Source organism: Cetorhinus maximus, chromosome 11, assembly GCF_964194155.1.
Source record: "Cetorhinus maximus chromosome 11, sCetMax3.hap1.1, whole genome shotgun sequence".
NCBI lineage: Eukaryota > Metazoa > Chordata > Chondrichthyes > Lamniformes > Cetorhinidae > Cetorhinus > Cetorhinus maximus.
Window position 1 is genome coordinate 45,012,627 of NC_135889.1, and position 121,896 is coordinate 45,134,522.

General features: G+C 40.5%; 3 protein-coding genes across 5 annotated transcripts; 1 reads left to right on the top strand and 2 right to left on the bottom strand.

Annotated features, from left to right (window-relative positions):
- Window positions 1-1,236: 1,236 nt before the first annotated feature.
- Window positions 1,237-98,590, bottom strand: pms1 (PMS1 homolog 1, mismatch repair system component). 3 transcript variants are annotated; one of them, XM_078551881.1, is made up of 13 exons: window positions 98,102-98,590; window positions 80,802-80,959; window positions 79,158-79,340; window positions 75,130-75,232; window positions 69,597-69,760; window positions 53,258-53,374; window positions 37,830-37,952; window positions 36,263-36,409; window positions 34,456-35,327; window positions 9,310-9,789; window positions 8,540-8,670; window positions 5,907-5,952; window positions 1,237-3,065 (listed from the first exon to the last, which is right to left on the bottom strand). In XM_078551881.1, the coding sequence occupies exons 1-13, from the start codon at window positions 98,115-98,117 to the stop codon at window positions 3,008-3,010; spliced, it is 2,598 nt and encodes an 865-aa protein (XP_078408007.1). In that variant the 5' UTR covers window positions 98,118-98,590; the 3' UTR covers window positions 1,237-3,007. The 3 variants fall into 3 exon arrangements, with proteins under 3 accessions (XP_078408007.1, XP_078408006.1, XP_078408008.1); XM_078551880.1 differs by having other exon boundaries at window positions 5,792-5,952; XM_078551882.1 differs by lacking the exon at window positions 1,237-3,065 and having other exon boundaries at window positions 5,821-5,952; window positions 8,540-8,584.
- On the top strand, window positions 86,808-105,410 carry ormdl1 (ORMDL sphingolipid biosynthesis regulator 1). Its single transcript, XM_078551885.1, has 4 exons — window positions 86,808-86,912; window positions 97,014-97,195; window positions 100,986-101,137; window positions 103,261-105,410. The coding sequence occupies exons 2-4, from the start codon at window positions 97,022-97,024 to the stop codon at window positions 103,394-103,396; spliced, it is 462 nt and encodes a 153-aa protein (XP_078408011.1). The 5' UTR covers window positions 86,808-86,912; window positions 97,014-97,021; the 3' UTR covers window positions 103,397-105,410.
- Window positions 105,411-112,844: 7,434 nt separating this feature from the next.
- Window positions 112,845-116,096, bottom strand: adat3 (adenosine deaminase tRNA specific 3). Its single transcript, XM_078551883.1, has 2 exons — window positions 115,981-116,096; window positions 112,845-114,121 (listed from the first exon to the last, which is right to left on the bottom strand). The coding sequence occupies exon 2, from the start codon at window positions 114,114-114,116 to the stop codon at window positions 113,043-113,045; it is 1,074 nt and encodes a 357-aa protein (XP_078408009.1). The 5' UTR covers window positions 114,117-114,121; window positions 115,981-116,096; the 3' UTR covers window positions 112,845-113,042.
- Window positions 116,097-121,896: the final 5,800 nt, after the last annotated feature.

The following is a 121,896-nucleotide window of genomic DNA, read 5'->3' on the forward strand; positions in this document are numbered from 1 at the left end:
ACTGACAGGCTCAACTATGGTAAATGCAACAACATTTGCAAATAGTGGGCAAATGTCACATGCTCAAACGTAATGTGACTAAGCACCAGAGGGGTGGTGTCATGTGATGAAATAACAAGATCAAATCTCCAGGAAAATATCAAACCAGAGTTGGCAACAAGCACCAGGGTCAGAGTAATGAGTGTTTGGGGGTTGGAGGGTACAGTTGTAGGGCTGAAAGAGGTTACAGAGATAAAGAGGGAGGGGACCATGTTGAAATTTTAAACAAGGATGAGAATATTAAATTGTAGATTTGGGGATCAGGAACCAATGTATGTCAGCAAGGACTGGGGTGATAAGTGAGTGGGTCTTGGTGCAAGATAAGATGTGGGTAGAGTTTTGAATGTGTTAAAATTTTGAGTGATGAGGATGGGGAGCCAGCTGGGAAAGAGTTGGAATAGCTGAGTCTGAAGGTGACAAAGGCTGACTGGCAGTTTCAGCACCAAAACAGTCAAGGTAGGTGATATTATGGAAGGAAGCAGTTTTTATGATGGAGAGGATATGGTGCCATAAGCTTAGCTGTGGGTTGAATAGAATGCTTAGGTTGCAAACAGTTTGCTTCCACCTGACACAGTGGCCAGAGAAGGGGATGAAATCAACGGCGAGGTTATGGAGTTTAAGCTGAATCCAAGAGATGGCTTTGGTCTTTCCAATGTTTACCTGATAATTTTCATTGCACTGAAATCTGTTAGAAAGACTGCACTTTATGGGCAGAATTTAATGTCCTCTGTGCCAACTGAGGCCCTTAAGTGAGTAATTAATTTAATGTCAGTCTCTGATTGGCCGGCAGCTCTAGGTCCACAATTCTGGGGAAGGCCTGCCGCTGGCCACTTGAGTGCCTGATTGACACTTAATACGACTTTGCAGCTGGCGAGTGAGATTGCCGTCACCTGGATTAAATTCCGCCGTATGTTGCAAACTGGGTAGCAATTGTCTACAAAATAATAAAAAACATTTATAATTGAGCATTTCTCCAAATCAGACCATATTGATCCACAAGAGTGCCCTTAGGATCAGCCTTAGCAATGTAAAGAGGACTCAATGATGAAATTTTGATCTAAATATTGTAAATGGAAATAAGGATAACAATTACTTGCAGAGGCAACTATTAGTATGCGAGATCAATCCAAAGACTTGAAACTTAAAAATCAATCAAGAGATAACTTTGATCACAGATATGAAATGATGCTGCGAATGATAAATACAATCAATTTAATAATGTTAAGAGTATGAACAGGCCAAGTGGAAAAATTGAAAGTGACATTGGACTTGCCAAAATAACCTGTCTGTCCAATATAACAATTAGAACCATAAAAATACAATTTTAGCAAAATGAAGACTAGAATGAAGGGTAGCATTGTAATCATATTTAAAAAGATAGGAATAAGTCCAATTTGAAGTAACTACTGCAACAAAAGCAAAATACTACAGATGCTTGAAATCTAAAATCAAAACAGAATTTTGCGAACACTTAGCAGCATCTGTGGGGAGAGAGAAACAGAGTTAATATTTCAGGTTGATGACCTGTCATCAGAACATATGATGAAAGGTCATCAACTGCTGAGACTTCCCTGCATTTTCTGTTTCGACTTCAGTAATAAAGTTGCATTTGGAAAGCCAGGATAACAATAGCTGTCCAGATCATTCTCACAAATGATCAAGGAAGTGGTAGTTAAAGAGACAAAAAAAAAGCTTTGAGAGGAATCTAACATATAGCATTTAGAGAGGACCACAAGTCTAGAAAGGAAAATGTAATGGAATTAATGGACCCTCTTTTCTCTTTGGGGGAAAAGAAACCATGTGTAGAATTGGAAACATAGGTTTACATGGTATATCTGAAGTGAAATCCATCAAAAATGTTTCAGCAACAGATGTATATAATTTGGTTACAGAACTGCTCTTTATGTTTTCTGGAAAACATGACTGATCTCTGGAGCGGTTTGTGCTGCTGAAAGCGTACGTATAATTTTTGCATGAGAATACAATGTAATGTAAACCGCCGCATTCATAAATCTGATAAATGGTGGAGTCTCAGCTGGTGAGATTATGCAAAATTCTATATCTTTTTTTACAAGCATCATTTTGTTTCTAAAGTTACTTCTAAGCATTGAAGATACAATATGCCTTCTCAACTCAATCTATACAGTTACGTAGAGGTTTAAAGGGAAAAAAGTCTCCAGTATGGAAATTTCTGATTCCAGCTTGTTCAGTGGGTAACTTGTAACCCACAGGGAAAAGAGCAGGGTGAGAAAAATAAATTGGCCATGACACACTTGTTCTTTTCCCAGCTGCTGATTTACTGAGTTGCACTGTCGAAGACACAGGAACAGATGGGGTGCTTGGGAAATGACGCATAATGAGGGGTGAGGTTATAGAAGCACTTCAACTTTTATTTTCCACCTTCAGCAAAATAATAATAAGGGCACTAAGGCTGAAACGTCTGTACTGTCTAAGTAGCACAGTGTGTGTCCTGATATTACATATTCCATTGCCTCAATGCTGCAGTACTTCAAACATATTCTGCATATGCTAAGGTGCTATGGGTGGAGCCCTGAATTATTGTCCCTATTCTATCAGAAACACATGTTGTATTTATATTGGGTCCTAATTGCTATAATGAGGAGTTTAGAAATAGAGTGCAAATAATGAAAGAATTTGCCTTTAAGGAAACAACATTAGAACGCAGGAGTATTCTAATTTTACAATTTGTTAAATTCAAAAATTATGAAGAAATTATGCACCAAAAGCTTCCATATGGTATGTTTTTTGCTTACATTCAAAGATTTCCATCACTTCACCACTGTACTGCATTCTCAATTGCAGTAATTGACATTAGTTAGCTCTGCTGTGCTTTGTGCCCATCATTCAGTTTCTGGTATACTTGCTAAGTGATGCAAAAATGGGCGGCCATGAATGCATCTGTTGCAGTCTTTTCCCAGCTGTTGCTGCATCCTTAACATTGTATCTTCTATGTCTTGCCTTGAAAAACGCAGAGGTAACTGTCGAGCCAGACGAACAGCCTCTCCCTTCGGAAAAGTGTAAACCGATACATTTTAATAAGCATTTATGCAAAATTATAGTCAATGCATTGTGAGCTACAAACTTTGATTTTTGAGTTGTGTTTTGTATCAAATACACATTCACAATCTTAAAATACATATATTTTTGCACCACCGATCTTTCTTCCCTTTTTCTCCTCATAATTTTTTGTCTTTTGCACCTTGTGCTACAATACAATGTAAAGGTGTAACAGTCCACAAAGAGGATTATGAATTCTCCCCCTGAATTTTCTTCCCTATGGGGAAGCTTCAAACTACAACTTAATGGCAACTAATAACAGAACAGATCACATATTCACCATGTGAAGGAACTGTAGATGTCAACCTGCACCCTACCACTCTAGGACACATATTGACCTACCATTTAGTTACACTTGAGATTTGCAGTGTAAGAATCACCTCGCTAAAAAGCTGCAGTATCCTAGAGTTGTCAGAAAATAATTTCTTTGGCCTTGTCCCAGTCTGATATATAGGTAGGAAATATAGAACTGGAATTAAAAATTTACTTCCTAGCTTCACCCATCATGAAGATATGCAGAACAAGCAGGTTGTGTATACACGTCATGGATTCTGCTCTTTGCCCTAGGTTCTGGCCCTGCGACTGGCAGGAACGAAGGGGCAAAGGACAAAGGTCAAGAGCACAAGTACACAAACCAGGCATTCCTGAAACTGGCCTCGGTTTTGAAAACTTGAATACCTTCATAATGGAGTATATGGTAAATTGCATTAAGGAAATATACAGAACATTTTAAAAATATTTGGCCTGAAGCTTTAAAATTAGCTCTCAGCATCAAGTTCGCACAGCAAAAATCACATTTTCTTTTAATTTTTAAGAAATTCAGCAGGGAATCAATATGATATTGATATTGACTTGGTGTAGGTAAATGTTTTAATCAATGAACCATAATTCGGCCATATAAACAGAGTCATGAAATTAATTTAAAATTTGCACACACCAGGAGGGACGGTGCCCTGTGCACTCCTTCCATTGAAACAATCAGCTGCGCTTGGTCTCACTTCAAGTTATCTTTGTGTTCCCTTACCCCAGGGGTGGGGTCCCTTACCCCAGGGGTGGGGAACCTACGGCCCGTGGGCCAGATCTAGCCCGTTGCTCAATTTCATCCGGCCCGCAGCAAGATTTCTAAAAAATACAAACCTATGACAGTAGCACCTTCAAAATAGCTATCATTATCATTACGAATTTGCTTTGGGTAAAAGCATCAGCTAAATTGCTTTAATAATATTTAACAATATAATATTCAAATTCAGCCATCGCATTAAAACAACGGATGAGTTGAACATTTCTGTATTCTCTCTAAAAAAAAGAAACAAAATTAAGTTGATTTTTATGTGTGCATGGCCTGCAACTGATTCTGTCTATGTGTGAATGGCATGTGATAAGAAAAAGGTTCCCCACCCCTGCCTTACCCCATTTCTGAATTCTAGGCTGCTGATAGCCCTCTGCTATTGCATTCAAGTGGTCATTTTTTCAAATGAACCTGGAACGAAAGTTTCAGCATCCAAGTACCACCAAGTCTGGTCCAGCTGAATGAAGCCTGACATCCATCCATACAAATTCACTTTCCTGCAAATGTCTTTAGAAAACTGAAGCAGGAATTGTGCACGGTTTTACGTTTTTGATGTCTGACAGCTACAGCAGTGTCATTTGTCAATACTCTGGTTGACATCAGTTAACTCAGCATAGACCAGGTACCAAACTTTCAGTCATGTTACATAATGGCAAACTGAGTGATGGGGTGCACTAATTACCATCTTTACCTTTTTGTCTACCCATAAAGTAAGACTTCTTGTGCTACAGCTACAATCAGGGAGGAGTTAAGGGAGAGGAAGGAAAAAAAGAGCAAAGAAGTGTCAGAACTGGTTAAGGAAATGCCTCAGACCACAGCAATATATCACTGGTGAGCTACAGATGCCAATCAGGCAGACAGAGGCAGCTCATGGGTTCAGTGACAATGAAATAGGCCTCCAGCATCTTGACGGCAGCCCTAATGAACCATGCAGACAAATCTTTATTTCAAGCCACTTCAGATGCATAGTATTTGAAAAATACCATTGTGTAATTTATACAAAAGCAAATCATACTACTTAAGGGAGCTTTGTGTATGGTTGAAATTTTCAAAAGCCTCTTTTCGACCAAGTAGCCTAATGGGGCATCAGCAAATACACCAACATAGTATACCATTGCTTTGTACTCAGGTTCGTGTCTGAAATTCATGATGCTTCTCAACCTCAGTTTCAGCTATCAATGACAGAGTAGATGCAATGAATTTCCCCTGAGGAAGGAGGCAAAAATAGAGTGAGGAAGACATTCCTTTGCTTATGAGCATTCCCTAACTGCCAAGTTACATAGAACCATTGCTAAGAGCATATCAGGATTCCCTCCCCCATCTTCAAGGAATGGAGAAACTTACACAGGAATAAAAATACTTAAAAGAAAAAGTTAAAACATCACATAACTTTTTTCTAAATATTATAAGACCACTTCATATCACAAACGTCTAATTTTATCTCTCTAACATCAGTATGAATAAACCAATAAAATTGGCTTAATAGCATAATTTTATCCTGTTCCAATGTCATCAGCCTTTCAATGTAAAACTTGCTGACTTCCAAGAAGACCACCTGCTAACTTGAAGTATTACTTTTTGGGGTATTTTCCACAAGTATCTTACCTCCAAATAATTTACAACCTTTAGAGGTCTGCATTGGTATACACTCTGGGCATTTTTATTTAAAATCGCATTCAGAATTTCTCGTAAATCTGATATACCATAGAAAGGTAAACACCTGGCCATTTCTTCAATTTCCAAATGATGCTCTGCTGTTGAAGCACCTATCCATGAAAGAGAGAAAGAATAATTCTAGATTTGACAACTTGCATTTTTTAATATGTATTAAGTATTTGCATTGCATGCAATTAAATAAGTGAATACATTTTTAAAGTGATTATTTAAATGCTAAAACTTAAATACAGTATTAACTTAAGAAACTTTGCTTCTATACCACAGTGAACTGACAAGTAAAAATGAGCTCTGTTTTGAAATTGAAGTGCTATAGCTATTTCAGCTTAAGTTAACTACAGCTGCAAACCTTTGCAAGGTTTATCAAAAGTTGCCTCAGGCCCTGACTTGCTCCTTTTGTTAACAATTCCCACATGGCCTGAGTGACATTTGGCAACCTCTCGGGGATGGCAATACTAAGCAGATTTAAACAAGGCAGTGTGTCTTTCCCCAAGAAAAGGAATCAGTTGTCAAATATGTTTAATAACAAATTTCATCCAGGGTCAGTGCCTGCATCACCCTGCACAAGGAGCAAGCCCCAGTGGAATGTGTGAGTGACGTATTGCTGAATTGCACATATATGTTAGAAGATCTTCCTGGCAGGGACACTGAAAAACCATCATCTCAGCAAGAGGAAAATAAATCTTCACGTGGTGACCTTTCTTGGAAATAACCATTCTGTTTTAAACAGTCTCAAGTGGAAATGTTCGCTAGTTCCATCCACTGAGAGAATCTACTTCCATTAGTAAGATTTGTATTGGGTAACAAATTTTTCATTTTCTCCTTCTCTCTATTTTTTCTGTCACAGAAAGACTCTTTGTATACCTGAGTTTTATAATAAAACCAAAGCATTTGTTCAAAAATGTTATGTTGTTCAATATCAAAAGATAACAATTTAACTCAGGAGTTAAGATTCTATGGTGGCAGAAGGCAATTTTTTTCTTCTAAATTTATTTCAAAATAGAAACTAGCAAAAGCCAAAGTCAACTATTCAGGTAATAACTTATTAGCTCATTTTAGTACATATGACTTAAATAACTTGTCATTTCCTTCATTATTCTTCCTTTTTACAACTAACCCCTTTAGTAGAAAGAGAGATGATACAGTCCAATGTGAGGGCATCACCAGTGGATGTGGTCAGTGATGTTCCTTGTTAATACACCAGCAGGCGCACTTAAATGGTTTCTCTTGCCCTTTTACTTCAGGTTGGAAATTTGTCAGGATTATCTGAAGTCAGCAATTTAAATTTAAATTGAGCTGATTTGAAAGTTCACCAAGGTTTAAGTAAAGCCAAGCTGACTGACTAAACTAAACCTCAAAATAGCAATTTAATTAAAAAACAATGCAAATGTGGAACCTACATTGTCCAAAGGATGAGTGCAGTGTTGCAAATTATTATGGAGACAAATATTTGCTGTATAACACCAGCTAAATCTTGATTTTGTCTTTCAATGACTTGTATGCACCAGATCAGCTATCTTTTACTGAACTTTGCTTAAAACATCAACTTCAAAATCATGTGCTAAGATCACTAAATATATTTTACAAAACTGTTAAACATGTTGGATAAGATTATAAAATTCTAAAAGTGAGAAAACTGACAATCTTTCAACATTCAACATTTGTTGCTGGGAGATTAATGCAATGCAGTTTCCATAAATGGAAATGTTTGTGCTTGTGCCAAAGGCCAAAATTTAACTTTTTCCCCCAGGTGCACAGCTTTGGCTTGATGTGCTGTCACTGCAAATCTGCTGCAAAGGTTAGACCCCTAAAATTTTTTCCATGTGAGGAAGGTGTGCCTGCAAAAAAACTCATGCTCTTTCTTGCACTGACCAGTTACTGACACAGCAATTCTGTCAGAATAATTTATTGCTATTATTGGGTAGAATGCCTTATCTCTGACACATTTTGTATGTTTTATGGATGATTATGTAAAGTATAGATTGCTGGTGACCCAAAAACTGCATTTACCAGCAACAAGGTCATGACAGAGAGTGCCTTTACACCTCATAGCTCGTTTTAGTACATATGGCTTAAATATAGCTTGATAGGCTAAAGTAACCTTCCAGTTTTTACCAGCTGGTGAAAAATACACAAAAGATTGGGTTATAGTGAAAATAACCAAAAAATGAATCCTAGCTTTACCATCATTCAGACAACTTGTAGATGGAGTGCTTTGGCACAATGGATTTGAACAGTGTCTAAATGTTACTTATTAATGCTGTCTGAGATTCTTTATCTCATCTGAAACATGTAGTTACAAAACCAGTTACTTAAATCAATAAATATAAGAGTAGGCAGCTCATCACATTCACATACACCAAACAAGTTGCTTCTACAAGGAGATGGTGAAGCTCTCTCCAAAGGATTTTCGGAATTCATCCATTTCATTTCTCTGAACAAAAGCCAATCTTTGGGTCAAACACACAAGTTAGCCAGAGATTTGAAAAACCTCTAGTTATACATTTAGAAATAGATGCATTTCACCTATAATTCCCAGCAATAAACAAAGTAAAAGTTATAAAACAATCAAGTCCTTTGATGGAAATAAGAGAACCTATTTTCTTAATTTCATGTTAGTGCAATATTTGGTTTATTTTAAGAATTATAGCACAGTTAATCCTTATGCTTACAACATACCTGGTATTAGCTGTATCTTAAACCCATTAAATACAAGTCTGGGATCTGTAAAATAAGTTATCCCATTCAATGTTGTGCATTTCTTTTGCATTTTACAGAGACCATCTATGTACTCGGGTCCACCAAGCAGGCTGAAAAATATTAGACAACTGGTTAGTCATAGCAATGACAAGTAGTCGAATGCAGTAGTTAAACTGGTGTACTGGTTCTTTCAAATTTCCTGACAGCAGTTTGCACCATTGCAACCATCACTTTTTAAGTATTTTTAAAAGGTATAGTTGGAAATGAAAGAAGCAATGAATATTGGGACAAGAAAAGGCACTGAATTCTGGAGAAAATCTAAAGATTTTGAAACTATAGCTAGAATTCAGTGCTAACTGTTTAAATTAACAATCACTGCATACTAACTTCATAGCAAAATTCCTTCAGTAAAGAGAGGGAAGAAGTGTACTGTATTATTTTGTTGCCCTAAATAAATAAAGTTTATTTAAGCTTTGTGACACATACAAAGCTTAAATAAACTAAGCCTACAATTATTATAGAAAGCAGGCTTCAAGAGTATTTAAAATTTTCTTCAATGCCTTAATTACATCAGCATACATTTGAGCTGAAAAATTAATGGGAGTTGAATAGAGTTATAAAATTGATAGGTAGTTATTTTCAGGGAGCATTAATGCCAAATTGCACAGATGCTAAACTTTCAAAATTATTGATATTAAAATCCTAAGCTTTTAAAAAGATGCTATACACTTTAATTGTGTTTATAATACCTATTAGTTAGAGCTATTGGTGCATCAAGGGTCTCAGTTTGAAAAATGTGATTCTCCATCAGTCTTCTGAACAGTAGAGCTTCCTCCACCCGAAAAGGATTTAGCAACATCAGCTTCCTTTCAGAGGCAACTACCCATCCATTGTAAGAAGTCAAGCAATTAATGAGATGAAGTCTTTCAGCATCTGATTCATGGCTTTTGGAAAGTCGCTCAAGCTGTTTTTTTAAATGGCTTAAAGAAAATGGAACATCTATTGTCTTAGAAGGTGGTTCCAAGCTAGTTTTGTTATGGATTTGAGACTGGAAAAGTTTATCCAAAATTTGTTGGTTTGAAAGCGGTGCGTTGTAGTGCTTCTTAATAACTTTAGCTGCTGGGGCCAATTTTGGTTGTTTCTCTTCATCTTGATGAGGATTTCTTTCCATTGCTTTCTTCAGCTGTAAATTGTATCTGTCTAGGTCCTTTGCAGCTTTGTCTTCATACCTAAAGAAATATTGCTTTATTTAAATACTTGAATTGAAAAAATACAAAACTATTACAGGGCCATTATGCTGCACGTTTTAGTACACTCAAAATCACTTCTTAGTTGATTCAAAATGCACAACATAAATTGACATTTGACCTAAGGTGAAAATAGTGGTGTCACACTACTTGGCTCCAAATTGTCTGCAGTATAACTGTAAACATAAGAGAATTTTTAAAAAAAATACAGGTTATAGGAGCCAACAAAATAGTGGTTAAAGTTTAATCAAGGTTTGAATTTTAACTATGAGACAAAGGAAACAAAAATTGACCTACTTACTTCGGATAAAGAAAACCATGGGATATAAGAATGTGCAATGCCCAATAATTCACATTTGACTGCGCATAAATTTCAACTAAAAAGTATCAATCCCAGTTTCACAACAAATAAAAGTCTGCATCACTGTATAGAGCAACATACAATCTTATTGTACTTGCTATGTAAAACAACGTACCATTTTCAATGTACTGATTTGAAGAGAAACATAAGGTCATCTCAGCTCATTTTCATGGAACATCAAGATGCCATGGCTGAAAAGGGCATGCAAGAACTACTTGGTGGGGGCATCCACTCCCATTTTGTCTTCCATTGTGGTGAGTCACCTGCTGAATTCTACCGAAACACCGTTGAGATCAGGAATTCTGTACTGATGCACACAGGTAATTGGGGATATGGACCTAGCAATGCATTGAAAGTTCAAATGTTTGAAATGTTCAAATCCTCCATGCAAAGTTCACAGGAACTGAAAACCCTTAAGAATTTGTTGCCTATCCAGTGCCAGTGTGACGAATATCTCACAGCGGCTTGAGAGGAACTTTGAAAGAGACTGGGTAAATCCAGTTGTCAGGGTCCATGTAGGAACAAAAAACATGAGCAGGATCTTCTGTTCTGGAATATAAATTGGGAAGCGGGAGCATAAATGAGTGTGTCTTCTGCTCGGGGTGGGACAGCTCGCCATGCACGATCTTGCACTGGTCAGCTCGTTACAGCTGCATACACAAGGAGCTTGGCGAATCTTGCGGTGGGGTGGACAGGATGTTGTCACCCTCACCCTTACCTCAGGAGCTCAAAGGTCTGGGCACCATATTTAAAGGGCATCTGGACAGGCATTCACTCACTGCGAGCCAGGAGCATCAGCGTGGCTGTCGTTCCAGAGGGGGAGGCCTAATGCAGTTAACAGAAAGTTGAAGAGCAGAAGAGTGGCTCCAAGGTTCAGCAATGCCTCGCTGCAGGTTCTCCTCCAGGCTGTTTGGAGAGTTGGGAGGTCTTGTTTCCCAGGGATGACAGCAGGAGGCCTGACCAAGATGGCCTGGATGGAGGTAGCAGCACAGTCAGCGCCAGTGGAGCCCACAAGCAAACCTTGGTGCAGTGACGAAAAAGGATTTATGATCTGCTGCGCTCTGCAAGGGTAAGTGGCACAGTCTAGTCACTGTAAAATTACACCCAAAGGGGCATAAGTCAGTGTAAATGTAGCAAAGCAGAGGGATGTCAGGACTCAGCAGCAGATAGAATATGTGGACTGAAATTGTGGCAGCCACTTCATGCTGTCAATACTGTTTCTGTTGCAGGACAGTGCGCTTGTTAATCATTTACTATGGAGGGCTCAAGAGCAGGCATAGACATGCTTGCTCCTAAATTGCTCATGCACTCACTGGGATGACACTCAATCCTCTTGTCTGTCTGCAGGAGAAAAACGCTCACAACAGAAAGGAGCGATCCCAGACTGGTGGCAGAGTGCCAGATATTTGGATCCTCACCCCATTCGAGGAAAAGGCCGCAGAGCCAACCGGGGGGATTGGGACCGAGCCTGCTCAGATGGCGATACAGGACTCCCACAGGAAGCCAATGAGGATGCATCCAGTCTGCAGTTGTCCAATGCTCCAACAGAGTGAGACATTGTTTAGATAAGAGAGTGTGAATAACCATCCGTTAATTCTTTCTCTTCGCCATTTCAGGTGCCAGCAAGCAGGCCAAGCAGAAGAAGAGGAGGAATCTCCCCCCCAGTTCCATCTGCCACCACCTCTGAGGATGATGACTCTTAATCCTCAGAGGAAGCACTGTCATGGCATTGTCCTGCATCCTCCATCAGCAGAGAGGCATTCACCTTAGTGGGTGCATGTTCTAGAGTAGGCTTGGGGTCACAATCTGATGAGCACATCACAGACACAGGTCCAGAGGAACAGGAAGTGACAGCCGAGCTCTCTGGCACCTGGAGGACAGCTGGAGACCAGACCCTTGCTGAGTCCCATGCAGAGGATGGGCCGTGGACTTGGCCACAACAGAACTTTTGTAAATGCAGAGATAGCCGGGGGATCTCCAACAAGAGAGAATCCAACCATTGCCCCTTGATGTTCAATAGCATTACCATCACTGATTCCCCCACTATCAACATCCTGGGGGTTATTATTGACCAGAAACTGAACTCGACTAGCCATATAAATACTGTGGCTACAAGAGCAGGTCAGAGGCTAGGCATCGTGTGACAAGTAACTCACTTCCTGATTCCCCAAAGCCTGTCCACCATTTACAAGGCACAAGTCAGGAGTGTGGTGGAATATTCCCCACTTGCCTGGATGAGTGCAGCTCCTACAACACTCAAGAAGTTGGACACCGTCCAGGACAAAGCAGTCCGCTTGATTGGCATCACATCCACAAACCTTCATTTCTCCACCACCGACACACAGTAGCAGCAGTGTGTACCATCACAAGATGCACTGCAGGAATTCACCAAGGCTCCTTAGACAGCACCTTCCAAACCCACAGCCACTACCACCTAGAAGGACAAGGGCATCAGATAGATGGGAACACCACCACCTGGAATTTCCCCTCCAAGTCACTCATCATCCTGACTTGGAAATATATCGCCGTTCCTTCACTGTCGCTGGGTCAAAACCCTGGAACTCCCTTTCTAACAAGGCTGTGGGTGTACCTACACCACAGGGACTGCAGCGGTTCAAGAAGACAGCTCACCACCACCTTCTCAAGAGCAATTAGGGATGGACAATAAATGCTGGCCGAGCCAGCGAAGCCCACACCCCGTGAATCAATAAAAAAAAAATCAGGCAGAGGTGCCGCCACGTCAGGCATTCCACCTGACCTGGAGCAACTCATGTCACAATCATATGATTCACACTTCTAAGTATCTGTTTAATTGCACGGTGTTTAGGTTTGCTGAATTCTCATTATGTTGTTACTTGCTGCCATGGTCACAGTGTTTTAAGGACGTCGCACTTTGTTCCTCATCAGATTCTGATGATGTGGTTCTACCGATATGCCATTTATTGTCTCACATCATCAGTAGTGTCATCACTGAGTATCCTGACTTCAGTATGTTTAAGACTTGGCCATCATTTGTGAATGTACAGCATAGGCACACATCAGGTAACCCAGCGGGTATTGCTCACCTGGTTTTGAGCCCGCTGAGAATGCTGTCTGTGCAGCGCTTGCAGCCAAGTCATTGCACGTCATGCTGGTGTCCTGGTGTGAGTTGTGAGGAGGATGCAAAGAGGCCTCAAGGGGAGTCAGACAGCTAAGTGAGTGGCCACGAACATGGTAGATGGAGTATGAGGGTCAAAATGTGAGGCCCTCCATTGTGATCTGAGGAATAGAAAACTAGGGTCTTTCCTATGTTGAGATAATAAGAAACATGGATGGCCAAACAGACTTGGCTGTCCTTGTTCAAAAAAAAACCGTTAGCTAACATGCAGCTGTAGGCAGCAAGTAAGGAGGCAACTACCAAGTTGCCCCTGATTGCAAGAGGGATTGAATGCAGGATTAAAGAGGTCTGGCTGCAGTTGACTTCAGCCATGGTGAGACCTCACCTGAAGTATTCTGTGTCCAATTCATCTTTTAACCTAGGGAAGGTTAGCCCTCTCATCAAGAGATTACAACCAGGCTTCACCAGACTGATTCCAGGGACTGTGGGATTGTGCTTCGGGGTGAGAGAGAGGAGAATAGGTCTATATTCTTGATGGTACAGAGGACTGAGAGGCTATCTAGGTGAAGCATAAAGACCTTTCACCGGGCTCTGCAGGATGAATGCAGGAAGGATGTTTCCAATGGCTGGGCTGTCCAGAACAATGGGATAGTCTCAGAGTAAGAGGTTGGGCATCTAAGACTGAGATGTGTAGGTATTTCAACACTCGAAGGGTGGTGAGTGTTTGGGAGTCTCCACCACATAGGGCAGTAGAAGCTCTAGCGTTGAGTTTGCTCAACTAGATCATCAATAGATTTGCAACTAAAATGCCAGGACCCTCGAGGATTTAATCTGGCACATTGTTGTGCCCCCCTCCCCCCAACATTCAACACCCCCACCCCCCACCACTTCCAGGTCCCAGAGAGCTAACCCCTGCTTCCGTTCCTCCTTCCATCCCTCCCCCTCCCTTCATTCCACACCCCCTGCCTTGGTCAACTCGAGTTGCCCTTTAGCACAGGGTTTGTTGCAGCTCTTGACCTTGCTGGGATCTCGATGTTATGAGATCCAGGAGTCAGGGAGTAAACCTGTTGCCGTGTGGGCTTTACCATAGAGAAGCGAACGCGCCTAAACGTGGTTCTCGTCCAGTTGACTCATGATTATTAGACTGTCCCTTTTGTTGGCCAACTGTGCTCACCAATAACTCCACCCACCCAAAACGCCTTTCCTCCCACGTCAAAGGATCATACTTTCAGAACGACTGTGTTTCGAAGAACGCATTTAAAAACTGTTGTACGTCACATTTCTGACCCGCTCCACCATCTTCCACCCAATCCCCTGTCACCCACCAACTTTCCCCCATCACCCTTGACCCACCCAATATAACCATTCGTCTTCCATCACCCTTCAGCCGTCCTCCATTACCCTTGAGCCTATAATCATCACCCTCCACATGCCTTCTCTCCCCTCTGAACCTACACCCGTTATCATCCCCATGCCCACCCATTATTCATTATAACGCTAACCTGCAGTGGAACTTTTAGTGATTGATGCATTTCTGCTCCGAGATCCCTTTGTTTCTCTACCCCACTGAGACTTGCACTTTCCAAGTAACAAATGACCTCCCTATTCTTCCTGCCAGAATGTGGGCTGGAGGGTTTGAGCTATGAGAAAAGATTGGATAGGCTGGGGTTGTTTTCCTTTGAGCAGCGCAGGTTAAGAGAGGACCTGACAGAGGTGTATAAGATTATAGCATAAAAGCAAAATACTGCGGATGCTGGAAATCTGAAACAAAAACAGAAAATGCTGGAAAAACTCAACGGATCTAACAGCATCTGTGGTGAGAAGAGCAGAGTTAATGTTTTGAGTCCATATGGCTCTCGCTGTTATGGAATCAAAACGTTAACTCTGTTTTTCTCTGCACAGGTGCTATTAGACCTGTTGAGATTTTCCAGCATTTTCTGTTTTTGTGTATAAGATTATGATGGGCATAGATAGGGTGGACAGGAAAGCACTTTTTCCATTGGTAGAGGGGTCAATATCCAGGGGGCATAGATTTAAGGTAAGAGGCTAAGAGGGGAGTTGAGAAATCTTTTCACCCAGAGGGTGGTGGGAGTCTGGAACTCACTGCCTGAAAGGGTGGTTGAGTCGTAAACTCTTGTAACACTTAAGTAGTATTTAGATATTCACTTGCATTGCCAAAGCCTCCAAGGCCATGGGTCAAGCACTGGAAAATGGGATTAGTGTAGCCAGGTCTTTGTTGAGTGTCGTGGGCACGATGGGCCGAATGGCCTCCTTCTGTGCTGTAAACATCTAAGTCTATGTACCATCTCATATTTATCTGTGTTGAACTTCATTTGCCAATTATTTGCCCATTCTGCAAGTTTGTTAATGTCTTCATGCAATTTGTTGCAGTTCTCCTCAGTATTGATTATTCCCCTTAATTTAGTGTCAACTGCAGATTTAGAAATTGTGTTTTGATTCCAAAGTCCTAACTGTTAATGTAAATTGTAAACAGCAGTGGTCTCAACACTGATTCTTTTGAAACACCTCTTATCACTTTTTACCACTCTGAATAACCACCCTTTAACAAAACACCTTTCCAACCCAATATGTAAGAAGTCTAACAAGGGAAGATTGGCACAGAGATAAAAACAAAAAACTACTGCGGATGCTGGAAATCCAAAACAAAAACAGAATTACCTGGAAAAACTCAGCAGGTCTGGCAGCATCGGTGAAGGGTCGTGTGGACCCGAAACGTCGACTCTTTTCCTCTCCACCGATGCTGCCAGACCTGCTGAGTTTTTCCAGGTAATTCTGTTTTTGTAAGGGAAGATTGGCTATTGGATCTAGTAATGGGGAATCAACCAGAGCAGATAAGAGAAGTAAAAGTAGGGGAACATTTAGGCAATAGAGGCTATAATATAATATGCTTTAAGATGGTGATAGAGGAGGATATAAGTATGATGAAAACCAGGTTAACAGATGCAAAGAACAAACTAAACACTAGTGAATGAATAAAGACATAAGGGAACAGTTGAGAGTTAGGAAAGAGGCATACATAAAGCACATAGATAGCAGAGGAGTGCATAGTAACAGAGTATATGAAGAGATTAGGAGAGATGTCAAAAAATAATTAGGAAGGCAAAGAGAAACTATGAAATTAAATTATCAAGGAACTTAAAACAAAATAGTAAAATATTTCATAAGCACATCAATAAAAAAGGGAGACTGTGATGGGAATAGGACCATTAAGGGGTAGGCAGGATAATGCCACAGGTAACAATAGAGATATGGCAGAAATATTGAATAATTATTTTGCTTTGTATTTACCAGGGAGATAGAACAGATAGACATAACATTAATTATGAGATAAGCGCATTTAATATAAAAACAGGGATGTGTGAATAAACTAAACAAACTCAAAGAGCATGATCTGGATGGAGTGCAGCCAAGTATTTTAAAATAAACAAGAGAAGAGACAGCAGAGGCATTACTTGACATATTTAATAATTCGTTAGAAAAAGGTGTAGTGCCAGAGGACTGGTGGATAGCTAAAGTAATTCTGTATTTAAGAAGAGAGAACAGAACATGTCCAGTGAATTATAGGCCAGTCAGCTTAACATCTGAGATAGGGAAAATAATGGAATCCCTACTAAAGGAGAGAATAAAAGAACATCTAGAAATTAAAAATATAACAAATCGTCAGCATGGATTTCAAAAGAAAACTCTTACTTGACCAACATTACCGAAGTTTTTTAAGGAGGTAACAGAGATGGTAATTTACCTGGATTTTCAAAAGATCTTTAATAAGATGCCCATAATAGACTTGTGAATAAGGGATGAATGAATGTGGAGTCAGGGAACAAGTGGCAGAATGGATTGCTAGTTGGCTTCAAGACAGAAAGCAAAGAGTCAAAGTAAAGGATAGTTATTCAGAGTGGCAGAATGTGGGAAATCGTGTTCCACAAGGATCAGTGCTGGGACCACTGTTGCTCATAATTTACATTAATGATTTGGACTTTGGAATCAAAAATGCAATTTCTAAATCTGCAGCTGACACTAAATTAGGGGAGGCATAGTCAATCTGAGGAGGGCTGCAACAAATCACAGGAGAACATTAACAAACCTGCAGAATTGGCAAATAATTGACAAATGAAGTTTAACACAGATAAATATGAGGTTTTGTTAGGAAGAATAGGGAGGTGCAAGTCTAGGTTGGGTAGAGGAACAAAGGGATCTCGGAGTAGAAATGCACCAAAGTTCCACTGCAGGTTTGCAAGAATATGAAAAAGCAAACCAAGTACTAGGTTTCATTTCTAGAAGGATAGAATTGAAAAGTAGGGAAGTTTTGATACCAGATATATGGGTACACATATCAGGACAGGAATGACAGGCTGGATCCCTTTTCTCATGAAAACAGAAGGTTGAAGGGTGACCCAACAAGAGGTATTTAAAATTATGAAGGATTTTGATAGACTCTGTGCAGAGAGAATTCTTTTTGTGAGAAGAGCATAACTAGAGGCCATCAATCGAAAATAGTCACAAAGAAATCTAATAGGAAATTCAGAAGAAACTTCTTTACCAAACAGTGGTGAGAATGTGGGATTGCTTACCACAGGGAGTGGATGAACCAAATAGAATGGAAGCATTTAAGGGGAAGCTAGACAAGCATATGAGCAAAAAGGGAATAGAGGGTTACGATGGTGGATTTAGATGAGGAATGATGGGCAGAGGTTTGTGTGCAACATTAACATCAGCACGGACTGATTGGACCAAATGGCCTGCTTCTGTGCCATATATCCTTTGTAATCCTATGCCTTTGTAAGCTTTCAAGTAGCTATTCCCCAACATTAAAAATTACATTTGAAGATTATTACCCAAGTATTGTCTTTTACTTTTAAGTATACATGCAACCATCCTGCATATTCAGATGATCAATCACTACAACATTTCCATATTCATTTTAAAATTCTAAGGCATGTAGAACTAACAGTTCTGATTGAAAATAACATTTTATAACACTAGCGTGGTGAGGTGAGATCAGCTGAGGAGACTAAGAATGTTGTCAGAAAGGACGACAGTTATAAAATGGCATTTTCATTTTTATGCTATGTTCATCGGCTCTGAAAATAAGCATAAGAATCAAGACTAATGATAATCATCCCTGGGATTCATGGCAAAGAATGCTGTAAAATGCTTACTGAACTCTAGTATTGGGATTACAATCAAAGCCAAATGTTTAATGCAATTTAAAGCTACAATTAGAAAGATTTTAGCTATAACATATTCCAAAATGCTTGCTATTTTTTCTGCCATTTTTATGCTTCAATTCTGAAATGGGATCAAAATAAGTCTTTTTTTTTACAAAACTGAAAAACAAAACATTTAGAATTCTGATATAAGCTCATTTATAAATAGATTTGAAAATGCTGAGAATGTTAACATTACACTGTAGATAGTGCAAAAAAATTGTAAGACAAAAAAATCTCATATGTAGATCTGGCTTTTCAACCTGGGCTGCTAATGTCCCTATTTCAAAATGGAGATAATTGCATTAGAGGCAGTTCAGAGAAGGTTCACTTGACTCATTCTTGGGATGAAAGGCTTATCTTATGAAGAAAGGCTGAAAAGGTTAGGCCTATGCCCACTGGAGTTTCGAAGAATGGGAGGTGACTTTATCGAACACGTAAGATCCTGAGGAGACTTGATAGGGTGGATTCTGGGAGGATGTTTCCTTTTCCAGGGGAGGCTAGAACTAGGGGTACACAGTTTAAGACTAAGAGGTCTCCTTTTAAGATGGAGATGAGGAGAAATCTTTTCCCTCAGAGAGTCATTAGTCTGTGGAATTCTCTTCCCCAGAAAGGAGTGGAAGCTGGGTCATTGAATTTATCCAAGGCTGAGTTAGATGATTTTTGATTGACAAGGGAGTCAAGGGATATGGGGGGTAGAGAGGAAAGCAGAGTTGAGGTCACAACCAGATCAGCCATGATCTTATGGAATGAAGGAGCAGCCTTGAAGGGCCGAATGACCAATTCCTGCTCCTAAGTTTTATGCTCCTATATAATCAATCAGTCTGTCCATTCAGCCACGTCTTTGACAGCTGTTTTATTCTTGGAATAATTAAATTTGGAAGAACCTCTTTCATGGAATCCTTTAAATAGGGAGTCTCTTTTTATACCTTGAAGAATTTCAGTTTTCATTGTAAACTGGACAAATTACTTTAAAATAGAACCAGGTATTCTCATCCCAAGGAGAGGGAAGCATCATTTATTTATATAGAACATTAACACCAAAAATGTGTCTGAAAGCTTCACGGAGGCATAATCAAAAATTAACAGAGAACCTGGCAATGTCGCTTCTCCCCATAAGCCAAGACTGACGGAAAATGCAACCCTTAAGTGATAATGTGTGTTTCTAATGCAATTGTACAGTAGCTAAAATGATAGAAAACACATTATTTGGCTATATTGCAGCTGGAGAGTATAGTTTAAGATCAATGTTGAACCTCTTTTTTAAGTGATCTATAAATGTAACTGGAAAGACATTTTTCAGTTTTACATTGAATAAGCTACATAATATTCACATTTAAATAGTTTTAAACAATACTCTGTTGAAAGCTATATATTCACTGCATGTTTACAGTTAGATTTTAAAACAATTGTAAACTTGGATTTAGATAGATTTTGCTACTCTTCCATTACTAAGCATCTAAATTCTCCAATCATTAGACTGAGCCTGAAGAAAACAGTTGTCAAAAATCCACAGAAACAGGCTAATGATGTTTTCACCTGGAGTTCATTAACCCACCATAAAACTTAGCACCTATATTGTAACTTAAAAAAAACATTACGACACAGTTACATGCCAAATTTAATTGTAAGAAATTATCTCTCCTATTAAGGAAATATATTTTAGTGTGTAGTACAATTTACTGTTTCCTGTTAAGTATTGAGAGATAATCACTTTTCATTTGAACATTCAAAGTCAATTAAGTGCAGCTATAGTTAAAGATTTAAAAAATAGATTTTTTTTCTTCAACAGTTGTAACTAATTATGATTTACCCAATTCACATATGGTACCTTTATTCAGTTCAACCTATTGAATCTAAGTGGGGTCCTGGGACAAGCAATAAATCATATCCAAGAAGTAGTGGAGAGACTGCTTCAACTATAACTGTTGAGATAGAAACCATCTGCTACCTGTACAGCTGGAGGGGAAAAATCACTTCAACAGAAATTTAATCCTTTAACAGAGTTACAGCTTTGACCCGACCGCTGAGTTATGTACTGTTACCAATTAAAAACTCCGCTTCATTTTGGATTATGCAAGTCTTTGGTGTGGTCACCCTAGACCTTATACTAATTATCCCCCAATCTCCATTCATTTCCCTCCACAAGAGGTGCAGCTAAAGGCATGACAGACTCCCCTATAGTCACCATGAAATGCAAAAGGCTGGCACTATAGGATTCAGCTAAGTGCCTCAATCAAAGAATCACAGTCATTTTACTTTAGCACCAAGTTATCTGTGTCGTGCCCTATAGCTCAAAGAACACAAATTGCACAATTTGGCGTGACACATGGTGATTTTCTTAAGAGAGAAGAATGATATTTAAACAAGGAAGAGTGAAAAACTGTGGAGGGTAAGTAAGGAAAGATTTTTTAAAAAATTAAGCAGCTCCCTGACAGCTCAATGGGTAAAGACCTTGCCAATTTAGCAGTGAGCCATACTAACCAGAAAGTCCTGGATTCCATTCCTGATCCATGTTGAGTTTCCTGATTTGAACTGGGGTACTACAGAAGGTCTCCACTTCCTAAGGAGTAGAAACTTCAGCCTGTGTTCCTGCTCCTAGTTGCTGTCCAAAGACCTCCCACCAGAAAATGCTCATATGGACAACAGGCATGACCAGGATGAGGCTTTGCTGCAATGTGAGCTAATTCAATATCAACCGGTGGGGAGTGGGGGAGTAGTGGAAGTGGAATTTAGGGGTCAGACCAAATGTTTCAAACATCCCCAATTGCTCTTGGAATGTGGGCAACATTGGCAAAGTTGCATTTCCATTGCCCATAACTAGATGTCAGAAGAAAATTGTTAGGTTTAAAAGAATCCAGGATTTTACTTTATCTGAAATCTTTCTTGTTACATAGAGTCATTACGGCACAGAAGGAGGCCAGTCAACCCATCATGTCCGTGCTCTCTCTCTGAAGAGCGATCTGGTCGATCCCACTCTCCTGCTCTGTGGTCTTACAAGTTTATTTCCAAGTGTCCATCAATTTATTTTTTGAAGTCGTTCATCATCTCCACTTCCACCATCCCTGTAGGCAGTAAGTTCCAGGTGATTGCCACTTGCTACATAAAAAAGTTCTTCCTCAAGCCCCTTCTGCATCTCTTGCCCAAAATCTTAAATTGTCTCTCCTGGTCCTTGCATGATTAGCTAATGGGAACAGCCTTTCTTTGTTCACCTTATCAAAATCTGTCATAATCTTGTACATCCCTATCAAATCTCCCCTCAACCTCTTTTGCTCTAAGGAGAACAACAATCTCTAACCTAACCTTCTAGCTAAAATTCCTCATCCTGGAACTATTCTGGTAAATTTCCTCTGCACCCTCTCAAGGACCTTCACATCCTTCCTAAAGTGTGAACGGAACTGGACGCAATACTCTCGTCTGACCAGAGCTTTATAAAGGTTCGGTATAACTTGCCTGCTTTTGTACTTCATACCTACCTCTATTTATGAAGCCCAAGATCCCATATGCTTTGGTAATTATACTCTCAATATGGCCTACCACCTCCAAAGATCCAAGTACATAAACCCCCAGGTCCCTCCGTCCCTGCACAATCTTTAGAATATAGAGGATATGATGAAATCTTCCACTTCCTCTGCCCATTCTGCTAGTCTACATCCTGCTGCAGTCAACTGGTATCATCCATTCTGTCACATCTCCAAGTTTGGTATAATTGGCAAATTTTGAAACTTGACTGTATCCCAGCAATCAAGTCATTTATATATGTCAAAAAAAGCAGTGGTCCTAGCACTGCTTCTTGGAAACATCACTGCCTACCATTCTCCAGTCCGAAAAATGACCATTTACCACAACTCACTGTTTTCTGTCCTTATGCCAATTTTTTATGCAAGCTGATACTGACCCTCCTATTCCATGAGTCTCAATTTTGTTAATCAGCTTTTTATATGGTATATTGTCAAACGCTTTCTTAAAATCCATTTAAATAATATCCATGGCATTCCCTTCATCAACCTTCTCTGTTACTTCATCAAGAAAAATTCAATCAGATTAGTCAAGCACGATCTACCTTTCACAAGTCTGTGTGCACTCTCCTTACCTCTCCTTAACTCAAACCTCTACAAGTACCTGCTGATTGCTGTTTCCAAAATCTTACTCACCATTCAAGTTAACCTGTAGTTACAAGGAATGTCCTTACACCCTTTCTTCAATAAGGGTTTCACGTTTTCTACTCTCCAATTCTCTGGCCCATATCTAGGGAAGATTATGGCAAGCCCTTCCGTTATCCCCACCCCCACTTCCTTTAGCAACCTGGGATGCAAGCCAACTGGACCAGGTGACTTATCCACTTTAAACATAGACGGCCTTTCCAGCACACCCTGACTATCAATTTTCACCCTCTCCATTACCTCTACCATCTCTACTTCTACCAATATTTTGTCAGCTTCCTCTTCCTTAGTAAACAGTGATATAAAGTACTCATTAAATATTCTAGCTTTACCTGTGCCTCTAAGCATATTTCCCCCCAAGTAGGACCCACACTGCTACCCACTTACTATTTACATGCTGGTAGAAGATTCTTAGTTCCCTTTTATGTTAATTGTCATCCTATTATCACATTCTCTTCTTTGTCAGTGCTATTTTCCTCTTCACTTCCCCTTTCAACTTATTGGGCAGGATTTTATGCCCCATGGGCGGGAGCGCACCCAACCCGATCGGGTATAAAATAGTGCGTGATGACGTCAGGTGAGCACCTGACATCATCGCGCACTCGCATGGTATTTTGGTCGGCAGGTGCGTGCAAGAGTCGGTAGCGTGCCCACCGACAATTGTGAGGCCTATTAAGGCCCTTAATCAATTAATTTAAACATAATTTTCGCTGCCCATCCAACCTTATGGTTGGCGGGTGAGTGAATCGGCCAAGTGGTCTTTTAATCTTTTAGCAAACCTCATCCACGGGCGGGATGAGGTCTCCACAGTTAAATAAAAAGTAAACATAAATTTTTAGGCAGAATTTTTATTTTGTTCATGTTATTGTGAATTAGTCCCATGTTGGGATATTTTTTTCAGATTTTAAAAATCTTTATTTTTGATTTTAAAATTGTTCAGTTCCCTGAGGCAAAGCTCCCTTCAGGGAGCTTTCAGCGCACGCTCCCCCGCGCATGTGCAGACTTTTGTGCTTGCGCTCCTCCTGCCCACACCCCGGCAGTGCTGAGGCATTTAGAGCGCCTGCAAGCTGGCTGGCTGTTAATTGGCCAGCCAGTGTGAAATCGCGGTCTGTGTCGGTCATGGGCGGCGGACTGTTTCCCGGCCACTCCTGGGCCTGCCCGGCAACCTGAAAATCCTGCCCATTGTGTTTGACCTGGTTCTTGCTTGAAGAATCCATCTGACATGCAAAATACACCCTCTTTTTTCATTTTTATCATATCCTCTATTGCCCTTGTCATCCAAGGAGCCCTGGCTTTGGTTTCTATATCTTTCTCCCTTGTTGGATTGCACCTTAGCAGCACTAAACATTTTCTCCCTCAAGATCACCCACAGTTCTGTACTGTTTTTCCTATCAATTTTTGGTTCTATTTTACTCTGGCTAGATCCCCCCTCATTCCACTGAAGTTAGCCCTCTTCCAATTTAGAAATTCTACTTTAGATTGTTCTTCTCCATTACCAATCTAAACCTTATGATACAATGACGACTCTTACCAAAGTGTTCTCCCACAGACACTTGGTCCATTTGGCCACATCAGAAAAACATATTATGATAAAAATCACCCCTCAAACACATTTGAAACAAAATTGGCCATGCTACTTTTCCAGGAAATATTTCTATATTGCAAAACAACTTCAGCTTGAGGTGATTCTGTGGTGTAATGAAGTTGTTGGTACGTTGAAAATCAATTTCAGAACAACCGTGTAATAGAGAAATAAATGGCTACATAAGCAGTTATTTAGAAATTTTGATCACAGTTTTCTAATTATAGGAAAATTCATACATGCCATCACTGGGTCTTGCACCATTCTTCTGATGCTCTATAATTAGAGAGCAGGGTTGGTGGGCAGAGGTGGTGTGTTGTGTTTCATCATATAAACTTGAGTAACAGCCCACCCCAAAAAAAGCATCAAAAGGCCTCACAGAAATGCTTACCCTTACCATTCCAGTATCTCTACCTTCACAGAAATCTTTCAGACCCTCACTCTTCTCTGTATTCAACAGTGTCTCTATATACCTTCCCAAGCTCCAGATGCTATTGTCTGTAACCTGTTGGGGGCTGACTCCCAATACTGCTGCCTCTTGCCGTCTGCAGTTATACACCACGCGACACAATAAGTGAAAGCAGAAGAATAAAAAATATGAAGAGGCAAGGAAGAAAATAATCAGGGAAGAAATGAGAGAAAAAAAGATATACAAGAAATAACACAAATACAAGTGACAGAGAAGTGGGGGGCAGTAAAAGAAAGAAAGAGAAGTGAAGGAGGTGGAAGTGGCATGGGCTAAAATTTCCAAAGCAAAATAAATTGAGAGGTGAAAATGGTATTCATTTATGATTCAAAAGGGATCTAATCACACAAGACTCCCTTGACAGTTGTGACACATGAATCTGGCCCAATGCTTCAAATATTTACATACTGCTTACAATTCAATACCATTCAGCCCACCCTGTCTATACTAGAGTTAATGTGCCAGAAATGGGGATGTTCCCTGATGATTGCACAATGTTCAGCACCATCCACGACTCCTCAGATACTGAAGCAGTCCATGCCCAAGGCCTGGACAATAAACAGGCTTGGGCTGACAAGTGGCAAGGAACATTTGTGCCACACAAGTGTCAGGCAATGACCATCTCCAAGAGAGAATCTAACCATTGCCCCTTGACGTTCAACAGCATTACCATCACTGAATCCCCCACTTTTAACACCCTGGGAGTTACCATTGACCAGGATCTGAACTGCACAAGCCATATAAATACTGTGGCTACAAGAGCAGGTCAGGGGCTAAGAATCTTGCGACGAGTAACTCACCTCCTGACTCCCCAAAGCCTGTCCACCATCTACAAGGCACAAGTCAGGAGTGTGATGGAATACTCCCCACTTGCCTGGATGAGTGCAGCTCCCACAACACTCAAGAAACCTGACACCATCCAGGACAAAGCAGCCCGCTTGATTGGCACCCCTTCCACAAACATTCACTCCCCCAACACCGATGCGCAGTAGCAGCAGTGTGTACCATCTACAAGATGCACTACAAGAATTCACCAAGGCTCCTTAACAGCACCCTCTAAACTCACGACCACAACCATCTAGAAGGACAAGGGCAGGAGACAGATGGGAACACCACCACCTGGAAGTTCCCCTGCAAGTCACTCACCATCCTGACTTGGAAATATATCGCTGTTCCTTCACTGTTGCTGGGTCAAAATCCTGGAACTCCCTCCCTAACAGCACTGTGGGTGCACCACATGAACTGCAGCGGTTCAAGGTGGCAGCACACCACCTTCCCAAGGGCAACCAGTGATGGTCAATAAATACTGGCCCAGCCAGCAAAGACCAAATCCCGTGAATGAATATAAAAAACACAAGCCTCCTCCTACCTTACTTCAATGCCACTGTCTTCCACAAGGTGGCTTTCCTTATACACCCAACTTAAAGCATAACGAAAAAATTTGATAAAGAATCTGCCTTAGAAGTGTAGCATTTAGCATTATTTATATTTCATTTCAGCATCAAATAGTTTTTCAGAGATAGAAATATAACTTTTAACTGAATAATTAAAATTATTATCACCCAGTGATCAGTATATTGTGTGTGCATACTTAACACTTAGCCCTTCCCCCAATTTCTTCTGAAAAACAGCAAGTATTGTGTCGTGCTAAAATAGCTGTGTAGGTCAGAAGGCCACAGAATGAAAAACAAGCAGTGCATGACATTAGGAATAGCAGCATAATGACCATCGAAGTGAAGGTTTACAATTACAATAAAGTTATTTGCATCATCTAATGTAGCAAGGGTTATAACATTTAGAAAATATGGGGGGGGAGGTGTAAGATAATGCGTGGTGTTTTTAATTACAATAAATTAAAACACCTCAAATGTATTCTTTTATGCTTATACAAAATTTATCACATTTAGACACACTAAATAAAATGCATATCTGCATGGATAAGTAAATACATTCACAAGCCAAATGGATGAAAGCCATCTTGTGGAAGACAACAGTATTGCAAACTTTTGCCATTCACAATTCATGTAAACATGGAGCTTATCTAGCTCCAAGAATTAACCCAACAGTTAGAGACATGTACATGGTTGAGATCCTGGCAGGGTACATCAGCTCAGATCCAAATTTGTCATAACACTTTGGAGAGCATGACTCAGTCAAAGAGGGAGCAAACTTTTCCTGTACATGGATCAATTTTCTTTGTGCAACAATTTCCCCATGGTATTTTGTAACCACTGTAAATCACTGAAAAGATTGAGAAGTATTTTGTACTGTACAACAACCTATTTCAATTTATACTTAAATTAGCCAGGAACAGAAAGAGCTGCAATTGTATTTTTAAATCTGACTCTCACCGGCAAAACTATACGTTACAGATTTGCCATTGCACAATGTGAAATTGAACATGGGGAGACAAGATCAAGGATAGCTTTTAGATGAAATGGAGTTAGAGAGCAATAATAAATAGATCAGGTGCAAAAATACAATTCAGTCCCATTTTAAAGTCGCACATATAGTCTAACTTTATATTTTGACATGATGTTACAGTACTTATAGCTCAATAGCAAAGCTTCTGGAAATGTTGGTAGTAAAGGAAGGAGTTACAAAAGTAAAATACTGTGAATACTGGCAATCGGAAATAAAAATAGAAAATGCTGCAAAAAGTCAGCAGGTCTGGCAGCATCTGTGGAGAGAGAAACAGAGTTAATGTCTCAGGCTGATGATTTCATCAGAACTGAGAAAAGTTAGAGATCTAACAAGTTTTAAGCAATTAGAGAGGCAGGGAAAGTGGAGGAGGGAGAACTGTAATTAGGTGAAAGGCAGGAGCGATTAAATGAATAAAGGGATGATGGTACAAGGCAAAAGGAGATGGTAGTGGGGTAAGTAAAGAAACAAAAGGTGGCCTTAGAGGAAGTGTAAGTGGGATTAGCAGAATCATCACCAATAGCTGCTGTCCAGAAAAAAGAATTATGGACAGAGGTTACGATCTGAAATTGTTGAACTCAATGCTGAGTCTGGAAGGCTGTAAAGTGCCTAATTGAAAGATGAAGTTGTGTTTTCAGCTTACGTTGAGCTTATTGAAACAGTAGGAGGCAAAGTATGAGTGTAGAAGGTCAAGAATTAAAATGACAGGCTGAGTGTCACACTTGCAGACTGAATCGTGAGCAGTGAGTGCAGTACACTAAATTGAGTAAAGTACATGTAAATCGATATTTCACCTGGAAGGAGTGTTCAGAGCCTTGGATGGTGGGAATGGAAGAAATAAAAGTACAGGTGCTACATCTCCTGCTTGGAAAGTGCAATGGAAGATTGGGGGTAATTGAGAAGTGGACCAGGCAAGGCCTTATTTTTGGACATGAAATTTAAATCGCTGAAGAAAAAAGCGATGGATGAACAGAACTTTTCAGAAAGCATTTATGAGAATCAGCGGAATCCAGTGGACCAATTGCAGAGTGATGAGTTTACCTAAAGTGGATACAAACTGTAATACAGGAAGTCAAGTGGACATACAGGAAGGGTGCACAAATGCAAGATTTTTATGATATATATAGATTTATGATACTCATAAATGACAGACAAAAATACAAATATGCCTTCAAATATTGATATAAACAATTGCTCACTAAAATTGGTTTGTATTCATTAGCTGTTAATGAAATATGTTCCAATATAATTCAATTTAGAGCTAAACTATTCACCTACCACTTATGAAGGGCCATCAAACCAGAAAATTGCAACAGCTGAAACTATAAAGTAATGCACATTTATATAGCACCTTGTAATGTCTTCTGAATGTCTCGAGGTGTTTTACAACCAACAGATAACTTGTGTAGTTCTGTAGGTAGACACAGCAGCTAATTTTTTTACAAGCAAAGTGCCATAAAGAACAAATTAATAAATCACCAGATAATCTGTTTTTGGCGGTGATCAGTGAAGGACGAACATTGGCCACGACACTGGGAGGAATACTGTGCTACACATAGTGTGATGGGATCTTTTACATCTGCCTCCTCAGGTGGACAGGGCCTTAGCTTAAGGTCTTATCCGTCAGTGCCACATTGGGTTGTCAAGCAGTTTAGGTGCTCAGGTCCATAGCACCAACTTGAACCTACAATTATCCAGCTCAGAAATTAGTGCACTATTAACTGAGCCAAGAGGTGTCAGCTGTGGCTCAGTTCATAGCACCCTCGTCTTTGAATCAGAGGGTTGTGGGTTCATGTCCCACTCCCGGAAACCAAGAACTGTGACTGTACTCAAAAGAGTTACAATCTGTGACTGTTGATAACTTGAAAAGAGTATTAACTGAGCCAAGAGGTGTCAGCTGTGGCTCAGTTCATAGCACCCTCGCCTTTGAATCAGAGGGTGGTGGGTTCATGTCCCGCTCCCGGAAACCAAGAACTGTGATTGTACTCGAAAAGAGTTGCAATCTGTGACTGTTGATAACTCGAAAGAATTTTGAGGTGTCAGCTGTGGTTCAGTTCATAGCACCCTCGCCTTTGAATCAGAGGGTTGTGGGTTCATGTCCCACTCCCGGAAACCAAGAACTGTGATTGTACTCGAAAAGAGTTGCAATCTGCGACTGTTGATAACTCGAAAGAATTTTGAGGTGTCAGCTGTGGCTCAGTTCATAGCACCCTCACCTTTGAATCAGAGGGTTGTGGGTTCACGTCCCACTCCCGGAAACCAAGAACTGTGATTGTACTCGAAAGAGTTGCAATCTGTGACTGTTGATAACTCGAAAGAGTATTAACTGAGCCAAGAGGTGTCAGCTGTGGCTCAGTTCATAGCACCCTCGCCTTTGAATCAGAGGGTTGTGGGTTCATGTCCCACTCCCGGAAAACCAAGAACTGTGATTGTACTCGAAAGAGTTGCAATCTGTGACTGTTGATAACTCGAAAGAGTATTAACTGAGCCAAGAGGTGTCAGCTGTGGCTCAGTTCATAGCACCCTCGCCTTTGAATCAGAGGGTTGTGGGTTCATGTCCCACTCCCGGAAAACCAAGAACTGTGATTGTACTCAAAGAGTTGCAATCTGTGACTGTTGATAACTCGAAAGAGTATTAACTGAGCCAATTTCCAGAGAAAAAAAAATTAGCTGAGCTGAGTATGTACTTCACACTTGCACATGATTGGCTTAAGACTAGTTTTCATAAAGCATCAGCAAATCACAAATGAGTGGATATAGGTCATCCAATAGCCAAGTAGCAAATGGCAAGGAAAAATACCAGCATGAATCAGAATTCAGGGAATCATTATCAATAAAAAATTACTGGTAACTAATGCCAGTTCTCAATGCTTTTTGAGAACAGCTTTGGTCACCATCTTGTTTGGTCAATAACAATGAACATAATGATATTTGTAAAATAATATTTCAAGGTGAAACCTAAAATTGTCTAATGCATCTCATAAGTCTATTGAATAAATCGTGTACTCCCTGAAGTCTCCAGGAGTATGGAGCTTGCTTTATTCAGCTAGGTTTCATCCGCATTATTTTCCTGGCTTCTGTACTTGTATGACATGTGAATTGTTGCCATTTGTTTTATGTTTATATATTTTTGACTATGTAAACCAATGTTAGTGTAGCAGCATTGCTTTTCCACATGTTTATCTGAAAGCATCAAGCAGAAAAAAAGGGGCAAACTGTATTATTTAGAATCCTTCTGCAATTGATATAAAAGTCCTAAATTTAAACATATTCAGTGAAATATATGTATGAAAACCAAAGGTAGACACTAAATTTCAAATTTTACATTTCTTGAGTCTTCACTTAAAAAAATACAGAATCATTTCACAGTTTGATGCGAATCGAGATCCCATACACTAAGAAGTGATCAGTTTCAGTCAAAAATCTTTTGAAACAAGATATTCCAGTGTGTATAATTGTGATCAAAACAATATATTTTATACCTCAAACAATAAAATAAACTTAGTAGAAGCTATTTGTCAGGGAACCAGAAGTCTGCTCATTTAGTGCTCTGGTCAGCAGTGTTGGCTTGGCTTTGATGAAATAATCTTTGCAGCTGAATATTAAGGAAAAAAATAGAAAAAGAAAAGGCAGAGAGGGCTAAATAAAGACAGCTGCTGAACACAAGACACAAAAATTTAAGATCGCTGCAGAAACACTGCAGCCTCTGCAGCTCACCTTATTAAAAATAGTCACTTTGTTCCCTTTACCCAGGTCCTCTGGCTCCACTCCTGGCCCACACATGTGTGCAGTGCCACAAGAAGCATATCATCTGCACAGCAAAGAGCTCATTTTAACTATATCAAGATACCCACCCACATCCCATTTGCTTGTGTATCAGTGGCTCATCACTATCTCATGTAATTCACAAGATCATTAAGAGGAAGGCCATTCAGCCCATCTTGATATATCCATGTGATGGATCCTTATATTCTATCATTGTAGATGGTGGAAGTTGCGGGTTCGGGAGCTGCCATTCAAAGAAGTCTCTGTAACTTGCTGCAATGTATCCTGTGGATAGTACACAATGCAGCCACAGTATGCTGGTTGTCAAGGGAGTGATTGTTTAAAGTGGTGGATGGGGTATCAATCAAGTGGGGTACTTTGTCCCAGGTGGTGTTGAGCTTCTAGAGCATTCTGGCAGCTGCAATCATCTAGGCTAATTGAGAGTATTCCATCACAATCCTTAATTGTGCTTTGTAGATTGTGGACACATTCTGGGGAGCCAGGGGGTGAGACACTTGCTGCAGAATTCCCAGCCTCTGATCTACTTCTACTCCAGGAGCTATTGATTTATGTGGCTGGTCCAGGTGGGGATTTGACAATGGGAATACCATTCAGTGTAAAGGGGAGCTGAGTAGCCTGTCTCTTGTTGAAGATGGTCATTGCCTAGCATGACAGATTCTTGCCACTTTTCAGCCCAAGCTTCATTGACGTCAGCAAGCATGGACTGTTTCATTGTCTGAGCAACTGTGAATGGAGGTAAACACTGTTCAATATCAGCTAACAGCTCCATTTCTGATCTTATGGAGGAGGGAAGATCCTACAATAATGTCCAGAGGAACTCCTGCAATGATATCTTGGGGTTGAGGGAATTTGTTTCCAACAGCCACAACCATCTTCCTTTGAGTGAGGTACAACTCCTGCCATTGGCTTCAGTTTACCAGGGTTTCTTGGTGCTACACACAATTGAATGCTGCCTTGATAGAGTGCTATAGTGCCTTTAATATAATTAAAAACACCAGACATAATTTAAAAATGACAAACAGTAGTGGGAGTTGAATAGGAACATAGGGATGAAGGAGTTTGCAGAGCTGGGGGGGGGAGGCGGGGGTGGGCAAGGCCAAGGGACAAATTGAAATCAATTTGTTGATGAGCACAGCAGTGATAGGGAGAAGGACAAGATGCAGGCGTAGAATTTTGGACAAATTGCAATTTATGAAGAGTGGGACTTGGGAAGCAGGCAAAAAGTAATCAAGCCAGAAATGGCAAAACCATGAATAAGGGCTTCATTAGCAACAGAGGTAAAGTAGGAGACAAAGAGATACTTAGACAGCAGTTAGAGTGGGACAGGTTTACAGTGACAAACAGACAGGTAGAAAGAGTAGGGGATAAGGGATGAAAGTGATGGGGGCGGGAAAGAAGAGGGAAAGATACAAAGTTAAAGTAGCTGAAAGATTTTTACATTTTTGTCCGAGTAATGTCATTGAACATCAAGGTATGTAATAACATATTCTTATAATTATATAATACATTGTGTATTTCCATTAGAAAACAGCATGTCCTCTGACTAACTACCAGCAATGCTATGGGAGAGATGCTACTCATGCATGTAAATATCTGTAAACTATCTGAGCCTCACAAATGAGACGAAGAACAGTTCCGTTATAAGGGATGTCATACCCTCCACATAATTTTTGACAAATACATTGCTCAATGTAGAATTAAGCCATATTGGCCAGGAAGGTGACAGGTTTGATGCAAAAAGTGGCAATTAACAGATTTCAAATGTGCCAGTTGGTTCAGACATTACAATTAGTCTCAGAAATTGCACATATGGATATCAAACGAGGATGGGTTAATGCTCGTCTGCGATGTACCCCATTGCCAAATATGCTGTCAACTACCTAAGGCTCACATACGAAGAAGCCAATGGAGCAAGTTACTGTAGGCACCTGGTGTCACTGGATGGATGTCCCAATATGGGACAGTTGTCTACAGGAGAAGGATGAAGAAAACTGGAGAAGGGAAAAGCTGCCACAATGTTAATTTAAAAAATGGGATGTTGCAGCTAATGATAAATTATCACACACAAAATAGCAGGGTTTCAACCCAAGGGAGGTAACAGATAACTGTCAAAGCTGAGTGGTGGAGCCAGTGGACTTGGGTGTGAGGGGGGCAGGGGTGTCATAGCCAACCCTCAACTGCTTTGAGGTAAGCCAATTTTGTGTGTCAGGACCTGGTCAAAACTGACTGCAAATATCACCCACTTAACTTTTAAATTCCTGATCACGATGGTGTTGCAATTTTGAGTCTGTCGTAACAGCAACCTGTCATTGGAGGGCATTGTCGTGGCTGTGCTAAATAGGTTAAATCTGGAATTCAACCTCCCAACCCCACCCAGCTCAGCATTGTCCCACTTAATCAGTGCAACCACGACCCAAAACATCCCAGCCAAGTGTACATAAATTGGCCCCTTTAAATTATCACATGTTCTATCTTTATTATACATGTTTGACACTCTATATCATTAGTACTATTTTATGGGGTCAAGGGGGACAGTAATCCTCTGGTGCACTGCCCGAGTGACCATACCTCATAAACCTTGGTAAACTTTCCAGTGTGGCAGCATCACAGCCACATTCACACTAGTCACGTACACCCACACTCCAGCAAGGCAGTCGTGGAACAGCAATCAACAGTAATAACCTTTGCTAAATTTCTCAATCATGCAGGCAAACAGACTCCAATTGTATTTCTTGTAGTGCTGCTGCTTAAGCCAAGACCGGCATAGATCAGGAATTAAACCTAGAACCTTTTTGATCCCCATGTTTAGCAGCACATCTACCTCGTGAGACACAAGAGAAGTTAGATTTAGGGTTTTAAAAACTAAACGCAACATGATTATTTGTCAGCTTATTCTTATACTCTATATGCAATTTCTAATTTCCATTTGTTCCACTTAACATTTTCTTTGTTTCCCTAGTTTAATACATTTCTCCTTACCTTCCATTCTACATCTTCTTATGGAGGTTCAGTAATAGAAGACAAAAATATTTCCTTATATTTCAGCTGGAACAATTTTTAGCTTGGCATAAACTTAACGAAGTTGTGCTGTTTTGAATATTTCATTAATATATAAATCACTTAATTACTTGGCTTTACAAAGTAGCAAGCAATAAAATTTGGTTTCAGAATACTATGAAACAACTGCCATAAAATCAATTTTCCTCAAAAAAACAAGACGACCATAAATTTAGAATCAAAAATGTGCTCAAAAGTATGTCATATGCTGGAAAATGTATAATCACTCTTCATTATGAAAAAATATCCTTGAAGGAAATCCGTGAATGGAAAACAAGACATATAACAAAACAATTAATTGCAGAAGCCTGGAGAAGCAGCACATAATGTATTCTAACAATACAGCCTGCATGGCATCCCCAACATGCCAAAAATAATTTTCCGCTTTATATTTCAAGAAGTAATGGGATTTACTCTGCACTCAATGAGTCACAGAGAATGGAAACTATTGGGTTATGAGGTCAAAAGATTTAATCTGGAAACTTACTTCTTCTTCTCGTCCTCATTCAGATTTTTCCACATCTCTTCAAGTTTCATGCTGACATCTTGCAGATTAGCCCTTGGGTTCTCGGCTAACAGTTTAGGTCGAGTTTCTTGTATGAAAAGGGCAGATGCTGACAGAGACTTTCTAACAGTGCGATTGCTGATCAGGTCATATATTGTGATCTGTCCAATCTTATCCTTCACTACATTAGAAGATTTTTTGTTTGGATCATTGGTTGAGCTAGTGTCAGTCGGTTTCTGGTGTTTGGTTTCATCACAATTTATATGTTTTTGGCCTGTAGAGTCTTTAGGTACTAAGAGCTTTACAGGTTCAAACATCTGTTCAGTAGAATCCTTCATCCAATGCCCCATACTCCAATTATCAGCAGTGAGTTCATCAGAATCTTTTGCAGTTGAGGTCTGTTCATTTAATGTCACAGGTGCTAGGGTTGGATTACTAGCTTTTTCTGGACATTTGGCACTGTTAATATCAGGTGGACTCTTTAAAAGAATTAGGTCATCATCCAGTGAAAATGTCACATCAAATTCTGGGACAGAAAGTGATGGCCTATCCTCAGAAGTAAGAGATTTTTCTTGGGAATCAGTCTGAACAATGTCACTGACAAAGCTCTCCTTTTTATCAACCACCAGAGCAGAAATGTCATTAGAAAAAGAGATCTTTTTAGAGCAACCATTTAATGTATCTGCAACTTGAGAAATCTCTGGTGCTGTTAATAGACCAGAATGATTTGGCTCACCACTGCAAACAAGTCCAGTTTCTTTCAAACATTCAGAGGATGATTTATCAGTTCCATTTCCAGCAAGTTGTCCATAAACTGAAATCAACACCTTCTCAATCACAAGCAAGATGGCCTCCTGGTGACAGAAGTTTTTTAAGAAACATTTTAAGTACAGCATCAGTTTTAATTTTCCTTCAAGAAAAGTGCCCCGAGACATTAATATCGATTATGCTTTGAGTAATGCCAGAAAGCTAAAATAAAAATGACTTAAATACCTTCCATCATGGCCCCAATTTCAACTATGGGCTACTTTTCAGTCACAGTTCAAATTTCACCTGCGGCAGTCAAAAACAGACCAGGGGTATTTAACTCCTAGTCTCATTATAATCTCACCAGTGAATTTCCCATTGGACTGGCTGGGAAACCCGCACACTTCCAGGCTGAAACTTCCAATGCTGGTCAGAGGTCTATTTAAAGTAGAACTGCATCTCTAAAAATCAGATTGCGTTCCCTTGTGACTTGCTTTGCTTGCAATGTGGTAGAAGAAGAAATTATCAAAAATGAGAAGGAGGCAGGTGTCAATGTTCGTGGAAGCCTGCTTGGTGATGCTTCTGAAAGGGACTGGTCTGCTGCCCTCATCTGGCATCTGAGCCGAACATTCTTGCTCCCCACCTGATTGGCACGCTTCCTCTGGGCTGCAACTGGCAGTTCACCAGCAATATACAAATAAGGCTGAAGGACCACTTTTCCATGGTCCTGCCTCTGGTTTCTACTGACCAAATTCGGGTGTAATCCAATCTCTGGCTGGTACTTGCACACTTTAAGATCTCAACAGGGATTATACAACATACTGAGCTAAAAATGCAATGAAGTGCAAATCTTAGAGTGGCATTTGTTGTTGCTTGCTATTGTTAAGGAGTTGACATTTTTGGGAGGATGAATATGATGATGCTCAATTTAGCTGAAAAGATATTTTACAGGTTCCATTTCAATAATAAATGTCTTTATCAGTGTATGACTTAAACTATTAATGACGATTGAACAAGAAAGAAATTTTTATGCGTGTCTCACCTTGTTATGAAGCATTACTTGAGTTTTATCTGGCGTTAAATTAACATCTACAACTGAAGCTGGAACCAAGATATTCAAGAAGAAAATCGGGTAACGAATATGTGAAGAATCCTTCTGTGATTGAGAGCTGTAGTAGTGCCGAACCAACTGTAAAATTAAAGCAAAAATTAAAAAAAATATATCTTTACAGGACATCCCAAGTAATATTCTCTCTAAGGAAGTTAAAACAGATTTTTAGTTTAGAAAAACACATTGAAAATCTTTATGAAGTAGATAATTTTAAAGTGCTGATTTTTCACTTATCCAAATCCTGCCTAAAAATTTAGTGAAGAACTATTCAGTCTTGTCTTTTCAACATGCTTCTAAAATATTCCAACAATGGGAACAAAGTCTAGATGTCGAAACTCAGTCTAAATGTTGCCAACCATGTGCAAATGTAGTTAGGTGTGTTACAGAATAGTCTGCTTCATCCAAAAGCATTAATTATAATAATATTGAAATGTAAAGAACAGAAGGTTGGGTTGTCAGGTTTAAGAACCAGCTTTCTCATCTTGGCAAACAAACTACAATCCATTTATTGAAAAGTTGTAGATGATTATGCCAAAATGTTACAATCAATTAGATCACTGCAGGATGGATGACAGGTTCCAGTGTTTGAAAATTTACAGCGTGCTCACGATAAATAACATATTGCAGCAGCCTCTAACTGTTTAAATGTGGTATATTTTTAAATAGAAAGGATCCAAAAATGGATCAGATAATTCAAATATAACTAGGTATTGACCACCCCATTAATTGCTTTGGGACAAATGAAAGAAAAGTGTTAAAAAAAAATTTAAAGCTACAAAGAAAAAATCCTAGCATGCAAGTTCCCTCTTATTATCCAATTAATTTATCCTAACATGTGTGTTGGATTACATTATCTGCATGAACAATTTATGAAAATACACCCAGAGATATATAAAATCTTCTAATTAAATTCAACCGAAGCCAGATTGAGCTACAATACCTGTTGCAGAAATATTGATCAAACTCACATCTGACTGAGTTACTGTTTGCACAATCAGACAGATTTTCACTGCAGTAACCTTTAGGGATAAGTTTAGACATCACAGCAAATTAATTTCAAAATTGAGGGGAATGTCACAGCTGCAGGAAACTATAAGATGTTTTTATGCCCATTTGTAATGCACAACCAATTAATTATGTTTTTCAATTAGAATTCTAAAACATAATTACTGCAACACCCACTAGGTTACTTCTTGCTCAGGAAAATGTTGGATGAAGCCCATATTTGACAGACTGCAAATCACAATAACTCAATGATAACTGAGTCAACCGACATTTGTCCTTTTGCTCACTGGAAGTAGTCATGGAAATAATGAAAAACCTTGATTTGATCCCAAAATTCACCATGCATATCACTAATAATGCCCCCTACTACAACCTAAATAAGACTATTTGAATCCTGTTATATCAAAGTAATAAAAATTCTTCACTGTAAAGTACATTTATTGCACTCTAGGAAAACAGGTAAGCAGAATCATCACTAAAGTTATTCATCTACCTTTAATATTTCCTTGTGATGAACAGGTCTGGAATTAACAGAGATGAAACTTCTGTCAGGGCTGGTGAGACTCGTTGAAGATGGATTAGAACCTGGCTTGGGCAGAAAACCACTGAGGAAAATCTGTGAATACCAGCAAATAAAATCCACAAATTTAAAAATTGTAATGTTATCAAGATGTGTTTAGGGAGGGCAACATATTTGGAGCTTCAAATCACTCTACAAAAGGGTGAAAGAACAAAGATTTGGCCCTGTGACTTTCCATGGTGATTTACCTGAATCAAGAGTGGAGACCCAGAAGCAAAAGCCTAGACCCTTCCCTGGAGGAAGCACACAAAAATAATTTAGAGGGCCAATCATCCCAGGTCACTCATGTAAATCTGAGCAGCAAGGTTCAGAGTAGCATGGATGAAGGTCTGCAACTTTTCCTCTTAAACTGAAAATGTGTTGTGCTAAGAGACTCCACAAAGGGAAAAGAAGAATGTGAAAATATTATATTCATGTAACTTGAACTATTCAGCAACTGTTGCCTACTGTATTTGTAAATATGTAGTTGCTTGTGTTGTGTAACTCAATTTAATAATTACGATTTTAATTTCCAACATACTACTGCTCTACATATACCACAATGTTTTCTCCAAATCTACTTCTGCTGCATGTTAAATGATCTGAAAATGAATAGTATATTTATTGTTCAAATGAGTACTATTCTACATTATCTAATTTAGTAGTAATTACCACATCTTTCCACCATGTGACTGAATACTGGAATGCATGTAAGGCAAAGGGTACAGGCAAACGCTATTTACTGAGTAAACATTAAGGTCAGCAAGAAAACATCTGTCAGCAGTGATAAATTAGATTTTATGAACCAATGGGTTACAATGTGACTGATACATTCACTATGAAAGTTTTTTTAAAAATAACAGCTGGGCATTCATTTTCTGGTCTACAAAACTGCTTCCATTCAAAATGACTTCTTCCCCAGCCCCCCATTCTTCATCTTTCCCTTTGAGAGCCACTCTGGCTTCACATTTTCTTTATGTTGTTTTTCTTCTGGTTTGAAAAATAAAACAAACGTCACATAGAATTTTTGTTTTGCAGGTTGCGGTAATCATAGAATTTCCTTTAACATAGAGATGGCAAATTAAAGTATATTGCCTTATACTTAATTTTATATATAAAAAACTGAACAGCTCATATAAAAGTTCAATCTGCAATTTTGGATGGAAAAAAAAGTTGTCTGCTTGACCCCTGGGAATTTACAAACCTATGTAGGTACCTGGCTAAGTAAAGGACATGTCAGGCAAATGTCAACCTACTGAGTTGGTCTGAGTTGCTGAAATCCCCAAAAAATCTAGAACAAATAATCACAAAAAATAACCGGCAGCAGCTATGAACATTGGAGTGTTTTTCAAAACTTGCTCAACATAATTTTAACCAAAAAAAAATCAAAGCGTGCCAAGATAGCATTCTGCAGGTTTGAAATGTTAAGTCTTTTTCTGAATATATGAATTTGCATGGCAACTAGTTTGGTGGTCAGGGTGAAGTGTTTCAGATTGGTCACTGATTCAAGGAGTTGCAAATATTAACATATTTCTCTAATTTCTCTTATATCTCCCCTCATGTCCTCTGAGCTAATCTTGTCACTGAAACCCCTCTCTATTCCAACTGGAGTGCTGACCATCCAGGTTCTCTTCTGACTCTCACTTGAGCTGATATTGTAAACTGCTCCCTCTCCTCGGATTTTGTCCCATTCTTTTTCAAATCTGCCACCATCACCACTCTTCTAAACAAATAAGCACATTTTACCCATGTCCTTGCAAACATTGGAATGATCCTTTTAGCCTCAAAAAGAAAGCTTAGGATCACACTGTGCTCTCATACCCTCCCCAAATGTGGGACAAGTGCATCAGTCCACCAGCCAATCTTGCTACATGCCATCAGTGGGCGTGGATTTTCTGCTGCTTCCCCCCAACATTCTACCTGAAATTGGTGGAAACCAGTCAGGTTTAAATGAGGCCCAGATGTTAAAATCGGCTGGTTGTTTTTCTGCTATGGTGGGTGGGAAGTCCCCGGTGTGATTTCTTGCCAGAAATGCACAGGCAGTTCAATTCAGGCTTTTATTTTATATGTTTTAACATAGCTTTGGAAATATATATAATATCACTTTATTAAAATGTTATATCAATAAGCTAATTTTAATTTGTATTTAATACTTAATGACATGGTGTAGTAGGGAGTGAGCTTGTTAAGCATGGTGCTATGAGTTTTCAATGGAGTTGGCATGTCCATTTTTTGTTACATATTCAGCCTGAGAAACTCTGCTTAAGCTTTCCTCTTTGCCTTTGAAAATTCAGTACACCAACACTCTTTTTTTGAAGTTCTGCAGTTAACAAATTTATTTAGAGTTTTTCTCTACTTTTAACGTGAAACAAAATCCTGCCATGTTGAACTTTATTGAACAAATCCTAGGGGGAAAATTGTATAAATTAATAGTATTAAAGGTTAGAGGGCAGTGTCAAAGGTTGCATAGTCGGGGTGAGTACTCTTTTTTAACCAATTCCAACTTTAACTATTGGAAGCTAAGTTTTATATTTATACAGTTTCAAATTGTAGAGAATAGTAAACAATATTTGTACTAATTGAAGTTTACACAATGAACAAATTAGCACCTACAATGAAGATGAATGTATGGTTTTTAAATTAATACTTGTAACAAAAAATATCTCCACCAAAATTAATTAGTGAGAAATTGTTTTCCATTTAAGAAAGCCTAGTTACATTTTCAAGTGGAATGGCCTGCAGTTGAATTTAAAATTGTCCAATTGAAGACGTTTTAAACTAATAAAGATATAGAACAGAAACAGTAATTATATTTTCACAACACATCTTTAAGTACAACATTTGTTAAAAAAGCTGTTAGCTATGGAAAAACATTTGCTTAAACATTGTGTGCAAGTAATATGTCAATGTTCATTAGTCTTTAACTTTTTTGGAAATAATTATCAAATTAAAAACAATAAATGACAGGCTACAATGTTTCCATAGTTATTTTAGCAATTAGTGAAGGTTCCATGTTACAGTCAGAACACATTTGTCAGTTCCTAATAACCTTATTTCCAAGCTGCCAGGGTGCAAATGGACTGCTGTGCAGGTACATGTACATTTGCTGCTGAACAGCACAAGTTCTAGTGGGTGAGCAGTTGAAGCTGTAGCTTCATAAACAATTTTCTGAAAATTCTTCCAGTAAAAACTTCCAGAAACAGCCATCACACAATCTCACCAAACAGAAGCAGCTTCCAACACAATGGCTTGGATTCTGCAGTCATTGGCAAATAGATGACGCTCATCATTCATTACGCTTACAGCTGCCAACAGACGTTTTGTGGCCTTTTGTGTGGCAACTTACAGTCATCGATAGTCTGAAAAAGCATGCGACCTCTACAGGGGATATGGAACCTGAGTGAATAGGCCAAACAACAGCATGTCGCTTGTACCAATAGGACTGTTATTTAAAAAGAAAGGAAGGGATAGACTGAGTAATTACAGGTCAGTCAGCCTTACCTCGGTGGTGGGAAATCTGTTGAAAAAAATACTATTGGGCAGTATAAATCGTCATTTAGAAAAGGCATTGATTAGTCAAGGATTGTTAGCATAGATTTAAGAGAATGGTGTGTCTGACTAACTTGACTGAATTTTTTGAGGGGGAAAACAAGGAGGATGGATGAGGGTTGCATGATCGATGCAGTCTACAAGGATTTTAGCATGGCTTTTGATAAGGTCTCACATGATAGGCTACTCAGACAAGTAGGGGCCCATGGGATCCAAGGGAAAATGGCAAGTTGGATCCAAAATTGAGAGCAACGGGTAATGGTTGAGCGGTGATTTTGTGATGGAAACGCTGCTCCCAATGGAGTTCTGCAGGGCCCAGTATTGGGTCCCTTGATTTTTGTGGGATATATCAATAAGGGGAGGCAATGCCTTAGTGGTATTGTCGCTGGACTAGTATCCAGAGACCCACGGTGATGTGCTGGGGACCTGGGTTTGAATCAGATGATGGAATTTGAATTCAATAAAAATCTGGAATTAAAAGTCTAATGATGACCATGAAACCATTGTTGATTGTTGTAAAAACCCATCTGGTTCACTAATGTCCTTCAGGGAAAGAAATCTATCGTCCTTACCTGGTCTGGCATACATGTGACTCCAGACCCACAGCAATGTGGTTGACTCTTAAATGCCCTCTGAAATGGCCCAGCAAGCCACTCAGTTGTATTAAACTGTGACAAAGTCTCAAAAAAGGAATAAAACCAGACAGACCACACAACATCGACCCAGACACCGGAAAAGACAACGGCAATCGCAGCCCTGTTGACCCTGCAAAGTCCTCCTTAGTAACATCTGGGGGCTAGAGCCAAAATTTGGAGAGCTGTCTCAGAGACTAGTCAAGCAACAGCCTGACATAGTCATCCTCATGGAATCATGCCTTACAGATAATGTCCCAGACACCAGCATCACCATCCCTGGGTATGGCCTGTCCCACCGGCAGGACAGACCCAGCAGAGGTGCCGGCTTAGCAGTATACAGTCGGGAGGGAGTTGCCCTGGGAGTTCTCAACATCGACTCCGGACCCCATGAAATCTCACGGCATCAAACATGGGCAGGGAAACCTCCTGCTGATTACCACGTACGCCCTCCCTCAGTTGATGAATCAGTGCTCTTCCATGTTGAACATCACTTGGAGGAAGCACCGAGGGTGGCAAGGGCGCAGAACGTACTCTGGGTGGGGGGGCTTCAAAGTCCACTACCAAGAGTAGTTTGGTAGCACTACTATTGAGCGAGCTGGCTGAGTCCTAAATGATACAGCTGCTAGACTGGGTCTGCGGCAGGTGGTGAGGGAACCAACAAGAGGGAAAAACATACTCGACCTCACCCTCACCAACCTGCCTGCCACAGATGCATCTGTCCATGACAGTATCAGTAGGGGTGACCACCGCATAGTCTTTGTGGAGACGAAGTCCCGCCTTCACATTGAGGATACCCTCCATTGTGTTGTGTGGTATTACCACCATGCTAAACGGGATAGATTTCAAACAGATCTAGCAACTCAAGACTGGACATCCATGAGGCGCTGTGGACCATCAGCAGCAGCAGAATTGTACTCAAACACAATCTGTAACCTCATGGCCTGGCATATCCTCCACTCTAACATTACCATCAAGCCAGGAGATCAAACCTGGTTCAAAGAAGAGTGCAGGAGAGCATGCCACGAGCAGCACCAGGCATACCTAAAAATGAGGTGTCAACCTGGTGAAGCTATAACACAGGGCTATAACGCATAAGCAGCAAGTGAAAGACAGAACTAGGCGATCCCACAACCAACGGATCAGATCTAAACTCTGCAGTCCTGCATCATGCAGTCGTGAATGGTGGTGGGCAATTAAGCAACTCACTAGAGGAGGAGACTCCACAGATAACCGCATCCTCAATGATGGAGGAGCCCAGCACAGCAGCACAAAAGATAAGGCTGAAGCATTCGCAACAATCTTCAGCCAGAAGTGTTGAGTGGATATCCATCTTGGCCTCCTCCAGAGGTCCCCAGCATCACAGATGCCAGTCTTCAGCCAATTTGATTCACTCCATGTGATATCAAGAAATGGTTGAACGCACTGGATACTGCAAAGGTCTGGGCCCTGACACTATTCCGGCAATAGTACTGAAGACTTGTGCTCCAGAACTTACCGCATCCCAAGGCAAGCTGTTCCAGAACAGCTATAACACTGACATCTACCCAGCTATGTGGAAAATTGCCCAGGTATGTCCTGTACACCAAAAGCAGGACAAATCCAACCTGGCCAATTACCACCCCATCAGTCTACTCTCAATCATCAGTAAAGTAATGGATAGGGTCATCAACAGTGCTATCAAGCGGCACTTGCTTAACAATAACCTGCTCACTGATGCCCAGTTTGGGTTCCACCAGGGCCACTCAGCTCCTGACCTAATTACAGCCTCAGTTCAAACATGAACAAAAGAGATGAACTCTCAAGGTGAGGTGAGAGTGACTGCCCTCGGCATCAAGGCAACATTTGACAGAGTGTGGCATCAAGGAGCCCTAGCAAAACTGGAGTCAATGGGAATCAGAGGGAAAACTTTCCGCCGGTTGGAGTCATACCTAGCACAAAGGAAGATGGTTGTGGTTGTTGAAAGTCAGTCATCTCAGTTCCAGGACATCACTGCAGGAGTTCCTCAGGGTGGTGTCCTCAGCCCAAACATCTTCAGCTGCTTCATTAATGACCTTCCTTCCATCATAAGTTCAGAAGTGGGGATGTTCATTGATGATTGCACAATGTTCAGCACCATTCATGACTCCTCAGATACTGAAGCAATCCATGTCTAAATGCAGCAAGACCTGGACAATATCCAGGCTTGAGCTGACAAGGGGCAAGTAACATTTGCGCCACACATCATCACCATCTCCAACAAGAGAGAATCCAACCGTCGCCCCTTGATGTTCAATGGCATTACCATCACTGAATCCTCCACTATCAACATCCTGGGGGTTACAATTGACCAGAAACTGAACTGGACTAGCCATAATAATACTGTGGTTACAAGAGCAGGTCAGAGGCTAGGTATTGTACGGTGAGTAACTCACCTCCTGACTCCCCCAAAGCCTGTCCACCATCCACAAGGCACAAGTCAGGAGTGTGATGGAATACTCCCCACTTGCCTGGATGAGTGCAGCTCCCACAACACTCAGGAAGCCTGACACCATCCAGGTCAAAGCAGTCCACTTGATTGGCACCAGATCCACAAACATTCATTCCCTCCACTCCCTCTACAAGGTGCACTGCAGGAATTCACCAAGACTCCTTAGACAGCACCTTCCAAACCCACGACCACTACCACATAGAAGACAAGGGCAGATAGATGGGAACACCACCACCTGGAAATTCCTCTCCAAGTCACTCACCGTCCTGACTTGGAAATATTTCGCCATTTCTTCGCTGTCACTGGGTCAAAACCCTGGAACTCCCTCCCTAACAGTGCAGTGGGTGCACCTATGCCACATGGACTGCAGCAGTTCAAGAAGGCGGCTCACCACCACCTTCTCAAGGGCAACTAGGGATGGACAATAAATGCTGGCCCAGCCAGCGAAGCCCACATCCTGTGAATGAATAAAAAAAAATTTATACTTAAAGGTAGGGGACATGATTAAGATGCCTGTAAATGATATTAAAAAATGGTCATGCGGTTGATAATGAGGGAGAAAGCTGCAGACTGCAGGAAGATTTCAATGGGCTCGATAGGAGGGCAGAAAAGTCATAAATGGAATCCAATGCAGAGAAGTCGTGCATTTGTGAATTCATGCATTTGAGGAGGATAAACTAGGCAAGGGAATACGCAATAATGGTGGGATACTGAAACGTGTAGAGGAACAGAGAATTGTGCCCGAGCAGGAAGAACACAGTAAAATGGCGCAACAGGGCAGACAATGTCCTCCAAGGATCTCTAATGCATTACTGGAGGTCTTCATGCAGGAGATGAGCAGGGGAAGAGAGGTCCTCTACCCAGAGGGCACCAGGAGGCCCTCCAGACAGACAGACAGTCAATGGGATCCATCACAGTCAATGCCTGCAGTCTGGCCTGAGGGCCTGAATGCAGAGCCACAGAAAGGTCTAAGTCTGTGAAGGCAAAGTGAAGTCATGAATGTTAGGCCAGGAAGGATATGATTGCACTAGAGAGGGTTTAGAGGAGAATATGAAGATGTTGCCAGGAATGGGGAATTTTAGCTGTGAGGGAAGATTGGATAGTAGTTTTCTTTGGAACAGAGGAGGCCTGAAGGCAGATTTAATTGAGGTATATAAAATTATGAGCCTATTAGATAGAGTGGATAGGAAGAAGCCATTGCCTTTAGCAGGGAGGCCTCCCAATGCACCAAGCTTTTCATTGTGCACATCCAGCAGCTTTTTCCTGTAGGCCACCAAATCAAAGTCCTTATCAGCTTCCTCTGCAGCCAGTTTCCAGCAAGTTGGCACCAATGCTACCTTTTCTCCCTGCCCTGGCTAGAAGCCGTTTATGTCCAGTGTCTCAGCATATGCAAATCCCACCTCTATGTTACCCTCTAAAGTATGCACAGTATCTGAATTGATGGCTGAGAATGTGAGATTGAGTGACATATTTCTTCTTCATCAGCCTTTTTTTTTGCCTTGTTGCTCCTACACCACTGCCTGGCCAGGTGATTGTAAAAAGGTGAATGGAGTAGCGGTAGTAACCTTCCGTCTCGTAAGGTGATGGTTTGCGCTGTGGAGGTCAACTCTATGTTTAGCATCACCTGGTGTGACATAGGAGCCCCACTCTGGTATTACAGATTCTGCTGCATTTGTTGTAGAGGAAGACATTAGGCTGAGAAGGTGGTGATTTACTGGCCTCGGCTTACTCTGAGCGCTCTTCTCGACCAGCTGAACTTCTCGATTTTGCTCGCCTATTCCAATGCCCTTCCAAACAGTCAGTCTCCAGAGGCCATGGTTGCCAGCAACTGTCTCCCAGTTGTTAGTGTCAATATCTGCCATCTTTATATCCCGCTTGCAGGTGCCCTTGTAGCAGAAATATGGACGTCCAAGGAGATTGTGATCCAGTGGCCAATTCACTGTACAGAAAGTCTTTGGATATAGGGTTATCATCCATCCGATGAATGTGACTGAGCCAGTGCAGACATTGTTGCTTTAGCAACGAGTGTATGCTGACGGAATCAGCATGCTCCAGGACTTTTGTATTGGTGACCTTGTACTGCAAATACATGCTAAGGATACATCTGAGACAGCGAAGGTGGAAACCATTCAGCCTTTTCTCATCCTGAGCATACGTTGTTCAGGTCTCATCACTGTAGAGAACTGCGCTGAGGATGAGGCTTACTTGACTCGCAGTTTGGTGTTTTCAGTCAGGTTGTTGTTGTTCCACATAATCTTACTTGGAGAATGGAGTGGTCTGACACCAACTTGGCATAGAGCTTTGTGCAGGGCTTTGAACCTTTCCCTTCTAGCATGGAAGTGGTGGCCAACAACCTGTATTTATACAGCACCTTTAACATAATAAAATGCCCCAAGGTGTATCAGGAGTGTTATAAAGCAAAATTTCACTCAGGCAGCTGAAAGCATGGCCACCAATATTGGAGTATTTAAAATGAGGCATGCTCAAGAAGCCAGAGGTAGGGTGCAGGTATCTCAGAGGGTCGTGAGGCTGGAGGAGAATACAGAGAAAGGAAGGGGCGAGGCTCTGGAAGGAATTGAAAACAAGGACGGGAATTTTAAAAGCAAGGCACTGCTTGACAGGGCGTCAGTATAGGTCAGTGAGGACAGGGGTGATAGGTGAACAGGACTTAGTACAAGTAAGGTTACAGGAAGAATTTTGAATGACTTCAGATTTATGGACAGTAGAATGTAGGAGGCAGGTCAGGAGTGCATTAGATTAGTCAAGTCTGGAGCTACAAAAGGCATGGATAAGGGTTGCAGCACCACATTAGCTGAGCTGGAGGTTAGTTGGGGAAGTTACGGAGTCTTGGTGCTAAGGTCGTCAGAAGCTCATTCCTGGATCAAATATGACACTTGAACAGTCTGGTTCAGCCTCAGACAGTTGCCAGGGAGAGCAATGGAAATGGTAGCTGGGGAACAGTCTTCGTAATGGGGACCGGAAATAATAGCTTCAGTTTTTCCAATATTTAAATGGAGTAAATTTCTGCTCATCCAACACTGGATGTTGGATAAACAGTCTGATTATTTAGTGACATTAGCACAATGCCGGAGCCAACCATGATCAGTGCATTATGATCCACACACTGACTCTCACTGCTATGTTGACTACACTTCTTTCACACTGTTTCCTGTTAGGACTCTATTCCATTTCCCCAGTTTATCCATCATACCTGTTCTGACGATGCCACATTCCATACTGGTGCTTCCAATATGTCTTCCTTTAACCTCAACCAAGAATACCCCCAATGCCATAATTTACAGGGCCTTCAGCTGTGTCTAATCAATTTCCCACACTTACATTCTCACCCCCTCTCCTCCCTCTAGAATCACAATAGGGTTTGCCTTGTCCTCATCTTCCACTCCACCAGCCCCTATATTCAACAAATCATCCTCCGCCATTTCCATCACTTCCAGTGTGATAGCCACTGTCTAACACATGCTCCTCTCCGCTTTAGTATTCTGAAGGGACTGTTCCCTCTGCAACATCCTGATCCATTCCTCGGTCACAACAACATCCCTCCCCTTCCCCCAGCAGCTTCCCAGGCAAGGGCAGATGTAACACCTGTCCTTTTACTTCCTCCCATCTGACCGCCCAAGACCCCGAACGCTACTTCCAAGTGAAACAACGATTTACTTGTACCTCTTTCAATGTAAGCATGCAATGAAATCACGATGAGTCAAACATGGATGATGCGAAATTCCGGTTACGTCGATGTTGTCAACCATTTCAGCTGGGTTCAAACAGATCACGACTGTACAAGACATTGAGAATGAGAAGGAGCAAGGGGAGGCCAACCAACCCAATGGCAAGGCACTTTTCACCCACCTGTGGGAAGCTGGCATGGAAATTCCATCAGAGACAATGGAAATTTATATGGAGTTGGATAATGCCTAATGCTGCACGACAGATATGGCAGATGATCGTAGATGCAGTACATTCGTCAACTGAGGAGTCCAAGCAGGCCGATGACCCTGAAGAGTCTGGCGAATGCCCGCCTGCTCGCCCACCTTTTCCCTAGCTGACGGCGCAAAGTCCATAGAGATGCTCTGGGATTTCACATTGCAGCAGGTAAACACCGAAAACATGTCTGATTGCATTGATGGCATGGTGGACTGTATCCTGCATGTCTGAATACAGCTGCTACGCAGAAAAAGATTACTGAGCTTTTCCGAAGCTAACTCAATGCAAAGCTCTGGCCTTTTACAAGATCAGGCCATGCCATTGTAAGGTGTGAACAAATTGAATAAAGACTTTTCCACACATTTACTGCTTTATTGTGTTTTAATCAAATTAATGGCATGACAAATTGGGAATAGAAAACTTCATGAAGATACAAATCGGAGGAATGGACAGGTGTGTGGACAGTTATTTCATAACTATGAAATAATATATCATGGGGAAAAGGACAGAAAATGGAAATATAGGGGAGAACATTCCCCCCGTTTGGGGGGGGGGGGGGGTTGTGCGGGGGTGGGTGCGAACCCGCCACCATTTTACGTGGGTGGGCCTGCCCAGCGTGGCGCGTGCCCAGAAGCGCTGAGCGCTCCTTGTGCAGGCTGGGGGGGGGGGATTCCATGAGTTGGGGCCTGCGCTCTTTCACGCATGTGCGCGAAACAACACAGAAGAGGTGCCTCAGGGAGATTAGTTTAAGTTTTAAAAAGCTAAATAAAGAAAAGAAAAAATTTAAAGACATGTTCCCTCATGTGACAGTGTCACATGAGCTGCAGCATGTCAATGAATTTTTAAAAAAATTTGTATTCAATTTATAAACACTTCATGAAACCTCATCCTGCCCTTAACGTTGGATGGGCAGCTCAGTTTATTGCTTTAATTAGTTTTTAAACTGCCTTAATAGGCCTTTGACAGTTCTGCGGGCGCGCAGCCAACTTGGCTGCATGCCCGCCGAACTGAAAATCTAAATGATGCGCGGTGACGTCGGGATGCACGCCCAACGTCACCCCGCGTCATTTTACGCCTCGGCGAATGGACCCTGCCCCCGCTCGCCGAGGCGAAAATTCTGTCCATAGACTTAGATGTTTTCAATGAAATGTTAAGAACATATCTGGCAGTACAGATTCAAAGATCTTTAACAGCAGGATTGCAATTGAAAAATACCATAAAAAGGCAAATGGAAATCTGCAGTTTATACATCAGAACATTGAATATCAAACAAGGAAATGTTGATAAACTGTACAAAAAGTATTGTTTAAGCCATAGCTGGAGCATTATGTGCACCTCATTAGAGAAATTACACTGGAGCCACACAAATTGTAACATAAATTTAGCAGGATCCAAAGTTGAGTGTAGTTGAAACGAGAGACTTGAAAAAATAAAACTTCATTCATTAGAGCAGAAAGGATTATTGGGGTGGGGGGTACAGAATTTTTAAAAATTCTTTCATGGGATGTGGGTGTCATATGAACACATATGTGAATTAGGAGCAGGCGTAGGCTGGCAAGGCCATCATTTGTTGCCCACCCCAAATGCCCTTGAACTGAGTGGCTTGCTAGGCCATTTTAGAGTGCAGTTGTGGGACTGGAGTCACATGTAGAGCAGACCAGGTAAGGATGGCAGACTTCCTTCCTTAAAGGATATTAGTGAACCAGATGGGTTTTTAAAAATTCATTTTATGGGATGTGGGAGTCACTGGCTATGCCAGCATTTATTGCCCATCCGTAATTGCCCTTGAGAAGAGGGTGGTGAACTTCCTTCTTGAACTGCTGCAGTCCCTGTGGTATAGGTACACCCACAGTGCTGTTAGGGAGGGAGTTCCAGGGTTTTGACTCAGTGACAGTGAAGGAATGGCGATATATTCCCAAAATAGGGTGGTGAGTGGCTTGGAGGGAACTTCCAGGTGGTGGTGTTCCCATGAATCTGCTGCCCTTGTCCTTATAGATGGTAGCGGTCGTGGGTTTGAAAGGTGCTGCCTAAGAAGCCTTGGTGAATTTCTGCAGTGCATCTTGTAGATGGTACACACTGCTGCCACTATTTGTCAGTGGTGGAAGGAGTGAACATTTGTGGAAGGGGGCCAGTCAAGCTGGCTGCTTTGTCCTGGATGGTGTCAAGCTTCTTGAATGTTGTTGGAGCTGCACTCATCCAGGCAAGTGGAAAGTATTCCATCACTTTCCTGACTTGTGCCTTGTACATGGTAGAAAGGCTTTGGGGAGTCAGGAGGTGAGTTACACGCCGCAGAATAGCCTCTGACCTGCTCTTGTAACCACAGTATTTACATGGCTAGTCCAGTTCAGTTTCTGGTCAATAGTAACCCCCAGGATTTTGATAGTGGGGGATTCAGCAACGGCAATGCCATTGAATGTCAAGAGGCGATGGTTAGATTCTCTCTTGTTGGAGATGGTGAATGCCTGGCACTTGTGTGTCGTGAATGTTACTTGCTCCTTGTCAGCCAAGCCTGGGTATTGTATTTGGACATGGACTGCTTCAGTATCTGAGGAGTCGCGAATGGGGCTGAGCATTGTGCAATCATCAGCGAACATCCCCATTAATGTCCTTTACACCAATCGATGATAGTTTCATGGTTACCATTACTGAGGCTAGCTTTCAATTCCAGATTTTATTAACTGAATTTAAATTCCACCAGCTGCCATGGTGGAATTTGAACCCATGTCCCTAGGACATTAGCCTGGGCCTCTGGATTACCAGTTTGGTGACATTAATACTACACCACCACCTCCCCAAACAGGAGTTTTAAAATGGTTTCCAATATTTCGTGAACCAGAAGAAGCAGAAGTTTAGGCTTAGTAGGAAAAATGTTAAAAAGTGAGGTTAGAGGAAATGTTTTGAAACAAAGTTATTCAATTATGGAATGCATCACGGCAAATAGCTATTGAAGTAAATTAATCATGATATTAAATAGGGAATTAAAGGGAAATATTAGGGTATGAGGAAAGAATGGTGAAATGAAATTTACATACGCGCAGCAAACATTGTCACAGGTCTCCCTCGGTGCTGAAATTTCTATGATTCTATAGAAAGCATTAATATTTTGTGTATTTATTTGTTTCAGGCTTTCTTCAGTTCTTTTTTTCTCTTTTCAGGCCACTAGCACTGAACACTTCTCAGCAGCATGCATATCATTTGTCACCCTTCAACTCTATGTACTGTTATCTGCACCTGATGTATTCAAAGGAAGGGCACAAGGTGTTTATTTTATTCAACAAATCAGCCCATATTTTGTGAATTTGTCGGGCAATAAATACTTGGTATAGATATTGAGTACAGTAGTTAAGTCATGGTAGAGTTCGTTCTACTATTTTAGTTTTAGAAGTAGGAATGCAATAATACAGCTTGAAATGAGAGACCTCATTTACTGGAGAGCAACAGCTGAGAGGACAGAGAGCCGCAGATGGCCCAAGAACATGGAGGGAGTGATCCCAAGCTAGTTTACTTACAAGAGTACTGTAGTAAATTTCTATCCTATATTTACTGTTTACACCTCCAATTCTAGAGCATTATAGTATTTAACAGTTTATTTCTGCAGTGTATAAATTATATTGCAGATTTGGAAATAGAATAAGGGCATGCTTTGTTGGCTCCATGCCTTTATTGGGGTGCCTGGCCTACCAGGAGCATATACTGGAAATTTGGGCACATAGGCCTGCAATTTTCTGACCATTTGGTCTGTAACTTTTTATATTCTTTCATGGAATGTGGGTCACTGGTTTGGCCAGCATTTGTTGCCCATCCCTAACTGCCCTTGAGAAGGTGGTGGTGAGCTGCCTTCTCGAACTGCTGCAGTCCATGTGCTGTAGGTACACATACAGTGCTGTTAGGAAGGGAGTTCCAGGATTTTGATCTAGTGATAGTGAAGGAATGGCAATATAGTTTCATATCAGGATGGTTTGTGGCTTGGAGGGAACTTGCAGGTAGTGGTGTTCCCATGCATCTGCTGCCCTTGTCTTTTTTGTGGTAGAGGCTGTGGGTTCGGAAGGTGCTGTTGAAGAAGCCTTGGTGAGTTGCTGCCTTGAATTTTATAGATGATACACTGCTGCCACTGTGCATTGGTGGCGGTAGAGGGAGTGAATGTTTAAAGTAACGGATAGTGTGCCAATCAAGCGGGCTACTTTGTCTTGGATGGTGTCAAGCTTCTTGAGTGTTGTTGGAGCCACACCCATGCACGCTAGTGGAGAGTATTCCATCACACTCCTGACTTGTGCCTTGTAATTGGTGGTCAGGCTTTGGGAAGTCAGGAAGTGAGTTACTCGCCACAGTGAGTAATGTGTACTCAAAGCTCCAATATCCATTCCTAGCGGGGACTGCAAAGTCATAGAATTACTCCCCAAGTACTTGACAGGTTCAGGACTCATTGCCCTCTCAAAACTAATAAAAATGAAAAGGTAATTGGTATATGGAGCCTTAAAAATGAAAACCAGTAGATTTGAAGTGAGGATCAATTATCAAAATATTAAAGTTATAACATTTTAAGTAGTTTTTAAATTTGCTTTCTGAAGTTTTAGTATTTTTTAAATAAGATAAAATACTCCAGAAAATATCATGTTATTTATTGAATCAAATTATCAAATAAACAGTTGACATAAGGTTGCCTGTCATGGTGCAAAGTTGTTGATAGGGAAAACTAATTGCATTAAATTGCTGAGCATAGATTTTTCTTTCCCTCTTCCCGAGTATAATCAGTGTAACCTTATACTGACCTCAGGTTCTTGCTCATGATGTTGGATAGGTACCATGCTGACCATCACAGCAGTTCCCAGAACTGTTAACAGGGCCATTTTGTGATCCGACACCTTGGCCTTTTGCCATACAACTGCCTGAAATATGATGGCAGAGAATCAAATTCTTAGTACTAAATTTAGGTTTGTTTAGGTCAAGTTATATGGAGGTTTATATAATTACACGGCTCCACAAAGGTTTTCAGTACTAAACATATATACTTCTTTCACCTTACATTTTATATTAATGTATAAAATATTATGTATAATATATAAACACACACACAGATACGTATATCCATGCAAAGCTTATCTCAACACTGTAATGATAGCAGTTAACAGGATATATGGCACAAGGCAGCACTTCAGCAATAGCAACACCCCTTAGCTCATTGACCTACATTGGCTCCCACTCCAGCAATGCCTCAGTTTTAAAATTCCTCTGATTGTTTTCAAATCCCTAGACATTTCTACGCTCCAAATCCCTAGAGATTTCTACGCTCCTCCAATTCTGGACCCCTGTGCATCGCTGATTTTAATCCTCCATCATTAGCAACCATACTTTCAGCTGGCTAGGCACTAAGCTCTGGAATTCCTTCCCTAAACCTCGCCATCTCTCTGTCTTCCTTTAAGACACTCCTTAAAAGCTACCTCTTTGACAAAGCTTTTGGTCATTTATTCCAATATTTGCTTACATGGTTCATGTCAAATTTCCAGTAGATCTAATCTACTAAACCATCTTGGGGCATTTGTTTTACTATGTGAAAGGTTGCTATATAAATGCAAGTTGTTATTGTAGTGGATGAAGGAGATTCAGAATGTTAAGATCTTTTACCCCACACTTCTGGGGTTAGTCAGGTTCATAATAATTTGGAGCAAATCATAAATTTAAACTATATTCCAGGTATTTGAAAGATATTGCCTCTTCATTCTGTATGTATTTAAAGTGGTTGCTTTACATGTATTGTTTCATAATGCTGTATCATCCACCTGTCTGATATGTTCACAGAACCATCTGGACTGCAAGAAACAAAATGACACAATAACAAACCCAGCTCAATTAACTCAAAAGCCAACTACATGTAAAATCTGTTAGTAAGTATCAATGAGTTTCTAGGATTGAAAGTGAAAACAATTCAGATCTTGTAAGCGTGCACTACTTCTGACTAGTGATAAAAACAATATTATGACAATGCAATAACTGTACAAAATGGGATAACGTCATTCACACTGTGGTATTTATAAGTCGCCTAGGACCATGTGGCATTCACTCAATGAAGAGGCCACTCTTGAGGAACGCATAATCAGAAATGCATAAGTAATTTTGATTTGTGCACAAGGTTAAAATATATCCTTACACATTTCTACAGGATACCAGAATTAGGTCACTGATTCAATGTGAAACTAAAATTGTACTGCAAACTAGGAATCCCTTGAACCTTTATAAAGCAGAATGCAAGTGATGACCTCTTCACACACCCTCCCAAAATATTATGCAAGATAATATGGTACAAGTATTCGATTATTCGCATTACAACTATCTTTGTACATGGAGCAAAGAGAAAATGACATTGCAAGACAAAAATCTAGGAATTCAACAAAACTTTAAAAATTTGCTCAAAAAAATGCTCAAGGGCATTGCAATTCATCAGAATTATATTACCCTGAAATGCATCATTTAAAATATATAGACATCTTGATATGCAAAATAATATAAACCATTTCTAATATTACAGAAGTAAGCTACTCTGCTCACATTTCTTGGCCTGCACAATTTATGTTTGGTATACCTGTCAAAAAGTCAAAAAGATTACAGATGTACACACGTACAGCAACAAACTAAATCATTTTGTTAAGAAGTTAATCAGTGAAATATATTGGATTTAGTTTGACAACGTCCCAAATAGTAAGATGCAACTTTGAAACTTGATCAAAACATGTGATACAAAATCTGCAGAGAGCTGCTGAATGACAGGTTTAGAATGAAGTAAGGATTTCTAATTAAAAGTTTATCATGTGGAAGTTCTCTCCAAAACCATTTCAAGGGAGATTATGCAAAAAGGGTTAGTGTTTTCAAAAATATTACTTATTTTTTAAAAAAAACTGTATCCCCAATATGAAGGGCAAAGCACTTTGCCAATGTTTCAAACATTAGTAATTTACCCGTCAGCATTTAGCACTGGTTGACATTTGTGCAATGTCATCATGCCAGAATTTATTTCTCAGTAAGATCAATTTATTTTCAATGCCAGTAACTGGCCAGAAATGCACCTCCTCTTCACATTGCTTGTTGGTTATCTTCATCAGTGCACAAAAAGTAACCTTAAAAAATTCAGATTTATTCCAATGATAAATTTTCACAGCATAAACTGAATTTTGTTCCAAGAAACAAGAAACAAATCTCAAAGTTTTGATGAAGGCTTCAGAAATGGCTTAGCAATTATCCTTCCGATCATTAGCCTGTGGTTCTGGAATATCATGTTTTGGAATATGCACCCAATTTAAGGAAAAGTCTGAAAAAAAATGTAAAGAAAACAGAAGAGAAGACACAGCCTTCTTCTTGAAACTTTGCTATTCAAATGTTTTGGTCTTCACTTTGTTTTCTCAGTGCCCCTAATAGTGTTGCTTGTTAGTCTAAAATACAGAACAGCGCATTCTACAGGAATGCTTGGGTAGATACCAAATTTGTTTTGGCTTCTGGAAAGTACTGCTCTGGCATTCTAGCAAATTAATCAAACAATCCAACTAGAAACGTTGTGCAATACAGCAGGGCAAACAAATGGATAAGCCATATCCTACAGCAGAGAAACAGGCCATTTGAACAAACTGGTCTATGTCCTTTTAGGCTTTAGATGGACTGTATAAAACATGTAAAATTCTGACAGGGATGGACAAACTGGATGCAGGAATTAAGTTTCCTCTGGCTGGTGGGGTTCTAGAACAAGGGTCACAGTCTCAGGACATGGAGTAGACCGTTTAGGACTGAGATGAGGAGAAACTTCTTCACTCAGAGGATGGTGGAGGCCAAGTCACTGAACATATTCAAGAAGGAAATAGATAGGTTTCTGGACTCTAAAGGCGTCAAGAGGTATGGAGTTGAGATAGAGGATGGAGATAGAGGATTAGCCACGATCATATTGAATGGCAGAGCAGGTTCGAAGGGCAGAATGACCTACTCCTGCTCCTATTTTCTATGTTTCTATGTTTCCACCCATTCTACTTCATCTAATCCTATCAGCATGTCCTTCTAATCCTTTCTCCCTCATGTGTTTCCCTCGATGCTTCTGTGCTACTCACCTCAACTACTCCTTGTGGTAGTGAGTTCCACATTCTCACCACTCTTTGGGCAAAGAACGTGCACACTCTCTTAGGCTAAGGACATGTGCTGGTAAGTAGATTGAACACTGAGGTGGGAGCATTATACTTGCTGCACACCACACATAGGGTGTTCTAATTTTAAGTGAAAATTTAGTACACCTCTACACAGATACTGGTTAATAAACGGTTTACAATTCTGTTTTCAAGGATATCAATGTTCAAAGCTGGAAGGGGGTTTGTCAATCAAATAGAAATTTCTTGCATTGGCTGTTTTGCACAGTTAAAAATAAGCTATGCAATAAGTTATCCTTTTACTGGTCTAAAGCAATTCGAACTAAATTCATCTTTAAGAGTGCCAGTAACTTGATTATAGATAAAAGATTAATTAGAACGTATTTATTCTTGAAATTTTCAAGAAATTTCTTGGAAACGCTGCTTTCCAATTCAAGATAGCAATCACACCAAAGTACTGCTGCCACCTACAGTATCATAATGAAATTTAACTTAAAAATGTGAAATATAAACAGGGCAGTTCTTGTTTTAGTAATTTACTGTTTACATTTTAGTGACACAACCAAGTTAGGTAATAAATGTACTTGAGGAATTTTGAGGCATCAAAACAAAAACAAAATGCAAAACCAAAATTTCCTGTGGGTTTCTACAATCTTGTAATAATAGGTGAGGTAACACAGTTATTTAAGTACATTATTTTTCTTCTGGGACTTGGGTCCAAATGCGTTCCTCACAATGGAACACATCTTTCTTTAAGAGTCTATACCCTGAAATGATCCCTGTGTAATCGGTACAGACGGTTTCAAATCACTTTCCTAATCAATCATTGTTTCTCATCTCTAGACTCTAACTCTTCTGTGGTCATTGAAACTTTTCTGGTCTCTTCTATTTATACTGTATTATTATGGTTCAGTGCTATGAATTTTTCATTCTTGTTCGCCACAAACTGCAAATACACTATCCTACAACCTTGTTCCTTTCTACGTCAACATGTGTTGAAAGCATGACTTATTAAGCTCTAACTCATTCTTTCCCAGGACTTGTAGAACCTTTTATTTCTCTCAGCCAGTCCTTCCTCCTATAGTTTTCAGGATTATAATAGTAATGCCATTGAATGTCAAGAGGAAGTGGTTGGATTTTATCTCATTGGAGATGGTCATTGCCTGGCACTTGTGTAGTGCGAATGTTACTTGCCACCTATGAGCCCTGAATGTTGTCCAGGCCTTTCTGCATGCAGACAGAGATTGCTTCAGTTTATGAGGAGTTGCAAATGGTTTTGAATACTGTGCAATCATCAGCAAACATCATAATCTCTGATCTTATGATGGAGGAATGGTCATTGATGAAGCAGCTGAAGATGGTTGGGCCTAGGTCACTGTCCTGAGGAACTCCTGCAGAAATGTTGTGGGGCTGAGATTTTTACCTCCAACAACCACAACACCTTCCTTTGTGCTAGGCATGACTTCAACCAGAGTAGAGTCCACCCCACCCCCGCCCGCTCCCACTGGCTTCAGTTTTACTAGGGCTCTCGCTTACTCAGCTGAAAGTAATTGGTTCAATTGGCGTGAATGACTGTGGCAGGAAGTTAAACTAGCTTACGACTCATCAGAGGGTCTATATATGAGTCAGGTTTTTCACACTGCACGGTCAGTAAGGGATGCACAGTCAGGAGACGACGCCCGAGTGATATGGAGACAACGACTGAGTGAGTAGCGAATTAGGTTTGGGTGGGAATTCAGCGCACGGGGGAAAGAGATGCTTTAAGGAAGGTTTTTTGTAACTTGATAAGTGTGTTAAGCATTTGTCAGATTTATCAGTACTAGTTAGGTTCATCAACAGTTGTAAAGTTTATTAAGTTAAGGCTAAGTAAAATTAATATAAGTAAACCAATGTAAAATAAAGCTAATAAAAGCAAAATACTGTGGATGCTGGAAATATGAAACAGAACAAAAAATGCTGGAAAAACTCAGCAGGTCTGGCACATTTGTGGAGAGAGAAACAGAGTTAAGTTTTGAGTCTGTATGAATTTTCTTCACAGTCTGACTCTGACTCTTCTTCAGGGTAAAGTAGTTAAAATAAGTGAAGTGAATTTAAGATATGGCAGGGTAGTTTGGTCACGTGGAATGCGTGTCCTGTAGTATGTGGGAAGTTATGGATATTACCGGTGACCTAGACCACCACATGTGCAGGAAGTGTCACCAGCAGTAGAAACTTGAGCTCTGGGTTTCAGAGCTCGAGGGCGGACAGAGTCACTACATTGCATCTGCAAGGCTGAGAGCTATGTGGATAGTACGTTCAGAGAGGTGGTCACACCACAGCTTAGAAGCCTGGAGGCAGAAAGGGAATGGGTGACTGTCAGGCAGTTCAAGAGAACCAGGCAGGCAGTGCAGGAGTCCTCTGAGGTCCTGCCCACTAATCAGTTTTCCGTTTTGGATACGGGTGAGGGACTTGGTTCCTTGGAGGGGTGCAGTCAGAGACAAGTTAATGGCACCACAGGCGGCTCAGCAGTGCAGGACAGGAGGAAAAAGAAGGGAAAAGCAGTAGAGATAGAGGATTCATTGGTTAGAGGAGCAAACAGGCATTTCTGTGGCTGGAGACGTGACTCCAGGATGGTATGTTGCTTCCCTGGTGCCAGGGTCAAGGATGTCACGGAGTGGCTGCAGGTCTTTCTTCTGGGGGAGGGTGGACAGCCAGAGATCGTGGTTCACGTCGGTACCAATGACTTGAGTAGGAAGGGGGAATGAGGTCCTGAAAGCAAATTTCACGGAGCTAGGAAGGAGATTGTAAAGCAGGACCTATAAAGCTTGCTAGTGAGCATAGAAATTGGAAAATTGAGCAATTGAACATGTGGTTGGAGAACTGGTGTAGGAGGGATGGCATCAGATTTCAGAGACATTGGGACCAGTTCTGGGGCAGGTGGAGTCTGTACAAGATGGACGGGCTCCATCTTAGCAGGACTGGATCTAACCTCCTTGCAGGGAGATTTACTAGTGCTGTTGGGAAGGGTTTAAACTAGATCAGCAGGGGGAACCTGAGAGAGAGCTCAAATTCGAAGGAAGCAAAACTGGTAAAAGGAAGTAGAAAAGTAGAAAGCAAAAATAGAAGACAGATGAAGCATAGGCAAGCATCAAAAAGGATCAGGAAAATAATAATGTTAAAAAAGCAGAATTAAAGGCACTCTCTCTGAATGCACGTGGCATTCACAAAAAGGTTGATGATTTGAATGTACAAATTGAGGTAAATGGGTATAATTTAATTGCCATTTTGGATATGTGGCTACAGGATGACCAAGATTGGGAACTGAATATCTAAGGATATTTGACATTCAGAAAGGATAGGCAAAAAGGAAAAGGTGAGGTAGCACTCTTAATAAGGGATGAGATTAATACATTGGTAAGACAGGATCTTACATCGAAGGATCAAGGTGTAAAATCAGTTTGGGTGGAGCTAAGAAACAGCAAGGGACAGCAAACATTGGTTTATAGGCCAACAAACTGTACTGCTAATGTTGGGCACATCAGGAAATTAGAGATGCATGTAACGTAGGTAATACAGTAATAATGGGCGACTTCAATTTACACATAGACTGGGTTAACCAAATCAGCACTAATGTTCAGGAGGAGGAATTCCTCAAGTGTGTACGAGATGGGTTTCTGGAGCAGTACATTGACGAGCCAACAAGGGATTGGGCTATTTCTGATTTAGTTGTGTAATGAGAAAGGGTTAATTAATAACTTTTCTGTAAATGAGTCTTTGGGAAATAGTGACCATAATATGATTTAATTTTACATTAAGTTTGAATGCGATATAGTTCATTCTGAAACTAGAGTCTTAAATCTGAAGAAAGGAAATTATGAAGGTATGAGGGGCATTGGTGGATTGGGAAAATACACTAAAAGATTTGATGGTAGACGGGCAATGGCTAGTACCTAAAGAAATACTACACTGTTTACAACAAATATACATTCCTCTAAGGCACAAACACCCAAAGGGAAAGGTAAATGAAAGAAGTTAAAGATTGCATTAGATCAAAGGAAGTGGCTTTTAAGGATGCCAGAAAAAGTGGTAAGCCTGAGGATTCGGAGCAATTTAGAGCACAGCAATAAGGAGGTCCAAGAAACTGATTAAGAAAGGGAAAAGAAAATATGGATGCAAACTAGCTAGGAACATAAAGGAGGACAGTAAAAGCTTTTTTTGGTATGTGAAAAGGAAATAATTAGCTAGGGCAAAGGTGGGTCCATTACAGGTGGGGACAGGAGAATTTATAGTGGAGGATAGGGAAATTGCAGACAAACTAAACAGTTACTTTGCGTCTGTCTTCAGGGAAGAAGATGCAGAAAATATCCCAGAAATACTAGGCGATTAATCAACTTGTGAAACTGAGGAACTAAGAGAAATTAGTATTAGTAAAGAGGTAGTACTTGAAAAGTTGATAAATCCCCTAGACCAGATGAGATTCATCCCAGGGTGTTGATGGAGGTGGCTAGAGAGATAGTGGATACATTGGTGGTTAACTTTCAAAATTTGAGAGATTCTGGAAAGGTTCCTGCGGACTGGAAACTAGCAAATGTAACCCCACTATTTAAGAAGGGCGGAAGAGGGAGAATTGCAGACCTGTCAATTTGATGTCAGTAGTAGGGAAAATGTTAGAATCTATTATAAAAGATGTGATATCTGGACATTTAGAAAAGACTGGTAAAATTGGGCAGAGTCCACATGGATTTATGAAAGGGAAATCATGTTTGACAAACTTGCTGCAGTTTTTTGAGGATATTACTTCTAGCATTGATAAAGGAAAACCAGTGAATGTGGTATATTTGGATCTTCAGAAGACTTTTGATAAGGTCCCATACAGGAGGTTAGTAAATAAAATTAGAGCGCATGGGATTGGGGGAAATATACTAGTATGGATTAAAAACTGGTTAACAGACAGAAAGCAAACAATAGGAATAAACGGACCATTTTCAGGATGGCAGGTTGTTACTAGTGGGATACCTCAAGGATCAGTGCTGGAGCCACAGTTGTTCACAATCTATATAAATGATTGGGGACCAATTGTAATATTTCCAAATTTGCTGATGACACCAAACTGGATGGGAACATAAATTGTGAGGAGGATGCAAGAAGGCTTCAAGGGGACTTGGACAGGCTAAGTGAATGTGCTAGAACATGGCAGATGAAATATAATATGAATAAGTGTGAAGTTATTCACTTTGGTAGAAAAAAACAGAAAGGCAGAATATTTCTTAAATAGCGAGAGGTTGGAAGTGCTAATGTCCAAAGGGACCTGGGTGTCCTTGATTCATGAGTCACTAGAAGTTAGCATGCAGGTGCAGCAAGCAACTAGGAAGGCAAATTGGCCTTCATCGCAACGGGATTTGAGTACAGGAGTAAAGATGTCTTGCTGCAGCTGTATAGAGCCTTGGTGAGATCACACTCGGAGTATTGTACACAACACAAAATTGGTCTCCTTATCTAAGGAGGGACATACTTGCCATAGAGAGAGTGCAATGGAGGTTCACCAGATTAATCCCTGGAATGGTGGGATTGTCTTATGAGGAGAAACTGGGGAGACTGGGTCTGTACTCCCTAACGTTTTGAAGAATGAACGGTAACCACATTAAAATTTACAAAATGCTTACAGGCGTGACAGGGTGGATGTAGATAAGATGCTTCACCTGGCTGGTGAGTCTAAAACCAGGGGACATAATCGCAGGATAAGGGGTAGGACCGTGATGAGGAGGAATTTCTTCACTCAGAGGGTGGTGAATTTTTGGAATTCTCTATCCCAGAGGGCCGTGGAAGCTCAATCATAGAGCATGTTCAAAACAGAAATCAATAGATTTCTGGAGAAAGGCATATGGAAATAGTACGGGAAGTGGTGTTGAAGTATATGATCAGCCATGATTTAATTGAATGGAGGAGCAGGTTCAATTGGCTGAATGGTCTACACCTGTTCCTATGTTCCTTGATGCCATACTCCATCAAATGCTACCTTGATGTTGAGGGCAGTCATTTTCACCTCACCTTTTGAGTTCAGCTCATTCACCAATGTTTGGATAAAGGTTGTCATGAGGTCTGGAATCGTGCCCCAGCAGAACCCAAACTGAGTATCGATGAGCAGGTTACTGCTGAATAAGTGGACTTCATAGCAATGTCAAAAACACCTTCCAACACTTTGCTGATGATTGAGAGTAGACTGATCCGGTGGCAATTGGCTGGATTGGATTTGTCCTGCTTTTTATGGGCAGGGCATTCCTGGACAATTTTCTACATTGTCAGGTAGATGCCAATGTTGTAGCTGTACTTAAAAAGCTTGGCTAAGGTGCAACTTGTTCTGGAGCATAAGACTTCAATACCACAGCTGGGATGTTGGCAGGGTCTTTGCTGCGTCCAGTGCCATCAGCCGTTTCTTGATATCATATGCAGTGGATCGAATTAGCTGAAGAATAGCACCTGTGATGTTGGGACTTCAGGAGGAGGTAGAGGTGTAGTCTTGTAGCGTAGCTTCATCAGGTTGGCATCTCATTTTTAGGTATGCCTTCGCTGCTGTCCTGCACTCCTCAGTGAACCAGAGTTGATCCCCTGCCTTGATGGTAATGGTAGAGTGAGAGAAATGCAAGCCATGAGGTTGCAGATTGTGGTTGAATACAATTCTGCTGCCACTGATAGCCCACAGCACCTCATGGATGCCCAGTTTTGAACTGCTAGATCTGTTCTCAATCTATCCCATTTAGCATGGTGGTCATGTGACACAACACAACAGACGTTGTTCTCAGTGTGAAGACAGAACTTTGTCTCCACAAGGACTGTGCAGTGGTCAGTCCTACCAGTAATATCATGAACAGATGCATCTGCAACAGGGACATTGATGAGGCCGAGGTCAAGTAGATTTTTTCTCCTGTTGGCTCTCACAACCTGAAGGTCCAGTCTGGCAGTATGTCCTTCAGGACTTGGCCAGTTCAGTCATGAGTGGTGCTAATGAGCTACGCTTGATGATGGACATTGAAGTCCCTCACCCAGAGTACATTCTATGCCCTTGCCACCCTCAGTGCTTCTTCCAAGTGGTGTTCAACATGGAGGAGCATAAGGTCATAAGAAATTTAAGCAGGAGTAGGCCATTTTGCCCCTCTAGCCTGTTCTGCCATTCAATAAGATTATGCTGACCTGATTGTGGCATAACTCCACTTTCCTGCCTGCCCCCCATAACCCTTGACTCCCCAGACAATCATAAATCTGCACCGATTCATCAGCGGAGGGAGGGCAGTAGGTGTTAATCAACAGGTTTCCTTGCCCATCTTTGACCTAATGCCTTGAGATTACATGGGGGCCGGAATTAATGTTGAGGACTCCCAGGGGAGTCACTCCCTCCCAACAATTTACCATTGTGCCGCCACGTCTCGTGGGTCAGTCTGGCCAGTGGGACAGGAAATATCCAGGGATGATGATGGAGGAGTCTTAGACATTGGCTGAAAGGTATGCTTTAATGAAAATGACTACGTTAGGCTATTGCTTGACTAGTCTGTGGAATATTTTGGCACAAGTCTCAGGTATTAGTGGGGAGAACTTTGCCGGGTCAATTGGGCTGGGTGTGCCTTTGTCAAAGCTGGGGGTACCTCATATTTTTCTGTAGCAGTTTGCTACAACTGAGTGGCTTGCTAGGCCATTTCAGAAGGCGGTTAAGAGCCAAACAGCTTGCTGTGAATCAGGAGTCACATCTAGGCCAGACCGAATAAGGACGGCAGGTTTCCTTCCCTGATGGACATTAGTGAATCATATGTGAGTTTTTATAATAATCCAGTAGTTTCCTGATTACCATTACCAATGACTAGCTTTTTATTACAGAATTATGCATTAACTGAACTTAAATCCCCCCAAATGCCACAGTGGGATTTGGACTTGTGTCTCTGAAGAATCAGTCCTCTGGATTACTAGTCCCAGTAACATTACCACTATGCTACCATTACCAATTTCAACTTCCTGATTTACCTCATCTTTTCTACTCTGTTAAACCTTGATGGTATCTTGGCCCTTTGTTTAGTTGGTACAGGCCCAGAGCAGAAAATATTGTCCATGTATGGCATGAACAAAGATACTCATTCAGAAAGACAACAAGGATGGTTAGGGAAGAAAGTAGGAAACTCTAGTGCAGTAAAGAATGCCCTTATAACACTAGAATAAAGACATATTGTCAATTAAATGTGCATTGCTCATGGTGGATTCCATAGTGAGCAGTATTCCAATTCCCAGACCTACTTTTCTTTTGAGTAAGATAACATATACTTTCCTGAAATGAAACAGTTGACCATTTATTGCCTTGATAATTATTCCCATTCTTAAAAGCTAGCTTTAAGAAAAACATGCACCTTAAGACTAGGAACAAAGATATAAAAAAAAGCTGCTTAGCTTTTCCTCCATTTTGCTGGTAACAAGATAAAGTCAGCCTTTTAACAATTTCTTGGCAGCAAAGCTCCCTAAGAATGACTTGTCAAAAATAGACTAAATGCTTCAAGATTGGATCTGCATGGAATGTCAACAGTCTTAAAACAATGATTTATGAATGGAAACCGGGCATTACCTTGGTGAAAAGCCTTCAATATCTGCTGATCAAATACTTGTTCAGGACAGTGTAACACATTCTTTCCCGCCAATATTGTATTTTACCGTGTTTGATTCCAGATGGGTTTTTTTTTCTATTGAGATAAATGTCTAAGTAATACTCAAAGCAACACCAGCAGTGTTTCCGTCAGATGCTAATTGGAGTCATCCTGATTGGCCACAATTAAAATTACAAATATTCAGGGCCAGATGGGTAAATAGACCAACTCTTAAGAACATAAGAAATAGGAGTAAGAGTAAGACATACGACCCCTGGAGCCTGATCAACCATTCAGGATGATCATTGCTGATCTTCTACCTCAACTCTACTTTCCCTCCCCCTCCCCATCCCCATATCCCTTAATTCCCTTATGTCCTTAAGATTTGTTTTAAAATTGAACCCAGCAAAATAGGGTACTTGTGAAAGGAAAAGGAAAAAGATCATCTGGGCTATCAAACACAGCCCATCCAGGCATGCTGCAGCCTTTTGTGCCATTGACCTCAGGTCTCAATCAGGCACTCTCGCGAAACAGGTGAAAGAACAGTGTTAAAAAAGAAACAAATGTTAAATTAGAAAAGTCTCTGGGAAATTTCTCATTGCCTGATTTCCTTAGTGAGTCAATGTTCCAGGAGACTAGAGCGCCCATAACTCGTCAGAATCCTATCCAATGTGCTCCTTTCTCAGAAAATTGTCCAACTCCCTTTGGAAGGACGGTAAGAAACCCATGGGTATCACATACTTCTGTAATCGGTTCCAGAGGGCAACGATTTTGTGTAAAACAAACTTCCTAATATCTAAAGCAAGTTTTTGCTCAAGGATAAAAGCCTCCTCTCCTTAAGGGCTACAAGACTTGTAACATGAAAGACGTTCTATTAGGCATAGGTTGACAACACAAAACTAACATAAGTTGGTAATCTCGCTCAAGCAGGTCATGGGGAGCTGCTACAGAAAACAGAGGAAAAAAAAATCACACTTCTGCAACAGGTGGTTTCTGGAGGGCGATTAAAGTTATAGTTGGGGGCAGAAGAGAGTAAGTTGTTTGACAGGAGAACTAAAGATACTCTATTTTGTTAGTGATTTTTATAATCCTTAGAATGATCGACCTAAACGGAGTTGGTGTATTTGGTGACCACTTTGGTGCCGTCGGAGACGGCGTATTTGGCCAGTTCCCCTGGCAGCATGAGGTGGACGTTGCTCTGGATCTCCCTGGCCAAGATGGTGTGGCGCTTGTTGTAGTGAATGAGGTGCGAAGACTCAGGGGCGATGCGCTCAAAAATGTCGACAATGAAGGAATTCATAATACTCATGGCCTTGGACAAGATCCTGGTGGAAGGGTGGACCTGGGTCAGCACCCTGTACACATAAGTGGAATAGCTCTGCTTGCAAGATTTTTTCCGCTTCTTAGGCGGCCTCTTGGTTACTTTAGTCAGCAACTGCTTCGATGCCTAAACTTGGTTCAAATTTTAACTTGTACAACCTGGTTTCTAGGGCTTGGGAAATTAACGTGAGTTTGAGCAGCAGTTCAGGTGGGCAATTTAACTTTCATTTCCCCAACTGAATACAAGCTCAATTACTGTAACTGCTATCTCAGTTTCCTCTGGTAAATGTCTGGCAGGCAGTGCTTGGGGTGTTTTAAATTTTGAAGGATTTCAATTGACAAGATCAGGATGCAAGGTGCCCTGGATATGTATGACAGCACATCAGAAGAGGAAGACCATCTCTATTCATGGCAGTGATGCACTGCGGTGGGATTAGCACACGCACAGGAGTGAGGTGCACAGAAGCAGAGCCAAGGTCGTAATAGGTGCCACTTATGTTACAAATAGATGCCACCTATGTTACATGGTTTACAGACGGAGACTCAGCTTTCTCAACCTCTTGGAAGAGCAGCACTTCTGCAGACTAAGGTTGTCACATTAGGTGGTGGCAGACGTCTGCAGTCTCCAACAGAAAGACCTGCTCCATGCTTGGACCTGGTAGCTGTGCATTACCAGTGACCGTGATGGTGACTATTGCCATCATGTGTTTCACCAATGGATCCTTCCAGAGTACTATCAGTGACATACTCTGGCCTGTCAGCTGCGAGATACGTAAGGCAGGTCACTGATGAATTATTTGTCAGGGACAAATGTAAACATTCCCGTAGTTACTATATTCAGAATTAACAGACACTCAAATGTGTCTCTCTGGTTCACTTCTGATAGTGGGGTGCTGTGTCCTGTGCAACATTGTGCAGGTAGAGGGTGACATCGATTGTACACATGTGGCAATCCAAGCACCATCACAACATCCAAGGCTTTTTATAAACCGCAAGGGGTATTTGTCCATCCAATGCGCAACCAGGCAGGTCTGCGCCAGATTCCCTCAGTGTTGTCATTCCTTCATAGTGCAGCAGTCCAACAGTCCAGGCATTTTTATTCCAAGAAGCAGACTTAAGCAGACTAATAGGAGACGAGGGTTCAAATTTTGCTTCTGACTCCCATCAGGAAACCCACCAATGAGGCGCTTGAATGATTGTGAGAACCAAATGACAACTAGGTATCATTGAGCAAGCTATGAGAATGTCAAAAATGTGTTTCAGGTGCCTAGATAGGTTTGGAGGTGCCCTTCAGTACTCACCAGCCAGGGAGTCCAAAATGATAGCGGTGTGCTGTAGCCTGCAGGTGAAGTGGATGAAAGGGCTAATTACTCACCATTGGGTGAGGAGAACAAAGAGGGGAGGATGAAGATGGGGCACCCTTGCCAGATCAGCTGCTTATATCGCTGCCTGAGATGCCGCAGTATCACAAAGGCTTACCTAGTGTGAAACATTATGTCAGAAATTCTAAAGGCTATCACCAGAACCAAAACCACCAAGTCCCTGACTAAATATCTTTCAATCACCTGTCCACCAAAAAATCCCAACAGGTGTTGACAGACACCGTGAAGCAAGTGAAAAGATGAAACAAAAACAGAAAATGCTGGAAAAACTCAGCTGGGCTGACAGCATCCGTGGAGAGAAACAGAGTTAACGTTTCGAGTCCGTATGACCCTTCTTCAGAGCTAAGTGAAAAGGTGAGTTGGCCCTCAGGCTGCAACAATGGGCAAGATGGGGAAGTGACACAAATCATTAAGTTTTGTGTAGGGTAATATAAAAAAAGAAATGTAGCATATTGACAAATACCCTTGGTGAACCATAATTTATCCAATTTACCCTTGCTACCACTTTTACATGGTGCTTCTTGAGTGGTTTTAACAGAGGTACAGGCAGGTTGCTAAGATCCACACTCCAACTCCTCAGGTGCTTTTGGCCTACATCATCTGCATTTTGGAGCCCAAGGGCCCCATCTGCACCCATGCAGGGGCAGCAATCATGAGATAAGGGAGCATGATGAGCATTGGTTGAGGGGCAATGGATGAAACACTTTGAGGGAGTTCCCACTTCCATGTCACGTTTCGCCATCATCCTATCCTGGTATCCACATCATTCCTATCACTCTGCGGCGGACCAGATTGGTGAAGATTAGTGGAATGTTGTTTAAGGTCATGGATAAGGTATTTGCCATCCTGTTTAAGGCAGCATACAAGTTGCAACTTAAAGACCTGAATTCTAACATTAACCATAAAAAGATTTCTCTCAAACAATGTTCCACATGATGCAGTGAATACCTGTACTAGATGTATGAAATATTGGTTGAATTACAATAGAAATGACTGCACCAACATTGACCACTTAACTGTGTATTACACAGCATTCAAGGTACTGGAGACTAGAATAGGAAATATCAGCATCCTCATTATAAATGGGATTGAGTCAGAGATTCATAACCTGATGCCTGTTAGTTTCCTATTGCAACGAAACATGAAGGACATCGAATCTGACAGTACGAACAAAACCAAATGAGAAGATGAAGACATTATTGTAAATGGTCCTCCTCAAGACCTCAGCCAAGGATGCCATTCAAAATTGTCAACTTCAATATGGAGGAACTCTCTGAGAGAAGTCCGGCATTCTTTTTGACATGAAATCAGACCTCATGTGCTTGAAAGAGACAGCAGCACCTAAGAAATTGTGAAACAAAAATAAGAACAGAACAGCAGAATGAAATTTCTGACCTACAAAAGGGGTTCAAGATTTAGGCCTAGCACAATCTAAGGTGAAGCGCATGAATGCTTAAACCCTTAGGCAGTAGAACACCCAAACTCTGCTACCTTCACTGGAAGATGTCAAGCAGAACCTAAGTGTTTTACAGAGGAAAAGGGAGGAAAAAAGTAAATTACCTAGGGTTTCAACAACTTCTCATTATTGGATGGAATATTTTGAAGTTTGCAACACATGTTATGATCATTACCATAATATGGAAAACGTCCATATGCTCCAATTTTAAAAAATACACACTAACCTTTCCTTACCTTATTGTGTGTGAAAACAATTCTTAGGTCTGGTTTTATTATGCCATATGCCATTAGGAGGTCTTGAACTTTTTTCAGCTCTTCTTTGCATTTTTTGGCAGTGAAGTAAAATTGCTTCCTTACAGGGATATTCTTAAAGAGTTTGAGCACTGTCACAGTTGTTCCTAATAGACATGAACAACAGTAAATTGAAATTAGCAATGGACAAAAGGTGAGAGCAAGCACTGAAAAATAAAAGTACTTATCTTTGAAACATTTTTGATGACATAAATTCTGTCATGTACATCTTCTGGTACAAACCTTTCTCCTGCTGTGCCCAAGCAGAAACAGTGGCAAAAGATTCCATAATAGCTGCTTCTGCCTCACTGCTGTTCTCCCGAGTCCTCGCTCACAGTGTGGGTTTAGGAGAGGGAAATGGCAAGCGAGAGCATTTTAAAAAACCATGATTGTAGCAGCAGCAGCAGCTGCTCAGCATTTCTGCACCATTAGGGCTCACACTTCCACAACATTGGAGTGGATCTGGATCATGAACAGGAACACGTCCAGGAGAGAGAGGCGGCGAGAGGGTGAATCAAGGAGCGGGGGGTTCGGCGAGAGGGTGGGCCGGGGAGGGAGAAGAGGCCGCAACTCAGAGGGTCAGAGAGTGGGGAGAGGCCAGAACGCGTAGCGTCGGGGAGGGGGGGAGAGAGGCCACAACTTGGAGGGTGGGTGGGGGGAGGAGGATCTGCAGCGACCAGGAGGATCAGGGAGTAGGCGGTTCGGAAAGCAGGATCGGCAGTGAGCAGGAGGTACTGTAAGTAGAAAGTTACATTTTTCTTTAAATAAGTATAAAATATACAAGTTAAAATATACATTTACCAATGTAGGAAGTTAGCAATGTAAAATACTGTAAATTAGAGTTTTTTTTTCTGATAAGGAAGATCCTACAGAACCTAACTACAGTTTTAACATTGATTCCTATGGGAACCAATATTTCACCTAAAGTCGTTTCACTTAAAGTCATGATTTTCAGGAACGCAACCACAACTTTAAGTTGGACTTACTGTGTTTAATTTCCCCAAGTGAAGAATAGTATGATAATCATGCTTATTCTCATGGAATAAGTGTGCAGTTCAACATATTTATATAAGGTTCCGCAGAAAATTAGGAAATAAACTAAATTCTAAATTAATCCTATGTTTAAATTATTGTCAATTCTGCCACTAAACTCACGTAAAATCCAAAAATGCACTATGCCCAAGAAGCCAGGTAACCAATCTACTTTAAAAAATTATTTTAACTTTATATTTTGCAAATATTTCTTAAGAACTGCACTGGAAATTTAAAAAAATTCTATAACTAGTCGATCTCCCATGACTTTTTCCATGGATTTACAGCCAGGATTTTTCCTATGGCGAATGGGCTGGGCGGGAGCAAGGGCGGGTGCGGAGCTGATCGCCACCCGCGATCAGCTCCGCACCACCATTTTACGCAGGTGGACCAATTAATGCCCACCCAGTGTAATACGCGGCCGGTAGCGCTCAGTGCTACCTGTGCGGGTGGGGGGAGGTGGGGAGAGTCGGGGCCAGTGCTGTACGAAAGAGCGTAGCAATCTCCCTGAGGCACGGAGCTGCCTCGGGGAGATTGAATGGATAATACAACAATGGAATAAATGATGCAAAAATTTATTTAAACATGTCCTCTCATGTGCCAGTGTCACATGAGTTAGGACATGTTTGTAAATTTGTGACAATTTATTTATTTAATAAAAGCTTCAGGAAACCTCATCCCGCCCGTGGACGGGCAGCATTCTTAAGTGTTTTAATTAATTTCTTAATGGCCTTAATAGGCTGTTGACATTTCAGTGGGTGCGCAGCCGACTCCAGTGTGCGCCCACCGAACAAAATATCACAATGGCGCATGATGACATCGGGACGCATGCCCAACTTCATCGTGCGTCATTTTACGCATTGGCGTGCCGGGCCCACCTCCCACACGCCGACCGGAAAATTCTGCCCTAGGGTGAAACTAATTTTCCGCAGTGCATCTGTAATCCTGTGGGAATAGGTATGATAACCTACAGCTTTTGGATTTGAAGCAGCTCCATCTAGTGGTAGATGTGTGAAGCTGTGATATGACTTTTCAGAATGATGCTCAATTAAGGATTGGTTGTCACACAAATTTAGAACAGTATTACAGATATAAATAGGAAAGCTGAAAATTTGTGCAAGTTTTAAATTCCACAAGATTAAAACACCTCCAAATTGAGGCATATTCAGCCTCTTAGTTCCTTTATAATCTGCTTTTTGGCCTCTTGATTTCTGTATCATCTTTTAATATCTATCATGTTTTGAGACAATATACAAATTTTAGCTTGGCTCATTGGCTATTATCCCTGGGTTAGAAAATTGCAGATTTTATGCCCCACTCTTAGAAACTCGAGTGCATAATCTATACTGCAGTGTAGAACCGATGGCCAAGGTGCCACCTCTCAGATGAGGTTAAATGGAGTCGACCCTCTTAGGTGGATGTGAAAAATACCATGGTAATATTTGAAGAAGAGCAGGGGAGTTTTCACCTGTGTTCTGTCAATATTTATCCCTCAACCAATATCGCCAAAACAGATTATCTAATCATTATCTTATTGCCGTTTGTGGGGCCTGTCTGCGTGCAATTTGGCTGCATTTTCCAACATTGCAAGGGTGACTACACTTTAAAAAAAAAGTACTTCACTGGCTGTAAAGTGCTTTGGGACATCCTGAGGTTGCGACAGTCACACTATAACTGCAAGTTCTTTCTCTTTTTTAGAATTATTAGATAGAACATAGAATTATAACTGGATCTCTGGATTCAGATAAGCTTCATAAATCATTCTGCAACATAATGGCCTGGATTTTGTGGCGGCAATGACAGAAACTGTTAACATTCACGGTGATTACTGCAGTAATAGCAAGGGTAAATGTGGGACTAGGAAACAGTACTGCCCACAGTGTGATGTAAAGAGACATATGAGCTGAGACTAGAGTCAGTTGTGGACTGGACAGAGACCTCTGTAGAAACAAGCATGGAGTTAGCTCATAGCTTGGGCTATACCCTATATATATGTACACAGTTATGTGCTTTCAATAAATAGTTACTGTTCAACCAAGCAAAACTCAGAACCTCTTTGTGAGACCGACTGAACACACAACATGGTGGCTGCTTTTTGAAAAACCTAGACCTCAGAGAAGCTGGAGCAGAAATTCAAAAGGTGGAAAACTAAAGGAGCAGCATTCTGACCTGACCCTGAAATGAAGACAGAGGGAAATCATCTGAAAGAAGCTCCATTGCAGAATTGGAAAAAGAAAGGCAGAAGAAAAAACTCCACTGTGCAGCTGAGGACTCTACAAGATCTCTGGGAGGTCAAAGGGCCCAGCAAGGATGACCAAAAAATTCAGTTCTAAGCCAGGATTAGTTTAAAAAGCTTTAGTGCTGTAAAAGAAATGTCAGAGCAACTAATTTCTGAAAGCACCGTGGCCAACCCAGATTCAGAGTCGGCGCCATACCAAATGATAGCTGACCTTGGTGTAAGAGAAAAAAAACAAAAATGAAAATGGTTTAAAAGCCTCCGCCAAAGCCAGGAATCCATTGTAAAACACCCGAAAATCCTCCATTATCGCAGGGAAGGCCCAGAATAGTTGATTTGAGTAAATTGCTGCACAAAACTAAGAGGTCAGGACCACCATCGCCACGAGAGCCTACCATAACGCGTCAAGAGTGACTCTTTGAAAAACGGTTACAGCGGCACCATCTTTAAAACATGCATAGCATTTAAAGCAGTACTCACCTGAACTTTAAAGCAACCATGGCCAACAAATCAACATTACCAGGCCAATTCTGACTTATCCAAGGACCAGACCAAACTCAAAATTGAGGACTTTGGCAGAAAAGATTCTTAAGATACATGATAGCTTCAGGATTAGATAAAAAGACAGAAGCTGAACAAGTGAATTCAGTAGTACTTTATTCAGTAGGTCTGATCACCAATGATATTGCAAGGCAAGGAATAAATTAATCCTCAGAAATTTGAAGTTCTAAAATCCTTCAATACATATTTTAATCTAAGAAGCTACAAAATTTTAGAGCAAAATTCAACAAACGTGTTCAATAACATTGAGAACCGGTTGACTCTTGTATAAACAAATTATACAGGTTGGCTGAAAGCCATGACTATAGTGGCCTTAGGTCAGAATTGAAAAGGGACAGGATTGTTGTCAGAATAGCTGACTATGCCCTTTCAAACATGCTGCAGGCCAAGGAAGATCTGACTCTAGAAAAGGCCATACAGATAGTCGGACAGTCTGAAATTCACAAACGGCATCGATCTATTTTACATAAAAAGCCATGTAAGCAAGCCTTGGCACAGGGCAACTCCAACTGTCCAGCTAGTGAAGCAACAAAGGGGCAGAGGCGCTCCAGGCCAAGGAAGGCAATACCCAAACTGACCACAGGAGGATGGGTGACCACATCAGCACTGTGGAGCCAAACAACCTCACAGGCGAGAGCAATGTCCGGCAATCTCAGTGCAGTGTTTCAACTGCAATCGCCTGGGATGCTTCGGAAAGCTATGCAAAGCTAAAACACCTAGATAGACGGAGGATCCCAAGACATTCCAGGAGATTGAGGTACCACACCAGGAAGAGACCCAGCAATGCTTCTTGGGTGAGGTCAAGGATCCTGGGTTCTCTTTTTGAAATGCAGAGATCTCAGTGAATGATCACCTCACCAGCCTCAAATTGGACATGGGAGCCAGCATTACGGTTCTCTCAGATAAGGAATGGTGGCTGAGACACCTCTGGCCGTGAACAACAGGCACACCACTCTACGTACCTGAAGGAATCTGACTTCCGGTCATAGGATGATCCGAAAACCACTATGGTATGATTAAAAATTCACTTTTTTTAGTCTGTTCATGATATATTCCAGTTTATACCATATGTCCCATTTATTTTGCTATTTGCAATTTAAATAATATATGAAAATTTCATTGCATTTCACTTGCTGGTTTGCTATTAGTGAGAATATTCAATGTGATTTACCACTTAACCTGTTAACGTGCCTAACAATCCCCTTGACTCAATGCGAAATTCAAACTGACGATGGAAGGGGGAAATCCACACCAGAGATCACGAGAACATTTGTGGGCAGCTTTCTCTGAGGTTAGCAGCGAGTACCATTGATTCACCGCTGACTGCACAACCCTGGCCACAATGTTACTTGGAGGCTCAAACTAATCTGTAGCCTTACCATTGACACAGAATCACCGTAAATGTATTTATTTTAAAAATTGAGAACTCCTATATGCATTGCATGCTATGAATCTGATTTGTTTTGTTAATAGTACTTCAGAATGTTTCCAGCTGTTATCTTTATTTTTAAATTAATTAAATTGAATTTAGCCTTAATTCTTTCCAAAATGTGTTACAACTATTGAGGGTCTACAGTTCAGATCAGAACCCTCTGAGTACACATGAACGCACATACGAACACAGGCATGCACACACGCACACACTACCTTGGCCCATGTGAGAAGGCTTCTGTGAAATGATGTGTCCAGCATTGTCCAAAGTATACTGAGTACTCACTTCATCAGCAGCTGTCTTAGTTGTGACGATAACCTGTGAAAAAGTGAAGCTGAATGGCATTTATATTGTAAAAACTTTATGGCAATAGTGAAGGCAAACCCCAATGACTCAATGAGTGAAAGCACTGCTATGCAGTGCTATGCAGACCAGGTCCAGGTTTAATGGCCGGTTAAAAGCTTATTGTGGGAAGGTACGTTTCAATTAGCCTCAGTGTTCCTGGGTTAGTAAAGAAATATCAACTAGCAGTCCTGTCCTGATCACTATTCAGTTGAAAACTATGTGATTGTGGATGGCACATGAGGTAGACTAAGGCTCAACTGTTATATGCCACCACCCCACTCAGTGGGGCTGCACCCCAGCATGATGCTGTATTTCAACATCTTAGAAACAATGATTATACACTGGAAAAACTGTAGACAACATTTTGGTTAGTTCATAATGTTACTAATTATTCAGGGAAATTATGTTTTCTCATTAAATAATGTCAAATCCAAAGTAATGTGGATCTTCTAAACTCAATTACTTCTTTCAGTTTTGTGTAATCGCCACCATGATTTAGATGACTAAAGTAAATGGAAGTAACAACACCAAACTTATCAAAAATATAGAGTTCTAGCAATGTGGTTAAAATGTGCATGTAACAAAAATGTTGCGCTTTATTTTATTTGATTAATATGTTTTCAATTTTGTTTTAAACAAAGTCATTTTGTGCCTTCAAATGCAATTGGTTTATCTCCTTCGTAGCCATAGTAAAATTAAGCAGGTATGGCTGTCTGGTAATAGATTAGCTCTTATTCTGTGGTAACATAATTTGTACCCTGTATGAAGAGTACCTAAAACCTTATGAAAGGTCAGGAACAAAAGACCGTAGATTTAAGGAAATTGGCAAAAGAACCAGAGACGAGATGAGAATTTTTTTTTTCCCATTGCAAGTTATGATCTGGAATAAAAATATGCAAAATGCTGGCAAAATTCAGCAGGTCTGGCAGCTCCCTGTGGAGAGAGAGAGAGAGTTAACATTTTGAGTCCAATATGACTTCTTCAGAACCAGACCTGCCAGTAGAAAAACAAATTACATACCAGAAATAGAGGATAACCAAGAGGCTAATAAGAAAGAGGAACATATGGGACGAAAAACTGACAAATCCCTGGGACCTGAAGACCTACATTGTAAAGTTCTAAAAGAGCTGGCTGCAGAGATAATGGGTGCACTGGGTATGCTTTTTGAAAATTATCTGGATTCCAGAACGGTCCCAGCAGATTGGAAATTTGCAAATATAACACTGCTATTCAAGAAAGTGGTGGTGGGGGCGGGGGGGGAGAAAGAGAAAACAGGGAACTACAGGCCAGTTTGACATCAGTTGTCTTAGTAATAGCATTTCCCTGACAAGTCTTAATAGCGCACTTAGAAAATCATAGTTATGATCAGACAAAGTCAACATGGTTTTATGAAAGGGAAGTAGTGTTTGACAAATTTAACAGACTTTTTTGAAAATGTAACTAGTGGGGTAGATAAAGGAGAGCCAGTAGATGTAATGTACTTGGATTTCCAACAGGTATTTGATAAGGTGCCACACAACAGTTAATATGCAATATAAGAGTTCATGGAATTCAGGAATAGAGAATTGGTTAGCAGACAGGAAGCAGAGAGTAGGGGTAAGTGGGGCATTTTCAAGTTGGCAGATTGTAACTAGTGGGGTGCCGCAGGGATCTGTGCTGGAGTCTCGGTTATTTACTTTCCAAATTAATGACACAAGCAAGGAAAACGAGAGCACTGTATTCAATTGCTGACAATACGAACTTAGACGTGACTGTGAGCTGTGAGGAGGACACAAAGAGGCTGAAAAGAGATATAGACAGGTTAAATGGGTGAGCAAAATGAAGGCAGATGGAGTGTATTGTGGGGATGTGTGGAGGAGATGGTGATGTAGTGGTAATGTCACTGGACTAGTAATCTATGGGCCCAGGCTAATACTTTGGGGACAGGGGTTCAAATCCCACCATGGCAGCTGGTGGAATTTAAATTCAATTAATAAAGTCTGGAACATAGACCTAGTCTCAGTAATAGTGACCATTAGCTATTCAGTTTAAGGGCAATTAGAGATGGGCAACAAATGCTGGCCATGCCAACAAAAAACAACTTATTTGGTACTAAGAATAGGAAAGAGAAAATATTTTTTAAATAAAGGAGTGAAACTTGTAAATGTTGATGTACCTACGAACATACAAATTTACGAATTATGAGGAGTAGGTCAAAGAGACTTGTGAGTGCAAGTACAGCAAGCAAGTAGGAGGGCAAATGGCATTATTTGCAAGGAAATTGGAATTTAAGAATTAGGAAGTCTTACCGCAATTTTACAGGGTTTTGGAATGCTGTGTGCAGTTTTGATCTCCATATCTAAGCAAGGATATACTTGCCTTGGCGGCAGTACAGCGATAGTACACTAGATTGGGATGAGAGGGTTGTCTTATCACGAGAGGGTAAGTAAATTTGACCTATATTCTCTAGAGTTTAAAAGAATGGAGAGGTGATCTCATTGAAATAGATAAGATTCTGAAGGGGCTTGACAAGGTAAGAACAGTGTAGTTGTTTCCCCTTGTTAGGAAACCTAGAATTCAGGGGCACAATCTCAGGATAAAGGACCACTCATTTAAAACAGAGGAGGAAAAATATCTTCACACTGAGGGCTGTGAATCTTTGGAATTCTCTACCCCAGAGGGTTTGTGGATACTCCATCGTTTGATTATATTCAAGGCTGAGATCGATAGGTTTGTGGTCTCTCGAAGAATCAAGGAATATGGGGAGCAGGCAGGAAAATGGAGTTGAGGAAGATGATCACCTATGATTGTACTGAATGGCGGAGTAGACTGGAGGGTCCATATGGTCTGCTTCTGCAGCTATTTCTTATATAATGCTCTTATGGTCAGTTATTTAAATGATTAAAAATCAGGAGCATTACTAATCAGATACACTGTTTTACACCCTGTTTTCTGATCTGCACCTTTGTCAAGCAAGACTCCATCAGGAGCAGAGGCTCTCAATTTTTCGGGACTATGGTGCTAAGCCTGTAACATCTATTAGCCTTGAATCAAAATTGTTTTATTCAGAGAATTGCATCAGCGCTTCCTGACGAATGGGTAGGTGCTACAATGAGTCAAATTATATGTTTTGTCATATAAGAAATTGTTGTGCATCCTCTTGGCGTCAGCTCATGAATAGCCATAGAAAAGATCCCTATCCACACTTCAGACCAGGCAATGGTGCCTCACACTACAAAAACAGTCTCTTAGATTGCTGCTAATCTACAGATACCACTCTCAAACCAGTTTGTGCATACTGCTTTGCACAGTTAGCAGTCCCGTTTACATTGCTGGCTGCCTCTCACATTAAGGTCAGTGGCAAAGAAGTACTGGGCATACCTACTGGAACATATATAGTGGTCAACTTTTTGTGTAACTAATTCTTAATGTAACTAGGGTACAAACAGCAGCATTGCTTGGCTCTTGACATAAGACAGGGTCAAAAGGTTATTTTCAAGGTATAACTATACATCCGGTGTGAACTTTCTGTAGAATGATAAAGCACAAAAAGAGACCATTCAGCACATCATGTAGGTGTTGGCTCTTTGAAAGAGTTACCCAAGTTTTCAATTAGTTCCACTTCCCTGCTCTTTCCTCATAGCCCTACAAAATTTCATTCATCCCATTCAGGAAAACAACTGGTTTCTTCTCAGTGTCTTTCTATAGCTGTATAACTAAAAATGCTAATTTTGTGGAATGAGGGAACTGACTTTTTTTTAGCAATTCATAGCACCACAAATTGCCACCCTGACTCAAAACGCCACAGAAGTTAATTGTTACGTTTGCTGACAATCAACACCCTGAATATAATCTGAATGATCTGAATAATCTAAATGCGACAGCCTTAATAATGTTTGATAAAATATCACTCTCTTACCTCAGACACAGTACAGATAGAACCCAAAGCTTCACCACGAAATCCATATGTTTCTAGGGCTTCTAAGTCCTCATGATGACTAATCTTAGATGTGTAGTGTTTGAGTCCCATGACAGGGGTGTCAACAGCTTTGATTCCATCACCATTGTCTCGTACTTCTATCCTGTCAAATCCACTGTTTTCCTGTTTCATGTGCAAGGAACTATGAATAGTTCTTTTAGCTTTATTATAACTTTAAATTAAGTTAATCAAGAATAGATGCAAAACACCCTTCATTTGCAGCAAATGGTTACAAAGCACTTAATAACCAACAGATTATTAGACCAATTGCTGAGACTTTTACATCGCAAAAGAGAGTGTTGCAGTGTGCATGTGTACGTACTGTGGATGTTCAGTACAATGAATAAACTAGCATCACTAAATTCTGCACCTATATCCCAGTTTGCATTTTAATATACTTGGTAGATGGGGGACTCTCAGTTAAGGTATAATTAAATGTGTGGAATAGTCTATCGCGGTGACAATGAAAGTAGGGAATGAAACACATTTTATGAGGTGATGGATGTTTGGTGGAAAGGACTACTGAACGATAGAGGTGAATTGGATAAACATCTGTGACCTTTGAGACCATCCAATTGATTGGACAGTGTTGCTTCCAGTGTCTGTATAGTCCTACTTTGCTAAGGAAATTGGGATTATTCAGGAGGGGGGGAAAATTTAGTTCTAGTCTGCCTGTTGAGGAATTACGAGTTACCAAGCTCTCTTGTTGCTTCAAGCAAGTGTAAATGAGCCAAGTTATGATCTGGGCTCATTATCTTAAGTTATCAACATATTATCCAACCAATTTGCACCCTTTTCTCCTGCAGTATAAATTGTTGTGATCGTTTCAAATTTGACATTTTTTTATTTGTTCTGATGACAGCAATATGAAAAGCTTCTGCAACATGTCTCTCTTCAGCAACATTAGGATACTTGTTCCTATGGTGAATACTAGCGAAGGAAGTGGACACCCATTGATTATGAAGCCATCATATTCATAAGGGAACTAATATTTAACTAGATAATTTTATTTTTACAGATGTCAAGTATCAATGTGAAGGATTGCACATATGATATTAAAGTATTGAAGTCAACTGAATAAATCATAGTTTGACAAAATAATGTACCATCAAGTTGGTAAGTAATAAAAACAGCCAAATGTAATAAGAAAATAAGTGTTCAAACATTAATTGCTAGCTGTTGAATTAGTTACCTCTGATTTTTAGAAAATTTTCTCAGTTTAATTTGGAAATAACACATGAACCTTTGCTAATAAAGCTAACAATCGACATATTAAAAAACCTGGTTTTCACTACGATATAGGAATGTCACATGGTCTCAGAATTCAGGGTAATGCTTTAATTGCTAGAATCCTATTGAACAGATTGGTCCTACCAATTATTGGCATTTTCAAATGACAGTAGATTTGGTTCAGCCCTCCAAGGGGCAGGGTGGGGGGTGGGTGTGTGAGTGTGTGTGTGTGTGCGCGCACGTGGGGAGAGCGATGCTTTTTTCCAATCACTTTCATTTATAACTTGCACAGAATGTGATTTTTAATGAGCTAAAATTAGTCCTGATTGAAAAAATAAAAGCAATGCCACTTACTAATTTGACTTCAATGCTTGTTGCATTAGCATCCAAGGAGTTTTCCACAAGCTCCTTCACTACATTAACAACAGAGGTTATTGTCTGAGAGCTTGAAAGAAGTCGAATGGTATCCGGTGGTAACTGTTGCATGATGGTTTTCCTCAAGCCACGTAAGCCTGTAATAAGATGCATTGCTTAGAAGAAAATATGGGCTTGTTCTGATTACCAATAGGAAATGGAAAAACCCATGAAACAATTAGACTAAACAATAAGTCTGAAACTGTTTCTCACAAAGACTTGTATTATGAGCATGTTCAGACATATGGCCTCTTCTGCAACCACAGCTATACGTAGCTCTCCATACTGCTACAGTAAAAAGACAGATGGAGAATTTAATATTCTCCTTTTTCATTATACTGGCATAAGCTTAAAGTTCCATTCATTGCTGATATACTTTTGTTGTGACGGAACAAAAATGTTATGAACATAGAATATGCATACTGGCTACTCTGCTCAACAATAGATCCTAGTTGTAGGCTAGAAGGAACCCAGAGCAAAATACAGATAATAGAGGCATAAATATACAATAATATTTAGGTGCTGAAATTATTCCTAATATATTAAAAACTGTAATCCCTTCCCAGTGATGGAGTGATAAATAAGTGCTAAAAATGTTTTTTTTATAATTGGTAGCAGTGGACCAAAGCATTGTGTGGCAGAGAAGTTGATTTGTAACTTTTTTTCTCATGCCTATGAAACATTAAAAAATATCTTTGTAATTTTTAAGATGATGGACAAAAGAAGCAGAGGTGATATGAAGAGAAATCTTCTTTTAGAGTAAGTTGTTGTGATCTGGAATGCACAGCCTTTAGGGGTGGTGCAAGAAGATTCAATAGCAACTTTCAAAAGAGAATTGGATATATACTTGAAAAGGAAAAAAAAAACTTCAGGGCCAAGGGGAAAGAGAAGGAAAATGGGGTTAATTGGACAGCTCCTTCAAAGAGGCGGCACCAGCAGTGAGCCAAATGGCCTCCTTCTGTGTTGTTCGATTCTAAGTTGCTCCCAGAATGCTGAAGCTAATTGTCTACTGTTTAATTGGACCTTCCGATTTCACTTCACCCTCCGTGCAGAAGTGGGGGACAGGGTGGTGTTGGGTGGGTGAAAAAAAGTACTTGCTCCCCAATAAGTAACTCATTGTATGGGATATAGCCATTTTGAACATGCATTTCACACATTCTGTATCAATAATATGGGAAAAGGATTATAATACACACCAACCAAATGATGGTGACATCTCTTCTTCCAACTGTATCATCAGGTTGGCATTGCTTATTTATTTTCATATTACTGCATTGCTTCTCTGTAAAATTATTAATAAGTTTCATCTCCACTAGTTGCTTTAGCTGAGAATTTATAATGTAATTAATTATAAATTGGAATAAACCTCTGCTAAGTGGATACATATTCTTTCCCTTTTCCGCTCCTCCAACCAAACATGTAATCCTTTACTTGCTGTTTTAAGACCAATTCTTGTTTACTTTACCTCACAATTGATATTATTACTTTACTCAATAATCAACGCAGGGAATTATTTTATAAACAGCCAATTTTTGAACTGATTATGTGTGGTCTTTTAAGATGAAGATGTGCAAATGTTGGTTGTAACTCATGACAATTAGTCATTGCTGACGGACGATCTGGACTTAATGTTTCATAACTTTTCTCAAAACATGCTGATAACATTTAGAGTAAATTTTAAAAAACTATTACGCCCTCCCTCGCTTAAATCACTACATGAATAGGGGACTGCTAACCACCCAAGGTAGAGTTCAATGTGGAAAAGTGTGAGGACTTTGGATCGAAGAAAATTAGATTGGAATATTTTTTAAATGAAGAGGAGCTAGGAACTGTGCATGAGCAGAGAAATTTAGAGGCCCAAGCTTCCACTAAATATTAACAAAGCAAGAGTCAAAGCCATTAGTTTGTTTAATTCTCATTATTATTGTTTTTAATTAAATGATTCTTTATAAAACGATCCTTTTTATTTAGGGATTAGATTGATGAGGTAGAGGGATGAAAACAAATAACTATTTTAAATGGGATTTATTTTTTGGATTCTAACATTTCATAGCCTGTGAATGGCTTATGTAATGCATTCTGATGGAGACAGATTAATACAGGAAGTTGCTTCTGATTATTTTTATTTGCAGCATGTTTGAAATCTCACGTTGCATTGCACAAAGTCAGGACAGCTATTTCTGTCAATATAACTCCTTTCATTAAATCAATAGCTAAAAGCAACCATTGAAGTTATGTTTACAGGAATCATCACGTTAAAGTGAAAGATATAACCAAAATGTACATTTCTATCCTAATATACAATGCTGAAACACAGACATCATTTACTTATCTAGAGATTTTCCAGAACTAGTGCCAAAGACACATTAAAACTGGAACATGATTTGTCTAAGTGAAGCTTTAAGGTGAACTAATTCTTCATGAATTGCCCAGACATCAGACATCCTTGTCGAATTAATGGAAAAAGATTCACAAATAATTAAGATAGAAAGAGATACATTTTTTTTAAAAGTACTTAGAGACAACGAACAGATTTGCAGTGGAAATAAAGAAAGCATCAGAACAAATTAAGCACTGCCAATTTTGGCAAGAATAAAAGTCTCAGAGGCAGCTAATCATCAGACAATTCAATTTCTCAGAAGCACAATTTCTGATTAATATCCTTGGAAAGAAAAGAAACAAATTAATGGCATTGCGACAGAGCGTTTTAGTTCAGAATAACAAATTCTTTAGAACAAAGGATTAGCAGTTCTTCTGTATAACAAAGGAGGTATAGGAAATTGAGTAAGTACATTTGCCAAACAGGTAGCACTGATCTAAATTCTGGAAATATGGGATGCTGGAATTAAACAGCAGCTGCGAAAGCATCCAAAAGGATTAATGAAAAGACAAGCTAATGTTTCAATTAGAGATTTTCATCCAAACTGGAAACCAGAAGTTCTGATGAAGAGTCACAAGGACTCGAAACGTTAACTGTCTTTCTCTCCACAGATGCTGTCAGATCTGCTGAGTTTTAAAGCAGTTTTTGTTTCAGATTTCCAGCATCCACAGTATTTTGCTTTTAATCACTTAATTGGTTTGTTCTCAAATATACAAGTGACTGAACCAAGAACACCAAATACAGCAAACTAGATTGTCTCACATGGATCAAGTTCTTGGGACACTAGTTAATGCATGTGCCAGTTCCCTGCAAAATGCCTGTGAAAGAACAACTCGTGACAGAGGTGCTGGAAGAATGAAGAATGCCACAGACAGTTTCACTGGAAAACAAAAGCGGCAAGGAGAGCTGAAAATATTCTGGAATCACGTGTGGATGATTTGATGTAAGAGAAGCGGGAAGAGAAAAGAATGAAACAGGAGTACGGGCAGAAGTGCAGCTGAGGCACCCTCCACTAGAGGAGAAGCTCAGCAATGCAAATAATATTTAGAAATTATGGTGCAGAAAGTGAAGCCATCAGAGCATGTGCAATCAAGACGGAGAAACTGAAAGAAAGAGATAGGTTTTTTTTTTAAATAAGGCTGACAAGAAATATTATGAAAGTGGTTGTAGAAGTGTCTTATCAGGAAGGTAACTGTTAAAACCCATGGGAAAAATGAACAGGAAAGGCATTTGTGCAGTGACTTTGAATGTTAAATTTATAGTGAGTATAGCACTTCCTGTATTAAAGCCTTCTCAAAGAGTAGCATGAAAAGAGAAGACTGCAACTTGAAGGATGCATTAAGAAACTGTGAAACGGGTTCAGCTGTTTCTGCACTAAAACAGCTTTCCAGCAACAAAATTAAGTAAATTATTTTAGTTAATTCACACAATTATAAATTGAAAGGTGATCTTGGGTTCCAAACGTTTCTGCCAAAATTTGGACTTTTATTTACATCTTCTTAAAATAAAGATAAGCCTATTAAAACTATGTACAGCAGTGTTTTTAGGGACGCAGCGTGCACATATTTCATTAACTTATATGCACAGTAATTCCCCCGAGTTGTGCAATCAGTTAAATATTTCTAGTATAGACCAGGCAAAAATACCTTGAATTTATATAGAACTAATAGAAGTGTCGTCACTGGTTCCATGGTGCAGCTAACCTAAGCACCTCTTATCACACAAATCAACTGCATGAAATACCGGCACTTCACATTTAATTTAAGAAGTCTTCCAGCTGTAAAGCCCTCCAGAGCCCCCACACCAGCGTTACTGGTCAAAAGGAGTCTAGGGTATCTTTGCACAGCAGGGCAGACTGCTCACTCACACCCAGTATCTGCTGGATGTTGGGCTGGACACATTCTGCACTCACTCCCAGCGCCTGCGGGACACACTCCGCACTCACTCCCAGCGCCTGCGGGACACTGAGCTGGACAGACTCCCCACTCACTCCCAGTACCTGCTGGACATTGGGCTGGACAGACTCCTCACTCACTCCCAGTACGTGCTAGACATTGGGCTGGACAGATTCCTCACTCACTCCCAGTACCTGCGGGACAGACTCCTCACTGACTCCCAGTACCTGCTGGACAGACTCCTCACTCACTCCTAGTACCTGCTGGACAGACTCCTCACTCACTCCCAGTACCTGCTGGACAGACTCCTCACTCACTCCCAGTACCTGCTGGACAGGCTCCTCACTCACTCCCAGTACCTGCTGGACAGGCTCCTCACTCACTCCCAGTACCTGCTGGACAGGCTCCTCACTCACGCCCAGTACCTGCTGGACAGACTCCTACTCACTCCTAGTACCTGCTGGACAGACTCCTCACTCACTCCCAGTACCTGCTGGACAGACTCCGCACTCACTCCCAGTACCTGCTGGACAGACTCCTCACTCACTCCCAGTACCTGCGGGACAGACTCCTCACTCACTCCCAGTACCTGCGGGACAGACTCCAAACTCACTCCCAGTACCTTCTGGACACTGGGCGGGACAGGATCCCCACTCACTCCCAGTACCTGCTGGACAGACTCCTCACTCACTCCCAGTACCTGCCGGACAGACTCCTCACTCACTCCCAGTACCTGCTGGACAGACTCCTCACTCACTCCCAGTACCTGCTGGACACTGAGCTGGACAGACTCCCCACTCACTCCCAGTACCTGCTGGACATTGGGCTGGACAGATTCCTCACTCACTCCCAGTGCCTGCTGGACACTGGGCGGAACAGACTCGTCACTCACTCCTAGTACCTGCTGGACAGACTCCTCACTCACTCCCAGTACCTGATGGACAGACTCCCCACTCACTCCCAGTACCTGCTGGACAGACTCCCCACTCACTCCCAGTACCTGCTGGACTCTGGACTGGGCAGACTCCTCACTCACTCCCAGTACCTGCTGGACAGACTCCCCACTCACTCCCAGTACCTGCTGGACTCTGGACTGGACAGACTCCTCACTCACTCCCAGTACCTGCTGGACAGACTCCTCACTCACTCCCAGTACCTGCTGGACAGACTCCTCACTCACTCCCAGTACCTGCTGGACAGACTCCTCACTCACTCCCAGTACCTGCTGGACATTGGGCTGGACAGACTCCTCATTCACTCCCAGTACCTTCTGGACACTGGGCTGGACAGACTCCTCACTCACTCCCAGTACCTTCTGGACACTGGGCTGGACAGACTCCACACTCACTCCCAGTACCTTCTGGACACTGGGCTGGACAGACTCCACACTCACTCCCAGTACCTTCTGGACACTGGGCTGGACAGACTCCTCACTCACTCCCAGTACCTGCTGGACACTGAGCTGGACAGACTCCACACTCACTCCCAGTACCTGCTGGACAGACTCCTCACTCACTCCCAGTACCTGCTGGACAGACTCCCCACTCACTCCCAGTACCTGTTGGACATTGGGCTCCGCGCGCTTCCTCTACTGACGGAAGCCCCGCCCACGAGTTCCCCAGCGGGCTCCCTGCTGATTGGTGGAGAGTCCCTGCAGTGACTGTCACTCAAATAGCGTCACTGTGTTTCCGCTCTTGTGTCTGTTTCAATCCGGGATCATCGAGTCTGGGGGTTGGAGGCTGTCGCTCGATTAAAGCAGCGCCTCATCCAAACTCGGTAAGGAAATCACTGGAGGAAAGCTGCCTTTGGGTATTTCTTGCAATACGTTGTGGGAAAACTGCTTTTCTTCTATTGGAGATATCTTAGTGCAGTGAGGTGCAGCTGCCCACTCTGGTTTTCTTCTTTTTCCTTTGTGGCCTAGCCCTGCATAGCAGCCTCCCCCCCCCACTACTCCCAACACACAAGGTGCTCAAGTAGGATTAACACCACATATTGCAAGCTGCTTAACGTTTTAATGGTTTTTAAAGATGCTTGGTTGAATATTTAGCTAACAGTAGGTTTGAGAAATTAGGTAATACAATAGATCACTGCATTGCAAATGTCAGAACTGTCGATTGGAGCAGAGATGGTGGAATGTATTTGTTATGTTCCTCTCTTTACAAAAGTATCGAAAGTACAATCAGCAAGTTGACAGATCAACGGTAGATACTGATCAAAGGTCAGAATTAAGGGAGTTTCCTCCGCATTTATACAGACTAAACGTGTAAACACAATCAGTACAGCTTGGCCTTTTGTTGTAAGCACTAGGAGTCCTTTTAACAAGGTTTTGATTTGTTAATTGCCACCTTTTAGCCTCTGGTATTTTGAATCTACGTAAAATAGAAAATGAGACCTTTTAAAGTTCGTTAGTCAGAGTCCGTAATATGGAGAATGTTTAACAATGAATGGAGGGTGGGCAGATTTGGTTTTAAGATGGCACATTGGTGTCAGTTGTAGTCTGGACTGAGTAGCAAGTGAAACGACATTCAACAATAAATTGGAATGTTGGAAGCATTAATAACGATGGAATAATAGTAGCTATAACTGAGCTGCATAAATTGGGACAGGAACAAAAATACCTGGAAAAACTCAGCAGGTCTGACAGCATCTGCGGAGAGGAATACAGTTAACGTTTCGAGTCCGTATGACTCTTCAACAGAACTAAGGAAAAATAGAAAAGAGGTGAAAGCTTATATTTCACCTCTTTTCTATTTTCCCTTAGTTCTGTTGAAAAGTCATACGGACTCGAAACGTTAACTGTATTCCTCTCCGCAGATGCTGTCAGACCTGCTGAGTTTTTCCAGGTATTTTTGTTTTTGTTTTGGATTTCCAGCATCCGCAGTTTTTTGCTTTTATCTAAGTTTGGACAGGACTTGGAACTTACTATTCCTCACTATTATCTTTTATAAGATGAGGAAAAAGAGTGCCACAACATAAAATTGTCCTGTGGATTGATTAAAAAAATCCATGTGGCTAAATTGAAAATAAGAAGGAAAATGTTACCATTCTTCAAAATGAGATCTACATAGAAAAAAAGGCATTCATAGTGTATTTCACAACTTCAAATTATCCCAGAGTACTTTATAGACAAGTGTATGCACTATTGCAGTGTAGGAAACTCAGCAGCCAATTTGTGCACAGCAGTGAGACAATGACCAGTAGATCTGTTTTGTGATGTTGGTTGAGGGATAAATACGGGCCAAGACATTAGAGGAACTCGGGCTTTGTTAGTGCAATGATATCAGCTTAGTTCAATGTCTTTGTGTCTTGACAGTGGAGCACATTTTCAGTACTGCTCTGATGTGTCAATCTATATTCTATGCTCAAGTCTCAGATATGGGACTTGAACCTGTAACCTGATTGGGACATGAGTTCCATCACTGACCCAAGGCTGACACCTAGGATAAAATGAAGAGTTATGTCAGAATAACAGGGCAATAATGTCAGGTGATTTCAATTATCCCAAGAGACTGGAATAAAGAGAATATATGTGAATAATAAAGGACCAGAAGGATATGAGGTAAGGTTGGAGGGGGCAGGTGGAATATAAACACTAGCACAGAATTGTTAAACTGAATGAGAACAATTTTTTTGCATTATGTCTGCAGCCCAATGAGGGAAGGAGCATTGCTCGATTCTTGGAAATAAAGTGGAGTAATTCACTGCTGGGAAAGCAATTGGAAATAACAACTGCAACAACATTAGATGTAAATTTGCAAAAAGGCATAAAGAGTTGGGTGTAAAGTGCTAGTCTGGGAAAGGGCAAAGTTCAGGCCCAATTTAATTGGGTAGGAAAGTTAGCAAATGGGTCAACTGAATGATGTTGGGAAATCATAGAATGGTTACAGCACAGAACGAGGCCATTTGTCCAGTCAAGTCTGTGCTACCTCTGCAAGAACAATCCAGGTAACCCCACTCCCCCACCCTTCCTCGTAGCCCTGCAAATATTTTCCTTCACATACTTATCTAATTCCATTTGAAAGCCTTGATTGAATCTGCCTCTACCACATAATCCTTCGCTGCGTTAAGAGATTCCTCAAGACACCTTTGGTTCTTTTACCAAGCACCTTAAATCTGTGTCCTCTGGTTCGCAACGTTTCCTCCAACAGGAATGTTTCTCTTCAGCTACTCTGTCTAAACCCCTGTGATTTTGAACTCTTCTATCAAATCTGCTCTCAATCTCCTCTTCTCAAAGGAGAACAACTCCAGCTTCTCCAATCTATCCATGTAACTGAAGTCCCTCACCCCTGGAACCATTCTATTAAACCTCTCTGAGGTCTTAACTTCCTTCCTAAAGTGCAGTGCCCAGAATTGGGAACAATAATCCAGTTGTGGCTGAACTAATGTTAATAAATTTTGCCATAGCTTCCTTGTTTTTGTACTATTATGCCCCTGCTTTCGAAGACCTTGATCCCAAATGCTTTTTTAAATTGCTTTCTCATCCTGCCACCTTCAACAACTTATGCACGTATCCTCTCAGGTGTCTCTGGTCCTGCACATGCTTTAGAATTGTACTCTTCTGTTTGTATTATCTGTTCTTGCTCTTCCTACCAAAATGTGTCATTTTGTACTTCTCTGCATTAAATTTCACATGCCACAGATCTGTCTATTCTACCAGTCTTTGTCCTCTTGAAGTCTATCACTATCCTTCTCACAGTTCACAATATAGGCAGTCCTCGACTTTCGACGTTTGAGTTATGACAAACAGCACTCACAACGCTTATAATTGGACACCTTGTTTTGACCTTTCCACGTCAGTTTCGACTTTGACGGCATGCCAGTGAACAAGTTCAAATGTTTGTACGTGCACATCGATGTTCTGCCCTGCCCATCTCCCTGACTCAACACTCATTTGCTGTTCTGATGCTATTAGTACAGTACTGTACTATATTTCTATATGTATCTTTAGCTTATGATTTTTATGTCAGTATGATGCTATTTACAATATAAATACGTTAATGTTGCTATATTACTCATCTGTAATTGATTGAGTTCAACATTCTGGGTTATTTTGGTGAAAATAGGGTATCGGGCCTTGGTTCAGGAACCAATCCCCCATTTATAATATTGTTCTTATGGGAAAATAGGTTCCGAGGTTACGACGTTTCGACTTAAGACACGGTTTTCAGGAACCAATTGTGTCGTAAGTCTGAGGACTGCCTGTAATTCCAAGTTTTGTATTATTTACAATTTTGAAATTGTGCCCTGTACACCCAAGTCTAAGTCATTAACATACATCAAGAAAAGCGGCAGGCCTAGTACCAACTCCTGGGGAATACTACTATATACCTTGCTACAGTCACCAGTACCCCATTTCCTCTCACCCAGCACTTTCATTTCCATGTAGTCACTGCCCCTTTCATTCCATGGGCTTCAACTTTGCTAACAAGTTTATTATGTGGTGCTTTGTCATACATCTTTTGGAAGTCCATGTACACATCAACAGCATTGCCCTTATCAACACTCCCTGTTACCTGCAAATCCTTAAATGTGAGATGGGCAGAGTACAAAACAAATGTATTTCTAGAAGGCAAAACCATTGTGAATCAAAGGATGGAGTTCCATAGATCAAAACTGAACTTGAGGGGGCTACACTAAAGATTGTGAGGTTCATGGAAAATATTATAGGGAGGTGAAATAATTAACAGGGCTAATAAAAGTAATAAAGGATTTTATAAGCAAATAAAAGTGAAAAAAATAGAGGTTAAGGCTGCTAAAATATGAGGGAGGGAGCCTACTTTGTCAGCCTTATTACAGATTTAAACTGGTCAAACCTGGTCGAAAAATAGGTGGTCAGAAAATAATTGCATGTGATACAAAACCAGTTTATGCTCAGGGCAACAGTTGTACTTGCCAACAAAGATAGCCATGGACAGCTGAAGTGATAACAGGCAACATACAATTAAACAAAAAAAATGCAAAAAGAGTATTGATACTGGCGAATGAAAAAATACAAAGAGCAGGAAAGGGTGATACAAAAAGGAAGCATGAAAAGAAACTTGCAAGGCATATCAAAATCAACATAAATTTTTACATTTATATTAGAGAAAAGGGGGTCATAAGCAATATAGGTCCTTTGAAAACTGGTAAGTGATGTCAATGAAAATAGAATCGAGGCGGGGCAGGCATCTCAAGAAAACCATTTCTGAATCAGACTAAACAAAATTAATGTAAGCCAGATGACCATGATGGAGAAACTAATGGCACTAAAGATTGACAAATTTGCAGATGGTTTCCATCCCAATGTTTTAAGTGAAGCATGTGAGAACATTGCAGATGCCCTAACTATAATCTTCCAAAGTTCTCACTATTTTGGAGCCATTCTCTTAGATTGGAAAATTGTGCATATTACTCTATTTAAGAAAGGTGATCAAGGGGAACCATGGAATTATAAATGTGCTCATTTGACATTGTTAGCCTATTCACCAATGTTCCACTTAAGGAAACCATAGATATTTGCGCTGCAGCACTATATCATGGTTATTTAGACCTGCCACCATTGAGCTTATGAACTCGGCAACTCACGCAGTTGAGTTCATTTTTAATGACACCATGTATGCCCAACGGTGTTGCCATGGGATCCCCTCTAGGCCCGGCTCTTGCAAACATCTTTGTTGGGTTCCACGAGAAATGTGTCTTCGATAGAATGACACCTAATCTCCTACCTCTCGTATACTTCCGATATGTGGATGATACATTTACTATTTTTAAATCTGCAGCTGCATATAACAATTTCCTTACATGTCTTAATGGGCTCCATCCTGTGCTCAAATTCACCTATGAAATGGAGCAGTCAAATTAACTCCCCTTCCTTGACATGCTAGTTGAGAAATTTGCCAGGGGATTCTCTACCACGGCCTACTGCAAGCTTACCTTCACTGGTCAATATACATGTTGGGATTCTTACAGTTCCACACTCTATAAGGTTGGTCTTAGCAGCAACCTTGTAAATAGGGCCCGCCATGCAAGCTTGATGCTGAAATAGGCTGCATCGTAGGCATCCTTCAGGATAACGGCTACCCTGATAGATCATTTCGCGCTGTGTATCTCACAAACTTATGAACGGGCCTAAGGCCGTTACTTTCGGCCCTGAAAAGTGTCCAGTCTACCTCAGATTACCTTGGAAGGGCAAGGTATCTCAAAAATCTGAACAACAGGTGAAGCTGTTTCACACTCCTACTATGCAGTAGCAACACAAGTGGTATTTGCCACTAACAGGATGCTGCCGTCAAGCCAGAAAGACATTCTGCCTAACATACAAATGATTAATGTGGTATATGAATTTCATTGCCAGTGTGATTCTAGGTATGTAGGCTGTACGTCCCAAAGACTAGCGGATTGTATCAAACAGCATGTCCCAGCCGCTGTTTGCAATGGGCAGGGTACTGTACCCAACCAGCCTGTGCTTGCAAAACTCAAAACAGTGTCCAACATTAAAAGCGATTCTGCATTTGGACAACATTTGTTAAATAATTCTCATTGTGCTAAGAATTACGCTGACGACCAATTTAAGATTGTCAGTCGGGCTTGCAATGTTGTGCAATTGCGTGTACTGGAAGCTACATATATTCATACAAAGGGCCCTGTTCTTTGCAGATAGAAAGAACATGTGCACATATTGCACCTGTTTCAGTTAAACAGAATAAGTGACAGCTATTTACTGACTCATTCCTCATGGCAATGCCTTGACCAATCAGGGTCAAGCTGCCTGGTTTAAATTTCGAACAATGCTTAGCAGTTAACTGTCAGTCATCATCAGTGGTGCATTCTCCATAGCAACACCACTTGCCAACCAATCAGCACTCTCTTCACATACAGTATAAATTGTTGTTTTCCCTCTTATATTGGTATTCTTGAGTGTCCTGATGAATGCAAGACGCAAAGCTTAGAATGTCTCCTTTTTCAGCAATACTCAAATTCTGTACTACCGAACGACTATTAATTATTAATGAGTTAGCCTAACATCTCTTGTCAAGAAATTGCAAGAATTGCAGGGAATGTCTGTGGATGTTGTTTATATGCACTTTGATAAAGCCCCTCATAAAAAAAAAAGACCGTTAGCTAAAATGAAGGTTTATGGAATTAAAGGCCACTTATTGACCTGGTTAGCAAATTGGCTGAGCGGAAGAAGACAGAGTAGGGATAATGGACAGTTACTCTAATTGACGCAGTGTGGCTTGTGGTGTCCCACAAGGATCTGTTGGGGCCTCAACTATTCACTGTATTCATTAACCATAATGATGATGGACAGAAACCACATATCCACATTTACCAATGACAAAGTTTTTAATTTGTTCATGGGATGTGTACGTTGCTGGCTAGGCCACCATTTATTGTAAATCCCTAATTGCCCTTTTTCGGAGGGCATTTAAGAGTCAACTACATGGGGTTGCTGTGGGTCTGGAGTCACATGTAGGCCAGACCAGGTAAGGATGGCAGATTTCCTTCCCAGATGGAATTTTACAACAATCAGCAATGATTTTGTGGTCATCATCAGACTTGTAATTCCAGATTTTTATTGAATTCAAATTTCACCATCTGCCATGGTAGGATTTGAACCTAGGTCCTCAGAGCATTACCCTCGGTCTCTGAATGACTAGTGCAGTGACAATGCCACTACACCATTGAGGCACTGCAAGCAGTATAGATGGAAGCATTAAATTCCAAAGCAGTATTGATAGATTAAGTCAATGGGCATATGGATTTAAATGTACAGATGTGAGGTCATCCACAGGGTACTTTCTAAATAGTGAAAAGCTCAAAACACTGGAGGTCTAAAGAGACTTGGGGATCTAGGTACACAGATCACCAAAATGTCATGAATACATACAAAGGAATAGAATATAAAAGTATATAAGTTAAGCTTTAGCTATACAAAGCCCTGGTTAGATCGCACCTAGTGTAATTTGAGCAGTTCTGGGCACCATACCTTAGGGAGGACATATTGGCTTGGAGAGAGTTCAGCGTAGATTTACCAGAACGATATCTGGATTTCAAGGATTAAGTTATGGGAGAGATTACATAAACTAGAATTGTATTTCTTGGAAGTTAGTAGATTAGGGGGTGATTTGATCCAATTTTTTGAGATATTAGGGGGAACTGATAGGGTAGATTGGGAGAACTATTGCCACTAGATGGGGGTGCTATAACAAGGGCATGGTCAAGAAACGTTAGAGCCAGACCTTTCAGGAGTGACACTTCTTTAGAAGACAATTCTTCACACAGAGGATGGTATAATATGGAACTCTCTTCTTTCTGCTAACAGTAATTGATGCTGGATTAATTGTTAATTTTAAAACTGAAGTGTTTTTTTGTTAGCTAGTGGTATCAAAGTATATGGGGCAATGGCTGGTAAATGGAGTTAGGTTATAAATCGGTCATGATCTGATCGAATGGTGGAACAAGCTCAAGGGGCGAAATGGCCTACTGCTGTTCCTATGTGGAGGAGATATTAAATATTTTACATCATTTTTTAAATGATAGTAGCATTGAAAGTTAAGGTGTAGTGGAGAAGGATGTTGAACAATTACTAGAAATCACTAGACTGGGTTTGCAGAAACACAACTGCAGATGGTTAAGTCACTAGGTCTCGATGACATTCACTTTAGGCTGCTATAAAGATGTAGAAGAAGCATGGAGACTTTAGCCACAATTTTTCAATCCTCTTTAAATATGCAAATTGTACTTTGGCACCAATAATAACTCTTTTTCAAAAAGTGATGATGAAGAAACCAGTAAGTAGAGACCAACTAATCTCATGTCTGTTGGCCTCCTGATCTAAAGATTTATGAATTCTAACTTTGTGAGCATTAGTACAACATGTGTTAATCGAAGACAATTAGCATGGATTTGTTAAAGGCAAGGCCTGTTTGAGAAATGTAATTTTTGAATTTTATAGAGAAAGATAATACAGTAGATATGGATTTTCAGAAGGCATTCAATAAGATGTCTCAAAAAAGGCTTGTTAGAAAAAATTATATGTATAGTATAAGAGGAAATGCAATGGCTTGAAAACTGCTGGACAATCCAGAAACAAAGAATTAGGAAAAATTGGTATTGCTTAGATTGGGAATAGGGTAAGAAGTTCTGCACCCCAGGGGTCAATGTTGGTCCACCTCTGATCTTGGTATGTGTAGATGTTTTGGACTGGGGGGAACAGGGAATACAATCTTGAAACCTGCTAACTACTCCAAAAAGGGGGGTTGACAAACAATGAGGTAATGGGCCTCAGGAAGACGTACACAAGTTAATGGCCTGGGCAGATGCAATTTAATTTGGACAAGTGTGAGTTAATATGTTTATTGTGGAAAAACAAATGGGAGTATGCGCTCGATGTAAAGAGGCTGAAGAGTGTGGATGAACAATTGAGACATTGGAGTTCTAAATATATAATTGTCTGCAAGTGCAGGTAGATTAAGCCAAACATTTTGCCAACAGTAGGCCATTATTTTGGGTTTCATAAATAGTTCCATATAGATAACAAGAGTAAAATGCTAAAGATAAATTTGAATCAAACACTGGTTAGCCACAGTCAGATTGCTCTGAACAGTTATAAAAAGGACCGTTTTAAGTGATAAACCATGTACAGTGTCACCAGAATGAGACAAAGATGGGAAACAACAATTCTGAGGAGAGACTTGAGATACTGAGACTATTTTCACCAGAACTGAGAAGTTTAAGAGTGCTCTATAAATATTCTTAACATTAAGAAGGGTTCTTGGGGGCAGGAGAATTTGCTCTGGTTGCAGAGTCCGAGAACAGGGAATATTATTTTAAAATTGTCATACTGAGTAAAGAGATCAGGAGAAATTCCTTTATCCTGAAAGTTGTTGGAATATTTAATTATTTGCCATTGATGGAGTAGAAAACATTGCATCTTTTAATGGAAAACTGGATAAACATTGGCAGCAAAAGGAGATAAAGGGTCATGGGGAGAAAAGGGACAGCAGGATTATAGAAAGGTTGGGCCAAATTACCTTTGCTGTACTATTCTGCATTGCATCAGTTAGCAAATTTCAAAATTCACATTGCATGTTGTTGTTTACCCTATTGGGTAAATGATGGCCTTTATATAAAATACGTACCTTGATGGATATTATATAAGCTATCAGTATGCATTACTGTGCTGGATATAAGATGGTTAGTTTATAATTATATTAAAATGTTATCAAAATATTACTGGAAGAGTTTTATGATTAATTTTATTTCTGTGCCACACTTATTCCACATGCATTGTTAAATTTTGGGGAGATGGTGGTGTGGTGGTAATGTCACTGGACTAGTAATTCAAAGGCCCAGGCCAATGTTTTGGGAACACTGGTTCATATCCCATCATGGCAGCTGGTGAAATTTAAATTCAATTAATAAAACCTGGAATTGAAAGCTAGTCTCAGTAATGGTGACCATGAAACTATCGTCTACTGTCATAAAAATCCATCTGGTTCACTAATGTCCTTTAGGGAAGGAAATCTGCTGTTCTTACCTGGTCTGGCTTACATGTGACTGAGATTCATAGCAATGTGATTGACTCATAACTGCCCTCTGAAATGGCTATCAAGCCACTCGGTTCAAGGGCAATTAGGAATGGGCAACATACGCCCACACCCCATGAAAGAATACATTTTAAAAATGAGAGCAGACTGGAAGAAAAAGGGATGTTTTATTAAAAGTTCAGAGAAATCCGAACAATTGAGTTAAGTGCATCATGAAGAGCACCCATCTTTCATTGTCTAACGGATAAGGCTTTCAACAGCTCTTGTTTTCATTTGAGTCAAATAACTTAAATACTTGACTCTAAGGAGGCAGATATTTAAACCGTTTTTTTTTTAATCCTTGCAGATAAAAAGATGAACGTTGGCGTTGCACACAGTGAAGTGAATCCGAACACAAGAGTAATGAACAGCCGTGGAATATGGCTGACATATGCACTTGGTGTTGGGATGCTTCATATAGTGCTGTTGAGCATCCCCTTCTTCACTGTTCCTGTTGTGTGGACTTTAACGAATGTAATTCACAACTTGGTGAGTAACTGACCACTTGTGCTCCTACTGTTTGCTGTTTTATATGTCCTATTGAGCTTTCTGCAAAAGATCATGTCATAAAACTTATTGCATTCATCAAAGAATCAAATACTGACAGACCTGCAAGGTTGATTAGAAAACTGTTACGGATTTTTAATTAGAAATTCTTATTTCACGATCACAACTACTTTCATTGTGTTTCACGGATTGAAAATAAAAAAGTGCACTGGAGGACAGCTTTTGGTAACTTGGAATGCACTTAATTTGCTTTGAGCCTTGTCCAAAATGTCAGGTTGCTTTCTACAATCAAATACTGGAAAAAGTGAGAGGGGCTTACAATTTTAATAAAATATTTTGATAATCTACAACTAAGGTCACAAAAAAGATATAATTCACTGCAATTTTATGTTTGAACTTATTTTTCTGTTACTATTATACTTGGGAAGCAGAGATCACCTTTTAAAAAGAATAATGAACAGGTGGGGAATATCTAGATAGTTCAAAGGAATCCAATATCTCCAGCCGAATGTGATTGTTATAGGGGGTCCCACAGATATTATGCAGTTAGAGATAAATAACTTGCAGCCATTTTATTTTTGCAGTTGTTTTGGATGAAATTTAAGTATCCCCTCGGAATAATTCATTAATGTGGCCATGGGCAAGAATAAAATGTATTTATTATTTTGCAATAATGCTTGCTGGAGGCATTACATTCCATCAAGTATTGGTTTTAAATTCTCGCGCTAAAGTTGGGAAATACTTGTCTCTCTCTCTTTTTTTCTTCCTACTTGGCTAGGATAATTGAGCTGAAATTACAGCTAGAGGTAGAAGGTGGCATTGGGCGGAAATGAAAGGACATTTTGATGGTAAAGAAAAAAATGGTGTTGATTTAAAAGTTAATGTTACCTGGCAGAAACTGCATATTAATGTCTATCCTTGATCGAGAAAAGAGGGCACAATTTACATCAAGGAGCGTGTATGATAGGATAAGGCAAAAAACAGGAAGCTAATGTCCGATATCAAGAGCTCCTTACTGCTGAAAGCCTAGAGGAGTACAGAAAGCACAGGGGTGAAATTAATAAGGAAAATTTAAGGAAAACCCAAATATGTTTTATAAGTACAAAGAGAAGAGGAGGATAAATACGTGCCTGTCTTCACAAAAGAGGGGGACAATGCAGATATTATAGTTGAGAAGTGTGAAGTGGGATAAGCATAGTGAAAGAGGAAATATTTAAGGGGTTTAGCATCTTTGAAAGTGGATAACTTGCAAGGCCTGGATGAAATGGAACCGTGGCTGTTAAGAGAATCTGGGGAAGTAATAGCAGAGGCTCTGACCACCATTTTCCAATCTTCTCTGGTTATAGGCAAGGTGTCAGAGAGGTGCTAATGATGTACAGTTTTAAAAAAGGAGAAAGGGTAGACTTAATTATAGGACATTCAGCCTAAACACTGGTGGGCAAATATTGGAAAAAATTCTGAGACACTATTAATCAACAATTTAGACAAATTGGTCAAGGAGAGTCTACACAGTTTTAAGGGAAGTTTGCATCTGATTGACTTGATTTAATGTTTTTGAGGAGATAAGGAGGCTTGATGACAGTAGCACGTTTGATGCAGTATGCATGGATTTTAGGAAGGTTTTTGATTAGGTCCCACATGGCAGACTGGTCAGAAAGGTGAAACCTGATTGTATTCAAGGGAAAGAGGCAATTTGGATACAAAATTGGCTCATTGACCATTATCCTTTTCTTCCTGCCAATAGATGTTTTTGTACTGGAAGGCTGTTTCCAGTGGGGTTCCGCCAGGCTCAGTTCGAGGTCCTCTGCTTTTCATGTTACATATCAATAATTTAGACTTAAATGGAGGGGCGATAATTTAGAAGTTTGCAGATTTTACGAAAATTGGTTGTGTGGTTAATATTGAGGAAGAAGGCTGTAGCCTGCTGGCAATTACCAATGGACTGGTCAAATGGGCAAGACAAGTGGCAAATGGAATTCAACCCAGAAAAGTGAGTTAATGCATTCAGACGGGCAAACAAGGCAAGGGAATACACAAATGGTAAGATTTTGAGAAATGTAGAGGAACAGAGTGCATGTCCACAGATTCCTGAAGGTAGCAGAATAGGTAGATAAAGTGGTAAAAATGGTATATGGGATACTTTTCTTTATTAGTTGAGGCGTAGTATATAAGAGCAGGGAGGTTTTGCTCAAACTGTTAAAAGAAAACCATTTAGGCCACAGCTAGATTACTACATACAGTTCCGGCCACTGCATTACAGGAAGGATGTGATCGCACAAGAGCGGGTACAAACAAGATTTATGGGATTTGCATTCTACCCTGTGTAAACTTGAGGTCATCCAGATCTCTGCTGTCCCTCGCAGCAAGTCTGCTTCCCCTATAAACCGTGTTTGTCAACCTACATTGGCCCCTGATCAAGCAATGTCATAATTTTAAAATTCTCATCCTCCTTTTCAGATCCCTCCCAATCTCTTTAATCTCCTCCAACGTATAACCCTCCCAAGATATTTGCACTCCTCTAATTCTGGCCTGTTGTGCATTCCCAATTATAATTGTTTCACCATTGGTGCCCAAGGAATTCACCTCTCCATCTCTCTACCTTCCTTTCCTCCTTTAAGACACTTCTTAAAACCTATTACTTTGACCAAGATTTTTATCATCTGACCAAATATACCCTTATGTGGCTGGGTGTCATACTTTGTCTTATACTGCTCCTGTGAAGCGCCTTGGGATGTTTCATTGTGTTAGAAGTGCCATACAAATATTTGTTATATTGTCAGGACTGGAGCAATTTAGCTATGAGTGAAGATTGGATATACTGAGGTTATTTTCCTTGGACCGGAGGAGGCTGAGGAGAGATTTAGGTGTACAAAATTGAGGGATCTTGATAGAGTAGATAGAAAGGACCCGTTTCCCATAATAGAGCAGTCAGTAACCAGGGGGCATAGATTCAAAGTAATTGGCAGAAGGATTAGAAAAGAATTGAAGAGAAACCTTTTCACCCAAAGGATGATGGAAGTCTGGAACTTACTGCTTTAAAGGGTAACAGAGGTAGAAGCTGTAACTGCATCTAAAAATAACCTGGATGTGCACTTAACATGCTGTAATCTAAAAAAAGTGGGATTCGGCTGGTAACTCTTTTTCAGCCAGTATGCAGATGATGGGCTGAATAGCCCCCTTAAGCCAGGTGTAGCATGGTTAGATGCAGAGTAAAGCTGCTTCTACTCTGCATGAGCCTCATCTCCAGAATACCACCACCTTCACTGATGTGACACATTTTCATTCCCTACATCACAACAATTTTGAGGCCTCCAAGACTGCTAATTTGCAAATTGCATTGAGGTTGTATAAGCATCGAAAGATATGTTCAAGAGTTCTGATGAAAGGTCAATGACCTGAAACTTTAATTTTGTTTCTCTCTCCACAGATGCTGAGTGCCTCCAGCATATTCTGGTTTCCAGTATCCACAGTATTTTGCTTTTGTTTCAATCAGGACTCTATCTGTCTGACCTGTACATTTACTACTTCTACTTAACTTTGCTTTCAAAGATTCTTTTAACATCTAATCCTTCAAAAAGTGTTAGGAAAAAATCCAACTACTGTGGGAAGCCTTATTCTTTCTTGGTTTCTTAATTTGGGCAAGATTAGATTTTCCTGGGAGAATTGCTTAAATTGCAGTGATTCAAGTCCATTATTTTTGGTATTCATTTCTGGCTGGAGTATGATCATTTTATAATGTTACTTGTAATTTAACCGATCCACTTATCTGCAGGGAATGTATGTGTTCTTGCATGCAGTCAAAGGGACACCCTTCGAAACACCTGATCAAGGGAAAGCAAGACTTCTGACACACTGGGAACAACTGGATTATGGAGTACAATTTACATCTTCCAGAAAATTCCTTACTATCTCACCAATTATTCTGTAAGAACCAACTTTGCTTAAGTAAATGCAAATAAGCGCACTCATAACTCATTCACTATTCTTTGCTATTGTGGTGACTTGTGATAGCTTTATACCATTGCATGGCTGCACTGATGATAAGGTTCTGAAATTGAGCACTGCATCGGAGATAATACCACAAGGTGTCCTCAGTATCAAATGGGTTGTGTTTTTAAATGTCATACTAAAATAAGACAAAATATAATGCAACTTTACATCAAAATAGAATTAAATTAAAAATGAATTCAAACATTACTAACCTTTCTACTTTCCTCTTGTGTGATTGCATCAAGCTGGAAAGAGAAGTTAAATTATTTTAATTAGCTGTTATAAAGTGAACCAATCAGAACTGCACTTGCCAAATTTGAAGTTTGTAATGAAACAGCAAAGCAAATATGATAGAACAACATTGATATCAAAGCTGTGTTATTGGTTGCTGCATGTTTAGGTGCTTTTATGAACCAGTAAGATACAAGAGAGCCAGTTAGCTCAGTTGGCTATATGGCTAGGGTGTGAATCAAATTAACACCAACACTATGGGGCTTCAATCCCCGTTCTGGCTGAGGTAGACTTGGGGCCTCCCTCCTTGTCCTGCCCACAATTAAAAATCACAGCACTTTGTCATGGTTCGACAAAGAGTCACCAAAGACCTCCTTTTGGGCAGAGAACTCAAGAAGCAGGTATCTATAATAACATTAAACCTGTAAACAGGCCACCAGAGTGAGTGAGCAAGCCAGATGTCTCACTGCTGACAATGTATTATAGAAAAAATCTGATGGAAAAGTGGGGGAAATATATTTTGGTATCCAAATTAAAGTTTTCGCACATATATACAAGTAATTGCTTTTAAATGGTACCTGTAGTGTCCCAAAAAACCCCAAGATGCTTCGTATATAGACCTAAAGAAAATGTAGTGACAAGTCTGGGAAGATTAGATTAGGAGAAATAACCAAATAATTGGCTGAAGAAATGGAGTTTTGCAAGTTTTTTTCAAATGAGGTGCAGGTGTTTCTTAGGATGGGGTGGGATTCCTTCAAGTAGGACCCATACAGTTCAAGGCTTTGCACCAATCTGATCATGGGAAGGGATGATGTTCAAAAAGCCAGAGTCAACGGAGCCAGATGTTTAGGTGAAATATAGGGCTGGGGAAGGTTACAGAGATAGTGCCCAGACTATCATGGAAAGATTAAGGACTAGGATGAGGGTTTTAAATGAGTTATTGGAGGACATGGGGAGCCAATTTAGGTCAAGAACAAGTGGGATGAGCCACGAGAACTCAGTGCAGACTTGATATGAGCACAAAGGTTTATGGAGGGGTGGAGGATGGATGGCCAACAAAAAATGTTAAAATGGTCAAATCTGCAGGCGATGAAGGCATATATAACTCAGTAGTGGCAGAGGCAGACTGTGTTGTAGAGATGGAAGAATGTTAAATTGATTTGCAGGAATGATTGGTTCTGAAACTTGCTTCCAGTTTGAACAGTTTCCCAAAGTTGAACCAGCAAAGCAAATATGACAATGCTGATGTTAGCAATTTGGATTGAGTTCAGCTTAATCAGAACATTAAACTTTGAAAAAAAGAGTTTAGTAAAATACAAAATTTATGATGGTAGAAGTTGCTGCATTGGAATATTATACAATGCAGGCTCACATCTATAAGAATGAATTCTCTCTTGGTTTGGATGGAGTTAAGGAAGATCAAGCACTTTCTCACAAGAGGAGAATCGAAGTAAAAGGATTATTCCAGCACATTGTGGCCAGCTCAATGATGGGCAGAGAACTGGGAGCAGGTCACCTGTCCTCCTTAACTCTAAATAGCTGGTGTGTATATTTAAAGATATATAGAATATTTTAAACCTGAATTCTTGTTTTTGTAGCCTGTTGCAGAAATAATAATGATGAACAATGGAAATATATCATGAGAAAAAGTGAATTTAACAAATGCTTGCAAACTTTTTAAAAATGTCTCATGGAGATGCAGAATCCCATGAATAAAAATTATATTGGTATTGGTAGCAAAGGATCTTTGTTTAACTACGTAGATTTGCAAGGAAATATTGTTGTTTTTCATCTGAGCTTGCTAAATATAATTTTATTTCTTGCAGGTATTTCCTGGCCAGTTTTTATACCAAGTATGACCCAACACATTTTATTGTCAATACAGCATCTCTCTTAACAGTGTTGATTCCTAAGCTGCCTCAGCTGCATGGAGTTCGGATCCTTGGAATAAATAAGTACTAATTTGGAACTCATCACCCATATTCTAACTAGCTTGTTATATTTACTGGGAAGACTTAAAGCTGGTAATCTGCTGTACTGTTAACTGTAACTAGAGTGTACTGAGCAGTCTATGTGTGTCTTGATGCCATTTTCATTGTTTGTATCCATTTCAAAAACGGATTTGTATTTTTGTTTTGTAAAAGGAGAAAAAAACAAATGAAATCTGGTAATTGGAGCAGATATAAATACTTAAATTGTAAAAAGCTTCCCACAAGAAACTGGGCAGGCCCAGCTCTGAAATTGGAAGGAGCTTTATTGTACTGAACAAATTGTGCACAGCTTTATGAAGATGGCACAAGTGTTTTAGAGGAAGGAGTTGCACAGAAGTACAGCAACTCGGGACACTCGAGGAGTGAAAAGCTTGTTTATTTACCATGAGGTACAGAGGAATGAGTCACTACCATTATCAAGAGATGGTAGGTAGCTTGAGTTCTATTTTTGTCATAAGTTTTGATTAAAAGCATACTGTTGCTTCTGTTTTTTCATTACAGAATAAGAAAATGATGGTACAGGAGCAGATTTGGTGGAGAATCATAAACTAAATGTTAAATATTTTGAGCTATTGTAATCCATTTTTATGGGTTATACTAGTAAGGTTTCTGTTTAATGGCTTCACTTTTATCAACTATCTAAATGAAATACTTCATTGCTTGGAATATACAGTAGGATACATGCTTCTGTTCCATGTAATGTCACCTGACTAAGTGCAGTCAATGTATAAAAGTGATATTACAGTGCACAGTGCTTCTTATGTATGTTTCGTGTTCGAAGGAATTACTATGAAATTGTATTTCAGAAAAAAAAACTGGTGGTTTGTAGGGAGTTTTTGCTGATGACATTTCAGAGTTTGGTTGATACCAATTGTTTCTCCCTTTCTGTACCACTGATCTATTTGAATTAGTTTCAATGGTGAAGTAAATATGTCAGTGTTCATGCATTTACAACTCATGCTAATTTCTCAATGTGTTGCTTGCTTTCAGGAAGATGTGTTGAGCAGGAGCTAACTAGCTTCATATTTTTTTAAAAAAAGAGGTTGGACCTGTCACTCCAGCTGCCCTTGCACAAATCTTGGCATCTGGCTTAATAGTGGCACTTGTAGAGTATTGAGAGTTGGTTGTCTACCTTCTCGGCCATGATTTTTTTTTTCTCGCAACTCCGTAACTCTTGGAATTGCTGTAAGGAATTGTATAAGCAACGCATTCTTGACGCATCAACTTGTGCTTGCTGACGCATCAAAATCTTGCAGTCTGCCATTGCAGGTTATCAGCAGCACAATTAATTGAGATTGGTTTAATATTCTGTATTAGGGTAAGTGTTTACCAAAAAATTGCAAGCATTACCCCAGACCACACATTTGATTGGTTTATTCGAACCTTTGATTTGTGAAACAGGTGTGAGTAGAGCTTACTATTGGTAAAAATAAAAATCAATTTTAAAAAGCTTGAGACAATTGAGCTTTCTACTAGTATTTCCAAAAATGCAAAACATCTGTATGTTTCTTCTATGCAATTAAAACAACTTGGGGGAAAAGTTAATTCTTTATAAACAATAAAACAGTTTTGACCTTACAGTATTGTGGCTGATATTTTGTTAAAACTGTGCTGATTGACTTCTTTATGCTGTATTTTGAATGCTTACTGACTCCATTTAAAATTGAAAAAGCAACATGAACTGGCATAATGTTAAATGCTAAAATAATGGAGAGATAAATGTATATTTTGCTGTAATCCATTGTTTTATTGCATAAATTTATTTTTGTATTTGGTGTTGCTTTTTTCCCTTAATTTATTCAGGTGCTGTTTCTATTCCAACCACCTTTGGCATTCCTAACTATCTTATAAACTTTGTCACATGCAGAAAAGTATTGTTCATGTTAAATTCAGATGGTGATAGTGAGCAGTTGGCTATACAGTATAATTGTGATAACTTTGAAAATAGCAGAAAGGCAATTATTAAAAGATTATTCAAGAGCCCATCCCTGTACATATGGTGTGTCTTAATCTGCTAAACTCTTACTTTAGAGTCATATGGCTTTGTATTCAACTTTTATCACAGCATATTCAAATAGACTTAATTGTACTATATACTCTAGCTGAGTAACACTTATTATACACTAGACAAATACAGGAATTATTTCCATAAAAAGTAAATATGGGTTAGTTTCTATTTTCATGGGCAGCTTCTTTGAGTTTTCTCCAAGGTGGAAATTTTATAATCTATTGGTCTTAAGTTAGACACCAAGAAAAAACAAAGACATTTTAATGCAATTGGATCCTGGACTGTGCACAGTAATATCTGAATTTATTCCAAATTGTTGCAGAAAATATTTTTCCGGTTTCTAAACTGCATTCAAGTTACCCACCTTTCTTACTGCATGGTGCAAATCTAAATTTTGTTTGTCCTTAATTGCAAATCTGTAGTGCATTTCCAAAATTAAACAACTTTAGCTGTGGTTCAGTTTTCAATTAAGGACTGCATTAATAATATTTCCACTGGTAATACAAATCGGAGACTGAATCAATGATATTGAGGATAAATGTAGAATAAATTCAGAAGACTGCACAGTGGCATAATTTACAGTCAAAATAGCTGTAATTAGTTCCAGGAATTGGGGAATATTTGTTGACCATTTCAGTGGAACAACTACAGATACAAGCTTTTGATCACCTGACCTATTTCTCCTTATGCAGCCTGGTATCATAACTCTCTTTTATGATGCTCCTATGAAGCACCTTGGCGCAGTTCATTACATTAAAAACGCTATGTAATGTTATTGTTGAAGAACACTTTGATTTCAAAAAGTGTCCAGAATGAAAAGAGAACTTGATTTTTTTAAAAATCATTTTTCTCTATCATAAGTCAACCAATGTTTCTTCAAATAAGTGATCAAACTGCAACTCTGGAACTAGTCTAAATACATCACCTTGGATTGTTATAAAAACTGGAAAATGCTAGAAATCCTCAGTCTGGTGACAGCTGTAGACTGGAAAATGCTGAATTGAAAGATGAGGTGCTGTTCCTTGAGCCTACATTGAGCTTCATTGGAACCATGTGGGCATTTGAGGTCAGGGTGGTAATGGGATAGAAAACTACAATGATGAGACACTGGAGGCTCTGGACTTCTTTCAATTTAGTATACTATATTTGCTGCTCATGATGCAGCCTCCTGTACATTGGGGAGGCCAATGTGGACCACTTTGTAGAACACCTTCATTCACCCGAATGTGACTGTGGATTTCTGATTGCCAGTCATTTTAATTCTCCACCTACCCCATTCTTGACAAAGCGGGGTAAATCAGTCTAGTTCCAAGATCATGAATGAAGTTGCTTCACAATCTCACACGAGCATAGGTGGTAGCACACTGGAGGGCCGCAAACTAGTTCCACTGCAAAGGAATCAGATGAAAACTGTGACAGGCCAGGCTACAGCAAAAGACTGAAAGATGCACACAACTAAATCCTTGGTGCACTAAAGAGTTTGCACAAGATGTCAAGGTGTATAGAGGAACCTGCATCAATTTGGTCAAGGGCTTTGCCATCATTTCCATCAGTAGCATCTGATGTCACATCTTCCATCAAAGGTCTGAGTGCTCTAATGGAAGCTCAGATTATTACCATCGTGGCTTTGGATACCACTATTCAAAGGGGCTTCCATGACATTACAGCACTCAAGCAATTTGTTTTCCAATAGATGAGTAGGAGTGCGGAGGCAGTGCCCCGGGTGAGTGGATGTGGCTTCATAAAATACAAACATGCTTACCTCTCAGAATGACAGCATCCTGCTTCCACCCCTACCACCCCACCAGTGCCCCTGCTGTTGTCTGTCAGCCAGCCCAGAATGAGATGGTGTTCTGAAGCCAGGCTCTCTAGGCCCAGGGCTGTCCAAGGCCATCCTTCAAGGCAATCTCCTCAATTGAAGGCCAACAACCTTCCACCAGCTATGCTGTGGCCTATGAGGAAGCACCTTGTAAGAGTATTAGGATAGGCAAAGGTACACAGAAGACAGGCACGAAGAGAATACACAAGGGTGATTATTTTGGTATGCATTATGTAATGATTAGATTGGAATATGCATTTTCTAGTGATTTTTGCTTTGTGCTAATGGAAATGATGACACAATGGTTAGTGATTGAGGAAAGGAGTGTTAAACTGTTGGTGAATGGAGAGGTATGGCTGAAGTTACTGGTAACACTCATTATTAATTTGATTGTCTAGAACCCGAATAGAAAGTTGCAGAATGTTGGAGCCTCCCTTCCTCTTTCTCTACTTCCTGTTGTACTCCCTCCTCCTCAGCTTCTCTCTGATATGAGGGAAAAACACTTGCCAGTAGCTAAGGAGGCGTGGTTATGCAGCATACAATTGCAAACCTAGATGTCTGTTTAGCTAAGTGTTGCAGAGTTCCTCCAGAGCAGTCTAGGCAGCAGAAATGTTGCTTCAGGATGCTGATAGTGTGCTCTATAATGTTCATTGTAACAGGATGGCTGTCATCGTAGGTATGCTGTGCATGGGTACCAGTCAAAGCTATGTCAAAAGTAGATACCCAAAGCAGTAAAGGTGTTAAATCCTTTTTGTAATAAAAATGGCCAAGTTCACAAAGCGTTTGTAAGGCAATGTACGTGCAGTCAATAGCACCTTGCACCATGAGGAAGCCTCAAATCTGTGCCAACCTTTGTGCTCGCTCTGCTTCTTGTCTCTAGCAAAGACTGAATAAGATTAAACTGTTTGTGCATAGTCTGTGACACCCTCTATGGAGCAAGATGTTGTTTTGATCTCCCAACCTCAGCCTGGAAGGAGCCAGATGCACGAAAGTTATGTATCACTGTCACCTTGATAACCACAAGCAATACTGTCCTCACTCCACACTGAACGCAGATCTGGTTTGTGGCAGCAGCAGTTGGCAAATTTCAGTCACAACCTCAATGAAGAATTGGTCTATTGTTACCTAGTTTATTCTTCTCTCCTTTTTGAACAGAGTTATTAGATAGGCTGTACTCCAGGTCTCCAGCACATTTTACATTTCTAATGAGGACTGAGGTTTCTCCAAGCCTTTGCTATCTCCTCTTTGACTTCCATCAAGAGTTGCTGACCATTCAGCACTACAAATGCTAAACTTGCACACTATTTTACAGTGAGCTTTCCAGAATCTTCCATTTGAGCTTTTGGAGGTTGTTACTTCACTCCATGGAATTCCATTTTACCACAGCATTGTGACACAAGACAAGTGAAGATATGGTAGAAATCTGTTGAATATGCCCAGACAAAATGCCTCCAAACCGAAAGTTATCAATGAAAATAAAAGGACCTTGACAAAGCCATACATTGTTGAGGGTTTGCATATTCAGTAATGTTTTGACAAGCCATAATTGGATCAGATATGTCCATTTTGGCAGGAAGAATAAAAGAGAAGCATATTATCTAAATGGTGAGAGATTGCAGAGCTCTGAGGTGCAGAGAGATCTGGGTGTCCTATTGCATGAATAACAAAAGGCTAGTGTGCTAAGTACAGCAAGTAATTAGGAAAGCTAATAGAATGTTATCATTTATGGTGAGAAGAATTGAATACAAGAGTAGGGAGGTTATGCTTCAGTTGTACAGGGTACTACTGAGACCACATTTGGAGTACTGTGTACGGTATTGGTCACCTTATTTGAGGGAGGATGTAAGTGCGTTGGAAGCAGTTGGGAAGGTTTACCAGACCAATATCTGGAATGGGTGCGTTGTCTTACAAGGAAAGGTTGGACAGACTAGGCTTGTATCTGTTAGAGTTTAGAAGAGTAAGAGGCAACTTGATTGAAACATATACGATCCTGAGGGGTAGATGTGGAGAGGATGTAACCTCTTGTAGAAGAATCTAGAACTAGGGGTCACTTTTTAAAAATAAGGGGTCATCCATTTAAAACTGATGAGGCAAAATGTTTTCACTTAGAGGGTCGTGAGCCTTTGGAACTCTCTTCCTGAAAAGGTGGTGGAAGCAGAGTCTTTGAATATTTTTAAGACAGAGGTGGATAGATTCATGGTAAGCAAGGGGGTGATAAGGTATCGGCAGTAGGTGGGATGCAGATTTCAGGTTACTATCACATCATCCTTGATCTTATTAAATGGCGGAGCAGGCTCAAGGGGCTGAATGGCCTACTCCTGCTCCTTGTTTGTATGTTCATATGAAAGATCTCTGACCTGTAGTCTCCACTGGTCCCAATTTTGTAGCCAAAGGAATAGACAGTTTACATCTTAACATTAGTTATTTTAAAACTAAAGTTATTAAAACACTACCAATATTTAAAATTTGGAGCAGGACAGAGTTCTGCCTGTGGAATTTTTAGATGGGAGTGTCAATGTCCACTTTTATCATAAATCACCTATATAAACTTGTGCTATAATTATCCCATCATGGCACACTGCAGCGCTTCAATTCATGTCTCCAAGCTCCACAGCCTGTACTCCACAGAAACTCCTGTGCTACAATCAACTACTTCTCCTTAAACTGCTGTAAGCTTTGTTGGGGTTTGTATAACAGTAAGGACATCATTTTGGTCTTTGGCTTCCATTCTTGTCAACTTTTGGCAACTTACCCTCTGGCTGTAGCACAAATTATATTTGAATAGCGCTCTTAACTTAATACAACATCCCAAGGCACTTCACAGAAGTATAATGAAACAAATATGACACCAAGCCACATAAGGAGATATTAGATCAGATAACCAAAAGCTTGGTCAAAGAGATAGGGTTTAAGAGTGTCTTAAAGAAGGTAGAGAGGCAGAGAGGTATAGGGAAGGAATTCAAGAGCTTAGGGCCCAGGGCAGCTCAACAGAGAACCATCAATGATGGAGCAATTTAAATTGGGGATTCTCAAGAGTCCAGAATTGGATGAGCACAGATAGGTGAGGGTTGTGAAGGAGATTAGAGAGATAGGGAAGGGAGAGGCTGTGGAGGGATTTTAAAAACAAGGATTAGGATGTTAAAATCAAGACATTGCTTGATCTGGAGCCAACTTAAGTCCATAAGACCATAAGACATAGGAGCAGAAGTAGGCCATTCAGCCCATCGAGTCTGCTCTGCCATTCAATGAGATCATGGCTGATCCAATAATCCTCAACTCCACTTTCCTGCCTTCTCCCCATAACCCTTGATTCCCTTACTGATTAAAAATCTATCTCAGCCTTGAATATACTTAACAACCCAGCTTCTACAGCCCTCTGCAGTAAAGAATTCCACAGATTTACTACCCTCAGAGAAGAAATTCCTCCTCATCTCTGTTTTAAATGGGCAACCCCTTACTCTGAGATTATGCCCTCTGGTCCTAGGCTCTCCCACAAGGGGAAACAACCTCTCAGCATATACACTGTCATGCCCCCTAAGAATCTTATATGTTTCAATAAGGTCACCTCTCATTCTTCTAAACTCCAATGAGTACAAGCCCAACCTACTCAACCTCTCCTCATAAGAAAGTCAGCAAGGGCAGAGGTGATAGGTGAATGGTACTTGGTGAGAGTTAAGACACAAGCAGAGTTTTGGATAATAATGGAGGGTAGAACATGGGAGACCAGCCAGCAGTCTGTGGGAATAGTCAAGTCTGGAAGTAAAGGCATGAATGGGGGTTTCAGCTGAAAATAAGCTGAGATGGGCAAGTCAGGCAAAGTTACAGGGGTGAAAATAGGCAGTCTTAGTGATAGTATAGATGTGTGATCAGAAGCTCACCTTGGGGTCAAATATAACACCAAAATTGTGAACATATTGGTTTAGTCTAAGACAGTTGCTACGGAGAGGAATTGAGTTGGTAGCTAGGGAACAGAGTTAGGAGGAAGGACTATAAACAATGGTTTCATACTTCCCAATATTTAATTGGAGGAAATTTCTGTTCATCCAATACTGGATGTCAGATGAACAGTCTGATAATTTAGCAACAATGGAGAAGGTGAGAGAGGTGGTGATGAGGTAGAGCTGGGTGTCATGTGAAAACTAATATGTTATCAAATGATATCACCGAGGGGAAGCGTGTAGATGAGAAATAGGAGGGGGCCAAGGAGAGATCCTTGGAGGACAATAACGGTAAGGGTGCGGGGAGTGGAAAGAGCAGACATTGCAAGTGATACTCTGGCTACAATTAGGTAGATACGAATGGAACCAGGTGAGTGTGGTCCCACCCAGCTGGATGACAGCGGAGAGGTGTTGGAAGAGGATGGTGTGGTCAACCATGTCAAAGGGTGCATACACTGTGAGAAGGATGAGGAGGGATAATTTACCTTTGCACAATTTTGTTAAAAATATGTTGCCACTTTATCGCTATAATCTCTTCAACAATTTAAAGAATTGCAAGTATGCTTTTAAAGAAATCTGCATTTTACAGCATTTAATTGCGCTAACATTCCCTAGAGCCCATTTGCAGGCAAATGGCCTAATGAATAAATAGTCACCCTCTATCTCTTGCAGCTTAGTTGTAAGTATGTTTGAATCATGAGCACCCTCAGAACTCAAGGGTCAACCACTTCTAGTAATGGGCTGGTTTTTCATCTTTGAAAGGATACTTAGATATTGTGATACTGTGAAGTCCAGTAAGCAGGTAAACATAAATGATCTCGTGTAAAAACATGGTACACTACTTGGCCAAGTCGTAGCTGCTTTGATCCATTACCAAGGCTGCTTTATCATCCCCTAAACACTGCTCGCCTCTAACCAACATCTCCCCGCTGCACAGTGGAAACCCTAACTTATGCCTCTATTACAAAGACTGAAATTCTCTAGCATTCTCCTTATTGGCTTTCTCCACTTCTGTCCTGCATAAATCACAACTCATCCAGAACATCTCAACGATATTCTCACCTGAACTAAGGCCTGCATCCCTAAACTTTCCAGGATCAATAGCTCCCCATTGAATTGACTTCAAGATCCTTGTTTTCACCTTAAAATCACTTCAGTCTAGCATTTTCTTCCCACTAAGGTGCCTTTGCATACACTTTTGCTACAGCCTACTTCCTGCTCCCCAATGTACTATTGATTGCTTCTTCCTAAGCCACTATATTCCCATTCAATGAAACTCTCTCCCTCCTCATCTCCTTGCCATCTGTCTTGTCATCTCCCTCTCTACTGTCGAAAGACTATCAACCCTCCTCTTTGGCTGTCTGCATTCCCTCCACACAATCATTGTAAAGTACTTAAGGCACTTCTCAGTGTGAGGAAAGCTATAAAATACAAGCAGTTGATTCAAACATTTTTAAAAAATCACCTATATTAATTCCTGACCTGATGCTATTCATGTTCCAACATATACAACCTTTATGATCAACTTTGTTGTTACATGTCCAGACCTTTTGTCTTCAATAGTGGATCACACAAAAACCCATATGGTTGACTCCACTTTTGTTGCTGAGTCTAATGCCATGATGAATTTTTGTACATTAATACAAAGAAAAACCTGTATTCATTGTTTAATAAATAACAAAACATCAAGGAGTTACACAACTCTTCAAAATAGTAAATATTTACTTAGAATTTAAGAGTCGATGGTCCATTGGAGTTAAAACAGTATATAAAATGAAAATGCATTTAAAAATGAAATTTGTAATAAAAATACATTTTGTTCCACAAGCAAGACTGAAACTATTGTTCAACGTTAAGACAAAAGAAGCTGACATTCTTCTTCCATCAATCCTTTAAAAACATCATAATGGTGATTAAGATCCTTTTTTGTATGTATTTTATATTTAGTGCCCAATGCTCCATCAGGAGAAGATGTTGCATAAAAAACTGTGCGTATTCTGGAGTGGACCAGTGCCATAGCACACATTACACATGGTTCTCTTGAAACATATAGATCATAGCCAGTGCATATGTAGGGCAGCCCATTTACAATAGCTCCTGTGGAACTATAATCCTTTGAAGGAAGCAAAGGTTTACCAACGTTGATTACGTAGTCATCGGAAAAGGATTCTAAAGACTTAAAATGACAGTTAGGATATTTGTTATGATTAAAAGCACCACCACCTTGTCCATAGGCAACTAGATCAATACACACCATAACTGCATGAAGCAGTGGATTTGGTCCATTTCTGCAGTCATGACCTACTGCAATAATCTCATCAGTGGCTGGGTTAACAACCACTGCACCTACTGGCTCCATCCCCATTTCCTTTCCTAATTTAGCCGTTTCGATAGCTTTTTCCATAAAAGTCTGCATTTTTGCTCTCTTTTCAGCATTAAAAAGACGACCTTGGAGGGCATCAGTCACCTGCTTGTTTTCATGGAAAGTTGTTGGCCAGTGCTGGCTAGCTGCTTCAAACTGAGGTCTGGTCAATGGTTGGTATGCTGGTATCTTGACGTGAAAAGGTTCTCCAAGTCCAATGCCATCAGCCTTTCCTTCAGGAAAGAGGTCACTGAGAGATACTTCTCCATTTGGTACATCCGTGTCATTCAAATCCCTGAGCAGACAAATTATAATTTCTAAAGCATGATCAGTGTTCTTCTCCCTGCATGTTCGTACTCTCTTGATATGTGGAAGGTTGTTCAGTGGATAGAGACAAGCCAATTGTTTAATGAGACAAGATGTTTGTTTTTTATTGATAATAGGGGCTGCATATGCTTCTAGAAGTTCAACTTCACACAATTTCTCATCTGAAAGTACAGGCCTCAGCTCCCAAGTGAAAGTGCTGATTGCCCTTGTTTTTCTCTTTTTGCACTCTGGCTCCATTATACCTTCAACATAAGAATTGGGAGATTTGTTATAGTGAGTGTCAGAAGCTGAAGGAAATAGGAAAACAGTTAAACAATCAAAGTCCAAAAGTTGTATCTTCTATTCTTCCCAAATAGTTCCTTTACAAAGCAGTAGCCAAAAATATACAATCCATTTGGAATGCACACTGAGACTGTGAAAGATCACAATTCCTAGCTACCAGAGCTCCAACTTAGATTCTATTTTACTTAAGAGTATTTGCTCTGTGTAACCTATCTACCTGCCTTTAGTCTTACTGCACCTGTTCTTAAAATTTGTGCCATCATGATGAGGGATGTTAATGCTGACAAACAGAACACTTTCCATTTTGTTACCTAAAATTAGCATCAAGTATTTCCAGTTGAGCTGTTGGTACTTAGTTAAAAAGTTAACATCAATATGCCATACGTATTCTTCAGGATATATTTCACAGTTCATCTGAATGTCCTTTGGCACTAACACTTATGAGCAGAGTATATAATGTGCTAGCCAGGGATCAGAGAAAAAAACATACACAAGTAATGTAGTGACTGATCATACTATAATGAACCATTCCTAGTTCCCATGATACTATGGTCATCTCTTATGGTATCACTGCACAAATGAATGAGAAATTATTATTGAAACATATAAGATGAGGGGACTTGACAGGGTGGGTGCTGAGAGGATGTTTCCCCTTGTGGCGGAGTCTAGAACTAAGGGACGCAATATAAAAATTAGGGATCTCCCATTTAAGACTGAGATGAGGAGAATTTTTTTCTCTGAGGGTCGTTAATCTGTGGAATTCTCTTCCCTGGAGAGCAGTGGAGGCTGGGCTATTGAATATATTCAAGGCCGAGTTAGATAGATTTTTGATCGACAAGGGAGCCAAGGGTTACTGGGGGCAGGCAGGAAGATGGATTTGAGGCCACAATCAGATTGGCCATGATCTTGTCAAGTAGCGGAGCAAGCTCGAGGGACTGAATGTCCTATTCCTAATTCTTGTGTGAGAGAAATAGCTGATATGGTCTCCTCAAATGGTGTAAAATTGATGGGAACAGGTAAAGGGGCTTCAAGATTGTTAAACACCTTAATACTCAGCGTGCCGAATCAATGCAGCGCAGTAATCAACAAAGCCAACAGAATGTTTAACTACATAACCAAAAGAAAAGGAGACAAATCAGGGGAAGTGGTGAACAAAATGTATAGTGGCTGTAGTACTGTGTTCAGTTCTGATTGCTGAGGTACAAGGGAGACATCCAAGTACTGGAGGCAGTGCAGAGAAGGGACACAACATTGGCCCCTTACGTCAAATTTATGGAAAAAGGTTGGAGAAACGACCCATTTGAAATGAGGATTTAGAGGAACCGAAGATAGTTAACGGACTTAAGATGTTAAATCCAAGATATTATGTTAAAGTGAGACTGCAGATTGTGAAAGTAGAACAGGCGACACAGGTTCAAATCAGTAACAAGTTAACTTAGAAATGTTATCAGGAAATTATTCATGGCAGACTGATCAGCACTTGAGATGGATCTGGAGATCGACTACTTGACGTGAAAATCCTGGAATTATTCCAGAAATTATTGCATATGCAATGGTCGGGGTGTGGGGCGTTGCGAGATACTAAACAGTCCCAATGAGAGGAGGAGCCAAAATAAGCCACTTGGTCCTCTCTATCCTAGTATGGATTACCCACTCTTCCAGGCTCTTTACCGTCAGTGTTAGAATGGGCGAAGAAGGTGGCGTCAACAATTTAAACATTCCAGTGAAGTGCTGCGATACCAGCTGGAAACCAAGCTAACATCAGATACCCAGCCCCAAATTGCTGCTGTTTATTCGGTAGCTGACGGTGTCTCCTTACCCGCTAACAGTGCGACCCCTTGTCAAACACCGGCTACCGGATCCGAGTCCCACCCTGAAACAGCACCCACAGGCTTCTTCCGCCGCCTTCGGTGCACCGACACTAACCGATCCCCCGCCCAACATCTCTGGTCCCCCTGCAACAGTACCGGGCGCTTTCAGAGAGCAGCAGGCTGCAATATTCACTCAGTTGTTCATTTCAGAAACTCAATTTTTATGAAGGTATCAGTTATCATATGAGGATTTCCAGAAACATCAACTTAATTGTATTTCCATCCATTGTTTCATATCTGCCTTTTAGCCCATTTCGATCCCTCCCCGCTACCCCCCAACTAGGGCTATCTGTACCTTTATTATCACATTCCTTAGATAATATCACCAGCTTCAACACCTCTTTGTGACATCTTTTGGTTATCTCCACCTATCACTGGCCCTCTATCCAGCTCTACCTGTTCCCCCACCCCCTTTAAACCAGCTTATATTTCACCTCTTTTCTATTTTTCCTTAGTTCTGTTGAAGAGTCATACGGACTCAAAACGTTAACTATGCTCCTCTCCGCAGATGCTGTCAGACCTGCTGAGTTTTTTCAGGTAATTTTGTTTTTGTTTTGGATTTCCAGCATCCGCAGTTTTTTGCTTTCAACTTAAATAACTTAAGTCATGCCAACACCATTCTCATAAATCAAGAGACAAAATCTTCAAAAGATCAAGACATTTGTTGTAAAAATAAAGTAGTTACTTCCAAGCATAAACCAACATAGATTGGCAGTTGGGTTGGTTTATAAATTTATAATGGTTTATTGGTGGCTTATTTAATCTTAAACATGGTGCTTTCACAAACTACTTTCCAATGTGAGCCCATTTTAACACTTGAAAAATAATGTAACTCAGATGCCAACAAAAACAATAAAGCAGCATAGTTTTTTCATGGAATGTAGGCTTTGCTGGCTGGCATTTATTGCCCATTCCTAATTGCCCTTGAGAAGGTGGTGGTGAGCTGCCTTCTTGAACTGCTGCAATCCATGTGGTCTGAGGGAGGGAGTTCCAGAACTTTGACCCAGCGACAGTGAAGGAATGGCAATATATTTCCAAGTCAGGATGGTGAGTGACTTGGAGGGAACTTCCAGGAGGTGGTGTTCTCATCTATTTACTGCCCTCGTCCTTCCAGATGTTGTGAGTTTGGAAGGCACTGTCTAAGGAGCCTTGGTGAATTCCTGCGATGGCAGGAATAGTAACATTCAGCATATGATTATTAAAGTTTGCATATCAACGTACAGGGGAGAATCTTCCAGTCGGTGAGTGTGGGCGGGGCCCGCTCACCGACGCATAAAATGATGCAGGATGATGTCGGGCAGAACTCCCGATGTCACCCTGCGTCATTTCAATTTTCAGGTCGGTGGGGGTGCAGCCGAATCAGCTGTGCCCCCGCCGATCTGTCAATGGCCTATTGAGGCCATTAATAAACCAATTTAGGCAATTGACAGGGTTGCCCATCCGGCCGGCAGGCCGGAAGCCCTGGCGAGCTTAAGAAAAAGCATGAAACCTCATCCACGGGCGGAATTAGGTTTCATGAGGGCTTTTAAATATTTAATAAAGTTTTCAGTTGAAGTGATGGACATGTCCCAACTCATGTGACAGTGAGGGGACATGTCAGCGAAATTTTTTAAACATTTGTCTTAAAAGTTTTAATTCCGAGGCGATCTCCCTGAAGCAGCACTTAGCCTCAGGGAGATCTATGCGCTCATTTGCACACATATGCGAAAGAGCGCACTCTCGGCTGAGGGAATTCCCCCTCCCCCCATTATGTGCTCCCTGGTGGACATCATGCTGGGCGGGCCTTAATTGGCTCACCCATGTAAAATGGCAGCGCACCCCCTGCACTCCCACTCCCCCCCCACAATGTGGGGGGGGAGGGGGATTTTTCCCATAATAAACAATATATAGTATAAATATAAAAATCTGTTTTTAAAGTACTTTGTAAACATGTCAATATTTTATGTACTCATGTTTCATGTCAAGTTTTCCATATTCATCAGTGACAGTGGACTCACTGTAATCAGCCCCTCTCCCCCTACAGTAATCAGCCCCTCTCCCCTCTTCTCCCTACAGTAATCAGCCCCTCTCCCCTTTCCCCATCCACACACAAAGTAAACTGTCCATCTCATCAACCCCTCTCCCGTATCTCTCCCTCGCCACACACAGTAATCAGCCCCCTCCCCTTCCCCCACCCATACACACAGTAATCAACCCCTCTCCCCTCCCCCAAACATACAGTAATCAGCTGCTCTCCCGTCTCCCCCACTCGCCTCACACCTTTTGCTCTAGTTGCCAGTACCTATGCAGCCCAGGTAAAGAGCCTATACAATAGGGTTTAACTGTGTCTAAATGTATTTTTGGCGGTTTCATCACATGACTTGCCCCTATGCTCCAGCCATTAGTTGGCCAACACATCCATCCTTGTAATGCACTGCCTTCCTATGTCAACTGGAAAGCAAAAAGACTCATTACGCAATTGGATGATGCTTAAATGTCAGCCAAACAGCCTTTTCCTCCTCAATTTTCAATATTTTTATATCTGGTAAAGAGAAATGTTGAAAGAAAATGACAAAAAAAAATCCTTTCAATGTTCCGATGATTTTTCTCCAGGATTGCACAGGACAGTGTCCTGGAGATTAATCTTTAATTCCTGGAGACTCTGGGCTAATTTTGGAGGGTTGGCAACCCCACTGTACAACAGGAGCAGAAACACAATAAAGTTTGAAGCCGCTATTCAGCTTCCTGGCTCAGTCGCACGACCTCCTGGTTTTGGCTTTTCCAGCTCACAGTCAGTGCCTGAGTTACACTTGCCTGCCTCTGTCTGCACCAATTCGGTGCACAAACATTCAGGACCCAGCAGCGCTTGCTGCTAAAAGTGTTTTCTGAGGTTAAGGAGCGTTTGGGCTCATCATCCGCCCTGCACTGTTTGGTGACAAGCCATCAGTGAGTCCAGGGCTGTCCCACCCAATTGTCTGCTCCACAGTCACCATTGTTGCTTCAGCGGAGGGGGATCACGCAACCTTAATTGCTACATTTATGACTCCATCGGGTCAGAGTTTGGAAACCCCTGCTGTAACAGGGCAGAACTCTTTACTAAAACTATTTCTCAAAATGCATTACGAAAACTTATTGTTAAAACATCCTACCTATCCCCACACGTATTAAAGAAAGATCCATTTGCACTGTTAAAACCCCCATGATTTTGAACACTTTTATTTACAAACGTAATCAACTAACTAACCCAAAGACTAAAGCACATAAGTTTAGTTATATTGTTATATTATTCATAAAGAAATAGGAACTAATTGTTATACAAATGTACATCCAGGGTGATACATTTACTGCTGCACTGCAGTAAAGGTGCCAAGCGACAATGTATCAGTCCACCAGCCACATGGAGAGCTGTAAGAAGTACACTTAATGAAGCTCCAGCAGTTTGAGTTTAAAAGTGTGATTATTTAGAACTACTGAGAACCAGAAAACATAACAGCTTCAAACTGGTTCCTTGCATCCTGCCATTATAAAGCCATATTTTATATCAAAAATTATTTTATGGATTTACTGGCTGAAAACCACTAATTGTGTTTTAAAAGACTGAAACCGCATCCCAGTGTTATGACCCAGCAGTTGTTAAAGCTGAGTTATTTAAAAATCCCAGAGGCATACTTTAAACAACTGTCATAACTTATATTTTCATGAATGTTTGAGATGCAACTCTAAATTCAGGAATCAGACCACCAATTCTCGAGAGGTTTTATATTAAACTAAATGAAACATTTTATTGATTTACACAAGCTAAATAAACACACTTGGCTACAAATTGCTACTATCATAACTTTTAACAAATTCCCAAACTAAATCTCCATTAAGGCAACAGCAACCCATAGGCTTAACCAGATACCAGGTAAAGCACTTTCACCTTACAAATTCAAAATGAGGTTCTTTTCACTTTGGTTTCTGTGGAGACAATTGGAGGCTTACTGCTGCTTTGATCTTACATTGCCTCTGCCCTGCACACACAAAACTGTTATTGGTTATATCCAGCACATCTCATTGAATGTAAGTTCTCATTGTATCACCAGCCTCGTTGAACTCCACCTCTTCTAACAATAAAACCCCTTTCATAGTACCAATTTTATTAGTAATATAAACATATTGCTTGGTCTCTGCTCACTAGGTGCCAGATTTCACCCCACTTCTTGAATGCTCTGTTCAAAAAAATGCAAATGCAACCTACCTCTCTTACATTTCAAAACCAGCACACATTAAAACACCCAGGTTAGCTGGCTTTAATCCAATTAAGGCACACCCACAGACTAAACCTCTATTTTAAAAGAAAACTATTTCCCCAATAATATAAACATTAATAGCTTTATGACACCAGTGTCTTGAAACAGCAGTTTCTAAGGTGGCTGAACTATTGCATGATGGTACCTTAGACATTCGAGAACCATTAAAATGGAGTCAATCTGTCATAAAAACCCCAAGAGAGACAATTACCTTGAAGGAGTATGAATGGGATCATCTCCTAACCCATTCACAGAACATCCAGACAATCACTTGGTTATTCACCTGGGTGGGGACTACTTAATAGATGAAATCATCTCAGACAATGAACTCTAGCTGAAAAAGGAATTCACTCAGCCATAATCTAATCATGTAAACTATGAACCCAGAATTCACTAGCCACGACCATGTTTGGGTTACTGGTCAACTGAAGAGAGAGGGTCATGTAACAAACCAACTAACTCTCTTTTGAGTTTAAGAGACTGTTTTTCTCAAGAACACAAGGACAGAAGCCAAAGAGACGCCAAAGAAGCAGGACCCTTGAGTGGGCCTCTCTCTCTCTCTCTCTCTCCATCCTACCTGAAAGTTTGAGCCCTGTCCACTGATTGACCATCCACTTGCTCCAGGCAGTGATTTAAGAATTAACCCAGCAGCTGCTGACTTCATAAGAACAGAGGTAACAGAGATCTGACAACATATTTAAATTGCCTTGATGCCAGATCCAGTGGAACCACCAAGCTCAGCCTGAAACCGTCCCAGTCATCAGCCTACAAGACCCATATACCTTTAACTTTTATTGGACTCTAAAAAATCTCCTTAATCTATCCTCCAACTCTGTAACTTGTGAGTGTGTGTGAACTTTGAGTGTGTATGTGTGTGTCTAAGTTGCAGCGTTTTTATTTTTTATTAGATTGGGTGTTAAGTACAATAAATACTGTTCTCTTTTCTTTTTAAAAACCTACAAGGAAACCTGTCTGTGTATGTTCTTTTACAGTTACAGCACGAAAACAGTTAAACACTCACTGAATTGGCAAGCATATCCTTTTAAAAAATCTGTTGCGGTTAAACGAGAAGTAAAGGGTAAGTCATCCTACCCTTCTTCACCTGATTGTTTCACTACGTCCTGGTCTAACTGACACTTTCAAAGCTGCAATGATTTATTTTTGTGACTTTAACCAGGACTCTCATTCAGATGAAGGCCTCCAAAACCTCTTCCCCCAAAACCAGCAGCTGAACCTGGGCTACAATTCACAGAACAAGCCATTACTTCAGACCAAGACTAAGACACCAACCTGGAGCTTCCCTCCAGTTACACCTCCACATCTCCAAGAGCCACCTCCACACCAAGGTGTGTCACAAAACTGGCAGCAACCACCAGCCCATGCTTTCTCTCTCTTCCCTGAGCTTTCGTCTTTCCGTTTCAGGGTCTTGTACATGGCCACCATTATCCACCTCTTTTACTATCCTCATCTCTAATCATTCAGCACCATCAAGTGGTGGCTCCAATGGGGGAAATGACATGTAGTAGAGAGATCATGTTCACTTGGCTTAACCACAAGAGAAAATATGTTTTTGCAAAATTCCATAATTTCTGA

Bases quoted from the DNA above. Each gene is read 5' to 3' on its own strand.
- pms1 (XM_078551880.1), bottom strand. The intron at 79,341-80,801 runs GTAAGTGGCATT...CACATGAAACAG, and splicing joins CAAGCATTGAAGTCAAATTA to GAAAACAGTGGATTTGACAG. The intron at 69,761-75,129 runs GTAGTGTGTGCG...CATGTCTATTAG, and splicing joins GCCTTCTCACATGGGCCAAG to GAACAACTGTGACAGTGCTC.
- ormdl1 (XM_078551885.1), top strand. From the start codon at position 97,022: ATGAACGTTGGCGTTGCACACAGTGAAGTGAATCCGAACACAAGAGTA. The intron at 97,196-100,985 runs GTGAGTAACTGA...ACTTATCTGCAG, and splicing joins CGAATGTAATTCACAACTTG to GGAATGTATGTGTTCTTGCA. The intron at 101,138-103,260 runs GTAAGAACCAAC...TATTTCTTGCAG, and splicing joins ACTATCTCACCAATTATTCT to GTATTTCCTGGCCAGTTTTT.
- adat3 (XM_078551883.1), bottom strand. From the start codon at position 114,116: ATGGAGCCAGAGTGCAAAAAGAGAAAAACAAGGGCAATCAGCACTTTC.